Source organism: Dermacentor albipictus, chromosome 7 (genome assembly GCF_038994185.2).
Source record: "Dermacentor albipictus isolate Rhodes 1998 colony chromosome 7, USDA_Dalb.pri_finalv2, whole genome shotgun sequence".
Classification (NCBI taxonomy): domain Eukaryota; kingdom Metazoa; phylum Arthropoda; class Arachnida; order Ixodida; family Ixodidae; genus Dermacentor; species Dermacentor albipictus.
The window spans coordinates 99,472,979-99,592,108 of record NC_091827.1 but is presented as its reverse complement, the minus strand read 5'-3'; the positions used below and the strand labels follow the sequence as shown (position 1 = coordinate 99,592,108).

At 46.0% G+C, this 119,130-nt stretch overlaps 2 protein-coding genes and 1 long non-coding RNA gene across 4 annotated transcripts; all 3 read right to left on the bottom strand.

Moving 5' to 3' along the window:
- Positions 1-2,479: 2,479 nt before the first annotated feature.
- On the bottom strand, positions 2,480-5,626 carry LOC135916865 (uncharacterized). The gene is made up of 3 exons (XR_010569095.1): positions 5,398-5,626; positions 4,506-4,696; positions 2,480-3,215 (listed from the first exon to the last, which is right to left on the bottom strand). It is a non-coding gene; the product is annotated as an uncharacterized lncRNA (long non-coding RNA).
- An 877-nt stretch (positions 5,627-6,503) lies between these two features.
- Positions 6,504-81,145, bottom strand: Vha36-1 (V-type proton ATPase subunit Vha36-1). 2 transcript variants are annotated; one of them, XM_065450289.1, is made up of 7 exons: positions 80,986-81,145; positions 80,706-80,823; positions 75,124-75,271; positions 71,386-71,430; positions 58,325-58,495; positions 39,247-39,325; positions 6,504-6,901 (listed from the first exon to the last, which is right to left on the bottom strand). In XM_065450289.1, exons 1-7 carry the CDS (start codon positions 81,024-81,026, stop codon positions 6,745-6,747), a joined length of 759 nt encoding a protein of 252 aa, XP_065306361.1. In that variant the 5' UTR covers positions 81,027-81,145; the 3' UTR covers positions 6,504-6,744. The 2 variants fall into 2 exon arrangements, with proteins under 2 accessions (XP_065306361.1, XP_065306360.1); XM_065450288.1 differs by lacking the exon at positions 6,504-6,901 and adding an exon at positions 36,877-37,246.
- A 15,335-nt stretch (positions 81,146-96,480) lies between these two features.
- On the bottom strand, positions 96,481-118,398 carry LOC135916828 (calcium-independent protein kinase C-like). The gene is made up of 9 exons (XM_065450261.1): positions 117,598-118,398; positions 112,000-112,051; positions 105,586-105,751; positions 104,856-104,887; positions 103,516-103,598; positions 102,362-102,491; positions 101,160-101,284; positions 99,449-99,491; positions 96,481-98,592 (listed from the first exon to the last, which is right to left on the bottom strand). The coding sequence occupies exons 1-7, from the start codon at positions 118,063-118,065 to the stop codon at positions 101,166-101,168; spliced, it is 1,050 nt and encodes a 349-aa protein (XP_065306333.1). The 5' UTR covers positions 118,066-118,398; the 3' UTR covers positions 96,481-98,592; positions 99,449-99,491; positions 101,160-101,165.
- Between the last annotated feature and the right edge of the window lie 732 nt (positions 118,399-119,130).

Here is a 119,130-nt window from a genome sequence, read left to right as displayed (position 1 = left end):
GCTTCATTCTATTGCGCTCCATTTAGTTATACAAACACCATAAGAACAAATTTCACATAGTTTGCTCTCAGCGTTTACCTACCTTTCACGCAAAAAGCCGGTTCGGGAGACTCCATCGCGGCGACCGCGCGCAGTGGCGTTCACTGTACGTATTCGGTAAGGAGATAGCAGTCTGTAAACGATTCTGTGCTTTCACTTTGCCCAAGATTATTATTTAGACAGTAAAAAAAATTATCTTGTTTCGAAAGTACTTACAGAAATGTCCGGGAGAGCTCGCGCGTGGTGTTTTCAGTGAGCGCTGACAGCAAAACCTATGAGGAGCGCGCTGCGCGATCCCTCATACTACGCTAGCGAGGCGCTTCCGCCAGGTGGCGACTCCGTAACTCAAATTAAAAATTAAATTATGGGGTTTTACGTGCCAAAACCACTTTCTGATTATGAGGCACGCCGTAGTGGGGGACTCCGGAAATTTCGACCACCTGGGGTTCTTTAACGTGCACCTAAATATATAAGTACACGGGTGTTTTCGCATTTCGCCCCCATCGGAATGCGGCCGCCGTGGCCGGGATTCGATCCCGCGACCTCGTGCTCAGCAGCCTAACACCATAGCCACTGAGCAACCATGGCGGGTACTCCGTAACTCCTCGCCGCCAATAACTTGTAATGCGATTGGTTTGTTCTATCAGCAGCTAGGAATAAACGCCACATTTCAAGACAATAAGAACATATAGCACCGAGGCGTTTTGTCGAGAAACAGTAAATGCAGGATAAGCATATGTGTCAGTGGATGGTACAGCCATTTCACAATTTCGGCGCAAACCATGGCCCAGGTAAAAAGCCGATTTGGCGCAGCAACAAGCACATTTGGCACGGCGTCAAACGCACGTACGCTTACCAAATACCATGCAAATTTCAACTGATACTGTCGATATGTTGCGGAGACGGGTTTGCGCGAGGCTTACCCTGGAAGCGCGGTCAGGAAAGGACGCGACGCTCCTCCACACCGCGGCGCACAAAGGCCGCTACGGCCGCGTTCGTCGGTATACGGTGAAGGCACCACAGACGGATCGTGAATGCGCGTTTATTAACTCGGGATGCAACACAATGCGACAGTCACGACTTCTGGGCAAAGGCCCACCGCAAGACCGATAGAGTACGCGTGCCTGCACTGAACATGCTATCATGCAATATATATACTGATGTCACGCCATGCACGTGAGGAAGTTTTCGAATAGGGGCCGCAAAAGCTTTGCGGCCGCAAAAAAAAAAAAGAAAAACAAGTAGATAGCGTCAGCGACACAGCGCATGCGCGAGACGAAAACTGGGTTTCGCGTTTGCGTCGGCGACGCTATTTCACCGAACCACCACAGCGACCCAGCTCGACGCAAAAGTTTTGTGTCAGTGAACATGGCGGCACTTATCGAGGTGCCGGCTCTCGCGATGTACTACACTGGACCTCATTCGCTTATGGAATTCTTAATTATGCACCACGTGCGATTCTGGTCGCAGCGGCTGTTTTGCAAAGCCCCGCTATCGCCCACAGACATCGAAAAAGCTTACCTTTAATCCAAAAAATATGACATCGTCCTTCGGCAAACTCCGCGTTACCACGCGGGTTCGATGAACACTGAAATAAAGCGCCATCAAGGCATTACAGCGGCACAACATTGTACGTCCGTCAGAGACCAATGCGCGAATGACGAACCGGAAGACTCCGACGGTAACCTCTATGGACGGGCCTCTGCTTCCTTCGATGATGATGATGACTTGCTGTTGGTTTTGATTCCAGTTTTGCCAGCTGCGAAGTACTACGAAGTACTGCGAAGTACTACGAGAAGCATGGACGGAAAGAGGGTTTCGCTCTTATACATGCTGTGGCAAAGGCTTGATCGGCTCAATTTTCCCCTAAAATGCCGTTTTGGCGCAGGATACACCATTGATGTGTCAATCGGTGGTTGGTCATCAGTTAAGGTTGGGCAAGGGCAGAATGATGCACGGAGGTATTGAACGCGTCTATAGCTTCGGCACATGTAGAAATATATTTTTTTTTAAATAGCAAGGCGAGTCGGCTGCATTCACTGCATCAGGGCAACTTGCACAGAACAATTTGCTTTTGAATGGTTTTCAGGACCTGCCTCTAATAAACCGTATCCACATTATCCACTTTCTTAAAGAGTATGTAGGCTGTTTCGTGCGACTTGTTTGACGCATAGGACTGTTGGGCGTGACATGTTAGGAATTTAATCATTGGATGGAGGTCACCCACCATGAGAATTTCGATGTCGACACAATAAGGAGGCGAAAGCATTCCAACTTTTCTAGAACACTCGTTTCTAACACAGCATGCTCTCTTGGCTTACTAAGATTATTCGCGTCTTTGCCGAAAAGAGACACCCCCCACGCACACACACACGCGCGCGCGCGCGCGTGCCCTTATGCCATATTAATGAAACCATGAAGCCAGGAGTGCCGATCAACATTAGTACTTCCCAACTTTATTGAAGTAAGGTCAACAAGATTCTAGCATCCCAATATCCATGTATGGTAGTTATATAATAATTACGAAAGAGAAGGGTGCAAGTGTGGGATCAATGGTTGTCTGCCCAAAGACAATACGGGGCACGATGTTTATGCAAATATCAAAACGTGCCGAAATATTTTGTAAATATAGGCTAATCAGTAGAACGCCCCAAGAACTATTAGAATGACAAAAAGAATAACATATCAATAAGGAAATATTTCCTATTTTTCATGCTTCTGTGTCTTTCTTTTTTGCCGCGGACTTCCTCACACGATGTTTTTTTTTGAGATCCAGATTGATATCATTTATGAGCAACATAAGCCACGCATAGCAGAACTGCTGCAGCAGGTCTATCTAACACATATTAGATGAAAATATTTAATTTAGTATACTGCTGTTTAGCCAATATTTCAGTGCAGCGGTCACACAACACAAGTGCGCGACTACGCCAATGTGCTCCAGAAAACATCTCCATGTGCTTCCCCTGCTCTTGCGATGATGGAATGTCATCTGGCTCCGCTCTAAGTCTAAGCTCACATGATGCATCAACTTCTCTAGTTCTTCCCCCGAGGTGATGGTCTTTAACTTAGCTGGCTTAGATACCTTGGTGTACGATTCCTCAGTCGGTTCATAACGCCTACGGTCTCCGGTGCACATATTTCCCGCTTTTAGAATCGTTGCAGCGGTGTAGAACCTGTAAAGACAGATATATCGCTCGAACATCTTGTTGGGCTAGTAGACAAATTTTCGCCAAAGTTGCACGTTGTGCAGAACAACACTGCACACAGGACAAGCATAGCGTCTTCTATATGCTTGCACTCTTAATGTTTATACCTTTTGGGTCGTATCTTGTCCCGCAACAATAATCGTCATCTGTCTTGTCCATATTTTCTTTCCTTAACGCTGCGAGCCCGGTACTCCCAAGTAACAAACGGCTTGCGCATTACCAGCGTGACAGCATTCTCGACAGGAAAGTAGCGAGCGCCGAGTTTTCAGGAAAGGAAACGCAAGCAAGGCAGATGACGATTATCGTTGTGGGACAAAAATACACCCCAACGGGTGCAACTGTTTTAAGAGTGCGAGTGTCACGTTCCACTGTAAAGCGAATTCCACTGGCGACAAATGCGTTCCATATGACATCGCTTCACTTCTACGGACACATGACATGAAAAGCCCGTTCATTATTAGATTGCTAGTGCAAGTGACAAAAAAAAACTGTTTTCGTAAAACAGTACTTTCAATTCATGCAGGCCAGTAATGATTACACTTGGTTGCAGGATTTCAAGCAGAAATATGCCGCCAACATTTAGTAAGCAAACTTCAAATTTTAGTACTGCTATATTATTTGTAAGATGTTATGTATTGCTGGTTTCTTGATAACTGGCTGACAATACGAGGCATCAGTTATTTAGGGCTACTTTTCTTCACAGATGAAAGTTTTTGGTTCACCTTGCTAGGATAATGTAATTGATCGTTTTATTTACTTTGGCACCATTTTTCTGCAATACGCCCATAAGAAAAAAACTAATTCCCCGCTTGGAAATAACTAAGCTACTAGGCAACTGGGAATTGGAATTTGTGGTCCGAAGACTTTCTGCTATAAGAGGCAAACCAAGCTTAGGGGAGAAAAGTGCACTTGGAGCGCGCGGCAAGAACTAGGCTTCGACTTTTTACGAGTATGAATTCGCTCATTACCAGCGAAAACTGTTCGGATCTTTAGCTTAGCCTATAAACGGAAACATCGCGCACTGCAAGTGAGCAAGCAATAAACATAACTGACAAGTACGCGGTTTCCTGGTACACGCGGAGCAAATTTCGCTACGTCACTTCACATGGCACACGGCGCCGTATCGGCCGACGTAGAAAAGACAGCGCTCGCCGTGCTCATGGCACTTGCGCTGTGTCTTGTCAATTGGTTTCCGTAGGATAATAATGAATTACAGAAGCACACATTCGCAACCCCAATTAGCTTGTTTTTTTTTACCTTCGTCGATCACGAACCACTCTTCCACTCCAACAGTCGGCACAGCCGATCACAACAGTCTTGCTTTGGCCGGGTCGGCGAGGACCCTTTCTGTGAAAGGGTCCGAGCAGAGGCGGTAGCCGTGGTACATCTGCTCCCACGTCAGCCCCGCCGGGGCGCCCCATTTAGCGTACGTTCACCATATGTCACATCTGAAAAAATGGGCAAAATACCCCGTGTTGATGATTAAATAACACCTAAATGTGAAACCAAACTTGAGAGTATGATTAAACGACGAAAAATATGTCCTTCTAAGCACGCTTGATTCGAAGTAGCATGCCTTGATTTTGTGACCCCCCTTACACAATGCCCCCATAGGGCCTGTAAGGTATTTTGAATAAATAAACAAAAAATGTATAGCGAACATATGTCGTCACATAGGTAGCTCAAACTTCTTGTAATTCAAAACACCAGCTGTGACAGCTACATAAGTGACCCTTCTTTTTTTTTTTTACTCCTGCCGTGTTCATGACCATTCAAAGGTGGTAATGTCACAACAAAAAACTGTTCACCGGAATTCGCTCAAGCGTAACCAGTTCGTGCAGCAAGCGTTCAAATACCTTCGGCAAATATAAATCTCAAGTTTTCTACGCATGAAGAAAATAAAGAGCAACCGCTAACATATACTGAATCGAAATTTTCGTCTGTGCGTTAGCTAGCATCGACCGGAGAATCTGGAACTGTCAACAAGTAGCTTCAGTTTTTTACAGCATCACAGAAAAATGCACCGCGCAAAACAAAACAAAAAATGATATTCTCTAGTAAGCAACAGCGGAAGCTCTTTCGTCCTATAGCTGTTTTGATCAGAATAACGCTTGTTTCTTCATAACGACGGCAGAAAAAGTGTGCTTACCTCTCGTCCGCTAGGAAACGAAAGAATTTCGCCCTGCTGTTCCTTCCCGAGTTGTTACACCACACAGCCGCACAGAACCCCTTGTGCCCTTTCCTCAGCTTTTCTTACATTGCCCGAACGTTCGCAGGCACAAAAAGGAAGGTTTCACCTGCGGTGCATGCGAGAACACGTCCGCGTGCACAGAAATCTGCCGAAGCAGACGAAGATAATGGCAGCCGAAGCGATAAGAGCGAGAAAAGTAGAAGAGCAAACGCGCCGCCCAATGTCACAACGAAACAAGCTACAAAACAAATGTATAAGATGTCGAAAAAGAAAACAGCCAAAAGCAAACTTTATTTCTGCGCATAATTGCATCACTTCACTGTATTGTTATGTAGGTTGAAAATATAGAGCCACATATGCAAAAGTTATTGACTTTTGCTTTGGCTACCAGTGTCATGGCGACGTTTTATTGCCAATACCGAAACTATAGCGTCACTATTGACCCACTGCGCTAAGCGCGTTTGGCTGCAAACCCGACGAAGGTGATGGCGAATCCGGCTAATCACACCATCGAGATACAGCGCGTGATACTCCATAGGCTGTGCTCATTACGCCAACTCTCTGAGACGGCTTCAGCGAAACGCTAAACCATTATGGCGCTTTCAACGCTTCGCCTTCGAGCGACAGTGATATTTTTACTATAGAAGCGCATACAGGAACATTATAGCTATAGAACTGGCGCAGGCTAGCGAGGAAGAGGGTGTGTTATGATGAACCCGCTGGACCAGGCGGCTGACACGACTCCTATTTCGCGGAATCCCCACCAGCAACGCGAACCGCGACCTCCAGTCCGTCACAACGCCGCCAAGCATTTGACCTAGCATGGCAAATGCTTCCGGAAACAGCGACTCGGGATACTTTTTTGGACATTGTGAAATTCCACCACATTGTCAAATGCTGTAACGGCGGCATTTTTTAGCCAATCAGATAAGTCTTAGCAGGCCTCTGGGCCAATCAGAGCTGACCAAGTCGCAAATGCGACAATATGGCGGAATTTCTTCAACATAGCACCTCCGGTCTCTCTCTATCTGTTCTCAGAAAAAGGGACGCTCCACCTCCGCGTCTTAACTTAGCTTTCACCGTGCGTTTTATTGTCTTCAGACGCTCTTCAAAGCCAAAAATATGAAGAAAAAGAAAAAAAGGAGAGCAGAATGACGGGAACTGCACAGGTGATGAACTCGCCCGGCTGCAGAGAGAGAGAGAGAGAGAGAAACCCCGTTTCTCTACCGAATCTGGATTTGGACAGGCTTTCCAGCGGGAGGGGTTGGTCCACCAGCGGGGACGCCGCGAAGGCGCGCGGCTCGATCAAGTGAAGAGGATGTCCTCGTCCCCGGAGTCGTCTTGGAGGATGTTGCGCGGCTGCTGCTCCTGTTTCACCAGCTTGCCTTTGGGCTGCAACTTGGCCAGCTCCTCGTCGCGGCGCGCCTTCAGAAGCTTCTTCTTCTCCTGGACCTTCTTCAGCCTGCTCAACGCGCACGTCGCGGCCATCAGCGAGCATCGGAGAAGCGCGTGCACTCCACGTTGCAAAAAAAAAAAACCTTGCACTAAGATGGCATACTAACGAGATTTTGTTCACCGAAGCATAGGTGCTCGTCAATGGCCGTCCAGAGCGATGCCATGCAGCCTCACCCCCAACGGAACAAAGCTAAATATCACCTTAGCTTCAAAAATCCCCATGTATCCTTTTTGATACGCTCTACGTGTTTGACGCCTCAAAATTCTGATTTAGGCACTGGAAACTCGAAGGCCCATTGAGGGTTCTTGAAATGCTGGAGCGTGTGTCCGAAAGTGGATAGTAGAGCTAACGTATCACTAAGTAATTATTTTCTATATCAATACTTAACTCAAATAAGATTTTACTGTTTTCGATTACGACAGTCTATGATAAGAATAGCGAGGAAGGACTTATTCAAATATTGTGATACGAAACGGTAGATGGGCCTTGTGGGCTTAAAGGGACATTAGAGAATGCCAAGAGAAAACACTTGGTAAGCCAGTAAAGGCGCAACAAGAAAGGCTACAGAAATTCCGAGAACTGTCTACTAATGCGTGAGCATTGTCTGTCTCGGCTACGACTTCGCTTTTGCGTACTTTTGTTTACTTGGTTTTCCTAACTTGTGCGCCTCTACCCGTCGCATTTCCGGTGGCAAAGAAAGCTCAGGCTATAGTAGACTATTGTCAGATTTTCTCGCCGCCCCCGGCCCCTTCAATGCAGTTGCAGCAACTGACACGAGCGTGCCCCGACGGAGCACAGCGGCCGAAAGTCGGGACCTCTACTTGCCGCTGTAGCGAGTGAGGCGTTGCGTGAGGGGAGGCTGCATCGCCGCCACGCCGTGTCACCCCAAAGCCACCTAGAAAATAGGTGGCTTTGGTCACCCTCGCTGCCGATCTCGCAAGCCTGTGTCATGCGCGCGTTCCTTGTTCACGCAAGCTCTCGCCCACCTTCTGACCAACCTCGGATGGCCCAATGAAGACACGCCAAGCGTCTAATTCATAACTGAAAGAACGCTCAGCAGCGTTCAATTGGACAAATCTCACGTTGGCCTACTTGAAATTTTCAAGTTGCCCCACCCTCAAATTTCCAGTCGACCCACCCCCAAATTTGAGTTGGCTCACCCCTATACTATAACCTTCTCCATGCATACTCTACGGAGCCCTATGCACCTCTATGGGTATGCTCTGTCTGTTTCTTTTTTTTTTGCTTTAAATTGTTACTTATCGCTTAAAAGGTACCAATCACCTACATTTAGACTATCATGACGATTAAATGCCTTTGCAAAATACGCATTTTTGTGCAAATACAAGGCATTACCCATTTCGCGTGACAAGGTTGCGGGGCTCGCCAAAGAATGCTGAATCATTAAAAAAAAAAGGACGGGTGAAAGACGCCGCATTGAAGTTACCGCACCAGCTTACCGTGACGTCATTAATTTCAACGATGTCTGCTCGGGGCTTGTTAAATTGTTGTTGGTAACAGTGAACTACATTGTATTTCAAGAGAGTCGACGGCTGAGCTCTGCAAGTCTCAGTAAGTTTTATCGAGCCACAGTCGCCCAAATGCGATGAGGATGGTGTCGTCAGACTGGCGTACCGTATACGGTCTTGTGGTCTGGACGCGAAATTAAAAAACAGGATTTTGAGCTTCACTTTTTTTTAAATCATGGGCCTATATTGCCGCGAAATCAACGAAAGTATAGTTATATAAGAATACATTCGCAATCTAAACTGATTTATTAACTCTCTTTGGTGCCCCCTTAGGATGCTGACTACGCAGGGTCTTTCACGCAACTTGAACTAAGGATTTTAAAAATGAGGTTAACTGCAGCTGCATGAAACCAACGACATATATGGGTTGACGTCACGTGGCGCTCCAAAGGGTGTATTTCATATTCCACCGAATCAGTTAACTATATAACATCAATTACACAATTTTTTTAAATATTCCCTTTAGGGCCAAGTGCGTTTTTTCACGTTGCAGAGGGAATTCAGAAACGAACTATTCAATTTTTTTGAGTCAATGTACATGCTGCGTGGTGATTTTTTTTTTTCCCCCGCGTTTAAAGAAAGCCCGCTTCGAGCGAAAGAACCATACGCGCGCACCGTGGCGAAGTGAGCAGCCGCGGCTCTACGCACTGGCTTCACAATGCGTCAGCACCTTTGAAAGTGGCGCATGGAAACGTAGCGCCGTCGTTCCTGATAAGCCACAGGCTAGACGCACGGTTGAGAGCGCTGCAATACGACAGCGCATGAGCGCGGCCACGTGGTTTTATTTCATATTTCCCGGGCTTTCTTTAAACGCGAAATTAAATCACCACGCAGCATGTACAGTGCCGCAAAAAATATCTGGATCCGTCAGTTTTGAGCCTCCTCTGCAGCTTAATGAAACGCACTGGGCCCGAAAGTGAACATAAAAAAAAACTAATATATCCCAATCAATTAGGAGGAATATAAAAGAATAGCTTGAGGAGCGCCATATGACGCCAGGCCATGTGCCGTTTGTTTCACCCAGCTGCGGTTAACAACTTTCTTTAAATCCTTGCTTCAAGTTACGTGGAACACCCTGTATACAACAAGCCAACAGGCAATCAAGCAAAGGAATACCGTATGGAAAATTAAATCGATCCTGAATGGGAGTACCTGCGATAATACTTTTATGTCGTGCCTCATTTTTATTTTGCATCTTAGGCTTATTGCAGGCTTGGCTCTATAAATAAATTGACTCTGCGTTTCAATATAAACAAGAGTTATTTCCTGAACGCTTCCTATATAGCTTCAAAGTGAGATGGTTTCGTATATGATTGTTGCGATAGAAATCTAGCTCCCCAATCCCGTTCATTACTCTCACTCGTAATATGCCGATTCACCGCGCCTTCGCACCCGCCGCGGACGTAACTCATTGGTAACACGAAGAAGTGACGATGACCGATTACAAATCGGCAATGGTTTGATTAACCTACAGCGGAGAATTGCCGAGACTGCCCAGTATCTGACACGCTTGGTAAACGTTTCCTGGTGGCTTGTGCTTAAGCGTCACGGCAAGGACGTGCAATTTTGCGAGGAACAAATTAAGAAAACAACAAAGTGGTTTTGAGGTTGCTGCGACGATTCCCTAGTGGGCACGGGAAAGCTGAGGTACCACGTAAATAGCCTGCAGACCTTTCAAAAGAAAGACGGGCGATATATCCAATTCGAATTTATGTTATACCGCAACTAACAAAACTGGAGGGACAGAAAAGATATCGCACCAAAAGACTGCGCGAAGAAATATCGTCTGCAGCTTGACGAAGGCCCACTATATCTCGCTGTATGCTACGCAAACGGAAATTTATTTATTTCTTAATTGAGAGTCGGTGGTTGATGCATACGGGATAGTTGACAAATCAGCGCCTTGCGGTGGTCACGTAGTAGCATACTATCGCAGCAATCTGACACTCACTCATGCTCGCTCGATCGTCTGCTATGCGGCTACATAGCGCCGCGCTACGAGAATACCGGCGCAGCATTGCAGACGACCGAGCGAGATACTAGAACGAACATACCGTACTTTCACGCGAACACCGCGAGACCGCTATTACACATATTTATTTATTTATTTGGTTACTATCAGGGCCGTTGAAGCGTTACAGAAAGGAGTGGTAAATATTTATGCATATTTATAAATATTTATGAGAGCTTTAACATAGGTGACGAGGAAACGCAGATTTGAAAGCTTCAGGTTCAGGAATGGAGACGATGCAGGCGGGCAGGTGGTTCCAATGTGAGCTGGTCTTGGGGAGGAAAGAATAAAAATACTGGTTAGTCCTGAAACTTGAAATGCCTACTTTGAATCGATGATCAATGCGGGATGATACGCCATTTGGAGCAGTGAAGAGGCTTTGTTAGAGTGATTCGTTTGCGCAATATATTTTGTGGAAAATGGAGAGCCGAGAAAGATCGCGCCGCGTGGAATGAAGGTCTAGGGCACTTTTAATAAGTGTGACACCAGATGCACGCGAGTAATTAGCCAAATAAAACGAGCTGAACAATTCTGAACAGATCCTAAAGTATTAATCAATGACTTCATATTGGGGTCCCATACGAAAGACGCATATTCCATTTTAGTTCATACGACCATTCTATACAAAATTTTAAGGCAACCGGAGCAAGCGAAAAGTTACGGCGAAGGAAACCAAGCATGCGATTAGCATTGTTAGATATGTGTTCGATATGCGTTTTCCATGAAAGGTCACTGCCGATGTGTACGCCAAAATATTTATACACAGAGACAAATGATAAAAGAGAGCCATTAAGAATATATGGATGCGGGTTAGCTTTGGAAGGAACTCGTGTTACTTTCATTGCCTTGCACTTGGATATATTAGGTTTCGTGAGCCAAGTGTCGCACCATGCAGAAATGATATTATTGACATTCTACAGAACATTAGTATCAGATGGATTAGAAATTTTCCTGTATATAACACAGTCGTCAGCGAATAGCCTGATGATGTTACGACATCAGGAAGATCATTATTATAGATTAGGAAGAGCAGAGGTCCTAGTACAAATCCCTGAGGAACACACCACCTTACTAGTCCAAGATTAGAGTTACGGTCATTAGCTGTGACGTGCTGAGTGCGATCTCGCAAAAAACATTTAATCCATTTTAATACGGCATCATTTGTGCTTATTTCACTAAGTTTAAAAATCAGAAGAGGATGAGACACGCTATCAAATGCTTTAGCGAAATCAATGAATATACAATCAACGACGGAGGAACGATCCAAAGTTGCAAAAAAGGTCATTAGTAAAAGCGATTAACTTTGCTTCACAAGAATTATTTCTTCGATTACCACGCTGATTATCTGTAAAAAAAGAATCGGATTCAAGGTGAGTGACGAGGGCGGAATAGATAATATGTTCAAGTAATTTGCATGGAACTGATGTTAATGATATCGGTCTGTAACTTAAAGGACTGTGATCATCGCCAGGCTTCTGCACTGGAACCACCTTGCCCACCTTTCAGTCATCGGCGAGCGTGCCAGTCTGCAAAAATTTATATTGAGATAAGCATGTTATGCTTATCTTGAGGACGACGCAACGAGCTATGGAAAGAAGAACGATGGGTGTAACGTTAAGGGATAAGAAAAGAGCAGATTGGGTCAAGGAACAAACGCGAGGTAATGACATCTTAGTTGAAATCAAGAAAAAGAAATGGGCACGGGCAGGACATGGAGGGAAGATACCCGATGGTCATTAAGGGTTACGGACTGGATTCCAAGGGAAGGGAAGCGTAGCAGGGGGCGGCAGAAAGTTAAGTGTGCGGATGAGATTTAGAAGTTTGCAGGGACAACATGGCCACAATTAGTACATGACCGGGGTAGTTGGAGAAGTATGGGAGAGGTCTTTGCCCTGCAGTGGGCGTAACCATGCTGATTATGATGATGATGATGAAGAAGATGAAGCATATTATGCATATGTTAGTATATCAGCATATATTACAAGATACACGAAGCGTTTATTCTACTGTAAACACCTTCTGTCTCATGACGCATAGAGTGACGAACGTTTTTCTTGTAAGATTGATGAAAAAGCACGCGCTTACCACTACTATTATTCTTAAATGCTGCAGCAAGGGCACATATTATAGGCCAAATCGTTCAATTTAACACTGGTTACTGTTATTTGCCTTGTTTGTCAAGTGAAACTGCGAATTTATCTTCATCTGCGCCCGTCGCAGAGTAATGTTTAAAACATGGCGGACATGCCACTTCCTGCGTCTGAAGTAAGGCAAAGCCAGGATTTCAAGTTCGTCTTCGATTAATCATTTGGGGATGCATCCGAGAGACGCTCACGAAGGCGAATTCGCAGCTTCTTGAAAAACACCAGGCAAGTAAGAGTGCAAAGCGTTACATTTCTGAGTGCGCGGAAGAAATGCCAAGCATCATCGACATCTGATGGCACGTGGTTTCCATGTGTTGTCACTTTAAGTGCTGTTCATGATAGTCTTTTTAATTGAAATTTTGCTGATGTCTGGCATTTATACTAATGAACTGCAGTAATTAAGCTATGTGACCGGGCTGGTCGGTGTTCCACCATGTTAAACAGCGCGAAACGAGGCAAAGGATTGTCAAAGTATATTAGGTTAGGTTGTCCTACGTCTCGTTTCGCACTAACAAGATCTCTACGAAGCAGTTTAGTTACATGTCATATATTGTGCAAAAACTGCGCACAGTCACAAGACAGTGCACTGCATCCTAAACTGCTCCAATTTTCAGGCAGGAGATTTTATAACCAACGAAATTTGCGCACAATGTTCCTTGCTGTTGTGATAGCGCACAATCGTTTACTGTGCTATATTGTATTATCAACTTATGGATAAGACCATAGCATTTCGAATAAGCTACTTATTTCTACCTTGCATTCAAATCAGGCTATAATAATGCTTTTATACAATGTGTTCGCCTAGGTATTACTTTCATGAACATAAACTTATTGCGAAGCTTATGGGCATGCTGCATTCTTTTTAGCGCGAAAGAGACGCTAATGAAAACACACTCGCACCAACTCTCACGCCCACATATTTATCATGAACAAAGGACATACGTTCGGTACAAGTGATTTAGTCCTTACGTGTGCTTAGTCATGCCAGAGCCACCATGTTGAAAAATTTCCAGCTGTATACTATATTCCCATACCCTGGGTTCAGCCAATCATACAGGCACTGCCTGTTTCTGTCTGTTTATTGTGCTATGTATAAGTATTCGCTTTCTCTGTGCTTTAAAGAGACTGACAACCAATTTCTAAGGTATCCGTTTTTTTTTTTTTTAGTGCAACGGAAAGCTTACTGGTCAGGCTGTACTATCATATAGCAGTAACGCGGAAGACGCCACGCAACATATAAGAGGAGCACCTCTGCCGTTCCTCTGCCGTTCCTATAGCGAGCGTCGGCGTAACATTTGAGCCCCTTTTTGTTTAATCTTGCCCTCGCGCGACTTCCGGACTACATCCCAAAAGCGATGTCGCACGAAGTAAGGGTGGCAATCTACGCTGACGACATCGCCCTCTTTGAGACTGGCCCTACTCAAGTCGGCTATCAGGTGCGTGCATCTGTCCAGACTGCAATTGACACGGTGGACCAGTACATGGGAAGCATCGGCCTCCAGCTGTCGGTGACCAAAACAGAGGCACAACTGGTACACCCGCGAGGAACGCGAGCACGTTCCGAAGCGCCACCGCTGACTCTGCGCCGTTGCCCTCTCCCGTGGCGCAAGAGCGTCCGTTACCTCGGCCTGCAGATCGACTGCCGCGTCAACTTCTATGCGGCCGTCTCCCACATCTGCAAGCAATCAAGGAAGGTCGCCAGCGCCGCGCGCTCTCTTCTCGCGCGGGACACGGATGCACGCCGCAACTCGCACTGCGCGTGTACAACTCTGTGGCCACATCGAGGGCACTCTACGCCCTCCCCACCACCAACGCTCGAGCGGCGAATTGGAATGCCATTGACATGGCGCACCGTACTGCGGTGCGAGAACTCCCTCGCTCCTCCCAAGTAGGGGCGACACTCGCGGAAGTGGGCAACTGGCCGCCATCGCTTCGTGCACGAAAGCAGTCGCGCCACCACATTCAGCGCCTGCAGCGCTCACCACAGGGCCAGCGGCTCGTCTGCAGACTCCACTCCCTGCCGAACTCGGGAATGGGCAAGTGCGCCACCGAGTTCTCAAAGCTCATCGGGTCGTCGCCACAGTTCGTCTCCCTGCCATACTACTCCAGTCTGCTCGACGTGAACATCGCGGTGCCTGGCGGTGTGCGCCATGAGACAGGAGACCGCCTCCCTACTGCACGAGCGACTGGCAGGACGACTTCTCGTCTACACCGATGGCACGGTGACGCCCGACGGGTCTGGTGCTGCGGCTTGCACGGCACCGGACATCTCGGAAACTCGCCAGTGCCGACTGCGCTTTGCCGCGTCATCGACAGTGGCCGAACTCGCCGCCACCGATCTCGCTGCCGACCTCCTTTTGGAACATCCGAACATTGTGTGGCCATTCTCACTGACTCTCGTGCGGCGCCTTGCATGCTGGCCAGGGACTACGCCGGAGTGCCCCTTGTTGTTCGAGTTGGCTGCAAGCTGCGACACATCGTGAATCAAGGCTGCGACCTGGCGCTTCATGGATACCCGCACACATAGGATTGCCAGGCAACGAGGAGGCTGACTCCCTCGCCAAGGCGGCGCACGGAGAGCGCTTTTCCCTCACCCACTTGGTGACGAGCTTCGACGCGGCCAAGACAGCGGTTCTGCGCAGCCTCACTGCGCAACATCCCGATCGGCGCGTCGCGGCGGGAACGCGCCCGCGCCTGCTCCCGCGTGCGGGCCTCTCTCGGGCTGACTGCGCCTTCCTTCTCCGCCTGCGCAATGGCTGCTACAAAACAACGGCGCGCACACACAGGCTCACGGCAACCGGCAGCCCCGTGTGTGGAGGCTGCGACGGCGTGGAGACACTGGAGCATCTTCCACGTCACTGCCCGGCCTTCGGGACCGACAGGGAGGCTCTGTACGCTTCCTACCGCCGATGTGGCTTGCCATCCACCACCCTGCAGTGCCTACTCTTCCCCAACGCTCCCAATTCCATCAAGCGTGCATTTTCGGCATTGATGGAATTCTGTGAAGCAACACACCTCAGAGCGCGGCCGTAGGCCCCGCAAACGCTTAGCTACATTGTCGTCTTTTCTTTTTTATGCGAAGCATATTACGAGAGCTCAACCCAGCTCCTCAGGCGCGGCGGTGTCGCCTTCAATGACCTTTGACCCCATGCCATACCACGTGACACCGTGACGTCACGACAGAGGACAAACGGGGCTCCAACTCGCGCCGTCGCTCGCGGCGGTATATAAGCAGCTGCGCTTGTTTCTAGGTGGCTTTGGCTCAACTCTTGCAAGATGGGCTGGGTGGTGTTACGTTTCGCCTACGACGCGCGGTGTAGCCTGCGCGGATGCAACGGACGCCGGGGCTTCGTTCAAAGCGGCGGACATTTTGGCCCGTTCGGAGCGGCCGCGACGCATCCCCGCCGAGCGCGTCCCGGCATGTTCAGTGCCACGTGTCTTTGTGTGTGCGTGTGTGTGTGTGTGCCCACGCTTGTCAAAGCGCGGCAGCCGGGGAGAGGAGCTCCCCAAGTGTGAAGCGAGGAGGTCTGACCGGCGCCGGCCCGGCTGATGCGTCACTACACTCGTCTCTACATGTCTCAGTCCGTCCGTGCCTCGCTGTCACGTGGTGTCGTCCCGTGACCTTCCTTCTTGCCCGCGACGCCAAGAGTATAAGAGCAGCTGCCCCCGGACGCCAGGAGAGGGGCTCCGATTTCTTCTGTTGAGTAACGTGCTCTCCCGTCTCTCCACTTCGGTCGACCTGACCGGCCGCTCTTTTGCGATGCTAGAATAAACAAGTTGTTCTGTTAGCAGTCGACTCATGCTTTGCCGGGACCTTCGGATGCTTCCAGTGTGCCCCAGGCCGCCAGGCCAACGCTACCCTTGGGGCTTGCGACCCATTTGCGACAACGGGCGCCAGCGGTCCGATTGCAATAATGGGTGTCAGCACTGAGGTTCAAACAGCCGGTGCCATCGGTGGGATTCCAATAGCTGGTGCCATCGGTGCGGTTCCAACAGTGGGAATCGAACCAGGGTCTCCGGAGTGTGAGACGGAGACGCTACCACTGAGCCACGAGTACGATGCTTCAAAGCGGTACAAAAGCGCCTCTAGTGAATGCGGTGTTGCCTTAGAAACGAACTGTTTCTAAGGCTCAGGCGTGCGTCGATTGCTCAGGCGCACACTTCGTTGCCGCGCCGAACGCTGCGTTGCTCGACGCTCACCGCGTCCAATGCGGGGCGCGTAGTCGCTGCGCCGTAGCCCATTGTGTTACACCTCTTGGCGGGTCGACGGGAACGCTGTCGCGTTCCACTCTTGAAGGCGAAGCAGAGTAACGCATGAGTTGTTCCTTCGCCTAGCCGAACCAAATATAGCCAAGCAACAGCAGTTCACCAGGCTAAACAGTGGTTCAACAACTAAAATAAAGGCTAGTATGCTTCGCATCCTGGGCTTAACCTTAGCTAAGCCACAGCCATTTTTTTGCTATTCCGGTCACTATCTCCATCTTTTTCGCCCCACACCCCTTTCCCCGTGCAGTGCTGTTGAGGTGTCCTGTGAGAGGCAGTTACGGCACTGCACTTATCTCTTCCATTTCTCTTTAATAATCACTTCACACTCGCACAACGAGCACACCGAAGGATTAAAGAGCGGACGCGGAGCGCAGCGGGAGATGAAAGACACGAGAGGAAGGTGGAGGAAAGTGTGGCGATAGCGTGAGAAGCGTAGTGCGGCGGCGATAGCTACGAGATGGCGCCAGAGTTGCGCGTGTCATCTGGGAGGTCTGTCCGCGGCGGCTGCTTTCAATCGTGCCTACGCGTCTCCCACGCGCTGCCTCTCGCGATCTCCCGATTAACGAGGCAGTCGCTCCGTGCGCAACGTGCCGCACGACAGACTGCCCGCGCCAGTTAGCACATCGTGAAATGAAAACACGTATAGAGATGCGCTCGAATTTCGCATTAAGCATTAGCGTAAGCTTCGGTGAATATTTTATCCTTACTTTCCGATCTGCACTGAGGATGTCGTCGCGCTAAAGGAACATGTCGGAAACAATGATAGGTGAGAGCGATAGCGGTTATACTTCACCATTGGTAGAAAGCAGTGAAAAGTCTTTTAGCCGTAAGAAAGTAATATTTTGTTCATCAAGCCGATGTTCTTGCCGTTCATGTTTTATACAACATTGAATTATGTTTACAATAAAATATAGGTGGTGTCCAAATCTACGCCCCAGCGACGGCTCCAACCAGGTAACACAAACCTATATCGAAGGCCATGTTTTTCCTGGCTGCGTGCACCAGGCTTTCTCTTTAGCCAAATCACGCAAAGTGGTAAGAAATTCTAGTAGCACTATTGTTGGCGCTCAATCACGGCACAATTCGTCTATTTAATATTGTATCTCACAGAGACCACAGAATTCGGGTTACTCACTGTTATGATGACTGTAGAGTGTTTAACTACGATAGAAGCCGCCAACATGGCTGTGTACCTACTGCTTCTCCTCCGCCTAGCACCCAGCCGCTGTCGATGGTGCGCTCCCTGGGACTCCATCTGGTGTTCAGTTGTGGCACTAGCTTCCGACACAACATCCCTTCCGTTTCATATTCGGGCTACGGCGAATACTGTTGTAGGTGTTGGCACGCCCTGATCGACTGCCGAAGCAACTGTGTCTGAGGAACGGCTGGAGCGCCAGCAGGACTGGCACTTGCCTTGCCACTCGGTTCCGCCGGTCAGGGTGGCACACTTTTTTGCGCGTCACGTCCCAGAGCGGCGGAACGCACTGGCGCCGTCGCTTCTTTTTCGACCAACAAGGGCTGTGCGGACGCTTTTGTCTGCTGCTCGTTCCCGCCGTCCCCTCCTGATATAGGCTACTCCTCTTGTGCCTCCCAGGCGGCACCGCAGGTGGTCTGCATGTCGGCTCCACGCTGCCCTACCTGACAGCTGCACCTCAGTTCATCATGAACTGGCGGTTGCTCCGACGACTCCAAGCACCCATTTGGGTCCTGACCTTAAGTCCCTTGCCTAGACAGTGTCGCCTGCCTGAGGAACTGGTTCTCTGCTGGCTGCAGAATCGCTGCGCAACTTTTGCTGTAGTTCTCGGAAATGTACCTTACTGCAGAAGTCTGGCTTCAGAAAACCGAACGCCGTGTTCAGGCGTCTATCTATCAATAGTTCGGCCACGGAACGACTGGTGAAGGCAAGAGGCGTGCTTCTGTGTGATAACAAGCATCTATCAACTCGGCATTCAAAATCCTCAGGCTGCATCTTCTTGAACGTGTCCTTTACAGCTTGTAGCACCCTCTCCGCGGCCCCACTGGATGCAGGGTGGACCGGTGCAATCAAAGTAGGACGCACTCCATTACGAGTCAAGAACGACCTGTCCATTGTCGCTCACTATGACGTATCATAATCCATGGGTAGCAAAGATGGTGCGGTGGCGTGCAATTGTCGCCTCTGCTGACGGTGACGCCTCTCGGACTACTTCCCCCATTCAGAGTAGGCATCCACGAGTACTAAAAAGTACATACTTTGAAACAGCCCACCGAAATCAATGCGTAGACGACACCACGCCCTCTCTGAGAACGGCCATGGCACCTGCTATATTGCCTTGGGAGCTTTCCGATGCACCTGGCCGACCGTGCACCTGTTCATCTTCATAGCAATGTCCTCGTCAATGCCTAGCCACCACACGACTACGGGCCACCAACTCCATTTTTTCAACTCCAGGATGGCTCTCGTGCAAAAGCTCCAACACTGTCGCCCTTATAGTGATACCGGCACAACCACCCGGCTCCCCAGTAGCACACAGCCCTCCCTCATCGAGAATTCCTCCACTTGGTTTGCAAAAGGCTGCCACTCTGCCCTTGTGGTAAGTGTTCTCCAGGCTACAACACCGCACGCAAAGGGAGCTAACAGTGGGTCCTGATCAGTTGCCGACCCTACCACAGCTGCTGAGAGAACATCTGGGTATACACCTTCCAACATGAACATGTCCTGGATCTCGGAATCCCCCGGCGATACCCTAGCAAGCGGTAAACGACTTAAAGAGTCTGCATTTCCCAAGATTGCTCCTGGTCTGTCGCATAATGTGTACTTGCAGCCGCTCAGTATCTGTGCCCACCACAGCATCCTTGTTGAACTTTGAAGGGGTATTTGGCGCTCACGGCCAAACAGTCCCAGCAAAGGTTTGTGGTCGGCGAAAATTTTAAACGGCCTTCCCCACACGAACTGGTGGAACGTTAGCCCATCGAACACCACTGCCAGCGCCTCCTCCTCCAATTGGCTGTAGTCCTTTTCAGCTGCTGTGAGTAACTTTTATGGAAACGCCACAGGCTTATCCTCTGAACTGCAGCCGATGTGTCAGCACAACTGCAATGCCATATGGCGATGCGTCACATCACAGTAGTAGAGGTAACTTGCCGTTATAATAGAATATATAACAGATCTGCGGATGTCAGTAACTGTTTGCTTCGCGCAAATGCTGCTTCCTGTTTGTACCCTCAGTGCCGTGACGTGTTTTTCTTGAGCGAACCGTACAATAGGTGCAGCACCGTTGACAAGTTCGGCAGAAATCTTCTGTAAAAATTGAGCAGACCGAGGTGGCCCTGCAACTCCCTCGCGTTGGATGGGGCAGGTGTCAGCACGACGGCCTCGACCTTCTCAGGTGCTGGGTGCAGACCATGCTTATCGATGACATATCCCCGGTACTCCACACTTGTTGCCGCGACCACGAATTTTGGGAGTTTCAACCTTTACCCTGCGTCACTCAGTCACCGCAGCAGTTCCTCCAGATTGTCACGGTGGTCCGCTTCAGACGTCGAAATACACGAGTCTGGCGGCAAAATATCGTCGAAATACACGAGTCTGGCGGCAACCGCGAAACAAACTTTCCATTTCGCGCTGGAAAATTGCAGGTGCCGAAGACACTCCGAATGGCAGTCCGTTGCACTGAAATAGTCATCCTCGCCCCCGCCCCCCCCCCCCCCTGCTGCGTGTCGACAGTTACCAATTTCTTAGACGCCTTATCCAACTCCACTTGCTGGTATGCATCCCGAAGGTCCAATTTCGGTAACGTCACGCCTCCTGCCAGCTGTGTCCAGATTTCTTCGACCCATGGCATCGGATAGGTCTCGATATCCTCCATACGATATACTCGATACGTCTCGAGTCACGGTTTACCGTGACTTTAAACTCGCCGCACAATCGGATTTTTCCGTTCTTCATTAAAATCGGAAGCAACGGTGCCGCCCATTCTCCGCTCCGCACTGGCCTGAAGACCGCTGCAACCGCTGAAGTTCCTGCGCCACCATGTCCTGAGGAGGTATTCTGTAAGAGTCCACCTATATAGTGGACATGTCCATCTTGTCTGCTGCTGAAGTGATGATTTACTACGGTGCCTGCTTGCTGAAGGCGCGCTGCGCAGCCGAGCCAATCAAAACTTCAACAGCAAATAAAATGGATATGTCCACTAGGTGGACTTTTGCAGAATACCTCCCTTGCAGAGCTAACGGCATTGGTTTCGGCCTGAAGCGTGGTTTCCCGTCCTCTGGCACTCTTGGCCTTCACTCCAGTAAAGTTACCGAGAGTCTAAACATATCAGGAGATCGGCTTACCTGCAGGTCTTTCACGTCATCGACCGAGTGCACGTTCAGCAGATTGCCGAGCGGCATGTCAAAAGTTTTCGCCCAGTTCCTCTCCAGCAGGGCCTCTGAGCCGCCCTTGACGACGAACAACGGTAGTCGAGCGTGCTTTCCTCCGAACTTGGCAAGCACTGTCGCCTTCCCCACAACCACCGATTGATGGCTGAAGTAGCCTCTCAGCTTGACATCGTAATTTTTCAGTGCCATCCCCGGAAACACCCTCGTGAGCTCCGCCTCACCAATCACCGAGTGGACGGCCCCCGTATCAACTTCCATGCGTAGCGACTGACTTTCCACGACTACTATGGCGTAAAACTTCGGCTCCAGGACATTCACGGCGTCAGACTGTGGAACGGTGGTATTCACCGTTCCACAGTCTAGCGTCTAGCGACCACAAACTGCCAACGTCTGTCTCTACGATTTTTCCTTCGGATGATGCGTCTAACAGATCCACGGCCATCACCGCACGCTTAGGTTGAGATATGGCCAGTCCTACTCCTTGCCGTCCATTTTTATGTTCCGTGCGCTGCAGTCTTGTTCGAGTTTTCTGCTCACCTTCGCATTTCTTTGTTGCATGGCCTCTTTCCTGACAACAAAAACACCACAGATTCCTGAACCTGCGCGACCGCTCGTGGTGTCGCCCGCCGCAGCGATAACAATCACCGACAGCCTCACCAGTTCTGTCACTACCTGATCCGCCAGGCCGGTCATCATTTTGGCACCAGTAAAGACGACTTCGTGCGGCTAATGATCTTGACAGCGTGGCCTGGTGTCCGTTCAGGCTCTTCTAGCAGGCGCCGTCTCATTACATCGTCCCGAATAACATGTACGATTCGGTCCCTCAGGTTGTTAACGTTCTAGCTCCCCGCCAAAGGTGCGAGGGTCCGCCAACTTATGCAGCTACGCAATGAAGCCCTTGATCGCTTCGCCATCCCTTTGAGTCCGGCAATGAAACTGATACAACTGTACTATCACTAACGGCTTCGGTGCGTAACGATTGGTAAGCACGCTGCAGACTTTCCATGAGCGGAAGATCACTTGGCCGTCGAGGTGCCAGCAAATGTCGCAGCAGCGACTACGTCGGTCTTCCGCACGAACTCAAAACGTTAGCTGAGGTTTAACGTTCTTAAACTTCGTTATCGGGAGAGAAATGTCTGTTCGCCTTGGTTTTGCAAAGGCTATGCACACAATGCATTATTAAAGTTGTTAGGCCAGTCTTGCACACACGTTATACACGCGACCGAATGGGTTGTCCATGAAGTCGCGGTCAAAACTGGCCTCGTCGTCAAGCTTGCCGCGAGCCAAAGGGTGCGGTTCGTCAAACGTTCGTTGTGGGTGCCGTTGCTTGTACCATGGCTTCGTCTTCTACTGGGCCGCTATTTTGTAGCGATGCCTTATTCTATGCTATTCTTATCATCCACCACACACGGCCGTCCAATCCCGCTGATAATGCGGGCAGACCGTCGCTCTGACCACTGACCACCAAAAGCGTGAAAAAGCATAGAATCGGAAAAGGCAACGCTACAAAATACCGGCCCTGAACGACGCTGCGGCGGTTGCAGTAGCTTCGATCTTGGCACGCTTCCGCGCTTGGTAAGCTTCTCTGTAACGAGCTAATCTGGCCCTTGCTCCGGTGTTTAAGCAGGCAACTTTGCCTTTGCTTGAGAGTTCGCACATTGGCTATCTAGCTATAGCTACTGGATTATTTGATCCACCTTGTCGCTTGCGCTGAAGCGCACGCACAGACGGCCCAGCTGGCGCGCCACCCATGGCGAGACTGAGCCACAGAACACCTACTGAGCGACCAAGCGCCGGCAAAGCAGAACCCTCGCCAAGTCACGTGCTACCGCGGCGGCGCGGCTCCAAGCGAGCGCATCTACGACGCCTCTCGGTAGAGGATCACGTGGCGTGACGTCACACCTGCCCCATGGACTTGCGCTCCGGCGATTCAAGATCATTGCGACGCTATGAATGACCTTGCGAGACATGCCGTAGTAGAGCTTCCGCTCTGAAACACCACATGCTGCTTGTCAACCGAGATGCTGTAGGTGATAAAGCGTTGTTCCAACACTTCCACGTACTCCTCCCATTTGTGTCCTTCTCCGGTAAATGGCTTCAACTTTGCTATCACGATTGGCCGCCTCTCGCAGCCAGGCTACAAACTTGGTTATTCCTTGTCGATCGCCAGTTGTTATAATGACAGTACAGAGTTTATTAAACACAATACAGGAAGCCAACATCGTTGCCTCCCTGACACGTCTCCTCTGCCAAGCGCCATGGAGGAAGGGGAAAAAATTGACTGCAGCTTAGCTCAGCTAACTCTGGATATGCAAAGCAAAAGCTTGGTACAGCCTGGTTAAGTCTTGGTCGCACTTGGTTAACCTTAGATTTAGCTGCAATTATTATACTTAGGTATACAATCATCGTTAAGCCAGGTATGGCGGCTATGCATAGGTCGATGGTTATGGCTGTGATTAGGCTTGGGTAGACACGCGTCGTTCGACGGTGTAGACTCCTGTTGTGTCACAGGGAAAGCGCAAGGGTTAGATATGCAAAGAGACATGCGCAGCATCGAAGCACAAATGGAGAGGGCGCGAACGCGGTCGCTATCATTGATTGCGACAGTGCGACACCTTTTGCACTCCGGGCCCTCCCCATTGAAGCAGCTCGCCGGGTGATATCCACGGGGTGGTCACACGCCACTTGGCGACGACGGCTCAAAGCCTCCCGCTCCTGCGCAACGCTCGGAGAAAACGGCCCTGCCTCGCTCTCTACCTCGGCCCCGCTCTGTTACCTCTCAACGCGGCCAGAGGCGTTAATTCGACTTTTGCCATGCGGCAAACCCCGCCCATCCATCAGCACCTACTAAATCAACGCAGCGGTGACACCGACTGCTGATGGGTCCGCAAAAGGCACCCATCCCTACCACTACCTGTCAGCCTGAACTAATAATTAAGGAAGGGGCCAACGTCAAATGGTATCGAAGAACAGCGCCAACGGTGGATTCCCAGCTTGCTGTCCTGTCCCCTATTCCATGCGTCGGGTGTGCGGAGGCTTTGGAGAGGGGAATGCCGCGGAGCATTGCGATAGTATGGGCGTGGTATCGCAACCGATTCGACGGTTGTTTTTGGCTGCGATACAGTCATCAGATTCCCTAGTCGGGTTGCCTAGGAAAGACGATGCGATTAAAAGCGGAGACTTCTTGTGCAGTGAGGGCAACGTGTCCTGACGTGGACTCTGACATTTAACATGCTCCCGCATGGAGTGGGCTTCCGTAACTGGAGCTGTGCAACTAAAGTCAAATAAACCACTTTTCCTTCATTCCTAGCACTGGACATATCCGTCGATGGGCTTCGTGGATTCTTTGCCTCAACGCCACCTCAAGCCACAGCACCGCGCAGATCACAAGCTTCGACCCCAGTGCTTGTTACCGGCTCTCCAGTCTGACAGCAACAAATAGCAAAATCCATCATCACTTAGTCTCATCTCACGCGGAGGACAAATCAACAGGTATGTTTTGTCATTTTTGTTGCGTTATTGAGATCACCTGTATGTTTTGACGCGGCTAGAACTACAGGGGCCGTGCCGAGTAGTAAAAGTGGTACGATATCCGGTTAGCAGATAGCGCCACACCGCTAGCACTTGTGATGCACTGATGATGCGGAATTCTACGAAGGCCTGTTTGTTCACTGCAACAATAATTCACTACTGAGCTATAGTATGATACGTGATAACGACAGCAACCAAACGCCAGACACCGAAGAGACGATGCGGCGCAACTTAACATTCATGAGTGCGTTCGCCCTTACTACTGGTGAAGCAGGCTGCAATGAACTTTCATGTTAACGCAGCTCACGGTTGAAACATGAAAACATCCGTTGCGTCACTCCACCAAGGGTGGATCATGCATAGACAGGAGGGAAAGCAGACGCCGAGCAGACGATGCGGCACAGATGAACAGTTATAGAGGGGAACTCAGCCTTCCTATTGGCTAAGGAGGCCTGCTGCTTCCAGTGCTGCAAGGAACTACTGAGATAAAGTTTAGGGTGCCTGGATGGCCTCCTCGCCCGCTGCTCCATACAGAGCAGTGGGGAGGAGAACATTAAGGCATCCTACCGTAACATATATGCGAAGCAAGTGCGCAGTAAAATTTTTTCATGTTTCATAGATATTTTACAGAACCCAGAAAAAATCCCCGTAATACAGGTTATGCAAAAACCTTATACTTTTCTGAGCACGCTCCACAATTCTTCAAATGAATTATGCCCTTAAACCAAATATTTCAAATTTTGCATAACTGAACTATAATTTGCTAACTAATCATACTTCAATGATATTAGAACTCATGACAGCTGAACAATTTACCACTGATCTTATTCGTCCAAAGTATACTATTTCTTAGGCTTGGCTTTAGTCGCATGGCACACACAGTATGTATTGCCATGTCAAAAACACCTTTCATGAAACATTTTAAGTATGTATAAACTCACGGCACATAACTCTTCTGATACAATGGTGTAATACACTTCAAGTACTTCATGTGGATTTAATAGAATTTATCAAGAATGTTTGTTGCACATATTTTGCAGCTCTACAGCTTGTTTCTTTGTTTGCCCTTTAGTATAAATAATGTCACAATAAAAACTTACCTCTTGAACCATGAACCACCGTAATTGTTCCATGGGTGCCCATGAGCCTTCTTCAAATAAGAGGCTTATTTAGGTAGGTTTACCTAACGCTTCAGCTACACATGGCATGTAACATACATAGATGTATTGGAAGAGTAGATGTGGTGGCACCAGGTGCATGGCAAATTCAAGATAAAAATGAACCCACCTCTAAAGTATTCAATGTGCCCATATGACATAGTTATCACATCGCTGAAGCCATCAGGAGACGAAACAAAATGTTCAGTCCTAATACACACAGAGATGGACACATTAACTGCAGGCTGCACCAGACGGCATATGTTGTGTAGTAGAGTGGAGAAGGGAGGCTGCTTGGTACACCAATTTGAAAACTTGTTTTCAAGAACATGGATCAAAACCTTGTCACTAGGGCTAGGCAAAGATACATTGACAATGTGTCAGGAAACAGATACAAGATATATACTAAGGAATTGAATGTATGCGATATGACACTTGCCATTTGTATCTTAAGATACTTCGATATATTAGTTTTCATAGCAACTATAATGCACAGCTGCTACAAGTTTTTCATTGTTGTGTTGCGAATTTCTGAACAATCAAGCTATTTTTCCCCCGAATGTCCTTCGTTTGTACAATTACAATCTTATTGTCATTCTAACAAAGTACTATACCACCATTCCATAACAGTACATGAGGCTGCACTGTAAATATTACATTAACGTCGTGGAAAGTGGCAGTGGAAATGCCGTTACACCCAAAGCCCGAGACAGGCAAACAAGATATCTGATGTATAGGCCTGGTGGACAGGAAGTCAGATTTCAAACTATGTAAAACATAAATGAGCTCAAAACAAAGGACCTTTATAATAATTCATAGTGCTGATCACTAACACTGAAGCCAGGTCAGGTTTTCCAGCTCTGAGAACATAGTTGGCTGATGCAAATTTGGCTGATGATGACTACTCATTCATAGCTTGTCAAAGTAGTGCAGGAAATATTTACCATGTTGGAGATGCCATTAATGTAATTATTTGCATTTGCTATTATTGTGATTGTCATATCAAGAAACTCGTAAGATATTGCTACATTTCCTACTGAGTGGTTTGAATTTTGTTAATCGTGATCATATAAAGCCAACTGACAATGAAGCCAAGGAAAGTACGGGGCAAATTGGATGTGGCTGCAATTGAAATGTAGCAAATAATGAGGAAAGGGGAAAGGAAAGTGGATGAAAAGATAACATTATTGACGGTGGGAGCTGAACCCACAACCTTTGCATTATGCGTGCAGTGCACTACCAATGTGCTATGGCAACGACCATCAATCCATCCACTATCTTGGGTATTTACGTGCATTAAATCTAGCCCTGGCAGTATTAGCCAGTGCCACTCGGAGCCTTCGTGGGTAGTGTATATTAATAATAGGTATTTTATTAAAACATGCTTTGTGCCAAATAATAACGGGGCATTTAAACACTATAATATGCTTTTACTGATTTCTCTTCTAGTCAGCTTCTTGAGCTGGCACATAGAGCTGGATAAGCTAATGTCATTGATGTTCCTACCCGTATGACTGCAAGCTCCGAGCTTCTGACTGACTTGTGCTTTACAAGTTGCTTTCACAATGTGCATGCCGGTGTTTTATACTTGGGGATCAGTGATCAAAAGCACTTGTTTCTTCTTCACAGTTTAACGAATGACCGCAAATAATCTATCAATGATCCTCCCAGACTATTTATTTACCAGAAACAGAATAGTGCAGCTCCATAATATAGTATCAAATATAAGTTCGGAAGATGTTCTAGGTGCTACAAATGCTAATGAGGCATATATATCCTTCAATAATATTACCAAAGTGTATTACACATCTTTTCCTGCTAGAATGATAAGAACACCTCGCAAGCTATGGATCACCAAAGAATTATTAATATGAATTAACTGTAAAGTCGCACTATTTCAAGTTATTGGCACTCAAACGTGGCCTCCACTGTGCTCCCGTTCGTTCATCAATGCCTTGCTCTGCGCAGGCTATGGCGCAGTGGGGCGTGCCCACGATGCTCCACCTTCTAAGTGTCACCGTGGCATGCAGTTCAAATTTCATTTTGCATGTTAGCGTAGACACCACGACATCTAATTTTGGTGCATATGAAACACTAAACATAAGCCAAAGACAGTTGCCCTCAGCGAGCCGCAGTGCGCTTAGCCAGTGGACTCGTGGCGGCATTCTGCAGCAGCCGCAGTATCTACGCTATGTAGCCGACCACAGCTACTAATGGCAGCCATGTTTGGGAATCTTCTTTATTACGAAATAAAGCCTAAGCCTGTCTCCTTAAGAAAGTAAGGAGGCAGGCTTCTGTTGAAAAGAGAGCGTTTTAGAGAAATTTGCTATCCATTTGTGAGCTCCACACACCGCCTACGACAGTAAAACTTGGCTGAGATGTTCACAGCAGCACAGGCTGCCTGCAGACTATGTTATTTCCCCAAGCCCAAGGGGGGTGGTTCAGGGCCCCTTTAAAGTAATCGACCAACTAGAAACTGCTCCTATAAACCATGGGTGCTAAAGAAACCACTAATACCTCGAAACAACAATGGAATTCAGGAGGAGCTTATCATTGATGATTTTACGTACTCCGGAATCAAACCGGCAGATAAATTTAATGCACATTGTTTAACATCAGAGCTGGTCTACAATGACCAATTTCTTCACTTACAGTCGTACACTATTCCGGGACTGCAACACTATTTGTATCAGACTACACCACACAAAATTGAAACTGTTATAAAAAAAACTTAAGGATCGTTGTGAGAGTGGCTTTGAGGGCACAGAAGTACATCCAATCAAAGCAGCATTTGATATGTCCTGTGTATCGCTTGCTCACATTTGCAACTGCATCATGCATGATGGCGTTTCCTGATATAATAAAAATTATACATGTTTGCATTGTGCACACAGCCGGCAGCAAAAATATCTTGGGAACTATCGACCTATCTCGATTATTTTACCCATCTTTTCTAAGATTGCTGAGCATACCTTAAATATCAAAGTAGCCCAGTTTTTCACTAAATATCCAGTCATGGTTAACCAGCAATGTGGATTTCAAAAGAATAAATAGATACGGAGTGCTCTGATGTGCACTAAAGAAGAAATGATTAGGAACATTAAAAGTAAGCCGTACACTTTAGGAATACCTTTAGATTTCAAGAAAGCATGTGACTCTATAAACGCACTGTTCGACAAGTTGGAAAGATATGGCATGCATGGAAATGCGCTAGAATTATTTGGTAGTTATTTAAACAATCGTCTCCAGTTTTTAGGTATCGGAAATGCACATTCAAGCCTAGAATTAATATATAGCTTACCTCAGACACTGATCTCACGACCCCTGCTGTTTCTCGTTAATATAAATGACGTTGCTCCGATAGCTGTGACACCTCATGTCATTCTGTATGCTAACAATGCAAACATGTTTTCCAATGACAGTGACCTCAACAACCTCATGTCTAGGGCTAACACCTGGCTCCAAGAGCTATCCTCATGGCTATCTTGTAATGACTTAAAGATGAAAGCAAAAAAAAAACCTACATTATCTTTAGATGCAACAATATATTAACACTGACGTGCAGTTGGCTTTTCGCGAGGAAAGAACTGAACGCGCTGTTTTCGAAGAAGTTCCTGGGTGTTTATTTTCAAGAGAATTTGAGCTGGACTGATCATATATCACATTTGTGTTAAGAAATAACGAAGACCGTGGCTATGCTAAAAAAATTAAGATATACTCAACCAACCTGGTTTAAACAAATTATATTTTGCAATGATCATCTCTAAACTGCACTAAGGCATTCTCGTTTGGAGTATTACAAACAAATTACCATCAAAAGACCATGGCTATGCTAAACAAATTAGGATATGCTCAACCAACCTGGTTCAAACAAATTATATCTTGCAATGATCATCTATGAACTGTACTGAGGCATTCTTGTTTGGAGTGTTACGAACAAAGGTAATGTTAACAGGCTGCTTAAAAAAGAAGGTGATACGGTTTATTGGACAACTCTCTAATTACAAGCACACACTACCTTTCTTCCAAATATTTGCCATCCTATCAATTACAAGCACATTTCACCAGTCTTGCAAATATTACATAAAATGGTATTAAATTAAATGTAACAGCGTTTCTTTGGTCTTTTCACCATCTAGACACTGTCTATGCCTCGAGATGTACGATACATAGGAATATGGTTACAACATCTTACGGGTGCCAGTCGGTTAATTACCAGATACTCCCCCGAGCTTTCAGATGCTTACCCATAATTACTCGACACTGCATTAAAATCTAAGTTGTCATTTTCACTCCAAAGGCAGGTTAGACGTTTTCTCTGGAAGAGCGAAATGTTAACTGAATGTGCTTAACAAGTATTTGTTTTCTCCTTCAATGTATTTTTCCAATTTTATCATCGTTTAGACGTATTTCTTGTAGGCTGCTTGCAATTTCTTGTATCCTGTTTTCGTGGCACATTATGCTAAGTATGTAGTATGTATTACACAGTATTATATTGAATGGACAGTAGACTGTCTGCAGTGCTGCGTTTTGTTTGGCTGCGAGGCGAAGGCAGGCATCACAGAGATGCCTTTTGCCTCATATTCCCTGGTAGAGAAATTTCTGTTGTGTATTGTATACTGCCATCTACAAATGTTATGATTCAGAACATTAAAAAATGTATACTCTCGCTTAATAAATTAAGTCGAACATTTTTTTCTTTTATTAAAGCTAATGAGCAGTACATAGGTGAAAATAAACTTTCAGCTGATAGAACGCTTTAAGGACAGTTCTATTTAAACAGTTGCAGATTTTTATGCGAGCATGTATTGTAACTAAGTTCTGAAACATACTACAATTTGTCTATTTTAACTTTACGTAAAAGAAAAGAAACTAGAAGGTGTCTGAAAATGTCCCTTAGCAAACACACAATGTACTTTCATTAAAAAAAAAATAGAACTCATGCAATAAAGCATGAGACATTCAATTTTTGTGAAATATTTCCCTCACAGCCGGTTTCCCAGTGTTAGTGAAACTAAAATATTCCTCATGAATACAAAAAATGTTTCCTTTAAATGAATTCCTTAGATGTAATCACAAACCACAATTTTTAAAAGACGAAATCACAGAGGAATTTCCCACTGCTCCTACGCCTAGGCACAATTAAGCTCACAAAGTCCTTTTACAATTTTCAAAAGCAACCCCATTTACAGTCCCATTTGCAGTCGGAACATTCTCATCACTGACATGGCTTAATTTTGCACAAATTTGCAGACTGCCTCCATGACATTGAGCGCAGCACTTTTGTGTGTGACACGAATGCACGTCTTGTTTTTTTGTTGTTCTCCAGTGTGTCCATTTCTGTTTCCTTTCCATCATATCTACTCTTATTGTATTCTCTTCTCTTTTTCACTCAATGCGCCCCCTCCCCTTTAAACGTTCATGCAGGGGTGGAACTGCCCAAGGTCATTTTGGAGCATTGGAGCAAGTAAAATTGTGTTTTGGAGCAGTTTGAGGCAGACAAAATTGCATTTCGGAGCAGCTTGGATCAGACTAAATGCATTATGGAGCAAGTTGAAGCAGATATTTCATTTCGAAGCAGTTTGTAGCAGTCCAATCTGTATTTTGGTAGAATAATGCAACATGGAATATAGCAGTGCACTTTGACACCACACCGGAACAGAATAAACCAACACGAGCACTGTGCTGCAACTGTCTTATGCGACTTCCCAATCTGAATATTGAAATAGATTACCCTAGTAGTGAAACCGTCCAGTAAATGTGAATTTTGGTAATAGTGCCTGCAGATTTTGCGGTAGCAATCACAAAAAAACGCATTCTGCAATGGTGTCTGAAATTTCGAAAAGTCACCGAAGATGATTTCTATGAATACATTTTTCTTTAATGTCTCGGCAGTGTTCGTGAAGTGCCTGCAAATGCGCTTCACCAACAGACTGTACGGAGAAGCCACAGCTATGTACTACTGTGGTTTATAATAGCGATAGCAATTATATGGACTCTCCGGGTGTATTTATGCCATCGCCATGATGTTCCGTATAAAATCCAAGGGTGATAACATCATTGCCGTGTGCTGTACGCTGCATGTCCGACTGAAAGCATGTGAGAGTGAGCCGATGTGGTGGCTCAATGTTGCATGTGCAAGGGATGAAAGGGGGGTGGAAGCGCACCGTCTTCCCTTACATGTAAGGCATCGGGGAAAAGGGGCATTCTACTTCAGCAGCTGCTGCATATGGCGCCTGCGCAGGCTCTATCTTGAAAGCGATCTGTAATTGGAACATGTGCAGAGTGCTGATAGCTTCGAGTGCCCTGTGTTTTCGCCACTTTGTTTGCATAGAAGCGAGAGGCAGCATAAAAGTCACTTCGCTCGTTACTGCTGGTGTGCTTCCTCAGTCCCGTGCCTTCACCGCAAGTGTGCGCAGTGATCGAGTGAAATGTATTCATGTTTGCTTGGCCACACCTAGTATGCTTGTTAATTTAGTAAGCGAATGTGTACAAGTTTACAAGGCCGACTAAACAACTATCCCTTCTTCGTATAGCTGTCTCCTAATTTGCTATCGCAATCGATGCTTCGCCTTTCGGGCGAAACTTACTTTCTTTTTAAAGCTATTTCTACATAAAACGAGCGCACTTCTAAGGCTTCTAGTGCTTAACTTTCTGGCATAACGTAAAACTAATGTAATTTGTTATTATTCCAAATCCACCATTAGGTGCCCTCGCATGGTGTGTGCAATGTGAACGGCTGCAATCTTTCGAATAACAAATCCGCTCGTTGTTCGGGGCCACTGCTGAAGCGCACATGTTTAAGCTGTTCTGGTGCAGCGTGGCGTAATTTTGGTTAATTTTCTTTTTTAGGCACAGTTTGGTGCAGGAATTTGCGTTTGTATCAAAATGGCACAATTGACATAGGAGTCCCAGCCCGATTCATGGCTTGAATATCTTACGAGATGAAACATCGAATTGTGCTTATAAAATTTAGGCAGAATGTACAAGGAGCATGAATATCCAATTGTCTCTATATATTCAACGAGACAGTACATCCAATCGCGTGTGTACGTCCGAGATGGAATGTCTAACGAGCCTAAATATCCACGGTTGAATATTCCATCTCACTGGATATATAGGCACATTAACTTTTTTCTACGGGCCTTTTTTCTTCAGAAGGCAGGCTTTTGGGTAGCAGTTGCCAGTTAGCTTTTTCTTTCTTTGCGACTGTTCTTGTGTATACAGGTCTAACAATAATAGTAATAGTTTGCATGAGAAGACCATACTATAGTAAAAATATGGAGGAACATTATGCAGAATCCATACAAAGGCAAATGACTACATAATTATTGCATTCAAGGCATTAGGTATTAAAGACTGTAGAGGAAAGATGAATGTACCTGGGGCAGTGTAGAATAATAAAAAATGACTTGCATATTCAACACAGACCCTACAGTGAAAGCTCGATTCGCATTCGCTAGTCACCGACTAAAGCTGCTGGCTAATTGTGACGGGAGCCACATTGTTCTAACCCATGATAGCTACGTCATTCTGGATGGTAAATTGCTAGCTAAATGCGGGACAGCTATTGTGGAATAATTGTGAACAAGGAACTCCCATTTAGTTCAGGGGACTTTGAGCAACATGTCAGTAGACAGGGAGATGTGCAACAGCAGCAATGGGACAACCACAGTGAGCGAAATATATGCAATATAGTACATTGTTTTTGTTTTTAACACCTCCTTTCGCAGCTTTGAATATCATTACTGTGCGCCTGTGCAGGTAATTAGCAGTGACTGGACAAGCGTTTGTGAAGTTTACTAATAGTACCCCGAAAATACATCTCTGTTCTAGAGAACGTTTCCACAGTGTGGAAGTAGAAGTTTATAAATCTTGTAACTGAAATAGCAGTACAATTCACGTCACATTTGTTTTCCAATTTTTCGAAACTGGTTCTACGCACAATTTTTAGCAAAAGGGTATCTTTTGAGTGCTCGCTGGCATTTAACCTACAGTTGAAGTAAAACTAAAAAGAAGTTAGTCAATATTTCAACTATTATTGGTATTATGGTCTGCTCAAGCTTTACCCACTTGATCATATCTTAAATTCTGGAGTTCTAAGAACCGAAACCAGGATATGGTTATGAGGCATGCCATACTGGGGAACTTTTACTCACATCGAAATGCCATCACTATGGTCTTGATCATATAACTTCCCTAGCATATGATGACCAATTCTTGTGTTGGGTAACCCTGCTCCTAATTTTCTGATATGCTATCACTAAAACAGCATCCAATTTTTTCATGGAAACTAAGGTGACCTGGCTCGCTGAAGTTCGAAAATGCAGTGTAGTACGTGGAAGTGGGTTCATCATTAGTATTCTTGGTAGCATTTGGTTGATAGAAATAAGAGTTTAAATTTAAAGTTGTCGTCTCCTAGAATCAAATTTATTTGCCATCACTCCGTAGCCTTCAGTGACTCAGCATCTTCAAGGGTGATGCGATATGGGAAAACACAGGGAAGGTGGGAGATGGAAGTTTAAGAAATTGAGTAAAACAAGAACAAGGTAAAAGCAGGAGCCAGTGTTTCGACAACTGGATTTCAAAAAGACAAGTCCACTTGTTGAAACACTGGCTCCTGCTTTTACCTTGTTCTCGTTTTCTTTGTCGATAGGCATATCTTGTATCTCAAGATATGCGATACTTCTAAGGATGTATCGAAAATGCAGACACTGATATATGTCCTTGAATATGTATCATGATACAACATACCCCATTAGTATTTAAAGATAGTGTCTAAAACACGTGTATGATTATCTGTTACACTGCGCAGCCCTGCTTGTCCCAACAAAAAATTTCGCTCAATATTGCTTTAAGAAATAGTGGGGTGAGTGGTCGTTTAAGCATTCTTGCTTGGTATTCTACGGTATGTTGAAGCCAGAGCATACGTCCAGCTCAACTACACTGTCTTGTTTGCCGAGAGCAAGCAGGAGAGGCACGTCTTTCTCACTCTACAAGTTCGCTGCCACTGCCGCCGTCATGCTGCGATGGTATCGACTCGCGGCCTGCATGCGTAGGACTTGAAGGGATGCATGGTGAAAGAGAGAGCATTTAACTGCAAAAGCCTCGAAGCTAAGCCACACCCCGTCAAACCTCAAGCAGGGTACGAGACAGGGCTAGTTGGGGCTCCATCTCGTTCTGCTCTGCATAACAAGATGAATCGTCGTGCCCTCACTGCGTTCTACCAGAGTCAGGGCAACATTTTGGCTTCCACTGCTGGCACGAGCCTTGAGTGCGCTCACATTAGAGCTCCTGCTAAGCAGCTGTGCGCTTGCCGCGCCATGGTGCATACGCTGGTCTGAGTGGAAAGGACAGTTAATGTTAAGCTAAATGCAGCACTGCAAACGCCAACAGGGTCTCCATTTCGTACACCATCTAGCTGCGACACTGATGATGCCATTGCCAATGTTCCTCATCGCAGCATTGTTGTTAAGCACATTCTAATGCTAGTGTGCTGTTCCTGTAGAGCAGCAGCAGTGTCTTGTGTGCAGTGTCACGCTGCATCACCTCCACATGTTGTTAGAATAACTTGAGAGGAGCTCGAGCACAATACTAAAGCTTTTTATCGCTCTCAGTTCTTTGCCTATGGGCAAAACTGCCGCTTCTTTTCTTTTACGTGTGTGTACAATCCTTGGTGTTCACAACAAGGTGTACACAAGAGCTTTAAATAAAATGCCTTCCCAGAAGCTTTTAACCAAGCCATTGCTTCTGTCAGCCGTTTCATGTTACTTGTACAAACGCTCTGTGGGGAAGTTTCTCACAATGTTTGGTTGTTGCTGCTGCTTTCTTGTAATGTGTCTGGACAGACAAGCCGAGCATGGACTTTTTTTAACCCTCTTACTGGCACTTTTTTACAACTGCTACACAAACCCTGCCGGATTTTTTTTTCGCGTGTTGGTTTGGCGGACATATTATGCTACATAAGAAATGGTTCTTCATTGTCACTTTCTTCCCATTCATAATTCACCCCGTATACATAAATTTTTTGGGACAGTCAAAGTGTGAGTGGACCTGCCATACTGGTTTGCCACAATGCACTGAGATACGTGCTCCACCTGCTGTCAGAAATTGAACTTCTGCAACTGGTGCACAATGTTATTTTTTGCACAAGTTGCTATTAAGGAGGCAGGGAGTGTGCTGAAAACAAACAAGTATACTGGGGAGTGGCAGAGGCTGTGCAGTAGAAGGTGACCTACTTATCTCGGGAGAGGGAGTCGGAGAGATAAGGCATGTACAGCACGTTCCACCGGCATACCCGGAACCAGTTGCAGGACCTAAGCTGGGCCTGGTCATACAGGCACAGGGCTGGGCGGGAAGACATAGGCACGGCCTGAGTCGAAAAATTTGGCCCATACAGTGCTCTGGTGGGAACATTGGAGTGGAACGCCCTTACAAGAGAAAGAGATGCATAAATTACAGCCCCAGAATGTGATGCAGGAGGTAGAGTGCATTAGGAAGGAAGGAAGCCCCCAGCAAGCAGACAACAGGCATACACAGCAGCTGAGTGGGATGCAAAGGTGAGGCTGGGAGTAAGGGAGCCAGTAAAAGAGGAATAGAATGGGATAGGTGCAGCTGAATGCAAAGCATGAGCATGGGAAATAGGAAGAATGCAAGGAAGGCCAAAGTAAAATGGAAAGAATAATTAGGCTTTAGCAGTTGAATGCAAAATGTAAGTCGGGGACACTGCAAAGGACGTTGCTTAAAAACCACAGCAAGAGGATGGTATTAAGCATGAAATAGGACAAACAGTCGTACCAGTCTCTGAGGGTGGATGTCCGATTTGATGGATGTCTCGAAACCACCAATCCACGACACCTCACAAGACTTCTTGTCATTATTCTGGGAATGGTGTGATACGCCAACGAGTACAGCAGCCAGTCCGGAGCTTGTACAGTCCAAAGTTGGAACTGTTTCCACCTGTATGCTTACAGACAGGGGCTTACAACAGAGCGAGAGAGTGTTTATTGTCCAGCAGGTTCCTTTTGTAGCAGGACATTATTCGAATGTGAAGGTCAAACAACAACATATATTACCTGTTTAACTATTTGGATACATTTCGACACATCATATGGCGGGGAACATGGGGAAGAATGGATCACAGCCCTTAACTACAATGTGTACAGTGTCTTAGGACATGAACGGGCACATGTCATTAAGTGAACAGAATGTCCTCATCGTGTGCGTCCTCGAGGATGTTCGGTGCATGTTCGAGCGCCTCGGCAAGCAGTCCCACTTCCGCATTGTGCTTGGCCAGATCGGCCTCCTTCTCTGCCTTGATTTTTTTCTTCTTTTCCTGGATTTTCTTCAGCCTGCCGCCCCCATCGCAGCGCACCGCAGGAAGGACATAAAACAAAAACGGCAAAGTCAGCTTTTGTCACAGCATGGACACTCGTACACGTGCTGCGACTCCTGCTGTGACAACTGTCACAGTCTGTCACATCAAAGCCCGATGACAAGAAGCACAAAAAATGAAGCCGCCAGATTTGCTCCGATGAAGTTGAGCAAAGCTGACAAAAAAATACCGACCTAAGTATCTAAAGAGGTGCCAAATGCAAGGTGCTGCATCAGCTCAATGAACAATCAACCGTTCAAGATGAAGCAACCAGTCCTCGAGAACACAATAATACTATTGTAAATTCAGAGTTTTGAGCGAATCTACAAGCACTGTAGCAAGGTCATTAATGTTTTAAGAAACTTCTATTACGATCATGGAAGCAAAGAAACCAAACACAGTCTCAAGTGTACTGAGAAGACTTCTATGATAAACCCCAATTTTGGAGACTCATTTTAGGTCCTGATGTTCCTTCTATCCAGTGACTTGCAACCACGATAACTCCTCCTGAGATGCAGAAGGACCTCGATAACGTCTGCTTTGGGGTATGTGTTTTCATTTCCTCTGTCATGATTTTGTGCGCTGTTTTTATCCCCATTAATTTTAGGGTCACATTAACGAGCTTTAAAATATGACAGAAATTCGAACTGAGCTGTGCCAATTTAGCTACAGTGGAACTTGATTAATATTTAGGCACATGTTTTCTTCAGTAGGCTTGTCTTCCATCAAAAATGATTTCCCTGCTGCATACTTCTCAAGCACATAAACAGGATGCCAATCGCAACGGTGATGTGCTGTGTCAACATCGTCACACAAAACTGTATCCGCAGCACAGATTTACTTGGTACAAGGGCAAAATGAATGAGTTAGTACGTATTCCCATTAAAATTTGACCACAAAAAGTCAGATGAGGACAGATAGGAGGCCACACTACACGGCTGCCGACATACAACTGAATGTTTATGTTGTAAAAATGGGTGAAACTGAAGGGGAAAAAAGCAAAAAAAAGAAAGCACTGGACGTGCACCTGTACTGCGTGCAGAAATTTTACAGTGAAAGAGCCCAAGTTGAGCCTAACCATGGAATTAAATTCTAAATGAATAGTTCTCGTGGAAAGTTTCAAAACAACCGTTCAGTTGTTAGTCGGTGCTCCTGCCGTGTGGTCTCCTTTCCATAATTGAGTTTTTGTGCTTAAATTTTAACACATTTACTATCTGCATGAAACCATGTTAGCTCATCACATACCTTTCAGGTGCCTAGACTTATACTTGCACAATTATAATGCTTTCTTTTGCTTGTTTCTTCTTTTTTTCAGAACTACCAACGTGTAATATACCGTGCATTATATGCAGAACCATATTCTGATCATCCAGTTTTGTACTTAAAAATGTGGTGAGTTCAACTAAAAGGCAACTAATGTTCGAAGAGCCAAATCCTTAATGGCAGGAAGCACTGGTTTGAAACTTAACACAGAGAAACAAGACAAAACAAACGTGATGATGTGAAAGGGGACATTTACAGTAAGAGCCCTCATTAAGGATGTTAGGCTCGATGGCTGAATCCAGCACTGCATAATGTGTCTGGCAATCTGTTGCCACGACGAGTGCCCTAGCCCACACAAGTGGCTGCATTATGCATTGCTTATCAGCATTATAAATTTATACGCATGTAAATTCATGTTGCCAAGTCTCCCCGTTGTGCTACATTGAATCAAACCATTATTAGACTTTTAACTGCAGAACGAAGGACTCTACCAGCGATCTCTAATTACCTATATCCTCTGCCCCCAACTGATTACATTCTAGCACAGTAATATGTAGAAACGACATGCAAATAAGCACACCTATAAATACTCCAATTTCTCACTCAGTCTGCTCATCCTTTTATCTGCAGGACGCTGATGACGTACTTAAAATAGATATTAAAGATAGGTGAAGTAGTGTTTGATGCTACCTACGACAAAGAAGTGCAACTCACCTAAAGAACTCCTCTCTCTCCCTCTCATCGAGCTCAGACGTGATGTACTGGAGAGTGCGGTCGATGCGGGGAATGATCACTGCAACAGGAAAGAAATAGCAAATGAAAAGACAAAACCTTTCTTTTTGCTCGATACACAGAACAAAATCAAGCTTCCACATTATGCACAACACTGGGAACTACCTTATGAAACAAGCGGAGGCATAGCCATCAAGTATAGTTGTAAAACTTCTCAGGCCATTGTCATTGTTTGATAATCACTCACTTGGCTATGAGGAACTATCGTTGAAACTTTGCATGCCAACAGCAGCACCCTAACGTACAGCCTAATGGGCAAAAGGTGACAGTTCTCAGTAGCATGTGCTTTGATTCTGCCTCGGCAAATTCGCTGCTCATCTTGAAGCAACATGTGTCCAGCTTATGACCTGAGTGGGCAGTTGAGTGCTAGAATGCAAGAGGGCACACCCTCCCAGTAACGTGAATGACCACGTATATAGCACTGGGTTGGATGCGTTGGGCTGTCAGTAAGCATCAATGGGTGTGCATCAGTTATTGCTCAATGTGTCGTTATTTTCGTGGCTTCCAGCCAAACAGCATCGGCATATTTTAGCTTCACACTCAAACTGCTGTGGTGCCTTCTGGCCAGCGCTGGTTCTCCATAGTATTCTGCCACTAAGTGCAATGTAGCAAATATGGAAGCTTGTGGAAGCTGCATTACAATGGGGACTTAATGCAAAGAAAACATAGGCGCATTGTGCTTTGGGTGCATGCTAATGAACCAGAGGTGGTCAAAATTATTGCCAAGTCCTTGAATATGGTCATACTCACAACTTCTCTTGCTTTGGGACTTAAAATTAAGGTAAACGTTCAATGAGTCAACAAAGCAAACTACCACGGCCTGATCCAGCGAGACAAAAACAAGCCGGCAAGACTTTATGAAGCCATTTTCATGAATTTGTCAAAAAGGATCTTAAAGAGTTATAGAAATTACTCGGTGCAGACTGAAATCGCAAGAATAGACCCCACCACTCTGCTAAGCTCAGCTTGATAAAATTGTCTAGATGTAGAATATTAACGAAAAAAAAAAGGTTTATCAGCTGTCTAGTACGTACCTTCATTAATCATCATCTTCTCCACTAAAAGCAGATTATACATCATGTAGAACATATACCATTTGCTTGGACAAGACATGCCTGGTCACCATTATTAAGATCAGGAGCGATTTTAAAGCAAAGCTTTCTTTGAGTTCTTTGATGACAATACAGTGGTGACCATGTTATCACCATACTACTATCCTCAAGCATCATTGACATGCTGTGATGTTGCCGTTGCTGTCACACATACAGGCATGTGTGACAGCAATGCCAACATCACAGCATTGACAGAATTGTGGACGAGTAGTGCCATCTGATAATACCATTTGCAATCACAAGCAAAGCCAGATGGCCAGCTACCAGAAAAATGCCTGCCGTAGCGTCGATGCGTACAATGTGTAATATCAGCATAACTTTCTTTTTTCATAAATTCTTTGCCAGATTCAGTTCAATGAATGGGTAGCCCTTGTAGCAATGGCTGCATGGCAGAATGTAAGCTGATGAGAAAATTAAAGAAGAAGTGTTACACGATACAGTCAATATATTCAAGTGTTCGATGAAACTCATCTAGCAAGGAAACATACTGGTGCCAAAAAAACATGCACTCGCTGAGGTTACAAGAAAAATAAAGAACATGAAGAACATTACGTTTTGGGCCCTGTATGCGCCCCTTCATCACAATGAAGATATAAGCATAGGTGCATGACAATTTATCGCTGAGGTGGCGCAGCGTGCAAGTGTATATCTGGGGAGGATTACCCTGCGTCCTCTTTATCGTGCATCTAGTTGATTGAATGTAGTAACGTTCGAAAAGTAAATAGGCAGATAAGTGTTTCTCGGTAGCGATGATGGCTGCCAAGTCCCGATCGATGCTGTGTCTGGTAAATTCGTGATGTTCCTCCTCCAACGTAGCGTTTGCGATTGTGTGGCCCTTGGCGACGTCATTCACGTTCTGCTTCAAGCCCCGTTTAAAATTTCCGCTCTCGCCAATGTACGACACATCCCACAGCTTGCATGGTATCTTGTAAGTCACTCCCAAGTAGTCTGTGTCCATGCTCGTAGCCAGGTTTTCGGGAAGGCACGCGGGCAATTTGCACACCTTGGGCCTTCAAAATTCTTGCAAGGGCTTCACTTGTTTCCACTGTGCAAAGTACCATTGTGTGCTTCACTGTTTCTTTCGCCATTTCACAGCAGGGCTTCACTGATTTGTGCTCCTGTGTTCTGAGCAGTTGTGGAGGGTAACTGCTGTTTAACAAGTTCCTTTTCACAACGTGCAGCTCTTGCCTAAGTTTTGCCTATGCCCATCTTGCCTATGCCCAGGAAATGAGTGCTGCTGCGCCGGATCGCCTTTGCCCAATCGGGTGCGTCGAGTCAAAGACGAAGTACTTTCCCGTAGGGGTTGGCTTTCTGTACACACCAGTCCTAAAGCCGCTTGACGTTCTCTCTACGAGGACATCCAGGGAGGGAATTCACTCATCGGTTTCCTCTTCAGCTGTGAACTGCGTTGCACGGAAATGTGTTGGAAATGTGTTGCATGCCGGTGAAGGATAATGCATAGGCAGTCGTCCATTTATCTTATAAAGAGCATTGGTCGTGTCCTGAATGAAGATAAGGTGGCACTTTCTAGATCCTGCAGAGCAATGCTTGCACAAACGAAGGACACAGATGTACCCCATCACTGTGCTGAATACCTGCTTGTATTACTTCTTGTTAAAGACGAAGTACGTATTCTCAAGGCAAAATATTAGGTGCCAAGTGTCGTGGGTTTCGAATGGCATGCGTTTATGCAAAGACCAGTCTGCCTCAAGACATTTCCTGCAGCACTCAAGCACACAGTCAATAGGCACACATGTAAAAATTGACATTACGTAAAAGGAGATCATGACTTCGGCGTCGTCAATGGAGGCGCTTCTTATTTGCTCAATAAAATTAGCGGAGTATTTGACAAAGGTAGGTGTAAGTCCTAAAAGCAGCCAGAAAGTACAGTGAATGTAGCCAGACAGCTTGTACAGCAACGAGCGTGTGTAGTCCTCGATTGGTCATACCGGAACATCGGGCTTGTGAATTTTCGGCAGTTTGTAGACAGTGGGAGCTGGTCCGTTGTGGCAGAGCAACCTGTAGTAGAGATTCTTTCACAGGGGGTACAAACTTAAAGAAAAGTTTAGTGAGCAGCTTCTAAAGCTCCGATTTCACCTCCTTTGTTGGATCCCTAGCCAGCTGGGCATAGGCTGACATGTCCTGGATCAGTCCATTTATCTTGTGGTCCAAAACCTGTCCAAAACCACAGTAGCATTTCCCTTGTTCGTAGGGAGGAAAACTTCTTTTCTTTACGCCGTTTCAATGCACTTCTTTCGGCTGCCGGCAGCATCATAGGGTTTGCTGTCGCAACCTTCGAGATGAACCTAACTGCATGTGAGCGAGCTTCTCCTCGTAGACTGGGCTCAACAAGTCATACTGCTTGTTCCCCGGTGCAAGTCAGGCAGCCAACAACTGGTCGTGTGCCCATGTTGTACTGTAGCGCCCTCCCTTGGGCGGTGCCTAGTACTCGGATAGCGTGTGCCCGCATGAGAGAAAAAGAAAGACAGCGCCTGCTCGTGGCACACAAAGCCACGGCTCATGGTTTTTTTCAGCATCAGTACCAATCAGCTGTCTTTCTCCTTTGCTCCTGAGGCATAAGCCAACAGTACTGGCATAAGCCAACAGGCTGCGGCCGAGCAGTGCTTGCCCTGCTGGGTCGAGCCGGTATCAAGACAAGTTCTGAACACCCAGTGTGCCCAAAGTACTGGCATTTCTTCGTAAAAGAAGGGAGAACTTGTAATCGTGGCACGCTGACCTTTTTTCCCGCATGGGAAAAAAGGTCAGCGTGCTGTTGGCAGTTGGCACGCAGTGCTGTTGGCATGAAGCAGAACACCGTAGAATTCGACGGACAGCTGGTTTTTGAGTCGATGTTGGGCAAAGAAGATGTCATTTTCCAGGTGTTTGATTGTTGCCTTTGTTTCGAGGATGCGGGCCTGTAGAAGGCACTCTTTGGCTTTGGCAATAGTCCACTTCCCTATGGCAGTGTTGACAAGGACTGGGACCCACAGGGACGTCGGAATGAGTCCATGCACCCTGCTGCGTGTGTTGAGCTGAAGGTGACATTGGAATGAGGCAAGTCTCGTTTTCAAATTGACGAACTGACGGATTTGCATCATGGCAGCCGTCCCATGCTTCTCTCGAAGCCCAATATAGTCAAGTGTTCAATGAAAACTCGCCTGGCAAAGAAACATACAGGTGCCAAAAAAACATGCACTCGCCAAGAATAAAAAATAAAGAACATGATGTTTCGGGCCCGTACGGCCCCTTTATCACAGTGAAGATATAAGTGTGGGTGTGCAACAATATACAGCTGAGGTGGCGCAGCATGTAGGTGTATATCTCAGGAAGATCACCCCGCATCCTGTTTATCGTACGTCTAGTTGATTGAATGCATTAAGATTGTAAAACCAAATGGGTAGATAAGTGTTTTTCAGTTGCAATGATGGCTGCCAAGTTCCAGTCAATGCTGTGTCTGGTTAGTTTGTGATTTTCCTCCAGGGCATTCATGGCTGTGTGGCCGTTGGCGACATCATTCATGTGCTGTTTCAAGCGCCATCTAAAATTTCCACTCTCACCAATGTACGACACGTCAAACACTTTGCATGGTATTTTGCACATCACTCCCGGGCAGTCTGTGTGCTTCAAAGTGTCTTTTGCGTGAACCAGCTGTTGGCCAAGTTTTCGGAAGGCGTGTGGGCAATTTTCCCACCTTAGCCATTAAAAATTCTTGCAAGGGCTTTGCTTGTTCCCACTGTATAAGGTAATGCCACGGGCTACATTGTTTCTTTTGCTGTTTCATGGCAGGGATTCAGTGATTTGCACTCCTGTATTCTTTGCAGTTGTAGAGGGTAACCATTGTTTACCAGGTCCCTCTACACACCCTGCAACTCTTGCCTACATTTTGTGGAGCTGGAGCAGAAGCAGAACGCCCGGGAAAAAAGTGCTGCTTCGACGGATCGCCTTTGCCCATTTGGGTGCATTGAGGCGAAGCCCAGGTACTTTACCATGTGTGCTGGTTCTCTGTACATACCAGTCCTAAAGCCGCCTGAAGTTCTCTCTACGAGGACCTCCAGGGAGGAAATGCACCCACTAGTTTCCTCTTCAGCCGTGAACTGTATGCTCGGCTAGAAGGAATTTAGGCGCTCGAGAGAATGTGTCCGGTACGGGGGCTCGAAAGGTTATGTTCTTTATTGTTCGTTTATTCTTGGCGAGTGCATGTTTTCGTTGTCTCTTTTTGCACCACGATAGTCAAATTTCATTAATAAGCAGTTGGTGGGAAACGTAGGTCACACACTACATGCTCATACATACTGACTGCCAATAACAGATTCGGGGCTACTTAATGGTCAGAAAACAAACACACCACACTTTTGACATTCACACATGTATACGGACAACATTTACGAGCGAGCACAGAGCGAAAAACATGTTATCTTCACTTTCCACATGTGGTAGTGCTGCAGTGGCAACCGCATCCTCAAACTCGCTAAGGCTGTAAGAAGGCATGTCTATCAGGCCTCACTTCTTCGCCAATGCCCTCATGACGGTCACTGCCCGCTGCATCGAGTACAGAAGGGCTATCATCCACTTGCATATCATAGCTTTCGCTAGACGCTGGGAAAGGTGCACCGGTGGATGCAATCTCGCTATACGAGAAGCCTGGGGATGTAGCAAAACACCTGTCAGCATCTTGGAATTTGTCAATAAGTGGTGCCATTTCAGCAGTTTTTTTGTGGCTAGAGTAGAGATCTTTTCATTCTGTTTAGGAACATATTTTTCCTTAAACGACCAGCACCTTTTTTTATTGACGTGACAGAAAACTTCCAAGTTAATGAAATTGCTTAAATAATGGCTTTCAACAATGCGTTTTACTATGGAAAAGATACACAAGAACATGACCGAAATTGGCTGTACGGCGAGTGGATTCTGTGACTATGATGAAGCAACAGTGACCTGCACTCATGGAAATCATATGATGTGGTTAGTTCAGCCGAGGCAAACAGACTTCACACTGTCTCACAAAATGCAAAATTATTTTATAAAACCTATTAAAACGAGTTTTAACACTGCAGGTGCTGCAGTTCCACTAAGTATGTCCAACTGATATATGTTAGTAAGCGTTGCAGTGAATTAAATTACCAAAACTTATTCACTAATCATTACAGTGAGATTTATAATGCAGCAAGTGAATAATGGGACAAATCAACTGTAAAAATGCATACGTTATCGGAGCGGCTGGGCTTGTTCACGGGAATCTGAATGCACGATTTTTGTTTCTCATGGTTTTCGGATAACTCAGAACTGCACAGAGCTTTCAGGTAGATCAAGGGGCAGTAGCACTGTATTTGGCCTGTATGAAGGTTAAGTAATTGTCATTGCCATGTTAACAAAATGACCGAAATCATGTCGCATAATTTTGTTCTTTCACGAGCACTGAAAATGAGAAAATTCAGGCATAATGTGGACCAAGTGCATCTTTCTTTGTGCTAAGAAGGTGACCGGTGTTTTCGTGAAACGTGCTGGATCTGTAGTGCTAAAATATGAAAGTGCAGGATTTCAGCTGCCATCGTGCTTTGCTATTTTAATATATTAATAAAGTAAAATTCTCTACAGTTGACTGGTAAACTCATTGTTGATTTCTCCCCTGCAGGGACACCACCCAAGTGTGAAATGTTTAAATAGATGCATTTCGCCTCATTAACCTGTATTCTATAGCATTTGAGAACGCCTACAGTAAGCAAGATTCACTCGGCAGAAGTATGTAGCAACAATATGTAGAGACTTCAAGCAAAATTTAGCGCAAAATTTAGCAAACATTTTACAAATTCTTTCTCAGGGTATAGTGACATGCAAAGAAAAACGTTTGCCAACATTGGTGTCAATATTAACTGGCTCAGCAGTCTTGGTGCTCCAATGCCTTCTGTTACAGCTCATGTCTGCAGCCAACATTTGTGTCATGTGGCTCAAACCAATTCGTAGTATTTGAAACTATCCCTCTGATGGTTCAGGCATATCAAACAGTGATAAACGCCAAAAGCTTCATGTTTCCAGTAAGCGCAACACATGAACGAGCATACCAGCCTGCATCAGCGTCTGTGTGCACACTTGTGCCCCAGTGCAAGACCACCTCTCTTTGCGACAAGTGTGGGAGAGCAAGCAACGTTCGATGCAGGATGGTGCCAGACCGTACGCAAAAGTGCTTTATGTCTTTGCATGACGACTGTTCATGCTTCAGTCAACTGTTTCCTCTGGGTGAAAAGTGTTCTCTGGAGTAAGACTCTTACGTATGGAGGGCATACTAAGCATCACACCTTGCCGGTTAAGACAGCCTTTTCCTTTCATTCACGAGCAGCTTGCGACACAGGTGTGAAGTACACCCCAAATTTGCGAGTAGGACTTCTGTAACATCATCGTAAACACTAACAATTTCACATAAGCTGTCAAGTCAACATCAAAATTCTCAGCTTTAGATGCTCTAACAGGGGCAGTTTACAGAACTGCTAGTTACTGTTGCTGCAGAGTTAGACTTGTGAACTTCATGCTTGCATTTTCATTTAAATGTACTAATTTTCGGCAATTCCTGCAAAAAAATTTAGGCCCTAAATCAAAATCTTGCTTCTTAGAGTCACTAGAATTCAACTTTGTCTCTCAAGTGCAGCTGATTTTATTCAAACCAGTTCAGCGGCTGTCTCATACAAGCATTTCTACATTTAGCACTTATTTGAATAGGAAAATCGGAGTTGGCCACAAGCTAAAGCTTCCTCTTAACCCACTAAAATTTACATTCAGAATCTCCTGCGGGAGTTATGTAAATGCTGCATAGGCATTTGCTACTAATCACCTGCTGTTTCATGTGCTGCAGTGTTTGGTATAATTGCAAGAAACACCACGAAAGAATTGTGAAATGGAGAAGCATTTTGCAACACCAAAATTTGAGACAACAAGCATGAGACAAAAAAGAAGAGGAGAGTAGTACCAATGCTCATTCATGTTATATGATGTTTCGATTGGATGATGCGGCTGCTTCGTGGAAAGTGAACACTGGCCAATGTGTGCTGTAATACGTGACATAATTGAACAGTGTCACATGTAGTAGACCTCGTACTTAAACATGGTCAATGGCGCTTCCGCCTCTAGATGCGAACTATTATCGTGATCAACCGTACTCTGACGGCAGCTGCGTATGGCACGGCCTCTACCTTGAAAGCGATCTGCGATGGGGACAAAGTGCGCCGATAGCTTCTTGTGCGCTGTGTTCTCGTCACTTAGTTCACGGTGAAGTGAGAGGCAGCACAAAGATCAATTCGCTCGCTGCTGTGGGCCTTATATTGAAAGCAATCATCAAACGTGATGGATGGGCGGGTTTCCTCATTGGGAAGGCATAGAAATGATGGCAATTTAAAATTTGCCCCACAACCGTGCAATTTAAACAGATGCAAGTAGCAGGTGTATCAGCTTGCACAAGGTGCACATACTAGGCACCATCTAGATGCATTATGACAATATCACCAACAAAATACGAGCAAAAATTGAATTCAAGTCCGTTGGCTGGGCAAGTGACTTGGCTTGTTCGCCTTGTATAGGTTTATATGCCATTGTTGCAAGCCTGTGATGCAAGCAGTATGCACATATGATGTGTGGGAATGGCATTGTTGCAAGCATTGTTGCACGACCATAGCAAAAGTGAGGAGAAAGTTGGCAGCGTGATATCAGTGCTCGTAGACACCAAGGTGGCTGGAATGCAACGACCAAAGCTTGCATCCCAAGCTCACAGAGCCTCCGTGTAGTCCATGGAGCTTTTGCCAACAGAGTGGCCTTTCCCCCGAAGCTGCTGTCTATATTATGAAGTGCCATTTACAGCCAACTTCTAAGATCAGTATTGTCCAGTGTTGCGTCCCGTCTGCTCCAACATACTTGTAAAGATAGTCTAACAAACCGGTTTGTATGCCTATACGGAATTTCTGGCGTGGCAAGGAATTCCCGACATATCGGAAGGAGTTAAATGACAACAAACAGATTTCAAAGAGACATCTTCTGCCCCCATTACTCGGCAGACACCAGAGCCTGCAAGATCTTCCTGTCCATCGCCAAATAGTGCCTCGAGTGAACCAGCCACGTCAGTCTGTGGGACACCTCTGAGCCGTAAAAGCTTCGGTAACAAACACTTTCTACAAACACACAGCCATAATCCTTGTATGCCCCCGGGTTCTGCACGACTTCTACTTGATCCTCTGTGTTTGAATACTATAACCATGTTTTTAAGACATAAGCACTGTTTGTGTTCATATACATGCTAGTGTGCCTCATAGACATTTCTGACACTTTTCATTAGGCTTGCTCACCAAACCGAACCAAATCATAAGATCTGACATAAATTCCTTCGCCAGTCTTTTGACTTGCCGCTAAAGATTCCAGAATGCAACCTGATGAACTCCACTTGTTTCATGTCCAACTGATTACTTATGCTGTCTTGTAATGTATCCAGTTGGTGAAACTAGGAAATGCATACTATCGTATTTTAGTTTCAAATAACTCTAACTACTGCATTTGCGAGCATTCATTCCTCCTCTTTGTTATGATAAAGGTATCGCTTCATGTGACAATTAGCCTCATTCTCTGTTTCCAAGCACTGAGGGCACCACTTTGGATGGGATTAATCTGCATTCTCAAGCAACCTGTCATCAAACAGTGAATTATTTATCGTCCAGATGTAGTGCAGCTTAACCCTTTCTCTACAGAGTTGTTTCGCCAAAAATAATACAAAAATACAGTGAAACCTCGTTAAACCATAGTTGGCCGGAGTTCGGAAAAAGTACATACGAAGCGGTAGTACTGCTTAACCGAAATAGCATCAGATCGCACCCATTTACCTGCCAAAAATGGAACACGGAACTCGGAGAGAGTGCGATGAAAGGGGAAAGAAACATGCAGTATTTATTCACTTCGTGCGACAAAAGTGTTATTTTCGTTTGATGCCGCAGTGGCCTATCAGCGATGACAGCGGCCTCAAACTTACTGAAGCTGCGTGCCAGCATTTCAGACAGCCCCCTCTTCTTGGCAAACACTTGCATGGCAGATTCCTCATGGCATGTTATGTATTCTCCGTGCACACGCGTGGTAGCGCTGCAGAAGTCGCGGGGCACCTTTTTCATTGCGAGGTGCTGTTCTCGTCGCGATGATTGCATTCATGAGGCTGACGTAACGCGCAGCTTCTGCCACTGTTGGGCCTGAATCGCCCGTGCTGTCACTTTCTGTGTCGTCCTCATCACTCTCGCTAGTTGACACTTCGGCAACGATGGCGAAAAGTCGAACCTCGTAGCTGACATCTCTTCACGGTCGCCGCAGTGCTGCTGAGCAACTTCATTGCGTTCCAAATGCCACACACCGTAGTCAACAGCAGATCCCTGTCGCGTGCCAGCGCCGACTTCTTGGCGTCATGTTCGATAGCACGAACGATGTCTTTTCTTCTATGCTGAGCACCCGGCGTCTTCTTTATCAGAGCTTCAGGATGACGCGAGTCCCCTCTTGCACGACGGCACAATGCTCCCTGGCGCAGCGCCAAAATGATGATGTGGCTTCACGCGCAAACGCACAGGGCACTTGGAGGCCGTTGTTCCGATCTTTGGGGTTTGTTGTTCTGCCAGGTCGCACGATGAAGACGATGCACCGCCGTGTTTGCACGCCAAAAAGTGGAAACGCTACGTGTTAACCGACACATACGCAAAAAGCTGGTACGGTTTATGCGGATACAAAACACAGTATGTTCAATGGCCGCTGAGTCGGCAATTTGACTTTACTACTTTTAAAACTAAACTGCTGTCTAAGCGGGTACGGTTTAACGAGGTGTTACGGTATTATAGTACCAAATTTTTTTTTCTTATAGTCGGATACAACTTTAAAAAAAAGGGGGGGCCCCGCCCAGATGACCGAAGCACGACAGTCGAATGCCTCCGCGATTAAAATAGTCCCGCTCGAAAAATCGTGCTCCTGAAACACGTAATTCTCGGTATAAATAAAGACTTGTATTTTGACGACTGGTTTGTAGAGCTCTCATGTGCAACAGCACATGCCGGATAGTGACAGAAAAATAACTCTGTGCTTTCTACAACGCTGCCCGTCATCTGCTCTTTAGCTTCATTGCAAGTGACAAAAGCAGAAAAGGCAGCTCTGCATGGCTTATCACGATGTATCTTAGCACAACATATCTACTACTCCTTTTCCAAGCTTAAAATTAATCAGTTGCTATTGAAAAAGTACTTATACAAAGCAATGCATTTATCGCAACCATTACAAACCTGGGGCGAGAATACGGTCGAGGCAGGAAGGTACAGAAATGCTTCATTCGTCATTTTAAATAAATTCTCTTGGTTTTAGATAGCATACAATTTATATTCTTTTGGTTTTGTGTTTTCACAACTTCACAGCACGCATTATACAGCTTGCACGTTCTACATTCTACAGCTTGCACTGGTGGAGAGCAAAATAGACGGTGCTACACAACGCTCGAACACCGTCGCTAGATGCTCGGCTATCTCACTGCTCACAATGATTGTTCATGCCAAGTTGACGGCGACAAATCTTTGCGTTGAAGGCTTCTTCTGCAAATATTTTCTGTTGAGACACTCATAGGTTTGTTTCACGTGCCAACACTTTTCTAATTTCTCCTGAGAATGCTTTTGCTCCAAAACTTCACCCCGTCGGATGAAAAACGCAGTGACACAGTACACTAACACACCCGCCGCTAACATTGGGCACCAGTCTTTGGAAAGCTTTTCTCGTCGTAACTTCACTCAGGAGCGAAATAAAACAACATGGAACAAACACGCAGGATGAGTGTTCGTAGCGGTCGCCGCGGGATCATGTTTTCAGGCAAAGCGTAGCGCAGCGCCAGCGATGCTTGCTGCAATGTTCCTTCGCCGGATCACAGCTCAGAATAAACGCACGCGGCACAAATGCCGCATCGTAAGCTCGTAGTAATATTTCCAGCATGATAGACCATCACAAACAGTTCTGGAATTCACTCTGACGAGGGGCTGAAGCACACAGCTGACGCGACCTCGCCCAGTTCGAAGCGCGGGCGGCCATCTTCTTAATTGGCGGGCTCATCGGCCGTCCAGCTGATGACGTTAGTCCAGAGTGCGCGCCCATTGGTGGGTGCTCGTGTGCCTTCGCCTCGGAGGAGTAAATGCCCGCTTTTTTCTAAAGTTGTATCCAACTAAAGATAACTCTACATATCTTGAAACAACCATAAAATTTCCTTAAAAGCACTTTGTGAGATACATGCAACATATTTTTTTTAAAGTATGGAGAGAGAATTGGCTTCACTGCACTGCACAGCAGAGTCTCCAACTTTCTGTAGTCCTTGTAGCAAAAAAAATGTCTCTTTGGAAATTCAGAGCAATACTGTGACAAGCGGAGCTCATACTTTTGGCAATGGATGTTAGATCCCTAAATTGTAGACTTGGTGTAGTACATTTCACAGCACAGTATAGTGCAGACTGCTACTCCACATTCCTCGCACCTGGTACGTGTAGCGGTTCGTTTCGCGGAGAATGAAATCTGTTAGTTCATTCATTAGAAACAATTCAATATACCACGCACAGTTCCCGTCCTCTGTCACAGGTACTTTTATGCCAGGTGCGGCCATGAAAACAAGCCTTGGAGGTACATTGGGGGGTTCTTAACATCTATCGGCATCAAATGCCATTGCGTTGAGACGCTGTTGTCATCCAAATCCAACGACCCAGAGAAGATATGCTGCTCAGGATCGTCGCTGCCAATCTAAGAGGAAAAATGAACTGCTTTTTCTCTGTCCGAGTTTCACAAAACTTCCTCAAACAAACTTTTTTTTCTTTCATTTTTCCCGGAGCGAAGCTGTTGCAGCACACGCATGCAAAGAGGGGGACGCCATTTTTATGCCAGTTGCTAGCATCGAAATGTTTCTCAACCAGAATGCAAGCTTTGAGTGCATTTTTTCTTTTTTTTTTTTTTGCTGCGCCATCTGTTAAAGCCACAATGAACAAAATTTATGAGGGTAGCTTGAATGTTGCAGTGTACAAGCCCTCATTTCAGCGTGGACAAGCCCAGCTCCTCTTCGGTCGGAGCAGCACAAACCATGAGGACGAGCTCAGCTCATCTATGGTAGGGAAAGGGTTAGGCAAACATATACTGGTTCAGCAAACCTTACCACAGAAAAAACTTGCACAGCAAAGCCTGGTATATACCTGGTCTGATGGTACTTTTCCATCACTATGCAACAAGACACTCGGACCTTTCTAACCACTGTGCCACTCTTGTGTCACACTGTTAGTAGTAGAAATAGGGATGGCAAGAAATAACTGAAAGGTGTTAATGTCTAAGAGCTACATTACATGAGCTGCCTTAGCTCCTTAGGTCACATTTTGAAAAAATGATGGTAAGAAAATCACTCCTTCTTTTAATGATGTGAAATGTTTCAATAACATGTTTGATATGCAAAAGTAACTCTGGAGACATTGTGTGGCAAAGCATTCACGAGACCCGGCAACCATCTCATCCATACTTTCTTCGTGTTCAAACATGCCGCCATCCAGAGTGCCGTCAATGTTTTTCTCGCTTGAAGAATGAAACATGAAGTCCACATCCTCGTCAGTTTCGATATCGTTATCTAACAGATAGAAATCTACCGCACTAAAACACCACACGGATGATGCAATGTTTGTTTGAAAGCATGAGAAAGTCTCATACAAACAAGGCAGCCAACATCAGATAAGGAATGCCTGCGGCTATCAGGTCTGACAAAGGATATTCAATAAAAGCACTGAAATGAAAAAAATGCCACTTGATAACCTCCGTTTGTCAAAAGCCATTTAGAGAGTAGTGAAATACGCATGCAGAAGTGATCTTGTCAAAAGCCAAAAAGTTACAATTACTAATGAAGAGCCGAGGTCGTCCCTGAGGAGTTAGTGAAGGGCTCCGGAATAATTGCAAGCCTCTGAGGATTTTTCCACATGCACAGTAATCTCGATGCAAGTGTATTTTTGCGTTTTTGTAGCGTTGCAATGGTTGCGCCTGCTGAGGGAGTGGTGACAGATAGAACCGCCACCCACATCGAAAAGGTGTCCACCGCCAACAGGAAGTAATGGCCCTTGAAAGGTCCCCCAAAATTCACATGTAGGCGGGACCAGGGTCTCTGTGGGAATGGCCAGGGGGTGATTTCCACATGACGTGAGGCCTGCTGATGCTCCTGGCATATTTGGCAGCTCTGCACCATGTCACCTATGGCCTGGTCCAGGCCAGGCCACCAAACATGGGATCGGGCCACCATCTTGGTCTTTTCCACGCCAGGATGACCTGCGTGCAGCAACTGCAGCACCCTGGACTGGAGACTTTGTGGCATCACCAACCTGGAACCCCACAGCAGGCAGCCCTGCTGCAAGCTAAGCTCAGCGAGCGGCCTTGTGGCTATAGGCCTGCTCAACCATTTCCTCCCCACGGGACACCGCCTTGACCACCTAGGACAGGACTGAGTCCCGTCTGGTCGCTTGTGATACCGCAGATCTTGAGAGCACCTCCGGGTACGCGTGCTCCAGCATGAACATTTCCACAGGTTTTGGAACGGCATCAGGCACCTCTGGCAGGGGCAGGCGGCTCAGGGCATCAGCAAGTCCGAGGTCCTTTCCCAGACGGTAAACCAGCTGGTAACTGTAAGCTGCCAGCCTCAAGGCCCAGCGTTACCACTCGAGGTGATGCTTGCACAGGAACTGCTTTGTCAGGCCCCAGCAGCCCCAACAGCAGCTTGTGGTCCGTGACTGCCTCGAACTTCCGACCCCACAGATACTGGTGAAAGCGTTCGACACCAAACATATGGGCCAAATTTTCTTTGTCCAGCTGGCTGTAACCTTGCTCTGCAGAATGAAGCCGAGGAGAAGCAAACGACACAGGGCGTTCCTGTCCGTCCTTGTCCCGGTGTGCCAGAACGGCTCCGACGCCGTACGGCGACGCATCTATGGTGAGGACGACAGGCTTAGCAAGATCAAAATGTACCAGCACTGGAGCCTTGGTGATAAGCTCCTTGCTGCGCTGAAAGGCCCGGTCCTGCTCCTTCTTCCAGCCCCACTGCTGGCCATCTCGAAGCAAAAGATGGAGTGGCTGTAGATGCGCCAACAGGTTCGGCAGAAAATTCCTGTAGAAGTTGATGAGGCCGAGCTAGCTCTGAAGCTCCGTCTTGTTCTGGGGCTTAGGCGCCTTAAGCACAGCATCAACTTTGCGGGGAGCCAGGGCTAGGCCAGCCTGTGAAATGACATGTCTCACGTACTCAACACTAGGTGCCAAGAAAATGCACTTTTCCAGCTTGTGCAGGTGCAGGTTGTGCAGGTTCTGCAGGTGGTCCCCGTCGTCCTTGCCAGCAACCAGGATGTCATCCAAGTACACCGCCATGTGCCTCATGCCCCTGAAGAGGTTGTATCTCCCTCTGAAATATGGCTGGGGCTGAGGCCACGCCAAATGGTAAGTGTGTGTACTGAAAGAGCCCCAAGGTTGTAGATATTGTGACATACTTCCGGGAGGCATCGTGGAGCACCAGCTGCTGGTAAGCATCCCTGAGGTCGAGCTTGGTGAACTTCTGTCCACCGGAAAACGCTGACCAGAGATCTTCAATCTCTGGTCTCGCTTGAGGACTGGTACGATGGGAGCGGCCCATTCAGACGTCTTGACAGGCACCAGGATGCCCTCTCACTGCAACCATTGCAGCTCCTGGGTGACCCCGTCCTTCAGGGTGAACAACAGTGGGCGAGGCTTGAAAAAACGTGGCCGGGCTCCCTCTGGTACATAGATGCCGGCCGTCGTGCCGGAGAATGTGCCCCCCCCTTGGCTGGAACAGGGACTTGAACTCGGTCAGGAGGCTGGGGACGTCTTTCACTACATGCAGGCTGGCTTCCTGGTACTCTGGCAGATGAATGCCCAGTGCATGAATCCAGTTTCGGCCCAGAAGCGGCGGCGGCGACCCCTTGGTTAAGTAAACGGAAAGGGTGGCCTCCCTGTCGCCAAAGCGAACACTGACCTGTGCCTGACCGGACGTCTGGATGATGCTCCGCAGCATGGTGGTGCTGAACGATGACTGACCCTGGACCTGGGAGAGCTGCCTGGAGTAGCTGCGCAGCATCACGCCCGAAGCCTCAACAGAGACGCCGGGGAAGGTACACTTGAACCGTTTCCTGGCCATGACAGACATGCTGGCCCCTGTGTCCAGCTCCATGGAAATGGGGTGCCCGCAGATTTCAATGGTCAACATGTACGGCGACAGAGACGACGGTACAGAGCCTGTGTGCCACATGTAAAAAATCGGCTGGTCCTCGGCCACGACGTGGAGCCTGGCCACAGAAGAACTTGAGCCTGCTGTCCCACGCCCCCGCCGCATACCCTTGCGAGGGCTACCCTGGCCCCGGGCTTGTGTGGTACCTGGGCTTGAACCAGGTTGCTGCTGCTGCTGTTTGCTGTTCATCCTTCCCCTCTGGCATACACGTGCCAGGTGCCCAGTTTTCCCGCACATGAAGCATTGTGCTTGAGAGAACTGGCGGTGTGAGGGGGAGTGGGCACCACCACAGAGACCGCAGGTACTGCCCTTTTTCGCCAACTTGTTGACCGCCGCTTCCCCCGACAGTGGGCCAGTCGCACGGGAAATCTCGCCGGTATCCTTGGCGGCAGCTTCCATTGCCAGCGCTGCCTTCACGGCATCGTCCAGCGAGGGGTCGGGAAGCTCCAGGAGTCGCGTCTGCATGGCGGTGTTGTTGATGCCGCAGACGAAACGGTCCCGGAGCAGCGAGTCCAGCTGGTCCCCGAAAACGCAGACACTCGCTAACCCTCGTAGCACAGCAATGAACTGCCCGAGGGTCTCTCCATCCCGGCGGCTCCGGTTGTTGAAGCAGAAACATTCCACAGTGTGGACGGTGCCGGGTTGAAATGTGAGCGCAGTATGGCGAACAGCTCACCCAGCGTCTTAACATGCGGCGTGGGTGGCTTGAGAAAGTCGAGCAGGAGACTGAAGACACGGGTTCCGCAAGAGGCCAGGAAAATGTCCCGCTGTTTGGCCTCAGGTGTGTCGTTTGCCCAGAAGAACACGTGGACTTGTTCCTCATAAATTGGCCAGGCGGACCCATCTCCCTCGAACGGCTTGAGCCTTCTGTACAGCAGCATGGTGGCAGCAACGAGGGGGCGGTATTTCGCCGCTCACAGCAATATGGGATGATCCGTGGGTACTTCTCGCCAGTGTTATGATCCGCCCTGGGCTTATGAACAAGGGAGGGCTCGAGGCACCCTCCGTTAGACGGACGCTCCGCAGCGTGGTGGTGCTGAACGATGACTGACCGCCGAGCAGCTGTGCTTGCCCGTGTTTATTGGTGCAGTGACCAATGTTGCTTAACTGAGCCTGGCAGGCCACCGAGCCTGGCGGGCCAACGAAGATTATGCCCGAGGGGGTGTCACATGCTTGCTACAGCCCCCCATCAAATGTGGCCACTGTGGTGAGAATTCAATGTGCGACCCTTGCGCTCAAGCAACAGAACACCATGGCAACTAAGACATGAAGGCAGGTTGATTGCAAAGTACAGTCGAATCTTGATAATTCAAACTCGAAGCAGCCCAAAAATTTGCTCGAACTAAAAGAAGGACTTGTTGAAGTATTCATGCACCACAGAACAATGCACGAACGATGCGAGTCGTGAAATATTGTGGCACGCAAGCACACAGCGAGCAAGGACTACGAAACTACCCATGCCGGCCAGCACTCGCTTCCCGATAATGGCAGAAAACAAAACTTCCGGGAGCGGGCTATGCTGGCGCCAGGCCAATAGGGTTGGTGGCGCCGGCGGGGCTGGTGGCACTGGCACAGAGGTGGGCGCATGGAGACTGTGGAAGGTGCGGGAGTTGAGAGGGACAGTTAGGGGAGTGTAGTTGCGAGGAAGTGTGGAAGGGGAGCTGATCCCAAACATACGTCACTGTAGGGGCAGCTCTCATTGGTCTTCTCCGCTCACGGCTTGCTTGCCGCCACCGCTGTGAGCCATGAAAAATTGGCCCAGAATCCACCCCTTCCGTGGCGCATGTTTTGCTGCTGGTGTGGATGGGGCATTACGGTGTAAGGTGGCAACAGCAGCCTTGAATTTTGGGAGAGGATGAAATTTCTACCACAGTTCTTTTTTTCTTCAAGCGCGAAGTTGAGATGTCGATCCTAAGCTTTTCCTCTATGGCAGGGTCAGAGCAATGCTGGTCGGAGGTGCCGCCACGTGACTTGGCGCGCTGTTGAGTACACTGTCGGAGCATGGTATATTCGAATTAACTGTCGTGAATGCTGGTGCATTCGAATTACTGGCCCAATGGAATACACAACTGTGACGCAACCAAAGTGTCAGTTTGAATAAACTGGAAGTTCGAATTAAGAGTGTTTGAATTAATGAGATTTGACTGTATGTTACGGGAGCCGGTGGTAATGGTGGAGATAAAGATATCTGACTGTCACAATTCTGAGTTTACAGCTCGTAAAACAAAAAAAACAAGGAAGCCCAATCAGGGTAAAATTTACTGGAAAAGGTGCTCCTCTCAAGGTTTATTTCAATCTAGCCATATCTCAAGACGGTTTCATAACTTTTTAATGCCTACAACTAGGTTAGCTACTGTGTCTGCATAATACAGTCATGCAGAGTTAACACATTGGCTCCAGCATACCTGGAATCTGTCCATTGTCCGAAATTTAGTATACCACCTTTATTATTTATGAATTTCTACAAAATATTGTACTCCAGAAGTGTAAATTAAGATTAGAATTTCCGCAAGAAATGTCTACATCCTCTTTGATACAGTATGCGGGTCAAAAGCCCAAACTTAAAGATGGATGCCAGGTATCAGTTGATAGCATCTCTACACAAAGTACTCACCGTACTCAATGGCATTGACACGCCGATTGGTGATCTTGATGACACTGTCTAGGGTGATGAAGGAGGTCTGCAGGGAAGCCAGCTCCACGAGCAACTTGACTGCCTCGAAGTAGTTCTTCTTCAGCTTTCCCAGCTTCTGGCCACCGCGGGCCAGGCCGGCCAGCTCGTTGGCTGAATTAAAACGACACACATGGAGAAGTGAGAAGACTGCAGCAGCTGATTAGCAAACTGGACAGGCTGTCAAACCTCTCACAAAAGTCCCTATTGTCACAATGTAGTGACAGTGACCAACACAGTCCCAAAAACTGTGAATCACGAAACTAACTCTTTACTCAGCGAACTTGTACCCAGAGAAGCAAGTGACACTCGAAGTAGAATGACAGCACCAAGCACATTAGACGATTGTCGAAAATCTGATCTGTGGACCAAGTGCGTCAGCTTTTGTACAGCACTAGTTGAAGGTTCCAGCGTAATCACTGGTGCCCACGTGCCCTCCAGAAATTACACCATTTGTGTCTCACATACAATCAGATTACCCATGATTCGGTGACAGCAGACAACAGATAGAACTATGGATAACATTAGAGAAACTTCCAATACATGCAGGCATGGCCTGCGCCGAGCGATCACGTTTAAATTCGTTAGCTGGTCAAAAGCAGTCACTGGAGAAAGAAACAAGTACATGCGTCACAATTTTTTCGTCCTATCTCACAAAAGTTGCTCCACTTCATCAGCATGTGCACAAACACCTTGCGAATGTCACATTCAGACACTGAATATCACCAGGGTCTCAGGTAGCCTACTGCCTTTAATAGTTGCTGTACAAGGTCTATCAGCATGGACAGACTGTTTCAATGCCCAGTTTCTGTATCTTGCTTGCCTTGATTTAGTGGAATTCGGACTCTAAATATCTGCTTTATCATTGACTGCCTTATGGCATAGTTTGCAGTGGAATCCAAAGTTGATGCACCTGCACTTTCGCATGCCTCCAGTATTTTTCAGTCACATATGCTGACATGCAACTACAGTCAAACACCGCTACAACGAATGCCAATTCAATGAAATCTCTGCTAGAATAAAATTATGAATGACGCCACTGACGATAGTCTAAACAAAATGATGCTTCATGACACATGAAAGTCAGCTATGCAGAAGGTTTTAAGTAGTCCTGAACACTTGAAGCAAACTTCAGGAGTACACATGATTAGGGATGCCAATTGATCTGTTCATTGTGCTACCTGTGGTTTGAATGAGTAAAGCTTTGGGATTGAGCCTTGCTGCCAGGTTTTCTGTGGCTACAATATGCACGTTGTCCCAGTTTATCTCGTTACCACTTTTGTGGGCACACTCTATGAGAATGTGCGTCAGTATGTGGTCTTAGGAGACACCCTTGTGCCGCTTGAGATGCCAGCAGAAATTTCCAGTCGTATCAATATACACTGATTTGCAATTGGCCCACGAAATCTTGTAGACCGCGCAAAGAAAACTTGCTTCAGGAAGTGAATTCTTCCCATTCAACAGGTCACATTTAAGCTTGCTAAAAACACAATCTAGAGCTTCAATCCTCATATGTATGGGACAGTGGTTCGCTTCTCTATTGATGCTGAAGCATTCGTTGGCCACTGACAATCTCCTGACAATAACTAGTGTAGCATCTACATTCAAGCATTCAATTGTGAAAAATATTGATTCTGTGGTTTGATGTGCTAAAGCCACAATCTATTTGTGAGGCAGGCCGTAGTGGGGGGAGTGTCTCCAGATTAATTCTGACCACCTGGGTCTTCATGACGGGCACCCAATGCACGGTACACAAATGTTCTTGCACTCCGCCTCCATCAGAATGTGACCACAGCAGCTGGGATTGAACCTGTGACCTCAGGCTCAGCATCGCAATGCCATAGCCACTGGGATACTTCAGCGGGTGCACTGCCCTTTCATCTTCAATATAAAAAAAAAATTACAGTAAAACCTCGTTATAATGAAACAGGATATACCAAACTAATGGATATAACAAAGCAATCGTGATTCACCTCGAAATTCCAGTAGATGCCCATGTATTGAAAACCGAATTTTAATGAAGCTAAAATTTTCTCGCAATGGGTACAAGGAACCTTTTTTAGAGTGCAGGTCTTTGGCACCCGTTCCAGCGTTTTGCGGTGCCGTCGTGCCTCGCCATAACCAGCTCCGTAGTTGGGGACAGCGCGCGGCTCTAGCTGAACGCGCTCCTAGCGCCATCTCTCACGCACAGCACAAGCCTTGCTCTCTTCGATCCTCCTCCAATGCCACCCATGTGCAGCGGCAATCAGAGCACCGGCTCGGTGGCGGCTGATCTCGATGATGTGCTGCTGCCCAAGCCAACATATAGCCACCGCCGTTCGCCACTGCGTGTACCCCTTCCTCCCCCCCCCCTCCTCTCCTCCGTGGCAGTGACACTGTCCTATGCGCTGCCTCCCAAAACTTCCCGATGAACAAGAAGGCAGCTGCGCCAAGCTATGCTCCGTTTGTGGCAGCTGGTGCGAAATGTTCGGCACCAGACGGATTGTCTGAGGCTCCCAGACAGCTTATATTACAATATAATCCGTCTGCCTATATAAATAGTTTATTCTCAGCCAGTTCTTTTTGAGCCATGAGCGAGGCAGCTGGTGGATGTCCTTTGTCTGCCGCTGCTTCTATACGAGCTGCCCAAGCAGAGGCCCAGCGCCATCGCCGCCAGAATCCAGAGGTGCACTACGCCGAACCAGGCACTGGTGAAGCAAGTCTAGCATACATCCATCTATTTCTCCGACCACAAAGCTACCTTCATGACAATCAAGAACTGGGAGTGGAGTGTTTCTTGAAGTGAAGAATAGAAAGTAGCTGTACATACATATCTTGCTCGAATTATTTGCCTCAGTATATAGAAAAGCCGAAATAGCTGAAAAGATGCGCTCATATTCCGCATCAGGAAGTAACGTAATCGTCGGCAATTTTTTTTCCCCACAACGAGCACTTACTGACGATTTCGGTACCCATCAGGTCAATGACTTATAGCGCACGATGTTCGTGTCTACTGTGCATGTCTCCCAGCCTCCCCTTTCCCGTGGAACTGGTGGACACGCCCGCTCTTCCACTGCATGCTTGGCGCAGGGCTGACTGCAGTTTTGTTGTTGCTTCTTGTTGCCTCCGTGCGCATCAAAGATATCAGTGTTTCTATCGGTTCGTTCATGCGAATTCCCGCCGCCAGAAAGGAGATGGACGATGGTAAACGGAGGTGCAAAACGATATCAATCGAGCAGAAGGTAGCTATGCTGAAAGCCGTGGAGTCCGGCATGAAGGAAAAAAAAAGTGGCAGCAGATTTCGGCATTGCGTTGAGCATGCTGTCGATTATTGTGAACACCAAAGAAGCTGTCACCAGTGCTGTCGCACGTGGCGCAAGAGGCAACAGAAAAAAGCTGCGAGCCCTCGCCTTCGAAGCTGTAGATAAGGCGGTCTTCAAGTGGCTTTTGGACGCAAGAGCAAGCAGCACTCCTGTGAGTGGGGCACTCCTGCAGCGCAAAGCGAGGGACATCGCGTGCATCATGGGGCACGACAATTTTGGGGCAAGTGCCGGCTGGCTGCAGCGTTTCAAGGAGCACCTTGACGTCATTGGCAAGGCTGTCAGCGGGGAAGCGCAGTCTGTTGACCGCAAAGCTGCAGCGGCGTGGGTGGAGATAAACGTTGGACAGCTGCTAGAAAAATAGAGTGCCAAGGATGTGTTCAAAGTGGATGAGACAGCCCTGTTCTACCAGATATTGCCGCAGAGCAAGGTCCGCGTAACCATGTTGCTTTGTGCCAACGTGGATGGGTCGGAGAAAGGTGTCGGCCCTCGTGGTCGGCAAAAGTGCGTCACCACGATGCTTCAAAGGCAAACGAAAGCTCTAAGTGAGTTATGAGTCCAATCGTAAGGCTTGGATGATGAGAGAAATTTTCGCACAATGGCTGCAGGAGTGGGACGAGGGGCTGGGCAAGCTGAACCGGAAGATCCTCGTACTGGACAAGTGCGCGGCCTACCACGCTGCCGCTGTGCTCAAAAGCATTGAGCTATGCTTCTTGCCGCCAAACTGCACTGCAGTTGTGCAACCCCTCGACCAAGGAGTTACCATGAACTTTAACTAGGGCTACCGCAAGCGTGCGATCGACCGGATTCTGCTCAATATGAGCATGAAGCGCGAGTCCACGATCGACTTGTACATTGCGATCGAGATGCTACAGGCTGCTTGGAGGGCTGTACCGGCAAGCACAATCGCCAATTGCTTCCGGCACACTTTATCTGGCGTCAGCAGCTGCACTTACAGCCAAGTTCTCAGTGATGCCGCCAATGAGGATGCCGCGGACGACCAAGCGCTAGTGTCGCGGGACGCCATCCTTGACACTGGCATTGTGCCTGGCTGTGACACCTTCTACACATACAACAGTGCCGATGCTGATGCAGTGATGGCGAAAGAGCTAATGTAAGTGGAAGCTGTGCGCACGATGACAAGAGTGCCTAAGACGACAGTGACGAATGTGTCGACGACAGCCCAGAGCCTAATATTGGCGAACCCGACGTACCGACGCCCACACAAGCGCTGGATGTGGCTGCAGCTGAAAAAGCCATCATTCGCCTGAAGAATACAAGGCCAAAATCTATCAAGGACTTTTCTGCGAAGTGAACTGCCAGCTGGTGCACTGTTGATCGATCAGGGATGAGCCGTTTGGTGTGAATAAAGTAGTAATTCCTTGCTCGCTTTTTTTCGACTTTTTTTCCGTGCGACAACCATCTTAATTGTGTGGCGGGCTGCTGGGAGATTTGGTGGCGAGTACATCCTCTCTTGCTTGCTAACTGTGGATAGAAATGGATAGTGGCTATAACAAACTAATGGTTATAACGAAGTAATTACGACCTCTCCTTCAACTTAGCTATAACAAGGTTTTACTGTATCACTTCAATGCATAGTGAGCGGTGAGAACACAGCGCACACAAAGCTATGAGCCATCGGCCCACCTAGACTGTGCCCCCAAAGCAGATCACTCTGAAGACAAAGCCCGTGCCACTGAAGTACCACACCCCATCCCTCCTCTCCCCGGTGCTATTGGCAGGACGGAAGATGGTGGAATCCCACCCCTCCTCATTTGCGCAAGCAAGATTGAGCCACCCTCGTCGGCTCATCGTCACACGCTTTCAGTAGCACACACAGCGCACGGCGTGCGAGGATATTATCACGAGACAAACCCTGTACATCCATATCGCAAACGAAACCTGCAGCAACTGCCAGAGGAGGTCAGCTCAGCACATCTCCACCTCCCTTCCTCTCCGCAACGCCTCGATTCTCCTTCCCCAATTTGCTTCCCCCCCAATGTCACCTTGACTTTGCTATAAATTGCATTGCTTTGCCGTATACTCAGCATGCTCCTTCACATACTTTCGCTAGCTCGGAGCCTGCACCAATGACCTGTGAGGTGGCAAATGCCTGCTTTACCTCCCTAGTGAATGTTTTCCAGCAACACGAAAGCACAGAAGCATTTTTAAGGTCATTAGGTGAGATGAAATCATTTGTGGCTGCTTGCCGACTTGCACAGAGCACCAAATATCCATCAAAGACTGGAGGAAACCAAGCAAGAGTACAACTTGAAAACAGTTTTCTATTAAGTTCAGCTAAATAAATGTTTTTTATGTCATTTTTTCCCTGTTTTAAGTCTACTTCATTTATCATTTTGTAGAAAGATACAGTAAAACTTTGTTCATTCGGATTTCGTGGGACTGAAGAATATGTCCGAATTAATCGAGTGTTGAATTATGGAGGGTCTCAATAAAACAATAAGCAAATCTGTACTATGTCAACAAGCTTTTACTGACTGAATGAATCAGCAAATCCTGTTTCTATTTTGCACAAAAGCAGTGCAGTAGTTGAAATTCTCATCTCGCGACTGCTTGGTGCTTGCAGCAGCAAAGGCCTTGCGACTTCCTTCACAGCGCAGCCGCGGTGTGCATGTTTATCTGAGACACCTTTTCAGTACCGCAAACACATCCCGATTACTTTTCTTGCCAGTGTCGCCAGGCCGCCAGCCATCGTGTTGTAGATAATGCTTTTCATCCTTGACAGCTTCAAGCTGAGTAAAAGCGAAACTACTGTTTATCGCAACCACTGCAGATGAAACTGCAGTTGCTATCAACGTGATCATGGATGGCGACTCTGCAGTATTGAAGGCACACGGTGCTAAGCGCTGCGGTAAACACAAGAAGAAATGCTTTAAAAGCACAAATAGGCATGAAGCATTCTAGCATTGCTGTCATTCACATACAATTTCCACTGATGACTATGGCGATGTGAGCTCCGCCGCTACGTTTTGGTGGACACCAACACTGTTTTTGTTGGTTTCCGTCGTACATTTACAGCGCTCTGTGCTCTCCAAGCTCCGAGAGTTGTCCAAATGAACTGAAGTGTGGACAAATACTTCTGAATTAACGAGCTTCATTGCATTAAATAATGCATATGGCTGTCAGAACCAGAAGACGAGTCCGAATCATCCGATTTTCTGAATTAACAAGGGTCATATAACTAGGTTTTACTGTATTTCGATACACCTGGTCATGTTGGTAATTATTCTTCTGATAAAAGAAACAAATTTTCATGATCCCTTTGAGTTCATCTTAAGGAGTCTACTGTACATTTGGTTTTATCGATGTTGACGGAAACAAATGAGCCAGCCAGGCAAGCTTGCGATCACTGGAAGATCGTATAGGCCTGGCTTGCTGGCCACCAAATCAGCGGCTGACAGCCCCTGAATTTCGGCCCACAACTGAGCAAGGCCCCCCCTCCCCTTAACCTCTCTCGGAATACCTTTCACAACAGTGGGCACGCTTGCTCGGGCTTTTACGGTACCGGTTTACCAGTTGGTGCCAAGTCAATGTGCGGTGCCGGCTGACATTGCGATTTACCAGAAAAACCTTCCACTTTTAACGAAGTAAGAAGACCGCTCTGTAAATAATGACAGCTTCACCATGGGTCATGTGACACCTATAATTATGGACCCTTTTCACCAGCTAGTTTGCTCACAATAAACAGATGGCTCCTGCAGGGTGCCTAGCCATTTGTTGACTCAAGGCCCACCTTGTCTTCGCAGCGGTTCGATTCCTGGTTGCGACAGGCGCGTTCCAATAGGCGTAGAATGAAAAAATGCTGCTGCGCTATCAGGGTGTCCCATGCGACTTGCACAAAATTTTAAAATATGCGAGTGCCATGTAGCTGGACAGAACTGAGGTAATGCTGTTTGACATCGTTCGGAGCAGGTCAGACTATTTTTTGTATTTTGCCTAATGACATAATGATTAATTATTTACTTCTTAAATATTATAATCAGGGCAAGATTGTCATTCAGAAAATTGCAGGCTATCACGAAATATTTCCAGCCCAGCTCAATACATGCTACATAATAGTTTTTATCCAAGCGCGAAAGAAAGCCTGTGTAACAAAAAAGTGCTGTACAACGAGCCACATGCCACTTTTTGCAGCCTTCCGCTGTAGTGGAATGTTTCCTGTTGTAGTGGAAAGGTTTGCAATTATTTTTCATTACAGCCAAAGTTGCCAGAAAAATAATTTGACCCGATAAGACAGCTTATTTAGCACACAATCACTCCTGCGTGTAAATTTTTTTTCTAGTGTCCACTAGTGTCCAGCCCTATTTACTAAAATTGAGAATCGCCAAGCTTCACAGTCACATATTAGATATAAGTGTCCTTGTTAGAGACATTAAAAATTATATTCAGGGGTTGTACGCACCAAAACCATGATCTGAATACGCTATAGTGGGAGACTACATGGGCGTTCTCGTGTTTCGCCCTTATCGTAATGCAGCTGCCACAGCTGGGATTTGATCTCGCAACCCCGTGCTTAGCAGCATCGAAATGTGGCTGCCATGGCTGAGATTTGAGCGCAGCGCCAAAGCCACTAAGCAACTACGGCGAATTAGCGAGTTTGCCAGCCAATGAGTGGTTTACATACGTTAGGGCAAGAATGTTCAAAGTTGAACATTTTGCCATTAGCCACAACATAAATGAGTCACGAACATTACTACATTTTTTCTGCAAGCCGCTATGAAACTTCCAAGACATGGATGTTCTCAGCTCAGACCAATCCCTAAAAAATGCAACATAATGGACCCACTCATGAGTGATTACATAAAAAATGACGACATCACACCAAAAAACATTACTGAACCAAAACCAAGACAACCTGTGGCTTCCAAGCCATTGGCAACAAATAAAGAAAAAAAAATATTAGTGCGAATGATCAACTTTGATTTAATACCGCTTAAGGTAGGTGTCACTGTGTTTTGGAAAACAATTTTTACCTCTGTCACCTAGTACCGTATTTACTCGCATATAACCCGCACCAAAAATTGAAAAAATGTGTTTAAAAAGTGGGGGTGCGGGTAATACGCGAATATTCCGGAGAAGGGGGGCTCGGCGGGTCGGCTTCACGGCAACGCGCGGCCTGCCGTGCAGAGTCCGCATCCCCATCGACATCAACGTGTGTTGCAGTGCATATTAATATTGCACCAACCTTTTGACCACCGAAGGCCAGTATGGACTGAAAGAAGACCACGTGGAAGCGGAGACCATGGAGCATATCGTTTTGCGGTGCAGAACACTTCGTCCGGACATTGCCGAAGACGCGGCGATAGATATAGAGGGTGCCCTGGGATTTGCAGGGGAGGACGGACGTGTGGATGAGAGAAGGGTAGTGGTGACAAAGAGTAGGTTGGAAGATTGGTGCAAAAGGGGCTAGGGACGAGTGAGTCTATAAAAGAGGGACAAATTACAGTTCACAATACGAACAAAATTACGGGGGAAAAAAAAAGGGGGAATCCTAGGCTAGGGGGCGCAAGCCACCACCGTTACAAAGGGCTAAGCCACTATGATCCATCCATCCAGCCAACAAGAGGCCAACGCAGGTCACAGCCAGATCCACATCCATAGTCTGTTTAGTCCCACGCCAGCCACGCGTTTCGCATGCTTTGCATACGCTTTGTTCAGACGTTGATGGGCCTTGAGTAAGGTGCCGTTTCTTGTACGCCCAGTTTGCACAGTTCGCCAGCCTTGTCTAGGCATCATGAGTGTGTCTCGGCGGCAATCATTCACGGCGAAGGAGAAACTCAGGATCGTCGCCGCTGCTGAACAAATCGGCAACAGAGCTGCTGCGAGAAAGAACGATGTCGACGAATCTTGCATTCGCGACTGGCGGAAGAAAAAAGACTCTCTCGAAGCTGCGAACAAGGACAGGCGAGCGTTTCGCGGCCCGAAGACTGGCGCGTACCTCGAGACGCAGCTTGCAAAATTCATCGAGGAGCAGAGGAGTCGTGGCCACGCTGTGTCTACAGAGATGGCGCAGATGCAAGCCCTGAAGCTGGCCCGGGAAATGCACATTCCACGCGAGTTTCATGCGAGCCGCGGATGGCTGCAGCGCTTTATGGCCAGGCATGGATTTTCGATGCGGCGGCGAACTACCATGTGCCAGCGGCTTCCCGACGCTTACGAGGAGAAGCTGCTCAACTTTCAACGTTACGTCATCGGACTGAGGAAAGAGCGCAACTACTTGCTATCTCAGCTGGGAAATGCTGACCAAACGCCAGTATATTTCGAGATGCCTATGGACACGACCCTGGAAAAAAAGGGCGCAAAATCTGTTAGTGTGCTGACTGGCGGCAACACCAAGCTGCGCTGCACAGTGATGTTGTGTGCTTTGGCCGACGGCACCAAACTGCGCCCGTATGTAATATTCAAGCGCAAGACTCTACCAAGTACACCACTTCCCCCAGGAATTGTTGTGCGAGTGGAAGATAACTCGTGGATGAACAGTGACCTCGTCATTGACTGGATTCAAGCAATCTGGGAAAAAAGACCAGGTGCCTTGTTGGCACGCCGTTCGATGCTGGTGCTGGATTCGTTCCGAGGCCACTGCACTGACGCGGTGAAAGCTCGCCTCGCTGACAACGGCACAGACCTTGTCGTAATACCTGGCGGCATGACTTCCATGCTCCAACCACTCGACGTGTGCATCAATAAGCCTTTCAAGGCTCGCGTGAAGCGGCTATATGCCCAGTGGATGGCCGATGGCCTTTACGCCCTTACGCCGACGGGACGCGTGCGAAGGCCAGATATTGCACTGCTGTGCCAGTGGATCGTAGATGCATGGGGGATGATCCCGGCCGACATGGTACGCAAGAGTTTCAAGAAGTGTGCCATAAGCAACAGCCTAGATGGTACCGAAGATGATTACGTCTTTGAGAGCGGCGATGAAGCCTCAGACGGCAGCAGTGAGAGTGGCGACGATTGACAATTGAACGACAGCACTGACAACGTTGCGGCAGTCATTTTCAAATATATTTGTTTTGAAAACTAAAATGGTGACTGTTTGCTCAGTTGTAACTTCCTAGTCCTCATTTTTTCAGGTAAGTGTGCGGGTTATACGCGAGGATTTTTTTTTTTTATTTCATGGGGTTCAAAGTTAGGGGTGCGGGTTATATGCAAGGGCGGGTTATACGCGAGTAAATACGGTATATGTGCACCCTACAGCAATGCTCAGAACATTTGGACAAGGTGTAGTGAGCTTGGAAGAATAGATACACAACATCTACATGTCTTCTGAAGCACTGGCCAACGTTTTGTGCCATTCACGCAGTCATAGTTGGCGACAAACTCCAAACCAGCGGCTTGCAGCACTGCACCAGCCTTGTGCACTGCCACTGTAAACAGAAGCTGCGGAGGCCAGCTGAGACAAGCAATGGAGCACCACCATGTGATCAGACATGGAAGTGCCCCCTAGCAGGGTCGTGGAAAGCACCTACAAGTAAATTTGTGCAAATGTCAATTTTTTTCATTCAAATTGAAGTCAAAGCGAATAGTAAAAGGCGATAAATAATTTTGAAATGAATAGTTAAAAAGGTCATATTTGTATAAAATCTTGACACAAATGCCACATATCGACAAATCTATGGAAGAATGGTTCCTTACTAGTGAAGAATGAAACAGATTCATCCCTGGAATCCGGATAGTGTTGAAGCAGTGTTATTCAGATATTTTCATGAAAAAATGCAAGTTCGACACCTTTTCACAGCCAGCAGTGAAAATTAATTTACAGGCTTTTGCTCAGTGTGGTCTGTGTTGTCCATCAGTCTACGTTAAGTTTTCTGTTGGTGGAGACTGCAGGGGGGGTATTCTGTAAGAGTCCACCTAGTGGACTGTCCATTTCGGCTGCTGCTGATTGGATGCAGCTGTAGGAAAGAGGAGAAGACGAGCGACCCTAGCCAATCAGCAGCGGCTGAAATGGACAGTCCACTAGGTGGACTCTTATAGAATACAACACCTTGAATGTTTCGAATTCGCCCGTTGCCATACAGGCAGTGGTGTGACGTGCGGCCTTGACTACGAGATGCCAGCAGTTTATGCTGGGTTGTGCAAATTCAGGGGAGGTATTCTCGGGTGATCCTTTTCGCAAATACTATCACTTTTGTGAGATTTCACGCAATTCAGCACTGGAAATAACGAAGTATGTGGCTGACACATCTGGTGCCAAGTTGCACAAGATTTTGCAGAAGTCCTTATCACTCCGAAAGTGATCGCCCGAGAGTACCGCTTCAGCTCATTGCTTTCCGCCTATGTGTGGGATTACCTTACTCCGTCCAGTAAGCATGCAGACAAACTTGTTAGGAACATCTGCCACTTCTCAGTCTAGCCCCTGTGGATGATCTTGGGCCCGATCACCTATGAGTGTCAAACCTCCATCAAGGATAATATTTCCCACCCACTAGCAAGCCTGCCTTGCCTGTTAGGCCTAACCAGAACTGCTTAACCAGGTGTCAGCAACCAAGGTTACAGTTTCATGCCGAATAGATGCAAATCTATACGCAGAGGCAGTACAGCTCTCGGGAATCCGAGAAACCATCTCGCCAGTCAAAGTGAGAGTGTTGCTCACAAATTTATTAGCGCGAACATTCTTTATCGTCGCCGTTTTTCAGGACATCATAACAAGGGTCACGTCCGAAAAATCGAGCCAGACAACCGTCGGCATGCGGAACTTTAGTCGCCGTCATACACTGGTTCAAGAGAAAAGGTGGTAGTGCCGCAAAATCAATATTCGAATAACCAAGCAGATATAAAAGTCCAGTTAGGGACTGTAAATAAATTTTGTATTTGGCTTGTCTGAGTCATGTTATGGCAATAAAATTTCTTACCAAAACTGAAACTCTCCACTATACATGCTTTTAAATGCATCTTCATTTGTTTTGAGTACTACAAATTTTGAAATTTGAGCTGAAGCGAACATCAAATTGTATAATATTTCATCGTATATTTGAAAATATTGAATATTCGCAAATGAGCACTGGAAATGTGCAGAGGCATGCCAGTGGCTTCAGCAATAAAACATAGAAACTGATGAGTGCACCCGTATAGTCTGTCGCTGCCAAGCCTCTCATTTTCGCCTATCTGATTAGCAGCATGTGCCGTCACGAGTTAGTGGCATTGCACGCTATAAATAGGCAATAAACAAAACGTGCTGCCAACCTCTACCACCTCCTTGAACAGGGTCCATCCAAGCGTTTATCACTTGCCAAAATGAAAGCAGCCTGCAGCCACCAAGCACCTGATTATGAGGCACACAATAGTGGAGGATTAATTTCTGGATTAATTTCGATCACCCGGATTTCTTAAGATGGTCCTAAATCTAAGTGCATAAGCGTTTTGGCATTTTACCGCCGAAGAAATTCGGCTGCTGCAGCCAGATTTCTGCCAGCAGCCCCAAGCTCAACCACACAGAGCCATAGCCAATGGGCTAACGCAGCAAGTAGCAAAATCAAAAAGAAAAGTTCGGGCGTCCAACGCGATAATTTTATAGTGCTTGAAATTTTTGTTTCTTGGAAAGGGCAGTTATTCTAACATTGGCATGGTCCTCTATGTGTTAAAGACTGTGCGGTGACTGGTTAAAGACTGGCAGGCTGGATCTGCTTGAACTTGCACGGAAGATAACCTGGAAAAAAAGTTTCAAATGCAATGGTCACTCACTGTCTGTGCCTTCCTGGTAGCACTCGAAGATCGGCAGGGTCACACCTGAGGGGAAGAACAGTGCGTAAGGGGTGAATAATGACCACACGAGGCTCTGTGTTTCCGCATTTGTAGGAACAATCATGGCGGAAATTCAAGACCAAGTAAATGGCTCCAAAGCATCAATCATATATATAAGGTACACTGTGGGATGAAGCTCTTTGCCAGCAATATTTAGCAATGCCTGTCGAGTGTCAATTGAGTCCATCTTAACCCTAGTAATTTCCTAATGTTGCCAAACTGCCTAATCCTATTACTCAGAACAACAGACTTTATCAAAATAACTCCTAGAGGGAAATCTGGTGCCACCATCTACGCGAGTTTCTCAATGGGCGCCGTGCCTCCTTGGGAATGCCAGGATGTGGGTGTGTGAGGCTTCGTCTTGAACGTGGCTTGGCCTAAAACATGGTCATGGGCATTCCAATGATGCTTTCTTAAAACCTTCTTAAAAGGTTCTTTTTCTATAAAGTTAACTCACTTACAGTGCATAACCAAGCAATGGCAAACAAGAACAAATGAGAAACTTTTGCAAAGGAAGCACAAACCTAGTCGCATGTCCACCAACTTTAGTGGCTTGCCGCTACTTCTTATGTTTCATATAGTTGTGCATTGAAGTTTAAGTCTTGATGACTAACAAAATTTCATCATGTGATAGACAGTTTTGGAGTAGCGTTTGTAACCTTATGTACATTCAACGGAACCACTTTTGCAGGACATTACGGTGCGTGTCTCTTCAAGACTTTTCGTGTGGCATACAGGAACGTAAACGTGAGGAATACATTAGAAAACAGGGCGCCGTTTGCTGCCTTGTGCCAAACGTATCCAAGCCAAGAAAATCCCTTAGCAACCATCCTGTTGTTGCTATGCAGACACCTCTCATTTAGGCATACGGATGCCGGAATCGAATTACTGAACAATCCCAGAAATGAGACATGCTATGTGCCCATAACTAACATTTAAGGTGAGTTTAGAGGAAGCCAAAGCTCATTTCAACGGTTTCTGGCGGTCAAGGACAGCGAGAGCATAGCCATGACAATTCACGCTGAAGCAGAAGCCATGGGTGCTGCCCCATGTCTGACAAAGCTATTTCTTAGTATACGTAAACATTACGAACATTAAACTCATTAAATAATGTACATTACCATAGCGTACATAAACCACAGACACCCAATAATGTTTGGAGCATGCGCAGTGATGACAGTACTATTTCTTTATGTATATAATGCTTTTACATTTCATTGCAAACGCTATTCTAAAACTGTCTACTAAAGAAAGAACAGTTACTTAGGTGTTATTTTGTTAGGGAATGAACCATAGTGACGGACAGAATGGTGTTAGCCAGTTGTGCCTCCAAGGTTTCCTAGCTCTCCAAGAACGACACCAATCAGAGGCCACCCCATCCTGGCATCTCCATGCATACAATGCGGCACAGCACCAATTTTAACTCTGGGTAATATTTTCAGTAACTCCACGGTCACAATCACATGAAGAAAACCGATAATGAGGCCAGATAAAGCATAGGGGAAGTTAACTGCTACGTTTAATGGAAATGCAGACATAGTAAGTCAGAACTAGAAGTGGACAAAAAAAGGCAACTTGCTGCAGGTGGGAGCCAAATCCACAACTTCCACATCAGGCATGTGGTGCTTTACCAACTAAGCTATTACGACGTCCATCGTTTTGCCCCATATATTGGGCATTTGTGTAGGTGCACAAAATTACCCTTGAGATTGATAGCAAGCGCCACTCATGGTTAGGCCATCAGTCATGACGTCTTGAGGGGCCACAGAGAAGTGCTTTGTGGTTTTCATGCACTGTTTGGTCCGAATGCTTGACACTTCTGCTCAAATAGATTAATAGTTATATTTGTTCCTGCACATGACAAAACCCGCCTGACTGCCCTCCTTTGTCGTGCCCCTTTTGGTGCCAGTGCTTTCATTTGCTTTCCCGAAAAACAATAAAAAATTTCCCACACTTTATGTATGCGTCAACTCAGTGCATGTGCTGGTGGTACTGCACAGATAGGAAATACTTCAGCTAGTCAGAGACAGTAATATGGAGGAAGAACTCTCAGCCAATTCTGACCACCTGATGTTCTTTAACCCTTTACGGACGAGTGTTGCTTACAGGCAAAACGCCAGAAAAGCAATTTTTCTTGCCAAGCTTCGGCATTCAGTACGAAATTTCTGGCTATATCTCTTCAGTCAACACTGACTGACAGGCAGCAAGCGTCATTTGTTGGATTGAAGCAAAAACACAGGGCGATGTAGAAGAACTTTGGCACACAGCTTGCTTTCTTCTGAAAGTTCGATCACAGGACACTGACTGATGCAAGACCTCCGGCTACAGTGGTACAGCACGTGTAATATAGAGCAAATGTACTTCTATGGTTCACATACAACGGCAGCAGTCTGTACAAGTTGCAAACAAAGCCATAGGAGGCTAGGGGCAAAGTCCACTTGTGTTCTGCCTGGTAAAAAAAATTTCTGCAGAATATTTCTTTCCTTTTGTTAATTATGCTTTTTCTTTGTGTATTTTACAAGTGTGGATGGAGGAAAAAACATTTTTCTAAAGTACAACTGACTTGTTAATATGACTATGGTTAATTCAATTTTTCATCTAATTCAATTTCAACAGAAGGTGCAGGCCGGCACCCATGCATTTCTATGGGCCAGAACTTTCACTGTTTAGATTCTAAAATTAGCCTTTGCCAAGTAATTCAAACGACTGGTCAGTATGCAAGCGCCTGACCCTTATGGTGTGCCCAACAGCAACCACCTTAGTGGCAGCACCTGTCTCGGCAGAGTTTAGGGACTGAATGTGTTGAAGACACGTCGTCTGCCAAAAACACTGATTTCTGGCCTGGCCTGGGAAAATTCTTAAGCAATAACCATTGTTCACAATGTCTGATTACAGCAATTACCCGATTCTAAGGTAAACCTTTTTTTTTCCAGAAAGATTGTGCCGAAAATTGCCTGCGCAATGCAAGCGGATATGAAACCAAAACAACCTTTGAGTTGCATGTGTGCTTTACCACATAGCACGGGCGTACTGCGGCAAAGCTGACATAAAAATACGAGCGGCAACGCTGCCTTTAGGAAACAAGCCACCATCATCCAACAGACATTAGTACCCTGCCCATTTCTTTGCCTAAAAAAATCAAGTCCACGCTAGACTTCTACTTTCTCTAGCAGCTTTATTGTCATCCCTACAGTAGTTTTCTACTTTGGGCACATAGAAATTGGGTGCGCATTTGATTCAGGGGCGAGTTATTATCAGGTAAATACTGCCAAATGAATCAGCTTTTTGTTCTGGCATGTTTTTTTTTTTTCATCTCGTATAATTCAACCCGCCAGATAATTTGATCGCTTTCATCAGTCCCGTACGGGTCGACGTAATGGAAGTTGACTATTCATATGCCTCTTCCTTAAATGGTAAGAAGAGCACCCACAGCAGGACACAAGAGTTTTTGCATTCTGCTGGAATTAGAATGCAGTCATGGCAGACAAAAAAAAATTTGAACCTCATGACCTCATGCTCAAAAAACTAAAGCATGATAGCTACATAGGGCTATCTGCTAACTACTAACTACTGCCATACACACTGTGCTTCGTTTTGAAACCACAAATTTGCACAAGACAGATGAAGCCGCCCATCACACTGAAATGTTGTGGCAGCTTCGAAGCCCATTTGACGTACCTGCAACATTGTCTTTTCGCGACCGGACCTTGACCTGAGCTCGAGTGACATTCTGGAGGACGACCTGGTTGAAGTCGCCGCTGGTGAACTTGGCCTCGGCCAGGGAGAACGCTGCCTCCTTCATTACTTCACCCATAAGCGACTTGGTCTGCATGCAGCACAAGAAATGTTGCTGTTGGTAATCTGATACAGGTGATGAAATGTCCATTGCTGTACACTCATTTAGCAGCCACCTAAGACCATGTGAGCGAGTCTAGCAGCTACAGTTACTGTGTTTGGCTAGAGATGTCAGTCAGATGTTAAAGTAAAGCTTTCCTTGCAAAACCTCCTGGACCTTGCCGACTGTGGCTGCTGCTGCAGCTGTCTTTGCAAACAGCTCAACACAGAACAGCACACAGACAGAGTTAGCATATACATATAGCCATCTGTACTAGCGCTACAAATGTGATGGTCTGTTCTCCATCAAATTATGCAATTAAAGAACACGTAATACCTAAATATCCTTACTGAAATAAATACAGTGGAACCTTGCTCGTATGTTTTCACACACACACAAAAAAAAGACATACTAACCAGGAAAACATACAGTCCAGTGTCACTAAAACACATGACAGACTGGGTCAGTAAATCACATGGCAGACTCAACTGTAGTTGACATCTACGTAACGTGAAGCATTGCGCGAATCTTTGCAGCATAAGACGCCGACATGCAACAAACTGGTGGGGCCTGAGAGGTGCGTTGTCATTTCTGTGGCTTCTGCAAACTTAAATTTGCGCTACTCGAACTCAGATGTGTCAGAAGCTTCTCCGAACAGGGCATTCCGGCAGAAAGTTTTGATGTGCCCACTCGGGGTGAATCGCTGCAGCATGAGACACCGACACGCATGAAGCTGGTGGTGCCCAAGAGACCCAAGACTCACATTGTCGTTTTCCTATTGCACAGTGTTTTAAGAGTGCAGTGGGAAACTGAAAAAAATATCAAAGTGGTTGGCAACGCCTGAATGTAATGCCTACGATGCCGCTGAAAACATGATGCTCACATTTGTGCTTCTTGCAGCAGGGAATGGCGGCAAGTTTAAGCTATCACCTATTAAAAGCTAGCAGTATGCTTCCAACACCACTATGCCCCACGCCCTGTGAAATAAATGCTTATCACAGCAAGGTTGGTGGTGACGGCTGTGAATGCAGCATGCGACAACCCAGGAGGAGATCAGCTGGTACCAGAATAAACCAAGTGCACACCAGTGTTTTCACAAGACACGGGTGGTCAGAGGCCGGAAAATGTATCATGTGATCATACCGAACGTTTGTGCTGAAAGATCGCGTTTTCCGGGAACATATGAACTGGTAAAAATGAAGTGTAACTGTATTGGGCCATTTTTTGTGTTCTAAAGAGCGAACGCTGGTGCTATGAAATCATGCCTAATGGGATAGTATCAATGGAGTTCTGTACACGTAATCTTACGTGGCACAATAGTGCATTTCCTTAACCCAATGTTTCCAGAATATATTTCCTAAAAACCAACTTGCTGCAATAGCTAATCATAGTTATCAAATGTTGGTTAATTGATTGGTTCAATTTAGATTTTGCTCAAGCAGAACACAGTGCTTTCATGGATGATCACTTGCACTGGAGACACGTTCCCTGTGCAAAGCATGGCGGCCCCCTGCCATTCCTGCATTTGTCATTACATTGCTCGAGTTGTAGGATTTCTCTCCATGTATTATAAAAAAGTTGCAGCTCCGCCTGAAAGGCAAAGCATCGATTGCAACAGCAAATTAGCAAAGAGCTATATGAAGTAATGACAGTAGTCTTATCAGTCCTATAAAGATGCAAATATAGGCATACTAACCAAGTTAATGAGCATGGTGTCTCACACACAAGCAAACACGAACACATCTCACTCGATGACTGTGGAAACTATTAAAACGCACTCCTGATGGGATAGCAAAATTCTGCAAAATGCACAAGATTGCGTGGCAACAAGGTGATGACGATTGTGCTACCTTTTATGCACGTCAACTACAACACTTTTACCCCTTGGTCAAGCTGAAGCCTATTCATAGTACTGACCTATCTAGGAAGCAATGTGCCCAGGCTCCCGTCAACAAGCTTACCCACTCCTATGCATAACGCCTCTCCATAGTGAATCTATCTTATTATTTGCCAGCTGTAAATCTCACAATAAAATTTGTAAATGTCCACCAATTGAACATGTTTAGTGATAGTGCACAACCTGGAGCATTAAGGCCCATTCAAATTGGTTTTGTAAAGAATTAAAAAAACAAACGCATTTACTGAGCCCGCTGTGAATCCTGTGAAAGCAATCATTGCTTCATCATGATCACAGAGCCTAGGCATCACGCAGCCACGGTCGACCGCTCATACGTAGCTCTTGAATAGTAAAGTGTGTTCTAGAAGGCTATTTTAGAACCAACTTTCCTGATTTGGAAGTCGCCAAAATGTTGCCAATGGTTTGTCGTGCCACCATAAAAGTTGCCGGTCGCTAAATCGAAAAATCTGCCACTAAACAGTCAAGCAAGTTGCTAGATCTGGTGACAAATATGCTAAAATGACAATACTTTTTATGTCTACTGCCAGAAAAAAACCCACTCCCAGCAATCTCCATTACCCCTATCTTGTACAAGCTTACACAATCTTAGGCCTTGCAAATTTTACGATTCCTCAATTAAGCTTCCCTTCTCTTCGCACCCATTCTGTAACAGACTACCATTTATACACCCTAAGTATTACATGGCTTGCACAGCTCTGTTCTTTCCTCTTTATGTTAACTACAGTACAGGCTACCCCTGTTTGCTCTCTAATCCACACCGCCTGTCTCTCTGTCTCCCAAAGATACCCTAGAATTTCTTGCCTTCCATCACTAGTTGCACAGCACATAACTTTTCAGGTTTCTCTCTTAGCCTCCAAACTTCTACACCATATGCGAGTACCGCTAGAATACAACCATTGTATAGTTTTCTTGAAGGCAAAGTTACAGAAGTCAAACTGTACAGATGGCACACCAAGTAGAAGTCATCCCACAACATTATTCCCATTTTCAAAGGCAGAATATAATTTTTTTTTTCTTTCCAATACTTTCCAGTACTCTTAAAATAGATGCAACATTCTGAAGTCAGGATCGACAGTTTATGTGTTCAATATGCTGGAATTTTCAGATTCCCTGATTTTTCCAAGTTTTCCTCAACCAGTTCTGTAGGTGGTTCCGGAACAAGAAAATAATGGAAGTTTATAGTTTTCCAAGTTACCGCCAGCCTATAATTTTCAACTACTACTACCAAAAAGCTTATAAGCTTGTTGGAATGCCACATGCTGATTTGAATAATTCACGCTTTTTGCGATATCAGACCGCACAACAATTCTGCGACTCATAAATCCAGCAAGAGGTACACCAATTTTTTAAGATTGCGTAGGTTCAGTGAAGTTCCTTGCTTCCTTTTGGCATACCACTGACTTTGCCACTGTAGGTATCAATTTCCCCGATTCAAGGAAACCAGGGTAAAAATTCCCTGTTGTTTCCCTGAATATTAAAAAACTGACTAATCCCTTGAAAATTCCGAGTTTTCCCCAATGATAGACACACCTTGACATATTTTTTTTGTCTTTCTCAAGTTTTGACATGTGACCTCATTACTTGCTTTATGAAAGTCTCAAAAGCAAAATGGCATCCATGAGCGCTGCTGATTATTGTGTGCTCACTTTGCACTCAGGTTATATTAAACATAATAATGAACATATTCCATAAGTAGGCAAAGCAAATTGCATGCAACTTTTACAATGGTGTAACTTTTTGTTGTCTTAGTAAACGTGGACAAGTTACGTAATGCAACACAAACCGAGAGTAGCACCCCACTTTCCAAGACAGCCTCCCACAGCAATAGAGGAGCCCATAACTTTGCCTTCACAGATAGAAAGATTTTTAAAAGTTCTGTAGTTTTACATGCCAAAACAATATGATTATGAGGCACGGTACAGTTTAATTTTGACCACGTGGGGTTCTTTAACATGCACCTAAATTAAGCACACAAGCATTTTTGCACTTTGGTCCCTTCGAATTGAGGCCATCGTGGCCAGAATCGAACGCTTGACCTTGACAACAGCAGTGCAACGCCATAGCCACTAGGCTACCGCAACAGGCAAGAAATAAAAGGTTGCCCGCAAGTGCAGAAACTGAAGTCGTCGGGCAAGTTAGTTATACATAATAAGGGCTAGGGAACGTTTTCTCTCTGTGTAGCTGTTTTGCCTGTATAGGCTTCAGGCAAACATCAAATCCTCATGAGCAAAGCCTAGCACTTGAATGAGAAATTCTCGCAACACTGCACAATTTATTGTCTTTACAGCCAAGGCTGTCACTTAAAAAATCTGCAACCGAAATTAAAGGTACACATTTTGTGAAGTTCACTTTGGGAAATGTGTCATGCATATAACGTAACATATCTCTGGTCAAAGTTATTTTTCGGAACCCTCTCTCCAAAGTACCAGGAACTGGTATAGCAAGTGAAATTCAGTCAGCAAAAAGAAATGCCTAAATGAATGTCTGGCAGCAGCTTGAAAACTGTCAACAGGAAACACATAGTATGAAGATATTCAAATGCTATGACAAAGCAATTTTTTTTAGTGACGATGGGGCTGCAAAGCTACTGAAAATTATGTGGTATTTGCTGTAGCGAAAATGGTGCAAAATCGGACATCTTGGTCAAGAAACAATGCACCTCAGTGAAAATTTTGGGGAATTTTTTTCGTATTAATCAAGCTACACTTTTCATAACGCAGAACTATCACAGGTCAACACACCATCGCATAGCTTATTGCTATGGTGATGGCCTTTCTGATACAAAGAAACCGCAAGGGCGCTTTTTGATTCGCTAGCGCCGCCCCATCTGTGGCCTCGCAATATCTTTGCAAACCAGATTTGATGTTCTCTGGGCACTTAGTTCAATTCTTAACTGAACTCAATTCATACATGGATAAGAACAACATAATACCAGCCCGCAGCTAAAACACTATGTTAGTCTATCAGCTACCGACTCCTTCGCACATGACACAGCGCACTTGACCAGGAGCACAAGTGTTAAGCATGCTTTGCTGAAATGGCAAAGGAAATTTCTATTTACAAGTTTACCGCAAGGCTAGAAATTGGCATGCAAGCAGCTACACCAATCAAATTAGCGGGATGAGCCGTACTATAACGTATGATTCCCTCGTAGCTGCGAGTGAAGCTATATATATACTGACGTGGCTATGCGGTGTGTTGAGTGACGTTCACATACACACACATTTACAAGGTTTTTCCAGCTGCTCGATAAAATAAATCACGCACAATGTAACAATGAAAGTCGTCCTGAATACTAACTGCAGCGGTACCGCAAAAGCTAAACCAGGCTCCGACGGTTACGATATGCGGCAGTGGTAATTAAGGGTGCAGAGATCCTTCGCAAAAGCTACGGTAACGGCAGTCGAGATGGGTCAGCTGTAGCGACTGCGTTAGCACCACAACTTCACTGTTACATTAGGTCAGAAGCACCTGCGAAATATCGGCCATGCAGGCACCTGTACGCACCTCTACGATTTTCTTCAGTATCGCCCTGAATCGCATTTGCAGAGCGTCGGCTTTCTTCTTGAGAAGGTTGTGACCCTTCTGAGCACCCTTCAGCCTGCCCCTCATGGTGGCCATTGCCCTGTAAGAAATCAAACAGAGCATAATTAATTTTCTGGAAGCGAAATAACGCTCTTCACAGCCGCAGAACATGTTTGTTGTCAAAACTAAAGCTCCGAACGGCCGACGGTCGTCGAGACGTCTCTCCGCTGACAATGCTGAGAAGTTCGAGAAATTCACTCACATGCGGGAAGGGAAGATGGCGAGCCTCTCCTTGCCGCTCATGACTTTTATTTGCTAAGACGATATCAAACCCCTCAGAATTTAAAGAAACCAATTCCGACGAACGGTCACACCTCCGCTGTTACGGCGATCATGCGCTTCTTCACGAAGCTCGCGACGTCACGTGATAATCCGCAGCGCCACTGCACACCTCGAGAGTGTTTTGGTTTCGGTTCTGGTACTTACGCGTGAATTTTTATTTTGTCCCTCGAGTTTACCAGCAGGATTTGTTGTTACGAGAGCAGGTTTTCAACACCAATACAAAACGAAACTCCTGACACAAAGCCGAATCCCCTGTGTGTTGGTCAAAAGCCCACGTGCACTCTTTGAACGAAATGAAATCACAGTGATTACGACGACGATCGGCTTCGTTCGTTAACCCGTATGTTTAACCTGCAGTTCGCTGAAGACTTTATTCGTAGACATAGAATCTCTGAGCCAAACTAGACTTTCCAGCTTCGATTTTTTCCGACGATTACATATTCAATAATACAAAGCGTGCGCTTTCCTCTTAAAATCGTGGAGAAAAAGAATTGGAGCTTACCCCTGTTCTGGTTTGGCTCAAATTTCGCATAAATATCGTATTTCATAGTTCAAATCGTTCAGTATAACACTTGGCACTATTTATTGTCTGGTTCGTAAAGCAAAAAAAAAAGATAAGAACAGAATCTGCCTACGCGTTCTCGCTTTCGAGGCGCACCCCCGAAAATAGACCTCGATGACAATGCTATGCTGCGCTGTAGATACCAGAAATAACGTAACCAGCATGTTTCAAAACATATTCACTGCAAGGAACGCAAACAAAGGCAAATGTGACGTGTATTTATGACATGTTTTCGCTTTTGAATCGCTTTTGGAGTGTGTAATCACCAAAAGCATGGCCTTCGAGATCCAATTTTGTTACCTAGAGAGAACGTCGTTAGAGCGTGAATTTAGACAAACATAGGTAGCGTCCAAAACCAAATATGTGGCGTATTTTTGACTTCTAAACTGTTTTCACGCATTCAACTAGCTAAAGCACAATATTTAAGATTTACAGCTTAACTCCAGAGGACCCTACCATGTGAGGTGTGAACTTTATTATATGGCGTAGACACCATAGAGGAAACTCTATGGTAGACACCTATGGTAGACACCATAGAGTTTCTCACTATGAGAAACTCTATGGTAGACACCGTGTCTGTGACTCAAACTATGGCTAGAGAGGGGTAGTGTGACGGGCGCCTTATCCGCGCCATGGAGGAGGAGGGCGCGGAACGCGGTGAAAATTTAGCCACCGCTAGGGGCACTGCTGTGTTCAAAGGTGCCACGCTTGCGGCGGCCGGGCACTGAATAGGCCCCTCTAGCTAAATTGGAGTGGAGACGCGTTTCGCGGCATGTTCAACGTAATTTCGCTGCGCCCGCTGCGACCAATTTCTCGCGTAGGCTTTTATAATGGTGCTTTATTTCAACTGCAAATTCATGATGACACCTTTTTTCTACGTATACATATTTGAGGCATGGATTCTACAACATGACGTCTTCAATTTTACTGTCGTTGTCAAGTGCGTCGTCTGCTAGCGAGCACGCGTTGGTTTCGCGGACGCTGGCGGACACCCATTTTTTTTTCTCGCAGAACGTCTGTGCAGTAAAATTTATTTTATGGTTTTGCGTGCTTTGGTGCGCCCGCGACTCTTGCCGCCCGGTACCAACTGTAGTTTTAGCCAGGTGAACTGCTATTTTTAGCACTGTTTTCGAAAAGTAACGCGTAATTTTTTTGCCACAGAAACCGTCTATCTGCAAGATGAAGCTACATAAGAACATTTTATTGATATCACGTCATTTTACACGCGCTTCTTGTTGGTGGAATACTGATCAGGGACAATGATCAAATAAAACAATATTGTAGTGAAGTATACTAGGAGGTTTATTAACTGCGTCGCGCGAAGGGAGGCAGATGACCAATGTACTTCTAGGCGAATCTAAGGGTACACAGACATCTACGACATATATGGTCTACTACATATATGTAAGAGAAGAATTATCAAATATTCTAAATGCACTTATTGAAAAAGTGAGAACTCCCAGGTGCCAAAAATAGGCTTGTGTCTTTTAAAAACTGCACCAGCCCCACGTGAACCGATCGACTTTCCGAAAAAGAAAAGAATGAAGGCAATCATTGGACGTTTATATGAACGACAGAGTTAAGGAAAAGACATATTGCCTATGTATTCAGACTGAATCGGATACACAGGGAAGTCATAACCAATGTAATCTGCGTGGTTTGTCTGGCGATCTCCTTCAACGTGCCAGCAGGCAAAATTAAGTAGTAACATATAGTCTAATCGAATTGTATTTGCTATACAGATCATATTCTACTTCAGAATTCACTATATTAAAAATTATCGAATAGCCGTTTCCGTTCGAATGTAGCGCATAACGGCACTTTTGAAGTCTCGAATGTGAGGGGCCGACGGAAGTTAGGACTCTTATTCCGAATGATTGTGCTGCTGGAGAGTCATAGCTGTTGAACAGGGGCATGCCAGTTCCTGAGAGAATTAACGCAAGTGTGCTAATCGATTCTCCTCGCTAAACAAGTTTCTAGCTGTCATTGAATATAAACGCCCCATTTTGGGGCAGCCTGTAAATCTTATAACAAGATTCAAGCAAGGAAAACGTCTCTCTTTTTTTTTTTTTTGACAGTCTCACCTTTTCTGCAACCCACTAAAATTGGACGCCCAATGTGGTATCACAGTTATCTTTTGCAACGAACATAGCAAACCCACAAATATCTCTACGTGTATGTGAGACCTGCCGTTCCTTGAATTGCTTCATTATTGTCCTTACAATAGTGCACCGAATAACTGAAAGCAGCCATATATTATATAGAGGCTGCTTAGTTGAGCGGACGTAGAGTTGAGAACGGCATTACATTTAAGTATGAAATATAAGATAAGTGTAACATGTGTTTTTTAGGAAATATCACACTCGAGAATAATTTATTTTGTTGATTTTGTTTACGAATAATTTATTTTGTTTAAAAAAGCCGAATGAGGCAGCTACCCTTCATTTTAATTAAACAAATTTAGGCGTTTTACGTCTGGCGATATAATTTATGAAGCACCCTGTTCAGTTCTCATCACCTGGGGTTCCTTAACGTGCATTTAAACAGAAGTACAGGAGTGTTTTTCCATATCGTTCCCATCGAATTCCGCGACTATGACGCCTGTATACAGCCCGCAAAAGCACCCCTTTCGAATTGATTTACTTTAAGGGAACCGTGGCAGAGCTGTGCGATGTTGACACCATTTACCTCGACCTGCCTATTTCCCACAAAACAATGGAAACAATAAGATTTTGTGCCAACCACTTTCTTTTTGCAGAAATTACTGTGCATTGTCACATTTCATGCTTCGGATCGTTCAAGAAAACACTTGGCAATGCAAATTATCTGGTTTGTCGAGAAAGAAATGCGGTGTAGCCTTTGTATTCATCCCTTGCAGCGAGTTATGTAAAATACTATCTGGCGGCTATTTCGCTCCCTGGCCAATCCTATAATTTTCAGTATAGGGTCATTCCGGGCGAACTGTCCCAACCTTAGCGCTGGACCACCTACAATTTCATTTTAAGAAATAGGAGGCCTCTCAATATAGCACAAAAAAGTAATTTATTTAAGCATGTTTCGCAAAAAAAAAAACATTCGCAGACGTAACCACCTCGCGAACATAATCGTAAGGCACCAAACTTTGCGTCATCAAGACGTTGCCAAAAAAAGAAAAGTAATATAAAAACGGTTCCTTCGTTATGAGAGCAAGACAAATAGATAGAATGAAGAGACGCCTTACACAAAATAATGCATCCGTCGATAATTAGCGGTGATAGATCTTTATGGGCCGTTGAAAATGATGAAACTGATTTATTTTTGATATTTCTTTATAAAACTGCTTCCTAGCAAACGCTTACAATTTACGCCAGCCAAGCGCGCACAACCTGTACTAGAACTCACTGTACCTGTACTGTGCGCAAAAAGAAATGTAGTTACACAGATATATTCCGTAGCAGTGTACAAAGATTACAAATACGTCCAGAACTTTAAAAAAATAAAATTCAGTTTTACCGCACGATTATCCGCATATTCAACATTGAGGTGTTTCCGTTAAAATATGGCAAATACGGCGCCTAATAGCACATTGCATTGTTTATAAACTGAGAAAGCTTTAGCAAACAAATTTTCGCTTTAAGCAAGAGCAATAATTCAAGTGGTCTCCCACAGGTCTCGAAATGTCGTCGTCTCCACTGGGCCTTTTAGTGGCAAATACAAAATGCACGGACGCGAGCATCCCGGCGCCAACAGAGGGGCGTCTAAACTGCCTCCTATAGTTTATTTATTCGCCGCTAGGAATGGCAACGAGCAGCCTTACGTTACTACGAGCAGGATTACGTATATTTACTTGCATGTTGCCGTCTGTTGGTCTATACTTGGCGTCATCCCGCGACACCGAAAAGCACGCCGACACCGATGTTTTCGGTGTATGACTACTTACGCTATATGAGAAAAGACAAGACGTAATAGTTAACAAAAAATATTCTGTTAGTTAAGATGACGAATTTATGATACTACGCCTTTTATGAATCCCCCCTCCCTTTGTTGTCGCTGTATCTTGTCTTCCCTGCCTTGTTTCCTTCCGTGTATATGTTTTGCGTCGCGCGAAATAAATTTCCAATTGCAAGTCAGCGTTGTGTTTGCCTCTGTCCCGTGTCCCGTATTTCTTTTTTTTTCTTTTTTTTCTGTGCTGTTTCAGTTCTATTACCTTATGCATCCAACATAAATTTTGCAAGTTGGCAACGTAAGTTACCAGTGTAAGTTGGTAGACCCCCCGCAATACACCCTCCTGAAGTGCGTACGCCGGAGCGCTTATTAATAAGTTTGTAGCCTAATAGTAGTAGTGGCAAACGATTTTATTGGGGTCCTGAGAAGCTAGGCAGGGGGGCCTGCTAGGTAGGTCCCTACCCAGCCATTGGCTAGTCCCATGTCGGAACAGAGAGGCCATGCCTCTCCGCTTGTTCCCGGGGCCTCTCGACAGCCAGGAGCTGGACGTCTTGTCTCGGGTCTGTGATGGCCTTCGTCCAGTCTTTCTCTCGGTTAAAATCCTGTAACACAGGGCACTGCCAGAGCATGTGACTTACTGAGCAAAATTCAGTGCCACAGTCTGGGCAGAGTGGATCAATGTCCGGGTGAATCATGTTCAGAAAGCCCCTAGAGGGGTATGACCCCGTCTGGAGCATGCGGAGCGTGCAAGCTTGTGGCCTGCTGAGTTTATGATGGCGGAAGGGAAAACTCTGCCTATTCCCTCTGTAAAAAGATGTGATTTCGTGAAAAGTAACTAGAGGATCACTGTGGACGAGCTCTCCCGAACTCACTCGAGACACCATCCCGTCGCGGCATATGAAACCTCGCGCACGGTCGTGGGCTATCGCGTTGGGGTTTGCATTTAGCGCACAATGAATTTATATCGTAAGACTACAGCACGCTCGATTATAATGCTTCCGATTCACTTTACCTTGCGTGTACAATACGTAACTGCCCGCTGAAAATTGCGTACGCCTCCTGACTTCTGCGGGCGCAGAGTTGGAGCAAAAGCCGCACTGGAACGCTTGCAAGGTGCTCACGTTACAGCGTGGCCGTGATCATTATTGGCTTGATCATCTGACGAAGAGATGACATCGCCTGTAAAAGTTACGTGTGTGCATCAGTGAAAGACTCGGAATAAATGCGGCTAGAGGAAAATTTTCCGCGTTTTTTGAAATTTTTCTCGTGGAAATCAGCACCTGTGAACATATGTGACGACAATGAAAAAAAAAAAATCAGGCGCATCCCAAGCACTAAGGGAATCGACGTAAGCGAAGCTTTCTGTGCTGCTTGCTAAAGACAATTAGGGGTGATTTTAACGGCGAATGTTTAATTTCTTGAGCGTTTAGTGCAATACGAGAGTGATGAGTTGATGGCAAATGTTACCTTGCGTGCACTACGGCTGTTAGTCTGCGTTACACACATAACACACAAAGAGACGTGTTTGCTTGAGGCATTGCCGCACGCTGTTGTTCATTATACCTACGAGAAAATTAACATTTTGATTGGCTCACATGGCACATCGCAACGTGGCAAAAGTAATAAACTTTAATTGTGGAGTCCTACGCGCCAAGACCACAATCGCATTATGAGGCACGCCGTATAGTGGCGAACTACGAATTAATTTTTCACCTCTTGGAGTGCTTTAACGAGGACTTAAAGCTAAGTACACGAGCGCTCTTTTTTTTTTTTCGCCTCCGTCGAAATGCGGCAGCCGCGGTCGGAATCGAACCTGCGGCCTCAAGCAAGACTATGTAGTAGCCGCGACGCTGCCACGACGGGCAAATAAGTGTTGATTGGAGGTGCGATCGCTTCCCTATAGTGTCGCCTAGACGCATCGGTGCTTTAATACGGCTTCGAGTGTGAAATAGCAGAAATGTCCCGTACTGCGAATATCGAACTTAAATTCATAGTTTGTCCGCAACGGTCGTAGTGTCTAACGTTTCCTTGGCTTCCCACGTCCTCTTTTGCGTCCCCCCCCCCCGTGTATGGGAACTGCCAGCGAAGAGTGGCAAGGCTGTCATTCACTCGTTTCGTGACTGCGTCGGTTCTACATAATCTCTGCGTGCTCTCCCCACTTTCTCTCTAACATTCTATCTACCTCCCGTGCGGACGGTTGCGCGTTAGCCTGACGGTAAGCGCTGCGATTCCTGCTATGCTTTTTCAGGGATTCACGGATAATTGCAGCCGTGATGCGGATGTTGTGGCTACGCCCAGGGAGTTCCAAGGGGCATTGCGCGCATGCGACGCGGTGCGAAAGTCCAAATGAGTTTTTCTCGTTGCTTTTCTTCCCCAGCTGCCACACTCCTGCCACTTATATATGCAGGCTCCGAACCACCTCTCGACGCGACGTTCAAGGCGACGACGACAGTAGCAGCAGCAGCGGAAAAGTAGAAAAGAGGGGAAGGAAGCTCTGCTATGAAATAAAGGGGGGGGGGGGATGACGTGTGGCAATCTAGCTCCGGCGCTCGGAAGGCACGAATTGCGCAATGCCAGGCATCTACGACGCAATCCGGGATCTCAATGTCACACACGGATGCCAGTGCGAATGTGCTTGTTTTCTTCTTCTGAATGAGTCCAAATGTCCAAATGGCCTGCATGATTGCCCGCTTGTTGCGAACAGCCCTTGAGCGGCAGAAGCGGCAGTGCGGCAGAAGCTCCGACAGACGCGGCAGCGCGTTATAGGCGTTCGAAATCTGTGCGTATACGTTAGCGTAAGTAGAAAGTGAGCTGATGTCGACTCAGGCACGGCTAGTGGCTACTTATTGTTACACGAGGCAAGCTCACCATCTTGACGAAACTTGTAGTTGCGAGCCTCATCAATAGAGCAGCAATGAGAAAATGAAGCCCCTACCATGCCTTGAATAAAATTGTTCTCGCACACTTCTGGTTGAAGAAACGGATTAATTAGTTTACGCACGAAAATATAAATAATAAGCGCAATATTTCATTGAAAATAAAGAAAACACTTTTGAAAAGAGAAATGTGATTTCCCAGCCGCCTGTCCCATAAGAGTGCACAACTATGGAGACAGACGGAATCCTTACTTCAGTCCTCGGTGACTTCCCCTAGTTCTGTGTCTTTCCTGCTTTACCATCTAATTAGTACTTCGTTGTATCCATATTATACGTATATCTTTCTGAGCAGCTACATGAAATGATCATCTATGCCCTCGTGCTTGAGGGTATCCCACAAGAATTCCCAGTTTACGTAGTTGTAAGCTTCCATACTATGTAGGAATGCTCAGTGGCGTAGCAACGGGGGGGATGGGGGGAGGGGAGCCGTGGGCGCCGGGTGCAAGGGGGAGGGGGAGTGTCAGATACGTCTGAAGACACCTGGAAATTGTCGATATCCTCGCCTTCCTCGACTACACCCGGGGGGTGGGGAGTGCGGGGGGTTACAGACCTATGGGCCCCAGGTGCCAGACGACCTAGCTACGCCACTGGGAATGCTATCCATAAAAAATCTGTTCTGAGCTATTGAAATCTCTATGCACTGGGTTAGCGCTGAGGGTATTCTCCCCTAAGCGTCTTCCTGGCCTAAGCCCACTCTGTAGTTCCCCAATATAGCATTTTACCCACCCACTTCGACAATTACCATTCTACTATATCACGCACGTTACTGTAACTAGTCTGTACGAGCTCGTCTTATTTTTATCACCTTCGCCCGTGCAGATAACCTTCACCCTGCTGTGCCTTTGCGGTTCTGCTTATCGCCATTCAACACAGCAAACAAATGGTCTCACCGTACGCACGAGTAGTGTGCTTACCAACATGTCTCAGCTGATATCACAAAAATTGGGATGCCGTACTGCTTCGCCTTTCACACTGCCCGAAGATTCTTCCTTTGCGGAAACTTTGTGTCGTGCCTAAGAATAAGCGCACCAACCTTTCGCACTATAAACACCCTTTTCCCACGTGTTCACCAAGGCACGCTATGGCGCCGGCATACACCTGTCACTTTCGGTCCAGATGACCACGCTTCGATGAGGACACCTACCAGGGTCACGGCGGCTTTTTCGCTTGCTGTTGCGCTGAAGTTTCCTCTTCGTGGGCGACGAATCGAGGTGAATCGTCGAAGTTGTCCTTTCTGCCGATCACATTATTTTGATCGGTCTCAAGGATTTTAGTGACGAAGCGCGCGAAAGTCCGGCCTGCCTAGCAAGGCAGATCAGACTGTTTTAAAGACAAAGAGCCTGTCAAGCAAGCACGAGGGAAAGGTAAGTGCGTGCGTGCGTACAGGGCCTATTCGAAAGGTGCAAGTAATTGTTGTCTGCGTTGTTCCACTGCTACAGGTACGACGCGTGACTGTTTTCGACCTTATTCATATAAGCAAATCCGCATGGCGACTCGTGTTGCAGTATATCACATAGCATCCTCCAATATACCATCTTGACAGTAAGGTCTGTCACGTGTTCAGGGACTAAATATGCTATTGTGCTTTGATCGAACGAGCCGAAAAACGGCGAGTTGCCTGGTCATTGTGTCCTGGGATAAAAACAAATGAGAGTTGCATGCGAGAGTCGCGGTACATCTTTCTCTTTATTCTTCCAAGTGATGAGGTTGTTTACGTCAGATGACTCGCGCTTGTTCATGTTCGCAGTACCCAGTGTTCGAAGTAGGGCCGTGGCCTTTGGGAACACAGCAGAAACCCGAATACCCCGCGGAAACGTTAGGAGTGAATAACAACCAAACGGACAGTGTTACGTTTCTCCCAGCAGGTTTCCAGAATTTAGAGAGGGTTTTATGGTTTTATTTGGAAGAAAGTCACTTTTATGAATGTAAATGCATGGCTTGGTAACGAATTGAACCAGTTATAATGGAATATAGCTCTGTGCACACTGTCGGAAAGCAAACCAGTGGCACTGTGCAAAGGTCGAGTGCTCAAAAGTTGGTACTAGCACTGTTTGCAGTTGCTTCTAAATTTCTTGCGAGCAAATAAACTAACAACTCACCACGTTGAATGAGAAAACATCTTCTGCTTACGCACTATACCAAAGCATGCTATCGAAACGATACGTCGTCTCGCGCCATATAGGCCTCGTGCACCGCCTATTGGCGGCGAGGAGTTACGGAGTCGCCATCTATCGGAAGCGCCTCGCTGGCGTAGTATGAGGGATCACGTGGCGTGCTCCTCATAGGTTTTGCTGTCAGCGCTCACTGAAAACACCACGCGCGAGCTCTCCCGGACATTTCTGTAAGTATTTTCGAAACTAGAGAAGTTTTTACTGTCTAAATAATAATCTTGGGCAAACTGAAATCACAGACTCGTTTACAGACGCTATCTCTTTACCGAATACGTACTAGTGAACGCCACTGCGCGCGGTCGCCGCGATGGAGACTTCCGAACCAGCTTTCTTGCGTGAAAGGTGGGTAAACGCTGAAAGCAAACTATGTGTAATATGTTCTTATGTTTGAATAACTAAATGTAGCGTAATAGAATGAAGCCTCAATGCAGCAGTCGCACAGATTCGCAGCGACCGACTGCGCGTCTGCATGCTTGTCCGCGCACTCTTTCGCTTTCGCCGCGTGCGCGCTTTCGCACCGTGCCATGAGCTTTAGGCCGCAGAATATGAGCATTTGACAGTATACAAGCAACCATTGTTGCGTGGGCGCTATCAGAGCTGCTCAAAAATAATTTCATTGTAGAGACTTCAACGTGATGTGCCGTCATGACGATTCAATAATTTTTTTTTCATCTAAATTCTTGGACGTTTCAATATTATTTCTCGAGTTGCATCGCACTGTATGTTTATTGGTGTTTTCAGCGTGCGATTTCCCGCTGCTTCCTTTTTGTAATCCAGTGCACAGAATTCATAACACAAACATGACCATATGCCATGCTTTTTTTAAATGTGCTTCTTACCGCAGCCTTTCCACTCCACTGAACTTGCCAGTATCTATAGCATCGACAAGTTCATAGACCAAACCGTTATGACATTAGTCGGGTAGCGGACTCGGGCGAGCGTCTCAGTCCGCGTTTTCAGAACATCGCAGACCGGGCGCCGTAGCAGAAATCTTCCTCGCGTCTCTGCTTGCTGCATACCCGAGTTGTGGCCGATTACTATTTGCCGGTTTTATGTTTCGCTAGCCAAGCTTCACGCAGCTTCTTGTCCTGCGGCTACGTGTGAATAAGGCTGACACCGGGCTCCGTTGCGTACGTCCGGCACTGCGGCACCGAGCAGTATGCCTACCATGTTGCGCGCCTTCAAAGGCAGCCACTACCTATTGTAGTGCTTTCCAGCGTTGTCAAGGAGACACTCGAAGCGGGAAAATCTCGCCACTAAATGAGGACCGCAGCGTACAAGGGAATTTCAACTCGTTTTCAGCTCGCTTCGGCACTCCCGAAGCAGCCGACGTGTCCGCTATGTCCACGTAATCCCTCCTAGCACGTCACGCCGACGGTGGCGCCAGCTTTTCCAGTGGTGGAGCTCGAGGCCAATAGCATGTGTCATGATTACCTTCAGGCTACCCGCCGTGGTTGCTCAGTGGCTATGGTGTTAGGCTGTATGCTGAGCACGAGGTCGCGGGGTCGTATCCCGGCCATGGCGGCCGCATTTCGGTGCGGGCGAAATGCGGAAACACCCGTGTGCTTAGATTTAGGTGCACGTTAAAGAACCCCAGGTGGTCGAAATTTCAGTAGTCTCCCGCTACGGCGTGCCTCATAAGCCGAAGGTGGTTTTGGCACGTAAAACCCCATAATTTATTTTTTAACTTCAGGCCTTCCGAGCTAGTTATCGTTCCAGCTACCGTGCCTGTTGACAAAAGTAGATTAGCGAGAATATTGCTGCTGCTCCAGCATTAGCAACACCGGGGCAGAAAAACTAAACAAAACCAAATGAAGCTTAAGCGTGCAATGAATACTGTAATTTAATAAAGCCCACGCCTAAAGGGAACTCAGCGATTTGAAACGCCTGCATGATGCTGAATGTATATAAAAAGAAAGTAATGGTCCACTCACCGGGAACAAAGAAGCCATCCCGAGTGAAATTTTCGAAGAAACGTGCGTCGTGTCAGCCACGCTTCTCTCAATGCGCGCGTTTCTTATCAGTTACTCTCCGATGCATGTCGTCTGCTTCTGTCGGGAAACGATGAAATTATACATTGATCTCTTTCCACCGCGATGACACGCATGGTGGTACATAGAAGAAGTCTATCGACATGTGTCTTTCTTTTTCAGGCTTGTGCGCTGCGGTATCACGGCGATTTGAGAACTACGAGGCATTTAGGGCTTGCTTTCCTCTTTATTGGCTTCAAGCGTGAACCTGGATCGGCAAGTTCTCGGCGCGGCAGCTAGATGGCGAGCGATTACTTGGAGCCGCGAATAGGTAGTGCCTGACTATCTGTAATCTCGTTCTCTGCGCTGCCTCATTCCTCCGGTAAAAAAGCCAATTTCACCGGTAACAATAGCGCGATTTCACTTAGTTCAATAGAGTGTGCGGACAGGGCTGGGCTTAGTACTCGAGTAGCTAGCTGTCTCTCTCATGGCACTGCATTGACGCTCCTTCGAGCCCTCAATTTTTTCGCTCAATTTGGCCCGCCCACATCGATCAGCGTCTTCTCGATGCGAAAGCGAAATGGTGAAATATGCTAGTCGCATTCACGGTAATAAGAGGTCAATGAATTTCACCGTGTCACTGCTCTACCACTGTCACTCCTTGATGAGAGCAAGAATGTAGAACTGAGGTTTCAAAGATTTCGGCACTACAGCCCGCCTCACAGCCAACAGCGAACTTCTGACGTATAATTTATAGCGTACGCTTTCGCAAGTCAGTAACAGGCATTACGCTCCAACAAAAAAAAAACTATAAAATATGAATGGAACTCAAGTCGGTTAGCAAACCAGTGAATCCCTCTAGAGAGAGAGAGAAGGGAAGAAGGAAAGGCATGGATGGATGGAAGGTAGGAGCGTCCCCTTTGAAACGGGGCGATGGCAGTTGCCACCATGCTCAGATTTTTATTTTGCATTTTATTTTTATCTGTGTTGTGTGTTATTGAATTTCTCAATTTTCTTTAAATACGTCTTCCTACCCTTTTAACCTTATGTCACCTCTCTGCTTTTGCGCCACCAATCCTCCAATCGCCTTTTGCTAATTTCCACCGCATATTTATTTACATGACTATCATTATCTCTGAACCCTAGGGCCCAAGGAAGGGTGACTGTGGCCGCATCGACATCGGGATTGATACCATCACATTTTAGTATGAGGTGTTCCATTGTTTCTACATATTTACCACACACAGTACATATGTGTCTTCTTCTTCTCTCCTTACCTCCTTACCTGCTGCAGCCCGATTCATGGCCGATCTCCCATAGTGGGTTGAGCCATATCCTTAGGCACCATACCAAACCAAACCAAACCTAGATTGCTAATAAGTCGGACAGCGCTAATGATGTAGCAGAAGACTGGAGGTCCCGAAGCTCGAAGTCTGAATGTTGCGCCGTGGCAGTTTCTTCGAAGTCTATAGCGTGGCCGTGGATATGGCGCGTCAATACAGGCGAAGGCATCTGCGGCTGCGCTGACTGGGCCTTCATTGCAGCGTATGCCCAGTGTGAACTCGGAAATGAAATTGGGGTGCCGTACATCTCGCACGGTATAGGTGTTGTGATTACCGCGAAAAGCAAACGTCCAAGGCTTATGATCTGTGAGGATGTGAAAGCTTGTTCCGTCCAGAAGTTGTCGGAAATGCCTAACGCCCAAATATACCGCAAGCAGCTCGCGACGGAACGTGCTGTAGCGCGTTTCTGCGGGCTTCAACTTCGGGGAGAAAAAACCGAGTGGGCGCCAGGAATGGCATTGGAATTGTAAAACGGCGTGGACAGCGCACTAGATGGATCGGTGGCGAGACACATTGGTGCAACATGTAGATGATGAACCAGCATGGTGGCATCTGCCAATGCGTTTTTGACAGCTTGGAAGGCCTCTTCGGCGTCGGACGTCCAGAGTGGAGCACACAGAGCTTTAGGGGTCTTGAGAAGCTCGGTCAGTGGCATAAAAATTCGGGCGACGTTAGGAAGAAAACAGCGGTGGAAGTAGAGCAGCCCAAGGCACTCACGGAGATATCGCAGTGACGTTGGGCGAAGGAACTCTTGTAAGGCTTGAACTTTCTTTTCCAACGGTCCGATTCCTTTAGTAGTGACGAGGTGTCCGAGGAAGATGACGATGGCTGCTAGAAGCTGAGACCCTGTATTCCATCGCTAATGTGGCTGATCTACGCATATTCTGGGGAAACAATTTTCTAGCGTTTGCCAGGGCAAAACTGCGAATAGTGAAAGTTCAGCCGCACGATTTCAGCGCATGAGTTTCCAAAAAAATTCGTGTTGTCATTGCACGCGGCAGTAACATGCTGGACTGTGACCGGTTTCAAAGTGGGGGAGGGACGCTCGATTCTCACGCGTCCCCCGATGCTCTCCCCGCAAGGTTCTCGCGTCTCCGGTAATCCGGCTTCTCCGCGTAGCTAAGCGCTAAGTATCATCTCTCGTACTTGGTGCACCAAAGTACGAGAGATGGCGCGAGTGTTGCGCTGCTAACGCTACCTAACGGTGGGGTTACTCGGGCGCAGAGGCCTGTCTCTCTTTGGACTGCAGTCGGCGAGTGTCGCTTACGTTTCACGCGCTCACCGACCGTTTACGGGACTGTCCTGCGAAAGGCCTAGTAGCAGGACACCGGAATGAACGAACACGATTGTTCGAACGCACCACTGTTCGTGTGACCGTACACGCGAATAATTAGGCTTTGGTGTCCAGCAAAGGAGCGAAAACATTCGATCGCTATCCAGTCGCGGAGACTCGGACTTCCGCGATTCGTCACGCGCCCATCGGTATGTTCTACTGGCAATAATTCGTCTGTCTAGATTGCTGTATAAAAGGCGCAATGTGCTTGTGATTGTCTGCACTATTGTGTCGTCGTTTCTTTGTCCCAAGAGCAAGTTTGAAACCCCACAGAAGCCACCGACTACGCCTTCTTACAAGGTACCCATTTCCCATCCGCGCCCCATCTGTGCTTCTTCTGCGACAGATGGCGCTGCACTAGTCGGCTTGTGCAGCCTCACCATATCATCAACGATATATCGCATTATATTTACGCACATGTATTTCGTGCCTAAATTATGAAATGTTTCTGCTTCAAAACCTTCCAGAGTCGTCGGACATGCCGGGAGCATGTCGGACTGTTTGGACCAGTTGGAAATATGTTGTACGCATTAATCGGTAAAGTCCTTTGATAAATAATATGGTTCCTGAGCAGTAGAAGAGAGGTGGTCTGATTCTGTGAGCTTGAACGTATGACTAGTCATATTGTTATCTTGGTCTATACGAGTACTTTCCAAGCGATTTTAAGTCGCACCAGCAGTTGTTACAAGTGCCGCTTTCTTTTATTCTTTTTTTTATTTGCGTCCATCGGGACAATGGGGTGCTTGCCCCAACGGGCGAGCGCTTCCCTCTCGCTGTTTCCAGGCCGTGCGTTGTTCTTGTAGAAAATAAAGAAAAACCCATTCGTTGATACGTTCTAGCCTTTTATAAACACTGGTCATACGACGCATGTATTACCTATGTGCGTGCATACAGAGTATGCAACTGACAATGAACAATCGGTGCAATTTTAACTGTTCGTAGCACGGTGCGCCCTTCCTGCATGGTAGAGCTTGTTACCGTGAAGACGACATGAAAAGAAAATTGGGTGTCACAAGTGTCCTAGACTTCGTACACCAATTTATTTAATGTAACAGTAGGTGGGGCCCCGAAGACGCTGTATCCGTTGCACAGCTGTGGCGTGGATCCACAACAGGTGCCAATGTGGTTGACAAAGATTTTTTTGCCTATGACCTTAATGTGATGAATAAAAACAGCAGTGGTAACAGACATATTTATTGAAGGCAAGCAAATTCTTACATTTATCAATCCACATAGCAGTTTGTTTGTGGCCAGCATGAACGTGAACCTTTCAGTGGCCAAATATGCATTCAGACAAATGACGAAGAAAAAAAAGCAAGTCACATATGAGAGGAACAATGGAACAAATCAAGGCAACATATTTGACTACAGAACAGCATGGGCTCTCTTCTATATTCATATATTACATTTCTGTAACGCAGAAATAAAACGGTATACCCATTTTGACAACAAATACCTTCATCATTTTAAGTTGTTCCACTGTCTTCGTGTTTTAAAAGTTTTTCACTTTCTAAATGGCATCATCAAAGTCCCGCAATGATGGGGTGCTGCATGAGTACTCTTCTATATAGCCTGTGACATGTTATATGACATACAGCACATCGGCGACACCTTGCCATTACTGCAGGAGTAATCAACACATGTGCGGATCTTTAGATCTCTGTTGCAGAGCAATACACAGTGCTGAAGATTTTGTAAAGGATGCTACTATAGTAGCAGTTTGTACAGTTGTTTGTTAGCTGTTCATTTAGATGCATGACAGTATGCTTGTCTCTATTACAGCTGCCAAATGATCTTATCTTGCAAAGGGTGAGAACCTTCTGAGTATGGGGCTGCTATTGCCAAAAACCACATTCGCACCTTCCAAAAATACGGACATGGTATAAACGGTTATTCTCTGCAATACAAGGTATATATGGCATGCCAAACATGAAACTCCTTACTACGAAGGCTGAAGACTAAAGAAAGCATTTGGTTGAATTCTTCTGGTGTTCTCTGCACGCCACTTAGCAAAAGCATTCACTTGAGTTATGAGAAAATAGCATGTTCCTTCAATTCTGAATAACTAACCTACGTCATCACAATATCGACTTTATGCACAAACTGATCAGCTTACACATGAACAGATTTGTAGGTTGTGCAAACGTGTGTGCAGCCTCTCTACTGAACATGATAAGCACAACACAGCACAGTCGTCGAAACTTTGCCATAGCTACCAAAGTTCATTTTCGGCTATGAGGTTAAACTAGTCTTGATATGATTGAAGTAGAAAGGCACATACATTGCTCTCAACACACAAAAAAATGAGGCACGTTCAATGCTTTCAGGGCATTTATGAGCAGCACAATCAAGTCGACGCCCAGCATGGGATTCACACAATGCACACACTTTCTGAATATGCCAGCTGTGTCCGAGTCACAAAGGGTGGAACAATATATAACACAAGCTGCACTGTTTCAGTCTATTTACTGCCAGAAGGAAAGCTTGTGGCAAAGCACATGAGGTTAGTGAGAAACTAAGCAAACTGTTCTTGTTTAGACAAGTTAGTAAGATCAAATTTCCTTCTTAATTTCATGCGTTTGATGTTGTAGATAACTGCAAACTGGAAAATAATGGGTGAAAGGCACAGTGTACACGTTCAATACATTCACTTCACCGAGTTCCATAAGTCTGAAAATAAAGTAATACCAGCCACTAGTGCAAAACTGAAATTATCTGTCTTTCTACTGGCCGACATGCTCAAAGTTTAGTCAGATAGGCTATGCCATCCCTGTGAAGTAATTTTACATCAGGAGAAAACAACTGACTACCTGATGAGCTTTTCAGCATCTGATATTTGATTTCCAGCATACACAGCAGGATTTCTCTAGTTTCTCGCAGTCATAATTGGTGACAGATGGAAAGCAGATAATAAAAAAGTTGCACATTACTACTCATAATAACTTCAGGCTTTTTTTACCCAAAGGCACAGTTCAGGCATGGAATACTTTGTAGCAGGGGGACAGGGCTCTGGATAAATTTTGAACACTTTTATCAAGGTGCTGAAATCTCAGCATGAATTCTTGCATTTCATCTCTCGTGAAATGTGGCCTCCTCCACTGAAAATCAAATCTGTGACCTCATACTCACCAACAGAATCCCCTCAGCACTGAGCATCCTCTTCGGCAACTTCCAGCTGCACTGGTTGAATATTTTCATATGGGAAGCCGTAATAATTGATAATGTTTATTGTGGAGCCCTCTTCGCTTCCTTAGTGCATGCCTCTTGCTTTTTCACTCTGCTCAATACCTGCAAGACAATATAACAACACAGCTGTAGCCCAGGTCATTAAAGAATCGCTCTAGAACAGTAAGGTGTCTACTGTCGCATACTCTGCTGTTCAAGCAAATATGGCTATTGCTTGATTCATGTATGTCTGTGTTGTGTTGTATTAAAATAAAAAGAGAAATTTCCAGTAACCTTTCGGAGCATGCCTTTGGTTTAGGCCCTAATAGTCTTAACATTTTTTACCTTCAGCAGATTTTTCTATTGAATATAAAAAAATTCTAATATATTGAAGTAAGCGTCAAGCGTTTAGAGCTCTGTAAATGTCAAAAACTAGATGTTATCATCCTGTCAATGGCTTCTACTAGGACGTGTGACGGGGACAATATTGACGCACAGCTGCACTCATAAAACAGGTCCCACATGTGACAATGAGGTGGCACTGAAAAAATGAACAAATGTAAATGACAGCATGTTTCCTCACTGATAAACCCCTTTTGCTTGTGCCGCCCACGAAGTCACACTTGCATCTTATTCCTAGCTATGTCCCAACAATGGTGCAGGTGCAGTAATATAACGTCCTATGCATGTACAGCCTATCGAAGAAAATGTCAAAGCCAATTGGTTATTGCTGCAATGGCTCACTTGCCACTACTTTTCTTGTGTTAGGCTGCACAAGCATGTAATGTGCCAATGTCTGTGTGATTACAACCAAATTACAATAAATAAAAATGATAGTCGCCAGGAAATGCTTTGTTCCTCTGATACTCATGCGATCTTTCAAGTAGGCACTACATAAAATGTTGCATGCAGTAACATTTGTAAGAGCATCAAAGACAGAAAAAAGTCCAAGTAGAGAAAGAAATTAATATGTGCATACCTTGTTGCTTGTATTGATCAAGTGCTGTTCCAGCCTACAAGATCTGGGCAGGCAAGGGTTGAAGCAAAGCGTAAAGAAAAAAACAACAGATGACACAAACATTTCTTGAATAACAACAAAAACTGCAATATTTGCAGATAAAAAGCTGCAAGACAGAAATTTGAGCTAGTTGGAAAGTATGCATACTTTAGATCATCATGGAAGATGACAGCAACACGAAGAGAGGGTCATCGCTTGTCCTGCATTTTTCTCTTTCTGTTACCGTTGTCTTGCATGCTGATTTAATGCGTGAAAAAAGCCCTGCTTCTTCGAGCATTAGAAATGCTTATTGAGGAAAGTAAGTGAGGTAAAATTATTTTAGAACATTATAATATTTAAAAGAGCCCGAAATGATGAATGTGCAGAAAAACAAAACCACAGGTAATTAGCAAAATAATCAGTCCATGCAATTAAGCAAACATAATGCTATAGTTTTTGGCATCTGTTAAGGGCACTGTAAAAATTAGGATGGAAATTTCCCTCACATCTTCACAAGGGTGCTATATGAGTCATGGTCCTTGTGAGTGAGATTGAATAGCTAGTCTAGGACCACAGGACTGATTTAGGATGAAGTTTGTACAAATGAAAGACTGGTATAAATGCTTTGTCAAGATTTTTCAACCATGCAGCAGATATCTGTGAAAGCTATCAGCGATTTTTACTGTGTGCAATAGAGAACTCTCGAGCTGAAAAATGGTTGCCAGCTTGCACAATAAAAAGAAATAAACTCCAGAAAGTGCCTATGATGTCTACAATGACCCTTCTACATTCTTTTGCAAACAAGGATATCCGTTGGTTGAGTGATTCTTTAGAAATGACCAGTGTTGCCAGCGTTGTCCCTAAGAATGTAAGGCAATACTTATGATGTAAAGTAAGAATGGATGTGAGTATGCTTGGCCTGCCATCCTTCCAAGAGGTTATGTGGTATATTAGCATAACCTGATTGCATGTCTACTCTGTTGGACTTATATGTGTAGTACCAAAATAATAAAAATTTATAATTTCTTAGCTTTCATATATATGTAACACCTTTTTTCTTTATGCTGCGGAATTGAGAAAATCTCCATGAGAAAATAGGTTTTGAAATCTGTTTTTATGGCTGACCAGTCTGATATGATAAGAAAAAAAATTGTTCCCTCAGATATCATGGCTGGATATGCCCAGCAGAATGTATAAATTAATGAAAAGCCTATTTTCTCATGTTTGCTGAGGCAAAACGTGGTTTGTTTGAGTGAACCCACACAAGGTTAACACTGTCTGGTAATTTCCTACGTGCACACTGCACACTTTAAACATCTCACAGCATCTTAAATGTCACAGACTTCAAAGGCATCTTTTATCGTTTACAATGACAAAATGGTCTCGATAACAGTGTCCGCATAGGTGGACATGTATGCTATGGTCATCAAAAACTAGTTTCATCATAACGCATTTAACCTCAAAAACCTACTACACTACCATTACTCTCCTTTAAACGTTTCACAGTTGTACTGGCCATTTTTCGTTCCAGGGCGACACACTTTCTGCAGCATTTCTGTCCTGCCTCATGTCTCTTATTCAAGGGATAATGGCCACCTGGATCAGGCACGAGTGCAACAGGTGGCGTTGAACTCTCCAACTACTAACTCAATGGCAGAGGAGAACAAAAATAAAAGGGTGTTAGCTCTTTCACCTTCTTTTAATCTCGTTTGCTGCGTGTGCTGTCAGAGGATCCTGTGTGACTAAAGACTGCTGCATCGATGCCACAGCTGTTGGCGACGTTCTTCTGGCATCGTTTGTGCACATTCATACGGCACGCTGCATATACAAGAAAAGAACTCATCTGCAGCTTGTCATATAGTGATTTCACCATGATGCATTAGAATGACCAGGTAAGGATATAATGAATGAGGAGGAAGCCAAAACTAGCAGGCCTATCTGAATTTCCACTGGGCAGATCCCCCTACAGACAAGATCCAAAATAAGCTCAATTGATCCATTTCAGCTATACCCATGTTTACAAACTGGGCAACATGGCAGTGCTTTATGAAAATGAACTTTCAATACACTATAGTCGGATACAACTTTAGAAAAAAGGGGGCGTTTACTCCTCCGAGGCGGGTGCACCAATGGGCGCGCATTCTGGACCGACGTCATGCGCCGGACGGCCGGTGACTTCGCCGCTTCGGTCATATGGGCGGGGCCTCCCCTTTTTTCTAAAGTTGTATCCGACTATAAAAGTATCTAAACTTGAGGGTCTCAATATCAAATAATTGTTTTTCTTGTTCCCGTTCTGACACTTTGCACACAATTAGCACCTTTTGCACAATGCGCTTGAAGAAATTTTTTCAGCAGAACGTACTGAAAACTGCCACAGCCATGTCTGCATGAAACCATCAGCGCATTTGCAAGGATCTGTATAGGGGTGCACTGCTTGTATGCACCAGTGAGACTCCCTCCCCCTGTAGCATGTTTGTACCCTGACCACGGGGCTGGTGTCCCAATTTAGCTCAGTTGTGAGGCATTTTCTCAAGCAGGTTATGTCACAAAAGGTTCTCACATTGCATTGTGTGGTATGTATGACATGGTGTGCATTGTACAGAGCAGTGTCACCATCTATCCGTTAAGGTACAACAATGAAGATAGTGGAAACTGCAACGCCAAGAAAGGGAATGCATTTTCCAATGATGAGAATATGGCTGGGTCACTGGACCTGATACTGTTATCCTAGGTGTAATAGTATCATTTTCACTCACTAAACAAGTTGCGTTAGCTCAGCACTCTTGCTTTGTGGCAAGACACAGCCATATCTATGGTATATTTTCTGCAATAATAAAATACACAAATCACAAACAAAGAGACTAATTGCATGCAGCTGCATATAACACACGCTACCTTTGCAGTGAACTCCTTGCTCAGTCAGGCCAGCTAGCAACGTCCCACAGTGGTCGCAGAAGGTTGGCTGTCTGAAGCTTCGCACAGAAAACTGGTGCGGGTTGTTTATGAGATGGCTTCCAGTAGCCAACTGCAACATGTAGACACCATTTTAGTCTTGTCCAATGGGCACTGCAATCTTATAAATGGCTGGCTCATACATTCTTTCCTCTGTTGTGCTTACTTTGCCTGTTATATCATACAGGTTGCAGCTCATGCTTCTGAAGTAATTACTGTTTGCATGTTAATAATGCATATTCCCCTTTAAGCTATGCGCCATGTACATCATGTGTTGTAGTTCAAATGAGTCAGCTTGTTTGTATGCAGTTGTTTGAAAGCACCAATCTACACAGTTTCAGGCATGCGATGCAAATGATCATGGCACTTTTTAACGCCATAGTAAGTTTGTTATATTCATTTGTAAGGAATAAGAATTGGTTGAACATAGCACCATGAAGAAGGTAGCCCTATGAATAACTTTTCACAACAGCCCGCGATGGTGCAATTAAGTCGCAGAATATTGCAATAAAAATATACTGTAAGAAATTTGCAGCACGTTTTACCTGCCACCTGCTATTGGCAAGAAAATCATCTGGCTGCAGGAGCTGCGCTAAGATATTTCTATTCTGGGGCAAAACATGACCCTCTATTTTCTTTGGGGATGCATCAAGACACTTCCTTGCATGGTGGCAGGAGGGGGAGAGGGGCAAGAGAAAATATTGGGGGGGCGCCCTCATCGTTTTTTAGAGACGCCTCTGTGTAGCTTACAAAGATAGTTCTAGTAGACATATTCAATACAACGTAAGGCTTCCTTAGCCATTGCTTCTTTGTCTCAAGTGTTTTTTAATCTGTAAACTTCATTGACTGCAAGGACCTTTGAGCTTGTGTGTTTATTATCTGAACTAATATAAAGTGAACATGGTTAATATCACCACTTTGTAATTCGATTGTTTAGAGGGTGTCACGCCCTCATTCATTCATTTGCACCATTAGGAGGTAGCTGGCAGATGACTCAACATGACGAACCACCGAGTCAAGTTTGCTAACACTTAAATCAGTGAAAGAAGAAGCAAAGCTTTTCAATGCCGCAGTACAGCCTTCGTATACACGCTCACCTCGTCATCGATGACTTGCCTCGTATTTGCACATCTGGTGATCACTAGCATGTGACATCTCTTGTGAACTACACACGTGCAGGCTGTATAAGAACCAAAACGAAATGATGGTTTACATTCCTCTTTTTCAGCGCACATTTTATCACCTCCTCCTAAAAATTAAGAGAACATTGGGCCCTTTGGAATGGCCTCTGCCAACTTGCACATTTCTCATTTTCTTTTGCTACCTTTATTCTGTGTTTTCTATATCCACAAGGGATATAGCAGAAAGCAGTGAGTGCCATGATAGCTATTAACCACAGCAACAGCACAACTATGGCCCCTCTCACTATGAAATCTGAAAAAAAAGGAAATATGGGACAAGAATGTCTAGAAAGGTGATGCTTTGTTTTGTATGTGCTTGCCCGTCTTCATATGAATGTATCCGCTATCCTTTTGTGAAAGCCACTTTTATTTTTAAGGGCGTTTGAAAATTGACCTATGTTTAATCCACTGAAATCTGCAAATGCATAAGCTGATGTGTGTACTACTCAAATACATAAATTTTACTTAAGCACAGATTTCGTTTGTTGGTAGCTAAAGATAGTTGCACCTATTACTCTGAAGCAAGTAAATGGCAGGGACTATGCAATCATGTAGCTGCAGTACTTGATTGTGTGAGCAAGAAATAATAAAATGATAGGAGCACCGAAAGACAACCAAGCCGAACAAGAATTGTGTTCCTGTGTGTTACATTTGCACTGCAGCTAAATGAATACAATATGGCAGTTCCGACTTTCCATATTTTACTCTAAGTGAAGGTCCTTGATCTCAAAACCAAAGTAAAACAATGTCAAGTCTAACAGTGCCCTCAAGAAGTTACTGTAAGAGCCTTTCAAAGATCACTATAAAGTTTGCTTCCCCAGAGGTGCACGTGTCGTGACGCAGAATGTGGTCACATGGGAGCAGAACATTATGACATTGTGGCACCAACTCTGGCTCTCTCAGTCATTTGCTATGATGCTACACATTGCAAGCCTGATGCAGCAGCCATACCAGCATAGCAGACGACCAAGTGAGCCAGAGCGAGTGCCAAAACGTCAAAATGTTCTGCTCCCAGGTGACCACTTTCTTCTTCATGACACGTACACCTCCAGGGAAGCAAAAATTAGTTGTTTGTAAAAAAAATAATTAAAATAAAATATTTAGGAAGCTCTAAGGCTTTCATATTTTTCTATGAGTTTTAGAATGAGGGTAACCTTTAGGTTAAAAAATGATAAGTTAACATTGTCATATTAGACCTCCTTTAAAGGCATGAGAAAAGACAGGTAATGGTTTTCAAGTACCATGAGGCTAGTTACCTTTGCACTGGTAGCCTTGCTTTCCAATGCCCCTGGAAAATCGAACAGAAAAAAATGGCACAATGTATATTACAGTTATTATTGCAACATCAGCATCTTAGTGTCAAAAACTCTTCAGTAAGGTATTATGAGATGCGTAAAGCTTTGCTGGAGGTAACAAGAAGAAAATAATGTGCCAGGCTGACACAAAACCAGTAAGTAATGATGCCTTGATGCAGTAGGAAGTCTTAGAACACCATCTCTCATATGAGCCAATTTCCTTTTTTTTAGGAAATGCAGGTCTCAAGTACATTTGCCGTACCAAGACTATTTTTCTTTCTTTTTTTTTGAAGCGCAAGAAAAACAATAGGGCAAGCTCGCTGCAATGAGAGACACAACCTATAAATATAGGTGCCACAGGCAACTGAAGTCATGCGTGTGTACAGTGACCACTTTTATGGTCATGTCCAGGCATATTTCAAATCAGGTCAGTTTGTTCACAAGGATCATGGTAAAAACAGACACATATTCATACACAATCAAAGTAAAATGATGGAAGCTGACAAGGCAAATCATTTTAATTCTAAGCAAACTACAGCTGTAACACCAAAATATGTTAAGCACAGGTATGCTTAAATTGCGTAACGGGTATACCCTTAAGGAAATATTTCAAAGAAAGTGTGCAGAAGAATGTTCAGGGCCCACAACAACCTGGAGCCTTCGAATTTCAGTTACACAGCAAGCCTCTCACCATATGAAACCATGGCAACGGGAGCAGAAGCTGGGCTGCCGCAGAAGTGTGGCCACAAACTTGTGGCCATTGATCTCATGCACCTTTCCACGCGCAGGGATCTGGCGTTGGATAAGGGCGTGTCGCTCTTTGGACTCGTGTTGGCACTCCTCCACAACATTCTCATCTGCACGTAAGGCAAGACATGATGGACATGACAGATGTGCTGCGCATAGCACCTAGGCAAATATCCGCTAATGGAGTTACCAATGCTTAAGCATGGTACAATGTATGGAAAATCAGACACAATGATAATAATAATGCTGATGATGATGCAACAGGCTTATTTCGACAAAGTAGGAAGCTGAGCAACAATGAAGCCCGAGCATTGCTGTTCATGGTCTTGTACAGTAATCGGCCGATAGGCCATTGACCAAGCAAAAATGAAAAGAAAAGAGAGTCACAATAACAGCACAGACAATATATTTTTCCTTTGATACGGGGTTTGTGTAAATGCATTGTGAGGGGTGTTACCACGTGAGAAACAAAGCGTTATAATGTGCAAGCAAAGAGTGAGAATACTTTGTGGGACTAACTAATAGACACAGAAACGAAGTACTGAAGGCATGGGACAAACTTTGTGAATATACACGTCACAATTAAGCATTGGTCATTTCCATTTCACTTAAAAGGAGCCTTATAGTATTACTTCTAAGATAAAGTCTAAAAGTGCACATGGCTATAGGTCATGGTGCGCCTCTCATCGCTTTGCAAATAACTGCATGCGCCAAGACTGCATACCAGAGAGAGCAATTTTGTGCCACAGTTTGTTCGCCATTGTGTGATATTTGCCCTAAATTTCCATGGTGTTGAACTATTTAGAGTGTAACTTCATCCTCTAACAATGCACTGAAATATCATTTATTTTAAATCGTAATTTTATCCCAAGATAGTGATTCATATGGGCATTTCGTTACTCTACAGTGGAATACCTTTATGACAAAGTCCTTGGGGCATCCAACATAATTAGTTAAAACAGGCCAATTTGTTGCAAAGGTCATGCACCACACAGCTCACAAAAGAACTGGGACATAATTGTTTCTTTGTTATATAGCTCATTTCACTGTAGAGGTGCTCGAATGTAAAGCTTGCCAATGCCTTGAAAAAAAAAAGAAAGAAATACTTCCTGACAAGAAAGTACTCGGCCTGAAGAGCCAGAGAAAGGGAAAAAACACAGAAAATGATACCCAGGTTCTTTTTACATATTAAGTTCAATTCGCTGACCGTCAAAAAGCACTCTGATGTTTTCTACCATGACGATTTGCTTGAGAAACACACTTTCACTGCATTGCATTCTGGCAGACATTGAGCACAGATGGTTAAAAAAGTTCGCTCATGAGTTGCTGTTTAGTGGTCGCACAGCAACACATTTTGCTCTTTTTGCTTTTTTGTCACAGCTTCCCTTGGCGTAGACCCTCCTCACGGAGTCCGTGCGAAGATGAAACAAGATGTAGTGGCAGTGAGGCTGAGATGCATCACTAAGTTGAGAATAAAGAGACAACGTGTGGTTCTGTATTCATGCGGGGAAGTGAAGAGCATCTTGCTTCTTGCAATGAGCTAATATGTGGTCCGAAATAGCCAGTAACATTGACTCAAAATGGCACTATTACAAAATTAGATAATATGGCGGTATTTGACAATGTCCGGAATGGCACCCTGGAAACAGTAATATGTACATAGCAGTGCACTCATGTGGCTTAAAACACCATATGCTCTCAGCGCCCTTGGCCTGACAAAGCCTAGAGGCACCGCGTGTGCGTGTGCTTATAATAGAGACGCTTGTTTAGAATCTGTTCTTTCTGAAGTGCAGGTAGGTGGTGTGGCCCAAAAACTTCTGCATATGGCTAGGGTGTCGCAGCAAACGTTAGCCAAGTTGTTAAAAAAGATAAAAAGAATATGGTGACAGATACGATCTTAATACCTATGGTGTTCGGTCGCGAGAGAGAGAGAGAACTTTAATGATACGAAATGCCGAGAGGCCGGCCTGAGGTATATTCCTCTAGCCAGCTACTCGGCATTGGGGGAAGGGGAAGAGGGAAAGAAAGAGGGAACAAAGAGGTTCATGATGTGTGACGATGACGATAGACGGAAGATGTAGAACATATGGCAAGTAATTTGGCATGCTCAAAGTCTGCAATCCAAGCCCGTAATTTTTAAAACGTTCAGTAATGCCTGGATGGCCTTGAAACTCAATTGAGCATCTGGCCAAGGGCCTAAAATAACGTCCTCCGACAACGGTGCGCTGTCAAGACGCGCAAGGTCCTTGACCAACTTATCACACTCTTCCACGTACTTACGTACTTAGGGCAGTCACAAAGCACATGACCTATAGTCTCAGTCACATTGCACACCTCACAGTGTGGAGACTCGGTGCGTCGCATGAGGTGCACGTATCTGTGCGTAAACGCTACCCCCAGCCTTAGTCTGTGCAGAAGACAGGCACAGCTTCGTTGAATTTTCGGTGGTAGCCTAAAATTCATGGTAGGGTCCAATCTCTGGAGTCGTCTGTGGCGATTATCCGGATTGTCCTAGTGCTTCGTTATCAATTTTCGGATGACACTGGAGAGGAGACAGTTGGCGTCCGCTCTTGAAAAAGGAATTGAAAGCAATGACTCTCGTTCTTCGAGTGCTTTCTTCGCTTCGGCGTCGGCCAGTTCGTTGCCCTGTATACCACAGTGACTGGGAATTTACTGAAATGTGATGTGGTGGCCGTTTTCTTGCGCTAAAGTGTAGAGCTCGGCAGTTTGAAGAGCCAACACTGTAAGCGCTTTCTTTCAACACCACTCTAAGTAGTTGAAGAGCATATTTTGCGTCACTGAAGACTGTCCATATTTGAGAAGGCTGTCGCGCAATATATTGAACGGCCTCTCTTATTGCCACTAGTTCCGTAGATGTTGTAGTTGTCTTGTTATACAGACCAAACCGTCGAATGACTTGATGCGCAGGCACGACGAAAGCCGCACCAGACGCATACGACGAGGCTGATCCGTCTGTATACACGCTCACCGAGGAGTCATATTCTTTCGACATATATTCAAGTGTTAAATGTCTGAGGCCGACGGTAGGTATTCGTGATTTTTTAGAAATTCCGGGAATAGATAGATGTACCGGTATTTTCGACATTACCCATGGGGGCATATGTGGAAGGTCAGCGGGGGCAAAGTATGCTGGTATGGCAGATTCTTGGCATTTAACGGCTCTTGAATAATTGGAGTCCGGCTGTATATTGAGTAGTGTCGATAAGGGATGGCGTCCATGACGGCACAGCAGTTGCAGGAATACTCGAAGAGGTTCATCCTAGATAGACAGGTAAGGGGGTGACGCGAGCCTCCTCAATTGTTCCGTGGGTTGATGTGCAACGTGGAACACCACGACATGTTTTCAGCATCTGTGCCTGGGCACTTTCCAGCGTACGCAAACATGACGAGCTCATACTTGATAAAACTGGCAGGCTATACCGAATGCACCCGACGTAGAGAGCCTGGTACAGCCGGAGTAGCGAATGCTCAGATGGACCCCACTTCATACCGGCCAGAAAGCGAAAAACTTGAGCAAGCCCAGTAAATTTTTTCTTTAACATTGGCACATGTTTCGACCATGAAACACCGCGGTCAATGACAACGCGGTCGCGAGATCTCTGAAAACCAAGTACCCTATGTGTTTCGGTCGCATTTTAAATTAAATTATGGGGTTTTACGTGCAAAAACTACTTTCTGATTATGAGGCATGCTGTAGTGGAGGACTCCAGAAACTTCGAGCACCTGGGGTTCTTTAGCGTGCACCTAAATCTAAATATGGCCGTCATGGCTGGGATTCGGTCCCGCTACCTCGTACTCAGCAGCCCAACACCATAGCCACTGAGCATCCACGGCGGGTTTGGTCACATCTTGCACATTGTTTTTACAGAGAAGCTGTATACCTCTAGCCCTCAATGCATTGTCGGGTATGTGGGCAAAAATAACATCTTTCCTGGGCCGATCCGGGAGATAGTGCAATCATAGGCTAAATGGAAGCAAGAAGTGTGTATATCCTTTTGAATCACACATACAGTGCATACTACACAGGTTGTTTTGATAAAGGAAAGCATAAAGCACGTTTTGTGTCAACATGACAGATGATAAGGCAGTCGTTAACAGTGGGACACTCATAATGACTGATAACAACATCCACTTCTAACAGGGAGCATAACGTCAATACCTATATAAAATATAAACTAAAGTGCAGGTTTTTGTCAGCACAGTTCGTAACATAGCAAGTGACATCCATACATATAAATAAAGAGGGCCCGCCTAGCAAGCCATTGCATTTGTCTTGTGACAGTGCTATGGGAAGGCCACATATATTGAGGACTCTTGAACAGCCGCTTGCTAAGAGGAGTGGTGAACAGAACAGCGGCGACAACGTGAATAACGGAGTCATGCTCATACCACCAATGAACATCGTGTCCAGGATGCTAAGTGCAAGTGCCAAGCATGGCAGTATGATGATGAATGTTGTGAAGCTGAAAATGTGGCCGAGCGAAGAAGGTACATTGCAATCAATTGTTTCAAGGGTCACATTCTAAATTTAAGAAAAGATTTCCCAACATAAAATTTGGATTTAGTTGCCCCGTGTATGATCACCTGTGGTTCCAGTTTAAGTGCGTTTAAGTGCAGGCCGCGTTTCTACCAGAAAGCGCGCCTACGTACAGAGCGTTTCCCGGTAAACATTACGGTTACATAAGCTGCAGTTGCCGGGAAGCGTGAGCAGTCGGGGATCTTTGAATGCCATCACGTTCTACTCCTAAAGGCGAAGCTTAAGCGTCTTCCAAATTTTTTAGACCGCAGTTGTTAGGCACCCCTTTCTGTGGTCAGTGGCGGCTTAACCGAGCTAATGAGAGTTTTCGAGTAGGGGCCCCAAACGTTTTGGTGCCCCAAAGAAATAACGTCGAAGCCACTGCGCATGCGCGAGACGCAAACTGCGTTTGGGTTTTGCGTTGAGAACGCTATTTCACCGATTTAGCGGAAGCCCAAATAGCAGTCCCAAAAGCTTTGCGTCAACAAACATGGCGGCACCCATCGAAGCGACCGCTCTGACCTAGCACCAAACTGGGTTTGATTCGCGGTAACGCGTGAAGTTCGCAAGCTAGGAAAAGTGACTTCGGTTATCGCTTTCTCTCAACTAGCGTGTGTTATGAAGATCGACTCATTAGACGCCGCTGATATTGAATTCGATTGTGGATCTTATGGCTCGTAGGCCTAGCTGGGCTAAGCTTGGCGGGTGAAGGCTAGTAGAGTTGGTTTGCTCAAAACTAAGCGCAACTAATTGTTTGCTGCTTACAGAATAACCTCTAAATTGTAATTAAATGCGAATACACGAAAGTCAAAATTATTATTCGTATCATAAAATGGCATATTTTATTTAATTATTTCTAATAGCTTTTCTTCGACGCCATAGTGGCGCTGTCAGCGCAAGACGCTATCCGCATACGTAAAACTCTATTATAAAGCTCTTCACTCATACATGCCCCAACGCTAACACCCGCAAAGCTCTTTGGGGCCCCAAACTATTGGGGCCCCTATTCTAAAACTCTCTAATGAACACAGCGAAGGATAATGAACGTTAATAAACTCCCCAGTAACGCACGGTATGCATGTTATCAGCATGACATAGCATTGCATGCTGACAGGAAAATAGCGGGCGCGGCATTTTCAAGAAAGGAAACGCAAGCGAGGCAGATGAAGATTATTGTTGTGAGGCAGATATACACCCCAAAGGGTGTAAACAATTAGGGTGTAGCTGCCTGATAATTTGCTATTGCAATCGATGCTTCGCCTTTCGGACGCAACTGTGACTTTTTTTTAATCGCTTGGCTATAACTGGGCCACACATTATAGTCATATATAGTATACATGAACGCTATATAATGTAGCCTTTCCGTTGGCACTTCAGTAGCGAGTGAAACAATGTCGAAGTACGAAGAATGAAATGGACAACTGCCCTAGAGTACCGAAGTAAATTCTGTCGCCAGCGGACAAATATAAACTGCAACTCGCGTGATTTATTTTTACTAAAAGATTGTTAGACCAAGCACTCCTAAATCGAAGTTCGGCTGCATCTGCATTCTTAGATACTCTGGTGGAAAAAAAAAACTGCATATTATGCAGACGGCAATATATTTTGCTACGTTTTCAATAAAAACGTTAGTTCTGAGTCTCCATACGTGTAATAAGTTGCGCTGTTTTCCCCCGCATGTTATCTGTACAAACTTGCCTAAATAACAGCTCTCATAAAAGTAATTAGATTCTCTGTGCAGCTCGCCAATGGCAGTAAATAAACACTACAGGAAAGAAAAATGCAACATTACAACTAAGTTGCTTGGTTTACGAGACTTACCCGGTACGAGGTTGATGACAACATGTAGTTTTCCTCCAGGCTTGAGGTCAATCTGTCAATCATAGTACGTTTTTCATCATAAGTATACAAATGAATACTGTAATCAAATATAGACTTATAGTGCATGCAAGATCGACAACATCAACCATACCATACATGCAAAAGAACTGATTGAAAGTGTGCTACTGCAATGCCCACGGAAGATGTAAGGGGTGGATGGTCTGCAACGCATACCTTCCCCCTCTGCCATACCGAAAAATGAAGGCTTGAATACATATAGTTTGTATAGTGCTTAGCCAGCGCAAAGGATCCCCAAAATTATTATGCTGGGAAATTCGCACACTTTAAAAATATTTTTTCTTCAGCACTCCTTCTGAAGTACTTTGCATCGCTTGCCATACACTCTTAGAAGTGTACACCCTTTGGGGTGTATATTTGCCACACAACAATAATCGTCACCTGTCTTGCTTGCGTTTCCTTCCTAGAAAAGGCTGCGCTCGCTACTTTCCTTTCGAGAATGCTCTGTCATACTGACGTCAGGCACGTACCCAGGGGGGGGAGGGACCCGCCCCCCCCCCCAAATCAAGTGGCATACCCCCCCCCCCCCCCCCTCCCCACCCACGCCACCACTCCTCACACATTCCTAAAGCACCACCAGATCAATGTTGAGACTTGACAGCTGTTCATCGGTCAGCATTATGCTGCCTTTTTCACTCCTTTTAGACTTCGGTAGTTATCGGCACCTCTTGTAATGTGAAGGACAGGTTTCTCATAGATTCCGCACCCGCGCGATTAACTCGAGATGCGTTCAGTCGTCACCATCTATTCAACCGTCACGCGCATAGCTGTTGCTTTTGTTAGCTCAACCTTCTTTGTTTGGGCGGATCCTGGGACCAGGAGAGGGATGCGGCTGTTACTCAGCTGGTCTGTACTCTCATGGAACGAGTTGCGGCCGGAGAAAACGCCAATTGCGTTTAACTTTTCCCTTTGCTTCATTATTTTCTTGAGTTACGGCTCGCCGCGACGCTGGCAGATGCCCGGAACCATATACACGTGATATGGGTTAGATAAGGTGGGAAATAAAATAATGTGAAAGAGCGTCAATCATGAAACCCTGCAATAACCCTTAAAACCATAAGCAAGATGACTGTTGCCCGTTACCTCGTCTGTCCTTCCCTAACTGTATAGCACTTTTCGCGCAAAATTGGCAAGTGGAAACAAAAATCGCAAGGAGTTGAGAAATTAAGCGATATACTAAGGGAGAGAGCCAAGGCAACAACCAAACTGCAAGCAAAAGCGAATAATAAAAAAGTTAACCGTTGTTTATGAGAATATTTATGGATCAACATCTTTTTATTTAAAAAGGAAGTAGAGAAAACGCCACCGGAAGTGGAGAACAATTACTTGTTTTGAATGGCGCTTCTACAGTTATCGGTCGAACCACCTCACGTAGCCACTTCTCTGCTGCGCTTATGTGGGTGTTTTTCTAACCTTTCGCGGTGAGCGCAGTACGTCAAGAATCGCAGAGTCCTGCGCTCTACGCGGTTGTATGGGACTGGCGGCTGCACAGCGTTACGCAATTCGCGGAACTGTCAAAACTGATCAACAAGGCGAAAATAACTGATATTCGAAACTATAACATGAGAAACACTGAAGAAGCCGTAAAAAATTAACGCACCTTGAAATCAGTAAAATGAAAACCTGGCATAGGACAAACCATGACGTATGCACTAAAACATAAAAAGCGGAATATCATAAGCAATCTCGAAGATATAGAAAAAGCAGCGGAAAAATTCTAAGCTGACCTGTATACAGTACCAAGAGGAGTCACGATACCTCACTTAGAAACAGTAATGAACAGGATACAGAAGCTCCTATTTGACAGAAACCACATTTGAAACCCACAGAAACCCAGAAACCCACATTTGACAGCTTCTCCAAAGTATAAACACCTGGCATTTCCCTGGCATAGCGAATCTTGTTACACAAAGGTGCTTGAGGTCTGCCTCACCAACTTACGCTGCCGCATTCCCTCCCTAAATTTCTATTTGTACAGGTCAGGTTTGGTTCCCTCTCCCCTTTGTTCTTTTTGTGAGGAGGAGGAGACGATACAGCACTTTCTTCTATCTTGCCGCCGCTTTGCTGCGTTAAGAAAAAGATTGTTGGAGATACCTTTTCGAAGAATTGGCCTGGACTTGAAAGAACTTGCAATTCTTTCGTTCGGGGTGTTCGCTTTGGGATTCAGCCACAGGGATGCATGCTTCGCTGTCCAAACATTCCTCACAGAATCTAAACGAATGCCCTGCTAAATCCTATTTTTTTATTACTTTTAAATTAATTATTCCTCATTCAACAACACCTTCCTTATTTTATTTTAGCCGGTAATTCAACCCTATTCAATGCTATTCGCATAGATATTAGGAAATTTATGCTCTATATTATTTTGGAATCATCCACCCATTTCTTGGTGGCCAATCCCCCATCGTTGGTAGGAGCCACACGTGCCACAGGCTACAACAACAACAACAACAACAACGACAAAGGAACAAGAGATCAGGATCGCCAGTCGGCCACTAGAGACTGTGAAGGAGCACGTTTACCTAGGTCAATTAATCACAGGCAACCCTGATCATGAGAAGGAAATTCACAGAAGAATAAAAATAGGTTGGATCGCATACGGCAGACATTGCCAGCTCCTGATTGGAAGCTTACCATTATTATTGAAAAGTAAGGTGTGCAATCAGTGCATTTTGCCAGTGCTGACATATGGGGCAGAGACTTGAGAGCAAGTTAAGGAGCGCGCAAAGAGCGATCGAACGAAGATTGCTAGGCATAACGTTAAGAGAGAGAAAGAGCGGTTTGGATCAGAGAGCGAACGGGTATAGACGATAATCTAGTTGACATCAAGAGGAAAAAACGTAGCTGGGCAGGTCATGCAATGCGCCGGTTAGATAACCGTTGGATCATTAGGGTTACAGAATGGTTACCAAGAGAAGGAAAAGGCAATCGAGGACGACAAAAGACTAGACGGAGCGGTGAAATTAGGAAATCCGCGGGCGCTAGTTGGAATCGGTTGGCGTGTTAAGAATTGGTAGCGACCGTCGCGCGTTTCCAGCTGCAACCATGGTTGGGGGCCCGGCGACGCACCAAGAGGGGCCGGCGAACGGACGAGGGGGCGCCCCGCTGGGCTGGTGTCCCGGCCGGTGCCTCGACCCGCACAACCCGATCCGTGCCCCGTGTTTTCGGCGGACCGCCTGCTGGGCGCGAATGGCCGGCGCTTCCGAGAAGGACGAAGGCGTTGGTGCGGCCAACGGACAACTTGGATTTTGTATTTTACTTTTCTCTTCCTTTTCTAGTCACTGCGATGTCTTTTGTAAAATAAACGTTCAGTATTGAAGCGAACCCCGACGAGTGAGAATCGTTCCTTCGAGGCTCCTGCGTGCGCGGCCGCTGTATACGCCGCCGCCCGAAAGAGTCTCACGCAGCAGTTTTTTGTAGTCGCACTCGCGAAGTGACCTCCACAGAGCGTTGGTCGTAGCCTTTAATCATTCTACATGGCACAGGACAGGGGTAATTGGAGATCGCATTGCAGGGAGAGGCCTTCGTCCTGCAGTGGACACAAAACAGGCTGCTGCTGCTGCTGATGATGATGGTGATGATGATGTTGGAGGTGGTGCCCCCCCCCCCTCCCCCAGAAAAAAAATCCTGGGTACGTGCCTGGACAACGTGCATGCCGTTCGTGCCTTGGAAGTACCGGGCTCGCAGCGTCGACGAAAGAAAATGCGTACAAGACAGATGACGATCATTCACTCTAAAAAACAGTTCCACCCTTTGGAGTGTATATTTCTCACACAACAATAATCGTCATCCGTCTTGCCCGCATTTTCTTTCTTTAATGCTGCGAGCCTGGTACTTCTAAGTCACGAACGGCATGTGTTATCAGCATGACAGAGCATTCTCGCCAGGAAAGTAACGAGCGCAGCGTTTTCTAGGAAGGAAATGCAGGCAGCTAGACAGACAACGATTACACTCTTAGAAATATTTACACCCTTAGGGGCGTATCTTGTCCCACAACAATAATTGTCATCTGTCTTGCCCGCGTTTCCTTTCTTTAACGCGGCGAGCCCGGTACTTCCCAGTCATGAACGGCATGCGCGTTATCAGTGGGACGCAGCTTCTCGAAAGGAAAGTAGCGAACGCCGAGCTTTCAAGAAAGGAAACTCGGGCAAGACAGATGACAATTATTGTTGTGGGACAAGATAAGCCCCAATGGGTGTAAATATTTCTAAGAGTGTATTGTGTGGCAGATTTATACTTCAAAGGGTGTAAATTTAGAGTGTACACTAAATTTACACGGTTGCACCCTTTGGAGTGTATATTTGTCCCACAACAATAATCGTCATCTGCCTTGCTTGCGTTTCCTTTCCTGAAAACTCGGCGCTCGCTACTTTCCTGTCGAGAATGCTGCGTCACACTGATAACGCGCATACCGTTCGTGACTTGGAAGTACCGGGCTCACAGCGTTAAAGAAAGGAAACGCGGGCAACACGGATGACGATTACTGTTGTGGGACAAGATACGCCCCAAAGGGTGTAAATTTTTATGAGTGTACACTCTTAATGCGGTTGCACCCTTTGGGGTGTATATTTGTCCCACAACAATAATCATCACCTGCCTTGCTTGCGTTTCCGTTCTTGAAAACTCGGCGCTCGATACTTTCCTGTCGAGAATGCTGCGTCACACTGATAACGCGCAAGCAGCTCGTGACTTGGAAGTACCGGGCTCGCAGCGCTAAAGAAAGGAAATGCGGGCAAACAGATGACCATGCATGTCCTTTGTGGGACGAGATAAGCCCCGAAGAGTGTAAATGTTTTGCAGAGTCTGATGGATCTATGGCGTGCGACGAAAAGTACTTCCCAAGGGGTAGGGTATGGTACGAAAAACTTTATTCCGGTCCTTCAGGTCGCGCTAGATGCCTTGCCTGAAGCGGGCCGCTCCCACGTCGGGACCGAAAGGCGTAGCCTTTCGGCCGCATCGCGGGCCCGATGGACTGCCCGTGTATGTGCTGAAGAAAAACTATTTCGAAATGTACACGCGCATATATAAATATATGTGTACATACAATCGCGCGCGCGCGCACACGCACACACACACACACACACACACACACACACACACACACACACACACACACACACACACACACACACACAACCTTAATGTCGTAAGTTGTAAGGATTGATATTTGTCAAAAGTCTAAGTATCTTTTTTGGGGTTTTCGAGTTCGTGCACTAAAAATGTGCAAAAAGGAACATTTAAATCGTGTTTCCAACTTGACGACTTTTTGACTGAGGCAAAACAAAATAATTTTTTCTTGTATTTAGCTGGAGAAAGTGACACAGCCCACATATTCCTCGTCGATCACTTTCAGAAATACTTCAACTTTTGCTTGACGCACCTGGCTCAATTGAGCTCGGTGAATGGATGCGCAATTGAATAAAATAGGCACAGACGCCATTCCCGAAATTGATCCATCTATAGGGCTATGACACGGCCCCAAACATCGCAAATATAGAAGCACGTGTGAAGGGCGCTCACCCAAACGTCGTTCTCGTATCCGCCCGATCGCTTATTGTGTATAGATTCGACCAGCTCGTCGACGGTAACGCTGCCCTTGGCAACCGGCAAGTCGTCAGAGTTGTGCGTCGCCACGTGAAAGACGGTGAAACCAACATTCCTCGCGCCGTGCACATCGGCCGTGAAACACTCGTTCCACACTAAATTCGTCGTCTTGCGCTTGGTGTTCGAACGGCTGATGAACATGTCATCGACGCTGAGGGTGACGTAGAACGTGTCTGCCTGTTCGTCCCTTGAGAAGATCACGTCCTCCGCTTGCAGGTCAATTGCGTCGAACACCGTCGCTTCGCATATCTTCACTTTGACCCTCCCCGTAAACCGCGCCACATCTGCAGCGCTTTCCTTCAGTGCCGATTTGGTCCCGGCGGCCCCATACGATGGGCTGTCGTCGGCCGCTCTAAGAGCGCCGTAGTTCATGACTTGAGTCATGTCAGTGTGAGCAGAAGTAGCGTCGCACTACACCAAGTCTCCGTTGATGCTGCGCTGTCGTCGCTTCAGCTGCACCTAGTACAGCTACCGCGAAACACCAATCGCTATGCAACCGCGCACCGTACACCCTAGCAACAGAGCGCGACGGCACAACTAGCGCCGGCTGTCCGAAGGCCTGTTGCACCGAATCGTGCATGCGATGCCACGCGTCTACCACGCAATCCAGGATTTCGACGTCAGACACGGGCGCCAGTGCGAACGTGTTTGTTTCCCTTGCCAGTGGTCCAAACGGTCGACGACTTCCGTCCTGTTACGAACCGGCCTTGACCGCTCTCCCTCTCGAAGGCTCACTTCGGAAATTACGACACATGGCCTCTGAGACGCGAGACGTTCATTTGAGGGATCGCCCGAGGTTCGTGCGCAGGCGCCAATAAGAGCGGGCGTGTGAGAGAGAGAATCAGATGGAAAATCTTGGGGCATTTGCCCCGCGAGTGGATGACTCTGTCTAGGCAGTATGGAGGAGCGCGCGTTGTATGCGTTTGGAGTGGGGTCGAGTTTGTTTGCGCTCGGACGCTGGCTGCCGCCGCGGTGAAATTGGTGAAGCAGCGGGCGCTGACGGCTCATTTGGCGACCGCTGTGTCCGACAGGCTGTCGCGCCTTACAGCGATGTACAAGCTGTTTCATACTTCGGAGAAAACTCGGAGCATCGCGATGCGGCGAGCGCTCGAGTCGGCCGGCGGCAGCAGTTCGCGCAGACGCTCGCGGGCGGAGTCTTGAACCGCGTCGTCTGCTACGGTCGTGCGCGATTGTCGAAAAGCGTGCTACTTCAGAGGCAGCTAGCGGATTTCATCGATACTGCGTGATCTGAGCCGATATTCTTTACTAAGCGTTGTGCGACGCCCGCTGATACGTATCGCAGGCATGTTCATCGCTGAAATGTACGGGGCAATGTACGGGACGTAGTGATTCTGTACTTTCTTGACGGCCCGTTGCCGGATGGTGCTTATTAGCGTCCTCGATCACCTGCACCGGTGCGCACCGGGGCGCCTTGGTGCGCACTTTCAT

Coding starts and splice junctions, on each gene's coding strand:
- LOC135916828 (XM_065450261.1), bottom strand. CDS start 118,065: ATGACTCAAGTCATGAACTACGGCGCTCTTAGAGCGGCCGACGACAGC. Junction 104,888..105,585: donor CGTTGCCATGGTTTCATATG/GTGAGAGGCTTG, acceptor TCGATTTTCCAG/GGGCATTGGAAAGCAAGGCT. Junction 101,285..102,361: donor GCAAGGAGTTCACTGCAAAG/GTAGCGTGTGTT, acceptor TTGTATATGCAG/CGTGCCGTATGAATGTGCAC.
- Vha36-1 (XM_065450289.1), bottom strand. CDS start 81,026: ATGAGCGGCAAGGAGAGGCTCGCCATCTTCCCTTCCCGCAT. Junction 71,431..75,123: donor GCGAAAAGACAATGTTGCAG/GTACGTCAAATG, acceptor TCTTCCCCTCAG/GTGTGACCCTGCCGATCTTC. Junction 6,902..39,246: donor GAGAGAGAGGAGTTCTTTAG/GTGAGTTGCACT, acceptor CGCGTTGAGCAG/GCTGAAGAAGGTCCAGGAGA.